The sequence below is a fragment of the Mustela nigripes genome, chromosome 17 (assembly GCF_022355385.1).
Source record: "Mustela nigripes isolate SB6536 chromosome 17, MUSNIG.SB6536, whole genome shotgun sequence".
In the NCBI taxonomy this organism is placed as follows: Eukaryota; Metazoa; Chordata; class Mammalia; order Carnivora; family Mustelidae; genus Mustela; species Mustela nigripes.
Genome location: NC_081573.1, coordinates 28,630,106 through 28,774,284, shown reverse-complemented (window position 1 = coordinate 28,774,284; position 144,179 = coordinate 28,630,106). Strand labels below are relative to the sequence as shown.

The 144,179-nt window shown below is 42.5% G+C and overlaps 1 long non-coding RNA gene across 1 annotated transcript in view; it reads right to left on the bottom strand.

Moving 5' to 3' along the window:
• The window catches only part of LOC132005276 (uncharacterized), a 12,546-nt gene extending 6,898 nt beyond the window's left edge, over positions 1–5,648 (bottom strand). Inside the window, exon 1 of the long non-coding RNA XR_009400771.1 lies at positions 5,536–5,648. This is a non-coding gene — a long non-coding RNA (uncharacterized LOC132005276). The remainder of the gene's footprint in view (positions 1–5,535) is intronic.
• Positions 5,649–144,179: the final 138,531 nt, after the last annotated feature.

Sequence of the window (144,179 nt, the reverse complement as noted above, 5' to 3'; positions counted from 1 at the left end):
CAGAGTGCCTCAGATTCTTCTTTCTAAATAAACAAGAGAGGGAGGGAATTTCTTTTACCAGTCTCAGGAATAAAAAAGCACCACACTGAACAGGAAAGCAGCTCAGGTCTTGGGTGGAAAGAGTCCGTGGCTACTGGGGGGTGCTAGGTAGGGGCTCGGGCTATATCACTGCTGAAGACACTTGAGTGAGACAATCACAGGTATTTCACTGTGGACAAAATTTAGGAGATGTGCTGGAGACCCAAGACTGTTGGTCTCGAAGTCACAGCCAGAGGCCATGGGTTTCCAGGACAAAGTTAACAACCCTGGATTAGAGTGGAATGAATCGCCAGGGCGTTTGCTCCCCCATGCCAAGTGGCCCCATTAGTTAGGGCTCAGTATGTATTTCACATCGCCATAAAATCCATCTTCTTAAAGTAAACAAGGCAAGGCTGCGTGCATCTCCAGCAAGACATATGAAGCTTTGTTTGGGATAATGGATTTGACATGAGTAAAAGCAGTGGGGATTAGATGGGCCCAGCAAGGATAAATATGACTAATTGTCATCTCCCTGCATCAGAATAAACAGGGCCAGCACCCTAGGCTGGGAGGACATGTTGGAGGAAGGGGGATGGGGGAGACTGTAATTGATCGGTAACTGATTGATAAAGCAGGGATGGAATGCAGTACTGAGGTTTCCTCTTGCCTGTGGATGTGAACATCACTGTTTTCCAGTTTCTGAGCATTTTATTACTCAGGTGGTACTGTGTCCAGCAGAGTGCGCCTGCGGCCATCTGCCCTAGGCACGATTACTTTGGACTTCTCTTTCTTAATGTTGATTAAACTTTGGAAATTGGCAGGACATCCTGGTCATCTTTTACACAAAATGGACAGGCTTTCCAATCTTCTCTTGGACTTTTTAAAAAGTTTTCATCCAGTGGCCCAGTCATTTCTCTTTATATCCTTTAGAGATAATGTTTAACTTTCTTAAGCCACTTTATGGTTTTATTTTGCTGATAAATCAAGAGCTATGGCTGTGTGGATTTATTTTTCTTGGGTAATTTATAAATATATCCAGTACTGAAATACATCCCTTTAAAGTAAGAACTGTTACCAGACTTTGAAACTTAATCATTCAAAACAGTAATTATGTTTAAGGTGATCGAATAATATGACAAGGTAAATTCATTTACTAACATATGGTTTTTAACATTTGATGCTTGGTCTTTTTTCAACCTGTTTTCATTTTTAAAGCTGAAGTTCAAAGGCATTTTTCTAGCCAAATGTCATTTATTATGTCGACGTATGCTGTTTATCCCGTGAATATTGTCAACAGAGTGATATGAAATGGTAGTTTTGTGACTAATAGCAATATTTAAGGCTTACCAAATATTACAAACATTGCAGATTCTATCCTTAATATCCAGAAGCTGATTTTGGATCCGATTTAGAGCTATGTTTCAAACAGAGCCACATTAAATTTAAAATTAGTCAAGGATTACAGTTTGCTATGAAGAATGTCTCCACCCCCAATATGAGTGAATGTCATCAAAGTGAAAGGGAAAAAAAAAGGAAAGACAAGAAAAGATGTGATTGTTTTGACACAAGTGAGAGAAGCTTAGTGTCGCTTCATTTTTAACCTCATTTCAAATTATCTTTTAACCACCCTGATATTTCTGCATAGAGATAATCACATCTCATCAGCCTTCTCAAAACCCGGCAGCTCCATACCCAGGGCTAATGCTTGTTAAATCATATTGCTAAACGAATGGCTACAGCTTCTGCAGCAGACAGATGGAAATCAGCTTCGCCGGACGGCCTCTCTACGCCCCCCGCTCCCGCCCCCCGCCCCATCATTCAATGTTATTTTGTTTCCCTGGGTAATTTTAATCTTACATAAGGTGTGTGGATGTTTTTTTCCTAGAAAGGCAGGACAGGAATTCAAAAAAATGTAAAAGCAGATCTGCCCTATAGGTGATGAGAGACCTGTTGAAATGGTCCTGAGAAAATAAACACTCGGATTCACAGGCACACAGAATAGAAGAAAATCATTCTCAAGGAAGGCAGGGAACCCTAGGACTTCCAGAGAAGAAAAAAGATCCCCTGGTTTTAAACAGACACCAGCAATTACTCCTCACATCGGTCCAGAATTCACCTATCACTGAGGTTTAACAAACCCATCAAGAAAACTGGGCTTATTTATTTTGGTAGTTTTGCATCTGCGGATAGAAAGGCAAAAGGCCGCTGCCTCCCATTTGAAAAACTTAGCGTGAAACCAGCTACCTTATCTCTACAGGATTTGCCTTAACTGCACTTCCTCTCACTTTGTCATTTAATTTGTAAGGTTTCCAAATCAGAGTGACTATCATCTATTAGTCCCCCTGGTGACAGAGGGCAGGGCGTTGTTGTATCTGAGTTAATAAAGCAGAAATCCAAGCCTAATTACTGGTGAGATAAACCAGGCTGGCAGGGTCTGGAGCTATCTACACCCAGACGTTTTGGAGTGAGACCCTGGGCACCGAGAACACGCAGAGACCAAGCCAGTTGGAGCACATTTATTTTCATAGAGCAATGCTGATAAATTTCGCGACCACCTTCGTTGGGGGATCATGTGTTTAGTGTGCATCTATAGGGGGAAGCAAGTGTGTATTCATTAATCAAAAGAGATAATGGGGGACAAAGGTGCGTCATAACTGCAAGGGGCAAAACAAACAGAGAGTGGCATTTTTGTCCCAAGGACATGTATGTATGTTTAAAGATAGTCTACATAAGCAGGCACTAAACAACTCACGGGGCATGGGAGGGGGTGAGAGTCTGAGAGAAGGAGAAGGAAATCTGAGAACGCCTCTCTGATGACAGCAGGGACACCATGGAAAGAATCCCTCAATATAGGTAGATTACAGATACAGTGTAACGTACAGAATCATACTGTATGTGGCATAATGACTTAACTTCTATAGAATAGAATCTGATTGAAAGTCTGATTTACTGATTATTCAGAGAGTCACACTGTGTTGTTATAGGCCCCTCTCCTGCATATGACTGGACCATATCTATGCAAATTGCATAGGCGTGCTGAGAAACTTCCCCATCCAGTGTACTTTTCCCTGTGTATTACGCAAGACTCCGACACTGTTGTCCTTACTACCAGCCTTCTCGCTGCCCCTCCTTCAAAGTAAACAAACAAAAAATGCCCACCTCTATGGTGAAAATCACCAATATTTAAGAGATGTTCAGAAAAAGAAAGAGAGAGAAAATAAAATAATAATAATAACCCAGTCCCTGGCTTCTGATTTGGATGGTTACAATTATCTGTGGATACTGTAGCAAGATCTGAGAAACTGTGTTTGGAGAGTGAATCTATTAATGCAGCTTTGTCCAACAAATATTAAAATTGCAAAGTAATTTGCCCATTTGACAATGGCTAATGAACTTAAGTATGCAGAATGAACTTTAATAATTGAGGAAATTGTGCAATTACACTGAAAGCAGCTGAAAATTACAAATAAAATTAACTCTCTAGTTTAGCAAGAATATTACTGCTTCTATTACCAGCCACTTTATGTGGGTATCAAGAAAGTCTGGAAAGTTTCAAGTGACTGTACATTTATTGTGATGATTACTCATTTTTTTAAACAGAAATGAGCCCTAATAATTCTTTTCCCCAATATGTTTCTGGATTACCATGTGGTTGGAATTACACAAAATGTCTCACTGGCAGGGTATGTTTTAATTTTGATTTCAGGTTTATGATCCTATCTGTGTCTATTTTCAATTTAAATGGATTACATTCAGCAAAAATCCTTTTACTACCCTGACTTGGCTGTCTCATACTATTAGGCTGTATATGTTCGGCTTCTACAAATCTGTTAATACATAAAACCATCAGAAGCTTCTTATGTTCGAACCAGGTTAGACCGAAGACATCAGATTAATATTTGATAATATAGAAGGGCCCTTAATCAGGCTTGCTTATTTCGTGACAGAATGTTTCTGTAATTATCATAATTGTTGTGCTAAATATGTTTGTCTTTGTATCTGGCTTTGGGCATAATCTTCTCTCTTGAAAGCCACTCAATGTGGGACTTGAGATTCCTGCACAAAACCCAATTAATATTAAGATGACAAGCCCCGATGAGCTCCAAAGAGGGAACAGCTGAACAGACTCTAACATTCTTAAGTACAGATACTTGAGTGATCAAGTACATCTAAGGCAGACACACAATTCAATAATCCCTTTCTCAAGAAAGTCAAGAGGCCTGAGAGATACGAAGGAAATCAAAGGAACACATCAGAAAGAAAATGAAGGGTCTGGTCCTGTAGCGTCTCTATTAAAATGCAAAAGTTATGGATTTTTTTCGGGGTGATGGGAACCTTTTCTGTTTTTATTGATTTCTTTTTATAGCTTGATGATTTCTCTAAGATTATCTTAAAAGCTTAAAGAAAAAAGGGGCCTCATCAAAAGGTATCTGGCATGACAGGAACATATACAGTTTGGGTTAACGTGATGAGGGAGGGTGCCGGAAGTCCGGGGAGAAAGGGATCCTGCTCCTGCATCAGCCCCCAGGGAAGGTCTGCAGCCTCCACAGTAAAATGGAAATGTCATTGCCACATTCCGGGGCCTGTGGCCAACCCACCGTGCCCGCCCCTGGGCCAGTAAGGAGAGAAGAATGACAGGCTGGGCATGCCTGCGTGCTTCCCCAAGAACAGAGTGCTAACGTGCTCCATTAACAAACGTATTTCCGTTGGTGTTGTATAAAGCGGTCACCTTCGTCCCCTGACCCCCCATTTCCTAGCCTCGCGGGTGACTCCTTGGATTTACAGCTAAATTCACTGTCCAGAGGTGACATCCTAACCCATTGATTTGCAATCTGAAATTGGTTTCCTGTCACTTTAAAAGTGAGGCACTAAGGGGCAGTAAAAACAAGGCAGTCGGAGCTAAATGGAGCTATAGTTCAGGCTCTGGGCCATTACACACTACCTTTCCAATGTATTTATTACATTAAGAAACCTCTGCAGTGCACTTTAAATGGCCAGCGACACCCTCTTAGATGACTTATTGCTCTGTGAAATCAGGTTTGTAGAAACTCTTTCACATGTGCCAAAACAAAACAAAATCTGGTACACCCGTGTCGGTGCCCAGGAACGTTCCAGGACCTGTCCACGGGGTCTCCGCACACTGCTGTGCCCGGCGCACGGGCAGCACACAGTCTCCATTGCCGGGCACAGAGCCTCGCCGGAGCTCACTCAGCTCGGGCACCACAAAAAGTGAAACCAACCAGTGTGACACCCTGGCTACTTGCCCGATAAATCCGGGGGAGCCTCTGAGGCCGCCTGCCCCATGTCGGGGTCTTGTCCCAAGGGGAGAAGGGCCAGTGGTACATGTACTCCTACCGCCCCCACACGTGACATCCCGACAGGTCTTTTCAGATGCTTGTCTTTACAGTCACCAGCAAGGACCAGGGATAACTCTTGTCCAAGCTACCCAGTGTGGGTAGCAGTCCATCTCCCCGGTGCAGCCTTCCATTTCCCGAGATGCAAGTGGCGGAGAATTACCGTGCAGATGTGCTCGGAGATTCCTCCTGTGAAGCCAGACACACAGATCCCTTCCAGATTCAGCTCCTGGCTGGGCCTAGAGCCTCCATTTCCTTTCTCTGCTTGTCACAACAAGGCAGGATTTCTCGGGAGAGAGAGAAAAAGAGAGAGAGAGAGACCCTCACCTGGGAGGTACGGAGGCTCAGCGCACCGTGACATCGAAATAGACTCTTCGCCGCACAAGCACGGACGAGCCTGCTCGCGGAGCGAATTGCCCCCAAATTGTGAGATATTTGAAACAAAGTGTGTCCCTGTTGCCTTCTGGGGTTCCTGCTAATTAATATTCAAAAGACTCGAAGAGGAAAAATGGATACCTAAATCATACATATGTATATGCCTTTTAAGCTTTATTATAAAGGCAAAATAACCCCTTACTTGGTTAAAATCCAACTTGAGTCAACATACAAAGGTAACTGCACTGTAGTACTAGACATATCTGATTATGTAGGCAAGTTCCTGCGCCACCAGAATCTCTCAATAGTAATTATTATGCCAAGCACCCTGTTGGCACAATTACACTAAAGCTCTAATTAGTAGCAGTAAGATTAGAACCCCTACATGTTAAATCTGTAGAAGCAACGCTGAGTGAAGGATTTAAAACAGTTTCAAAACATTGTATTGTCTTTATTACAGTCTTTATACTTCAGTAAAGAAGGGTTTTCTATAAAATGCACTTAAAATAATCTGGTCCTGTCACTAAAAATAGGAAAGATAAGGTAATTGCAGTCAAACCTAGCGAGTCGACTTGCTACCTAGGTGCATTAAATCGAAAATGACAAATCTCGTGAACTCCAGTGGGAGAGACATACTTCCTCCCTGCTGGACGCATTGGTATTTTTCCAACCATCAGCCAGGGGAACATGCAGGGGCCATACTTGTCATGGGCGGTTTTCTCATTACCTCCGAGAAGCCGGGAGGCAGGCGACGTGCATCGGGAGCGGATCTTCCTCGCCCATCTGATTGCAGCATCAGGAGATTTACCTGTTTCCTTAGAGACTGCGACATCCACTTTGAACACAGCACAGGGCTCCTCCCCTCCGGCTGAGACAGCGCCAGGCTCCTTAGCTACCCGCTGGGTGCAAAGCTGGACATCCGGGTCCTGAGCTGAGGTCTCCAGGGGGAAGGGAAACCAACCCCCCACCACCCCAGCACAGAGGTCCCCCCAACCCTGGGCAAGCTGAGAACCGGCTGGGGGTCTGCAGCACACACCGGAGGGTTTGGGGAAAGCAAAAACAGCCAGGACTCCTTAGAGTCCCAGCTCGAGAGAGAGAGAGAAAGAGAGAGAGAGAGAGAGAGAGAGAAGGAATGCGTACACGGATTGCCAACAGGCCAGGTGTATGTATTTGGACTGGGAATCTTGCGATGGGATTTTCCCATGAAACTGAGTCGTCACGACTGTGTAAAAGGTTTTAAGGGAGCAAACCTAGAAGCTCAGCGGGAGGGGAAAACAAAGCCATTTCTTCTGCCTCATAGTTTCCAACCCCCTGGCCACCCCCTCCCGTACCCCCCACCACCACTTTCCAGTAATAATTAGGTTTGGAGGCTCAGCAAACCCTGAGAGTTGCCAGATCGGGGCAGGTAGAGGCTGCTGGGGGCCCTGCCTCATCGTCTACTGTCTCACCCACCCACCCAGCTCCAGTCATGGGCAAAAATACCTGGTCCTGGTCAGCCTGGCAATCCCCCCCCCCCCCCAACCAGGTGGAACAGGAGTCCTGAGCACAAAGGAGGTGCGTTGGAGGCCCCAGGAGCTGTTGGGTGTTAAAGAATGTATCCACCTGTGGGCAGAAATTGGCCTTCCTACTTTGAGGATGAGATCTTAACAACACTGCTATTCTGCAGTAATCTGTCCATAAACCTATAGCCACAGGACAAACGTGTGAAAAATTTGCCTGAGCTTTTCCACTGGAGCAAATGCATTATTTATTTCACTTCGGAAATGCTAAGCCAAACGACTGGCATTCTAGGATGAAAATAAGAGACGGAAATCTCTAAACGTTACCTTGGTGTCCCTAAACGGCACTTCTTTCCCTCCACCAACAAATTTTCCACGATTACAGCAATAGTTAGTGTCTATTTGTAGAGCAGACGTATATAGAGTTTAGAAATGTGTAGCCTAACAGCTGTAAAACTGTCTACAAGAATGTGCAGTGATAACGGGGCAGAAGTCAGAGGATAGCCTCTGAATCTTAATAATTCTATTACTCAGCCATATGTTATATCTGGAAGTGCTCTTTACTGTAAAAGAGAAGATCGGGGAGAGTGTGGTACTTTCTAGCTCCTATATTTTATGTTGGCTTCTCTTCCAGAGCCCCAGACTGAGGGAAGGAAGTGAAAACAGCCTTCTGCCTCACAGGTTATCTTATTGCCGTCATAATTCCAGTATTTATATGCATGCATGTTTTATCTACAGAAGATATCCACATGAGAGCTGATCTTTCTGCAACTGTTACAGAACTATTAAACATATATTAGCGTGGTCATTTTTATTTAATGGAAACAAATAACAGTTAATCTTATTGGAAGGGTTAAGTGGGTTTACTTGGTAAAGGGCAAATCCCTTTGGATGCTTTCTTTTTTGAAGAAAAGCTGGGGTTGCTGACAGATGGTCTTTGTCTGAGTGTAGCTGAGGACAGATACAGTTTCTTTTTACACATTTATGAAAGTTGTAGATATAGATGCTTGGTAATATGCAGTGGCCTAGGACAAAGAGCAAGCTTGATGGGCAGAGAGGATTAGATTTCAGATCAGTGACAGATGGCTGGCTTAGCAGAGTCAGATAAAATTAAAAGGGGGGTAGGGGATGGATAAAAAGAAGCCACTTTCCATGTAAAAGTTACATCTCTTAAGACAATGGCAGCATGCAACATTCAGCTCTCTTCCCACAGGGTGTCAAATTCCTAGATTTAAATTCCTGCTTGAAATAGGCGTTTTATTTTGGTCTGGGGTGAAGAGGTGGGGTCATTCTGTGTTGACCAAGTTTATCAAAGGGAAACTAAGAAACAAGGTAATTAACAATTTGCCTTTCAACTTGTCCTGAGGCAGAGAGTACTTTCATTTGCAAAATCGCCCTGGATATTTGCATGTGGGTTCTCACTCACACCATTCCTACCCAGCTGGAGCAGATTTTTATAAGCCTATCGGTAAAATCCACGTTTTTGCTTACTCCGTACACGCCATTTAAAGCTCTAACATCACTATAACCTTCGTCAAATAACCATACAACATATTTAGTGTTAATTTGTCACACTGAAATTATTCATCGGTGTCTTGAGTAAGTCTGATGATATTTATGGGTTATGCCATTCCATGTTTTCTGGCCATGCAGTTTGCTAGACTTCATAGATTTACTGTGTCTGCTTTTTTATGACTGACATAGCAATAACCAGATTGCAAAGATATTTATGTTGTTTGTGGCTTAGCAAGATAATTAAAGGATATAAATTAATCAAGTGCAATTAATTAGAAACTTTATGTTCGCAGCAGTCCTTCTTTGCATGTATAATTTATATTTATTGATTTCCTGGCTTTCATTAGCCTATGAGATAACAGCAAAAATGCATTAGAGAAGAAAATGTACAATTAGCGCGAGAGTGAACCTTGGCATAATGGATAGATCAGCACATGTTTGGGGCAAATATAAAGCTTTGTTAACTGTCATAAGCAGTTACAATTGATGAGTGGTATTTCCCTACATATCTTTCAGCTGATTAACGGCGTTTTTAAAGAGTCGCCTTAATGGGAAGCTGATAGGTTGGCTAAATTTACATTTTAATCAGAGTATTTATGATAGAGGCAGCCCCAGAAACTCATTGGCAGAGGGTGAGGCGACATTCCCTGAGGGACTGGGGCAGGGAGTTGGCTTGGGAATATGTCCACTCACCTATTACTTCTCCTGTTATTCATCCAAAAGCGTCTGTCTGGGGAAGGGGCGAGAACTCCAGTAGCCTCCTCCCCACTGGCCACACTTCCACACTCCCGTTAATCTCCCGGAGAAAGGGCCAGACGCTTGCTGTGTCCAGAGAATGGAACCCTGGTCACACTTGCATGTCTTCTGTCCCTGGGTGTCAAATGCCAGCGCCATGGGTGGCCAAGCGTGGCCAAGCATGGCTCCCGAGCTTCCTCACCAAGGATTTCACAGAGGAGGGAGCAATATCTTGGCCTGAGGAGCCTGCTTCTCCTATTTCCTCAGTGGGTTGACAGCCAACCCAACGGACTCCAAAGAGACCACAGAAGAGACCACAGCGTCAGACCCAGAGGGACGTCTGCTCCCGTACGTTACTCAACAGCTGCCATTTTAAGCCCAGAAGCAGGGCCTGTATCTGAATTGTAAGCCATTAAAACCCTGGTTCTATCAGGCAAGAACAGGAGTTAGAATGTGGAACAGTCAGTTCTTTCCTCCGAAAGGAAGTAAAAAAGGCAACCCTCATGTAGCAATACCTTTCTCCTCCCTTTGGAGGAGACGGGAGGGTCCCTCCTCTTTAATTCCTGTCAGAAGACTGAAGTGGCAGCTTCCATCCCCCTCCTGAGCAATCACATGTTCCGTAGTCAGGAGGGGAGACAAAAACTGTCTCCTAGGCTAATACTCTCTTTCCACATCATGGAGGCTGCAGGGCCAGGTTGGATCTTTTTATTAAAAGACACTCTCTAAGAGGGTGTCATGGGCAGTCCACAACAAAACACCTCAGGACTGGACAATTAGCAAGGCCACAGAATGGGATTCATGTCCGGCTGGTGCATTGGCCCTTAATGGGCATCTCTGCAGGAGAGAACCTATTTCTTGTTGTTCCCACATGGAGATGGGACAATAGGGCCGGACAGCCGTGTTTTATGTTTAGCGGACATTCCCAACGTGGTCTTTATACTAAAGACGGTCAGGAAGCCTTCTGGAAAGAAAAACAAAAGAGCTTTCCCCCAAGGGAGCTCATTCCTGATTCAGAGACAAACCAGGGAGGTCTTCAGCTGAGTCAAGGATTTGAACTCTTGAACAGAGCAGGACTGGGGGCCTGGTCTTTCTCAAGCAAGGACAAAAGCCATTGCCTTGAGTCTTGCTAAACGCTTTCCCTCTACCTCTCCTTTCGGCTCCCGGGCAGCGCAGGGTTCAGAACCCCACCCCTGCTTCCTGGTGGAACCTCGTAAGAGTAGATCGGATATTGACCGAATCTTCCAGGGCTGTCCTTGCCCGGGGGGCCATTCGAGTTGAATCGCATACACCAAAGCTAGGCTACAAATAAGAAATTATTTTTCATTCCTCTCAGGGAGAAGAAGCCACAAATGAGCAAATATGAGATTAATATAAGTGAGGGAGGATACAGTTTCTGCTTTATGTGGTGATAAGCCCCTTTTTTTTCCTTTTCATACTAATTATTATTATCATTATTAGTATTATTTTACCCCTCAATTGCCTTAGGATGGTATCCAAGAGGAAGAGCTTTATCGGCGGCTGAGAGCTCCACAGTATTATTTATTTCATGTAATAAAATGTATGTAATGATCATGATTAATGTTTGTTTATTGTTGTATCATTGTGTTTGCCTTCCAGTCTCAGTGTGATACTGGTTTAATTAAACTAGGGAGAAGGTGGGTGTGGGGTTGGGTGACAGCCTCCAGAACTTTGTACTGTAATGGAGTCTGCGCTTGGTGGCCCTCACGTGTCGATTAAGAGGACGATGTCCCCATCAATGACCGATTCTGTGTGTTCTTTTAAAGGCAAGTCCATTCGCCGCCCTTTATTGTGTAATTTACAGATGAATTTGTTGTGCCTCCGACCAAATGCTTTTATGTACAGAAATTGCAATGACAGTAGAAATTATGGTAATTGAAGAGCGCTCTATTTTAGGTTTCTCTCTGTTCACATGAAATGATCATCAGCATCTCTCTCGGCCATAATCGTGCCCCAGATTCCAAATTATTTTTTATTAGTTTGTTATCCAGTTTAACTGTTCAGGGAAGAGAAGGACTGAGAACAGATAGTGAATATCGTCTCTGCTAGTGGCTGATTATCTACCCGAAGGAAAAATGAGATCGTCCCAAGGTGGGGGGCTTTTTTTTTTTTCCTGATTCCAATGCGCATTTCTGATGCACCCAAAACCAGTTTGCCAAAGACTCCTATTACACAGTTTCATCATTTCCTGGGGAAAATCAAATGGGTGTCCTAAATGGAAGCCAATAGAGCTTTGAAATAAACTATTGTATTTCTTAAAGTTCTTAAAGCTGAATAGATATGCGCCCTAACATTTAAAAGTACTTTACTGTTTACAAGGCATTTCCATGTCTATTATTTACACAGTATTATCCCCATGATATATGTGTGATAGTGGGTACATTCTCAGCAGCTTGCTTTTTTCCTTCCTTTTATTTTTTTTTTTTCCAAATTTTGAGAGAGAGGCAGGGGAGGGGCAGATGGCGAAAAGAGAGAGAGAATCTTAAGCAGTCTCCACACCCCGTATGGAGCCGATGCAGGGCTCGATCTCATAACCCTGAGATCGTGACCTGAGCTGAAATCAAGAATCAGATGCTTAACCAGCGAGCCACCCAGGTATCCCTTGCTTTTTTCCTTTTAATAATACATTGTGGGTATCTTTTATGTCAATATGTAAAAATGTGGTTTAATTAGAGACATTTAGAATGTCTTCAGAATTTCCTTATCATAAACAATGCTGGATCAATATTCCGGTGGATGGATATGTATATATATGGATGGACATATATATACACACAGGCATACATGTGTATGTGTGCTTGTGTGTGTGTGTGTGTGTGTACACGAGCATGCCTATAAACATTTTGGCATGAGATAGTGCTCTGGGTCAGAATAGAAATAATTTAAATTTTTGAGACAGTCTGCCAACTAGCCCTCCCAGAACATTATTCAATTTAGACCCTATGCAACAACATATAGAGGTTTTATTTTCTCATTCTCCTTCCAGCTCTAGAAAATTTCAACCTTTAAATTTTTGCCAACTTGGAAGAAAACAACAGTATCACATTATTATTTAGTGTGTGTTTTCCCCATCAGGAGTGAGTGGTGGCGTACCTTCTAATGTTTTTTGGTCACTCATATTTCCTCTTCGTGGAATCGCTTGTTCACGTTATCTGCAAATTTTGTTTCTGTTGTTTCTCATCTTGTAAATTTACAGAGACCGTACCTTCATAGTAACTCCCTGTGGATTAAAAACACGGCATCTGCGTCTCTTGTTTGAGGTTTACTTTTGTTTACAAGGCCATACTCAAGATTTTTTTTTTTTCCTTTTTAAAATATTTCCTGTGGTCAGAGCAGAATAGGAGTTCTCTGAGTGAAGAAAAGAGATTCAGAGAGAGGAAGTGACTTTCCCTTTCGGTGGGAAAACCAAGGTTTGAACCCCAATGGATCAACCACCTCACATCTCTGTGGATTCCACCAGGACCTGAAAAGTGAGGAGAATTGTGGCTTCCTTCTTTCTGTGACTAGCCCTGTCAGATCCCCCTCAACCATCTTCAACTCTACTTCCCCCTGCCTTGAAGGAAGTTTCTGCATCTCTTTCAAAATTCACCATCAATTACGCCCCACTGAAGCTTTCTCAGATACGTTCAATCAGCTCTTGCCTCTTCTACCATTACATGTTGGTGGCATGGGCCTCTAGGGCAGCACCTATCAAAGACCCTTTGTGCATCAAGTGTTTATTTCACGCCTTCCTCCTGTTCTAGAGAGTGAATTATCACAAGTTAAGGGCCTGTCGTAGATGAACTGCATTAATGAACTGATTCTCCCCTCCCGTAACTATGTCTGGGCAATGCACTCTTCAAATCTAGAGATGGAGTGGATTCCCATACCCCTTGAATCTGGTCAGGTCTTGTCCCTGGCTTTGGCCAACAGAATGCAAGAGAGGCAGCCTTGCTTTCAGAGGTCTTGCAGGGTTCTGCTCACACACTTGGTTCCCTACTATTGACACCATACGGATAAGCCCAGTTTTGTCTATTGAAGGACACGGAGTAGTAACAGGGGAGGACACATGTAAAGCCAGTCCTCTCCCAGTCTACCAAGTAGCTGCAGACACATGAGGAATTCCAGCTGCCATCCGTTGAGCCAGACCTACATCAGAAAAAAAAAAAACTTCTGATCAACCCATAGATTTATGAGCGAAGTAAAAGTTTATTGTTTAAACCACGTTTGGGTGCATTGTTACACAGCATTCGATGACTGATAACAAACCTTTGTGCAGTAAATTAAGCATGGTGTTATTGAGCATAACTGTGCTTAGTTTCCGTGTCTTACAATTTTTGAATCCTTAAAATAGAGTCTAGCTTGTTATATTGCGTCTAGGAGGTATAAATACATGTTGAGTTGAGTTCAGTCTCCTTTAGTAGCAACTGAGAATCTGAATATTTGAAAGGATTCTTTGGGTAGGAACACACTGCTTTTTCTCTTTTCTTCCTAAGATTTTATTTGAGTGAGAGAGAGCAGGAACAGGGGTGGGAAGAAGCAGAGGGCAAGGGAGAGAAACAGACCCCCACTGAGCAGGGAGCCCAACTCGGGGCTCTCTCTCTGAACCCCAGGATAACCACCTGAGCTGAAGGCAGATGCTTAGCTGACTGAGCCACCCAGGCGTCCCAGGAACATACCACACCTTAAAATCAGGCAGAGTCATCCACATTCATAGTATAAGGAAATTTGGAATAAGCAAAAAAGATGACTGGGTATCTCCAGTAATATGAAAATATTGCATTGTGTAAAGGACACTCCTCTGTTATCTGATTCTAGTTTTATATTGCCTTTGAGCTATTTCTAGCTCAACAAATTGTAGAGAACCAGTGGCAGTGCAAATGATTCTTGTATATGGGCATGAAAACGAATTCCATTTAGGGGAGGAAAAAACACCCTCCCCCATACACACACACATCACCATGACCACCACCACGACCATCACCACTACAGAGAAGCCACTCTTGTATTTATTTGCAAATTCATTTTATTTACTTATTTTTTGAGACAGAGAGTGTGCATGGGAGCAGGCGTGGGAAGGGGCAGAGGCAGAGGGAGAGAGGGAATCTAAAGAGGGCTCCACAGTGGACACAGAGCCCAACATGGGGCTTGATCTCATGACCTGGAGGTCATGACTGCAGCCAAAATCAAGAGTCAGTCGCTTAAGGCCTGCACCACGTGGGCACCCCTGCAAGTTCATTTTAGTGTTCGTCGTCTGTATATATTCTTCTTTGGATTGTCCTTTGAATCAGTTGTAACAGCTGCTAGTTCTCCATGTAATAAGCAGTTAAATAAAATATTTGACACCTGTTCATTTTATATTTGTATGAATCATGGCTTTATCTTTGCTTGGAAATTATATTTCAGTAGCTTGAAAGATCCTTTCAGATGCCCGGTGAGTTCACTGGAAAGATCTGATTAATGTTCATGCCCAGAGTGGGCACCTTTCAGATTGCTGAAACGCATGCATGCCTTTTTATTTTAGTTCTCAGTCTGAATGAATCAGGCAAATAAAATGGACAATAGCACTGTGCTAACCCTACTTTTCCAATTTTAACTGTCTTCTCTGCTAATTTTATATATCAGTGGGTGTGGCTTTTGGTTTGTCTATGGCCAATAAGTGATTTCCCACTGGTGGCAACAATGATTGGGAATTTGGTTTTGTGGTCAGACCAATTGTGATTTCTACATATGGACTAATAAAGGTTTATAAAGGGCGGATCTCAGTCTGATGAGAAATGGTAGAATCTTGCTGGCTATTCCTTATTGTTTATCTCTTCTGAGCTCACATTAAAAAAAAAAAAAAATTGTATCTACTGGAAAAAGAGAACAGCTCCTTGATATCCAGACTGGTGAGTTTTGTGTTCTGTATTTTCTCTTGATCTGTGGCTGAGGTTGTAGAACTTAAGCTCTAAGCTCTCTATGTGTCTCCGTGTCTATTTGTGTATAATTCAGAAAGGTCTTTGCCTCCCAGTGTTACAGTGGGTAATGTTTTCATATCACTAGGGGATATTAATAAATTAGGTTGTAAAAAGCTTAAAGGAGTTCTATTCTGAATGGTTTATACAGATAAATATACACACATACATATATTACATATTTCAGAATATTGAACTTTTGGTACTTGAAGTGTTCCAGACTTAAAAGAAAAATATTCTTATAGAAACTAACTCAGAAATACTTCAGTAATTGAAATTCACTCAAATAGGGTAAATCTTTGGCCGAATAGACTAGTTTAATAATTTTTATATAATGAAAACCACTATGTCTTTTCTTATTCATCAGTGTCAGTTATGGTACAAGCAACCATATTCATTATACTTGGGTGTATTTTTCTTAAACTTACACAAGTTAATGATCAAATAATGCAACATTGTTCCTATGTGATGATGGCTAACGTTATGAAAAATGTAAATGTAGATTTATGTTTAACAAAATGGAACCATTCTCACAAACGATTTCTTTCGACAGTAAGTCTATTTTGTTGTATATCAGCTAGAATATAATTTCTAGGATCCTTAGGTAACCTGGACATAGTAATTGATAAAATTTTAATGAATACTATTTGATATGTAGATCATTTCTAACTAAGATCAAATGATAAAGCATGAGTTAGTAAGCATAATTTCAAATTTATAGGATTTTTTTTTTTTTTGTTATTTCGAAATGCTGCGGAGATGCTATATCCTTGGGCTACGTTAATGAATGCATTTATTTTTGCCACTGAGGGTAGGGAATAAGGGACATGAGTGGCAGTTGAATGTCCATGTGTGACAGACAGGAACACGTTTGAATTATTTACCCTTCATTTTTCTCTGTGAAATGGAAGTTAGTTACTTTGATTAAAGTTTTAATTAATATAAACATTTGAGACTACATTAAGAGCGATGGTCACAGAGAAATAGAATTGCTGACATGCTTTTGTTTCTCAAGGGCAAGAATTTTATCTTCAGGTTTATTTTCTTCTCCAGACCCTCTTACACTCTCAAAACTTATTTAGACACCAGAGAGCTGTCGTTCTCATAGGTCGTAACTACATATATTTAACATCCTAGGAATTAGAACTGATAGCATTTTTAAATACTTCTTTATTGATTCATTTGGAACTAGGAATGAAGAATGCATGCCATAGAATATCAACCTAGTGTTATTATGAAATCAGTTGTAGCCTCACAGACTCTCTGGGATTTGTCATAAAGTATCAGTTTTTCCCCCAAACCAAAAATCCAATAAAGAACAGAACTTGGAAAGTGAAATCTACTTACCCTGGTTTTGGGCATAATATCTGTCTGAAAAGCTAGAATATGTGTTAAAATCTTAGCAAAGGTGTGTAGGATTTTTAAGTCTGTATTTCCCTGGATTACTTACTGCTAATAGAGGGTTATTCTTTCTCTGTGTAATCTGCCTAAGTAACAAAGATTCTGTGTCTCACCAAAGGAATTTTCTATGCTCTATTCTGGCTATGGAGGTCTTGATCATTGAAGAAAACAAATATTTCTCACTTATAAAAGAGTTAAGGGCGCCTTATGGTCATGCCATCCTCTATGTTATTTTTTTTAATGCTTGATCATCTCTTTGAACTAATGGGTAAGCAAGTACAGTGTCTCAGACACCTGGGGCCCTAGCTTTAACCAAGCATCCAAATCCCTTTGACAACTTTTTTGATGACTGCCCATGCAAAGTCACACCCTAAGCATAAAAACTAAGGCAAGATAAAACCTTCGAGTCATCATTTGCTTCTAAAACTATTTTTGCAATTTCTTACAAGCTCCCTGGAAAATCACAAAGATTTGTGATTTCACCTTATAAAGAGGAATGTGGCTTATTTGAAGTGTTACTACCAATGAATTGCTTGGAAACGATTAGCAAGTCAGAAGAGATGCTCAGCCTCCTCTGTGTTAAATCTACATCAGATGATAGCAATTTACCTATTTAAGAAATTGTAAGCTTGGGGAGCCTGGGTGGCTCAGTTGGTTAGGTGTCTGACTGTTGGCTTGGGCCTAGGTCGTGATCTCAGGGTCATGGAGCCAGAGCGTGAAGTCTGCTTAAGATTCTCTCTCTCCCTCTGCCTATCCCCTGCTCCTACACGCTCTTTCTCTCTCCTCTCTCTAAAAAGAGAAAGTGCACCCTGTATAGGGAGTCCCTAGAGATTCATCAGTGTCTTCTACTCTCCTTGACTGATTTCTATAGATCAGCGTCCTGAAGACATTAGACCACAACTCTGTAATATCATCAGCCATGATTTTGGTAATGATTTAAAATGCTTGCTGTCATTACCTGGCTTAAATTCAAATCTAGCATCTTCGAGGCCAGTGATTTTAGACTGGGGATGTACTAGGGATTTATATAAAATTATGTGTCTTGGCCATGTGCCAGACTTACTGGAGATCTTGACTTGAAATTCTTGATATGTTCTTAGTATATGCCTGGATTATTCTTGTTAGTTGATACACACACTTTGCTATATTTCACAATTATGACATGCTACAGCTCAAGACTTTTCCCTTTATAAAAAATTACATTCGGGGAGCCTGGATGGCTCAGTCAGTTGAGCATCTGTCTGATCCTTGATTTCAGCTAAGGTTATGATCTCAAGGTCAGGCTCCATGCTCAGCAGGTGGGGAGCCTACTTGTCCCTCGCCCTTTGCCCCTCCCCCTGCTTCTGCACACTTTTTTTCTTTCTCCAAAATAAATGAATAAATCTTTTTAAAAAAGTATATTCAACCATTTTTTTAAAAAGATTTTATTTATTTATTTGACACAGAGAGATCACAAGCAGGCAGAGAGGTAGGCAGAGAGAGAGAGGAGGAAGCAGGCTCCCCGTGGAGCAGAGAGCCCGATGCGGGACTCGATCCCAGGACCCCGAGATCATGACCTGAGCCGAAGGCAGCGGCTTAACCCACTGAGCCACCCAGGCGCCCATGTTCAACCATTTTTGTCAGTCATTGTAACACAGTAATATTTTCTGAACATTTCCTTGAAAATAGACTGAATCATCCTTCAATACAATATTTTGCAGGGACATTATTATCTTTTGTTTTGTTTTGCTCGACATAGAAGCAGCCAAAGTTCCTTGTCAGTTGCCCCGTCTCGTCATGGACTCTTGTCAGGTCTTTCACTTTGGGAAACTCTCAGTGATAAATTAGCTACAGCCATTTTAAGCCGCCATCTTCTACAGATAGTGTCATTTTTATTTGTTTGTTTGTTTAACTCTGATGCTTGTCCAGGCCTCTGCCCCTGACTCCAGGCTGGGGTTCCTGTGCTCACCAAAGGACATAAACAAAAACGGCTCATCTGAGAGCTCCTTGGAAAAAGACTGTACCAGGTACTTCAAACTATCAAAACTTCAAAGAATGGAATGCTGGACGTGCAGGCTCCTGATGGCATAGCGTAAACACCTTCCAGAGCCTTCCCGTGGGCTGAGTCAGGATTTCCAGGACTCTTCCTCATTTGAAAAGCAGGTGACTTCCTAAGACTCTTCCCCCAAGATCAGGCCCAACAAGCATGGGCTGAATGATCTAAAGAAGGCAGTTTTACTGGAGTTATTTATGTGTAATATTGCCGATGCTATTTTACAGTTTTATTTTCTAAATATAAAAGGAAGCCCTTTCTCTTCCTTGCCAAGCTTTCTGTAGCTCATTACTGTTCAGTAGACTGCTTTTGAAAAACTAAAAATGAAACATTTAAAAAATATATATATTATTCTCGCCGGCTTCCCTTTTTCTGAATCATAAACTCTCATGGAATGTCTTTACTTGTCTTGGCCATACCATTATTTGCAGAGGATCAGTAAGACAGGTTGTTATTTTATCAGGATATGATTAGACACATCAGCTACGCAGTCAAGGCGTTGGTTGGCAGGTCACACTTGAGAATGATGCTCGTTTCAGCAGGCATCATTCACTGTTAAAAAACTAAGACCAACTTTCTGGAGCCAGTGCTTAAAATGTCCTTCCAGGAAAACTGGCAACTCAGTTCTCAGCCTACAGGGTCCCAGGACTAAGGAAGGGTACTTCCGTGTAGGCCAAGAAATTTGAATTATCTTGAAAGGAGCAATTCACCAAAATGTACAGGTACTGCATGCAGGTAAAATCTAGTGGAGAGAGTTTCTTGGGAGTTGGCTTCCCGGCCTCAGGATAGCAAACAACATTTCATATGGAAACTTCCAGCAAAACAAACCGGAAAAACTTACAGGCTAAGTCAATGTTCTTGCCAAGTCTCTGTAAATAATGAGGCCAGAGCTAAAGAGACCAGCCGTATTTTATGATTGAGAATCATCTTTTTTTGAGCAGAGACTGTAGGGAAATTTGGAATAAACAAAACCTATGACAGATATCTCTAGAGGGAAACTGCATTATTGGTTCTGGCATTCATTGCCTTTGAATTGTAGGGTGCAGAGAACTAACTGGTAGCAATGTAAATGAACTTCCTCCTGCTGGGCTGAGGGGAAGCCCTCTGTCAAGGTCACTGGGGAACAGGTGGTTTTGCATCCCCTTACAGGTTCATTTCAATACTCTTGATCTTTTATAAAAACGTGGCTGTTGGATTCTCCTTTGAACCAGTTGTGACATCCCATCCCCATTGTTCCCTCATTTTGTTTAATGACTTAAATAAAAATTTCATCATGTGTTCACTGATAAGATGCATGATTTTCTCTTCTAAAAAAATATCTTTTAACAATAGACAGTAAGCTCTAATCATACTGTTTGGAGTCTACACCTCAACCAGTATTTTTACCATGAAGTTTCCGTAAGGACAAATTTCTTCTCTCTTGGTCTCCTTTGTCTGCCCAAGACCCATTTTCCCAGCTTCTCCTTCCCAAGTTTTAGTTCCCACTTTCTGGTGGGGCTGAGCACACCCTGACACCTAGGCTGGGCTTGAGATCCAGGTCAGGCCAATCTGAGCAAAATGTGCGGCCTGTCTCTTATGATTGCATATGGTTTATAATCGCATCCAAGCCAGGCAAGCCTGAGACCTTGAGACTCAGTTCTAGATTTTTGGTCAGGAGGAGTTCTTTCTTTCTGCTGGATTTACTGAAAGAATAGGCTATTAGCCTATAAATGCCGGGGACCCTTGTGTCACTGCATGGGAAAACCCCGCCTCAAAGGGAAATGGAGCCAGAGAGAGAGAGAGAGAGAGACTGAAAGATAGAGCTCCCAAGGCCTGACAACTGTGTTTGAGCCAATAAATGGGTTTCTGTTATTTCCCAAGGCAAGGCTCCCGATGAATCCACTTCCATGATACAAATCCAGAAGATCTAGGGCCTGCCTACTGGAGCCAAAGGGAGTCTGTTTTCAAATTGATATTGAAGTGAGAAGGCTACTATTATATTACGATTACTCTCTCAGTAAATATTACAGAAGAATAATTTCTCTTTTAAACCCACATTCCAGAACTGACTCTCCCTGACTGGAACTGGCCTGATTTACAGCAGCTGGCCAAGCCCTCCGAGGCTGCAGTGGGGGGTTGAATGAGTGTATGTGCATCCTGAAGCCTTGGAGAGTCCCTCAGATGCTTTTCGGCAAACGTCGCTCCCATACTCCACCTTGCTTAATCCATCCAAGCCCCAGCCAGGAAAGGAAGGCTCTGGTGTCAAACCAGGAGACCCCATTGCTGTCATTTTGGTGCAGGCTAACCGGAGGCACACAGACTTGGCCCACTGTCATGCCAGCCTCCAGGGGAAGAGGGACAAAGCCCCCTTAACAGAAGCAGTTTTACCCTGGCTTTTCTTCCAAAGCCAAGTTCTAAATCAGAATCACAGAGGTATAAATATTTGATGTTAATGCAGGCCTCCTTTAATTGAACTGTAAAAATGTTGGGAAATTGTGAACAGACAGGGCACTTGGGGAAAGACAAAGGTACGCTTGGAAATCCCGATTCGCTGGGAACGCGTGGTGACTGGTAAATTCGACTGCTGAGTGTTGAAAAAAGAGTTCGACTTCCAGGGGCTTTTGCCGAAAGAAACAGAGGAAATAATATTTGTGACAGCAGGCCCATCATTTTGCAGACATGGCTTAGACGAGGCATGGTAATTTGGATATGGTTTTCTTCTAGAATGCTGTTCTTCAGGAATTATTGATCATTTTTGGGACAGCTGGACTCATGGAGTCATTCAACAAACACATTTTGAGCATCTGTGCTTGGGGACCATGGAGTTACACGTGTGTGTATGTGTGTGTGTGTTGGGTTAGGGGGTGTTAAAAAGGTTCTGTAGTAACATTACCATATCAGGGTTTTAGCTATAGGAAATTATGTCTTACGTGTACATTTTGACATGTGGTAGGTAGAATATCAACACGGAATTCAGTAAAGGGATTTTATTATACTTCTTAAACATTATATCCTGGGGGTGCCTGGGTGGCTCAGTCAGATAAGCAGTAGACATTTAACGAACTGAACCACCCAGGTGCCCCAATCAATAAAATCTTTAAAAAAAAATGTAATCCTGAAAATGATAAGCACACTGAAAATGAGGAGACGTGACCTCTGTTACACATATATTTATATTTTCCAATCTTGCCAGAACTGAAAGAATTTTTGAGACTACTTGATAAAGTATAGAGGCATTTGGGGATTTTTAACAAGTTCTTAATGCTCAGCCAACCTATACAATATTATTTATGAAATAGAATCTATGTGCTGATGTTTGCATGTGCGTGAATGTGTACACATTCTTCCTTTCTTTGTACAGCATCAGTGCTCCCTTGCAAGGGAGGATACCTCTCCAAGATAGAGATTAGTCCCCTCACTTTGCTGTAGGCAAATCAAAGGCCTCCTCCTCCTCCTCTTTTCACATCCTTCTAGCTATAAATGTATTGTGTATTGATTATCCAGGATTGTTTTCCCCCCAAAGATTAGGAGGTCTTTGGTGGTGGAATCACATCATCCATCTTTTTGACTCTAAGACTTCAAACAGGGCTGGCACAGAGTCTGAGCACAAATACTGAGTGTACCAAGGGAAGTGGTAGGTTCTGGAGAACCATTAAAGAGATTTTGATTGGGCCACGTCACGGTAGACCTCCCGGGTCTGACAAGGCTTGGTTGGAACCCCCACTGCCACCACTACTTGATGTCCTTGGGCGAGTTCCATTACCTCCTGGGTACCAATCTCCTCCTACCTTCTAGGCTTTTATGAGGTTTAAGTGAGGGTGTATATTTACATAACACTGAGTGTCCTCAGCAAACATTGGTTTTCTCCATCATTGTCAATCTTATCAGCTATTTTCATCCACCTTCTGCTTAAAAAAAAAAAAAATCACTATTTATTCATTTGTTGACTCATTAACTCTGTGCCAAATATTTGTTAAAGGCAAGGGATAGCACCTAAGAGAGACTTCGGCCGAGCATAGGGTACAATCCCTCCTTCAGAGGGCTTCGGGCGTGAGTTCTTAGTTGAGTGAACTCAGTAGGGTGTGTAGCAGGTGGTCTTCTTAAAGATCAGAAGCCCGAGGGAGGATGCTAAGGATTCAGAGCCTTTAGGTTGCCCTGATGGGGTGGGGTCTTGGGACCACCTAGGTCTCAGCAAACAATTCATCAATATTAGAACATCCTTGGTACCAAACATCAGGTTGATGGAGGGAGGCTGGGGATGTTTAAATCAGTCCCTGTTCACATACGTTTGATGTGATGTGGACTCAGCTGAAGCCAGCGGCAGGTAACGACTAAGCCCTCTGTCCTCCTGGGCTCTCCTTCCTTGGGGATGACCAGCACCAGCATCCAGTATAGCTCCCCTTTGTGAAGCCTCTGGGTCACTGGAGAGCCAGACATACCAGCCAGACATACAGCCATGACATACCAGTCATGGAACCAGACAGCATCATTGGCAAGATCCTTGATGGACAGAGGAAACTGAGGCCCAGAGCAGGAAAAGAGACTTTTCTATGGACATTCAGATAGGATTAGAGCCCAGATGCTCTTTGCAGTAAAGAGATTATTTAAATCTCAGACATCTACTCAATAAGTCACCAGTATTTGTTAATATTAGTAGAGGGAATTCCACACATCTGTAGTAACTGTCCTCAACCCTGTATGCATGTTAAACTCATCTAAAAACTTTACAAAGATATGGTCCCACCCATGCCAATTAAATGTGAGTATTAGGGGAGTAGGGAATGTTGGGCTATCTTCAGATGCTCCCCGCGTAATTCTGATGCAGTGAAGGTAGAGACCTTGGACTCATACCTACTACAGAATTCATGACCTTTGATTTAAAAATGGAAACCATAGCTAATTTAGAACACACCTGCTTTTAGGGTTCATGGAAGACCTACAGAAGGTGTAAATCAGCATCTTTCCTTGTTGTTGAAAGCAAAGTCTCTTCTTTGTTGTTGAAAGCAAAGGCAGGGTGTCCCCTTGTGATGGATTTTAGACATCACCAATATATATATTTTTTTAACTTCTCAGAGAATCCATCCCAATTCTGGTACTCTTCTTCTAGCTTAGTGGTTCTCAAATCTTAGCCCATGTCAGAATAAAATGGAGAGTTTGTTAAACACAGCTCCCTGGGCCCTGACCCCAAAGGTAAAGATCAGTGATGCTGATGCTGCCAGGTTGGAAGGACCACGCTTTGGAAACCACGGTCCAGTTCATTCTTACTAACAATAGCGTTGAAAGGAGATGCTAATTATTGATAAAATGAAATAAATTAATAAAAACAGAAAGAAATATTTAAGTTGCTCCTAGAGAAGAGCTTTTGATATTTTAAGTAATCAGTAGTGATATTGTAAAAACTCCTGTCTTGGAGATTTTGCCGGTGAGCCCAGTAGGCCTTCGGGGTTACCTGTAAGAGATAACTCCAAGCTCTTCTTATCTTTTTTTTTTTTAATTTTTTATTTTTTATAAACATATATTTTTATCCCCAGGGGTACAGGTCTGTGAATCACCAGGTTTACACACTTCACAGCACTCACCAAAGCACATACCCTCCCCAATGTCCATAATCCCACCCCCTTCTCCCAAACCCCCTCCCCCCAGCAACCCTCAGTTTGTTTTGTGAGATTAAGAGTCACTTATGGTTTGTCTCCCTCCCAATTCCATCTTGTTTCATTGATTCTTCTTCTACCCACTTAAGCTCCCATGTTGCATCACCACTTCCTCATATCAGGGAGATCATATGATAGTTGTCTTTCTCTGCTTGACTTATTTCGCTCCATATCACTCGGCATCAGGGAAATACAAATCAAAACCAAGCTCTTCCTATCTTAACCACATGCTCATCCTTCCTCCTCCACCTGCCTTCCTTGTGTCTCCTTGAAACAACTCCCAAGACTCCGTCAGCCACCAGCTCCCACTCCTAGATCTGCCACCAGAAGGTTGCTATGTTCTTGGCCAAATATATAGAGAAAATAATGAATACAATGAAAAAGAGGCATATGGTGTTCCATCGTCAGTATCTATAGGCCATTTCCAATGAACTAGGTTCCTATGTAAAATTCTCAGTGGCTATCTGACTTCAAAGAAAAATAATAATTAAATCTGTCTACAGATGTAAGCATGATCATAGCCCTGGGTCTGCGGGATTTCTGTCTACAGAGCTGTCTGAAAACACACTGAAATGAAATATTGCTGTTGGTCTAACTTATGGGCAAAAATATTTTAAATAAATAAATGTTTCCTTGAGTCTCAGCTTACAACACAAGTTCAACTGATGCCCAGGCTGCCCGGTGCTGAGGGTTATTGAATGCATAATGTTGTCCTTTTGTTTGATATGATATTGTGGGAAAAGTTACAATCTCCCCTTTGGAATAAAAAATTAAATGTTTTGGAAGGGGCAGAGAGATTTTGTGCCAAAGTATGTAGCCCTCTCCTGTGGAAGTGTTTTAGGGACTGGATAGTTTTTCAACTAGATATGTATCAGTTTTAATTATAATGTTAAGTAGTTCTCCTATTTTGACTAGACATGCTTATTATAAATAAACTCGATTCATCTATGAAATTGCACTCTGAAAGGCATTTCATAATCCAAGATAAGAATTATAATTCGGTTTGAATTATCATAATGTGCTGATCACCCTACACATTTCCCAGGCAGGCCCCTGTCTGTGTGTACCATACAAACATTACTGCGGGGGATTTGCCCCATGGGCCCAGGAAAATGGCCTTGAAAAGTTCAGAGGCCTAGCCGCTCAAGATCACAGATAGACTGCCATCTTTGGCGTCCAGTGCGCCTATTTTGAATAGGGCCTGTGACCCTCACTGCCCCAACATCCTTGGTTGAGTCATGTTGCCTCCCTGGCTTCATTCCCTCCTCTGTTCACTGACGATAACAACACTCACTTAATATGTGGTTCAGGGCTGGTTTTGCGGCCATGCGGACTGTGCGTTCACGAAGTGCCCCATGCTTGGTTTACTGATTTGCTAGCGCCATCTTGAAATTCTTATTTTTTGTACAAGGGGTGCCACCTTTTAATTTTGCACTGAGCTGCAATTACGTAGCTGATTCTCACGTGGTGTTGATGGTTAAAAGCAGTAATAAATGTAGGATTTGTGGCACTCAGTAAACAGTAGTCCCCCCTCACCTTAGGCTACGGAATGACCCCATAGGCTGCCTGCCCTGTATCATCAGCTGGCTAAAGAGCATTGAGGCAGTTGGCATGGTCTTTCTTCATCTAGCTCCATTTCCAAAACCTGGATTTCAAGATAAAGGTGATTTTTCTTAGAGGATACTCATGGAAAGGAGCCTACTTTTAATTGTAGCGGCTTTTGGCTTTATTTGGAATGTCCCATGCACATGTATTACCTCTTCAACTTTTTTACCTTTAAAAGAAAAATGAGAAGAAAACTGGACTAAGAATTCTCAGATGGATAAATCATTATCTTATAGATTTTTGATTTCCCAGGGCCAAATAAAAAGATCTTCAGTTTCCTCAAAGTGCTGTTCTGTCCTTTACTTAATTTTAGCTCCATGCACTTTCCATGGATTCCATTGCTTATACCAAAATAATTACACACACACACACACACACACACACACACACACACAAACACTACTGCTATCTTTATATATATGGTGGCAGCAGTTATTTCTAGATTGGAGAAGGGATTTTTCTATGAACCTAGGAATGGAAGACTTAGCAATCTTTCTAAGGACTTAGGTTACATTCTTTCCTTTTCTCCTTCTGCGTGTCTAAGCACATCTTTCCCACAAACTAGGTCACTCTAAGCATCCTGCATGAAATTTCAAAAGAAAGTAGAAGAAACTAAGCAAAGCTGAAGGGCAGTTGTTCTGAAGAACTATTTTCTTGGCTTAAATCCTTGTTGTAATGAAGGAGGGCATTTCCATCCAGGTGCTGGTTGAGGTTCTGTGTGGTGCGAGGGGGTAGGGAATTGGATTAGGGTAATCATGCACCTGGAAGTCTCTTCAAAGGTCATGAAAATTCAGGCAAAGCCAAAGCCACAGTTTCAACCTGCTCTGTCTGCCAGAGCTTCGGTGAGTGACTTACTGGTGTTGGGCCAAACCATTTGCAAGGGACCACTACTACTTACCCCACTTTTGACAGCCTTCAAGAATCTGAGAACTTGTGAGTTCTAAGAGTGTGCTACCCAGGGCGTTTTCTTCTAGGGCTACCCAGTGTGTGAGCTGCCCTTTCCACTTCAAATTCATCTGCCATCCTGCTCTTAGACTTTTCAGCATCTAAGTTGGTCTCGGGGTTTGCCATGGATTCTAGGACCCAGTGAAATCCCACATCGAGATCCACTTCCCGTGCTCCCTCCACCTCTCCCAATTTCGAAGACAGGCCTCCATGGCTGCTGTTTAAATCAAAGTAATCAAGGCGCGGACAGATTTTCCACCCAGAGCCCTGGATGTCTGGGCTCCACCTGCCGAGGAGCCATTATCTGATCTTTCTGCGAAGTTTACACTCTCTCTAGTAAACCTCTTCATGTTGGCCGAGAAGAGTGTTTTATGGTGTAAGAGATACTTTGCCTCTGAGTGTTAAAGCCAGTTTGCACCTGGCATAAAGAAGAGGATTTTAGGAAGGAAGACCTTGATGAATTCACTGAATGCCTTTCATGTGACTTGTTCTGCGATGAAACCCCGGGATTCTCCCACTCCCACCAAGCTTGAACAATCATTTCTTAAAACACCATGTGGTTTGGGCGCTGAACATGAAGACTCTTGGCTCTGGCTTAATTGCAGCCTGACAAAGACTGGGCCTTCTTACAAAGGTGCCACGAGACTCCACAGAGCTGAGGCACTGAACCGTGGTGGGGTTGGAAGGGTGGGATTCTTACGTTGATGCAAAACCCCGTCACAATATTTGGGAACTTGGGTTTTGGTACAGATTTCAGGGAACCAGAGAAGACGGTAGATTTTGTTTAAAGAACTGGCTTGGCTCTAATGGTAGGGTTGTCTTTAGCATCTCACATGGGCACCCTTTTTGTAAAGGACCCTGTGAACAACTACCCTCTCCCAGCCCCGTGCTGGGGGTAGGGTGGGGAAAAGGGAGGGTTTTGATGGCTATTAAAATTCCCAATCTCAGAAGCTTCAGAAAGAAAGTACATAGCAGTTTTCACATATTTGGGTATGTCATTAATTGTTATTGACCATGGGGAGGAAAAAAATCTGCAGTCAATAAGGAATAAAAAGATTCCAAGATGGTAGGTCTCAAGCTTGGCTGCAAAGTGAAATCTACTAACAACCTCTACAAAATCATGATGCCCAGCGACCCCAGACATTGCTCTCAAAATCTCCAGCCACGGGGACTGAGCAGCTCTTTTAAAGCTCCCCAGCTAAGTCCAATGTGCCACCAAGAATGAGCACCAGGGCTCAATGGATTCTTGATGGGGGCTTCCCAGTCTGAATGTTGGATAGACACCCAGGTGTGACACATAGCCATGAGAGAAGAGGGCTTCCCTGAAGCTGAGCCAAGAAAGAAAAAATGACCTCGATGGTTTATGGTGGCCGTTAGTGCTCTGTGACCTGGTGACCACAGAAACTGTGAGTCGAATAGAAGAATGCGGGGAAAACAGGAGGTCCCAGCAGAGGGGAAATCTTAACAGGGAATAGCTACAAAATTAAGACCTGTAAATCACTAGGATCAGGAAGGGAGAGATGAGTAAGTAATTTAGATGTGATAAAACACCTACCATAAAATGTTTGTGCCAGCCCTCACCCTGGAAAAAAAATCAGAATATAAAAGTAACAGTGCCTAACAGTTCGAGCTTGATAACAGCCCTTCTGTTCCCCTGTCTGTATGCTAGGGGGCTGAAGTTTAAAAAGGAGAGAGGGAGAGATGGAGGAAACAATTATTCTGGGCCATCCACTCACTGTTTGTTGAGTGCTTCATAGAAATACCAAACCAAAACAAATGTTTAAAAAACATTATTTAGGGCACCTGGGTGGGTTAAAGCCTCTGCCTTCGGCTCAGGCCATGATCTCAGGGTCTGAGGATCGAGCCCTGCATCGGGCTTTCTGCTCAGCAGGGAGCCTGGTTCTCCTTCTCTCTCTGCCTGCCTCTCTGCCTACTTGTGATCTCTGTCAAATAAATTTTAAAAATCTTAAAAAAAAAAAAAAAAAGATGAGATGCCTTGAAAACAGTATCTTTAAAAAAAAAACATTATTTAATGAGCAAATAGTTGCTATACTCAAAATAATGTATGTTTTTCCCTTGGTTGAATGATAAAAATAATAAGAGGTGTTTCCCTTTAAACATAGCTGGTATTACAAAATTAGCAGAAAGGGCGATTTCATCCTGTTCAATCTGCAAAATAGGATTTGGAAAAGCACTTGGGATTTTCAACTCCACGCTCTCGCTGGAGATGCTTCCAACCACAGAGATAAGGTGAGCTCTCCAGGTGGTGGGAGCTTGAATGCCATTTAGGGATGGGATTGGAATGTCCGTCTTTCCAGCGCACAGAATAATGGCCCCTTCTATCATGTAATCGAATCCTGTTTCTGTCTCCTTAATTTCTCTTCAACGTCCAATCCGTTCGCCTTCCTGCTAGAATCTCTTCAGCTCTCCGGTCTCGTCTCTGAAAAACAGTCAGAAAAAGTGTGATCATGAACTTCGCATTTGGCTCAAGGCCTTAAAAACAAAATGAATGCCTAAACCAAAAATTAAAGTCTTGAAATACGGGTGTTCCCATTTCTTCCTCACTCCTGCTTGCATTTTCAAGAACCTGACATCCCTAAGGAACAATACTTTGCATTTCCTTGGAGGCTGTTGGATTCCAAATGACCTAGGGAACCATAGGCACCAGTGTCTCATTCTCAAAGCTCTGAGGGATTTCCTTGCACCAGAAAAGCCCATTGCCTCTTTGCTCTAGAAATTCAGCTCGAGATGCATTTTCCAGGCTAAGGCATTGCAGTGTCCTTTGAACAAAGGCTCTGAGGGTAACTTTCTGCCTCCCCTTCATTTGGGAAGAAGAAAAAGAATCCACAGTATTGTCTTCGAACGTTAAGCAAATTCTTTTTAAAAAACATCTATTTAAAAAGTGGTAATAAATCTATGCCCCCAAACTGAATTCTTTGCACAAGCTGTGGAATTCTAAACCTCTGTGTGGCTAGAATCTGGGGCAATTACACCTAAGGGCCAGACCTGCGGTAATGCCCCAAATTACTTTCTGGAAGGGGTGGCCGGGGGCGGGGCTTCCCATTATTTTAAAGGCAAGACTTCAAACCAAATGTTTCTCTCTTTATTGATCTGCTTTCATCTCCTTTCATTGCATTTCCTGTTTGGCTTTTTCCTCTTCTTCTTCTTCTTTTTTTTTTTTCCACCCCGGTGGTGAACACCCTCCGATTGGTGATTGAAGACCTCGGAGGTGCTGTTTACAAAGGCTATTAATGTCCCCGTCCTCATTTCCTGTTTCACTGCCAACAAGCCTGACACAAAGCCCTCCTTGGTAGACACTAAAATATTGGCGAGGCCCCCCTGAGTTTCTCAGTTTGCAGATAGCAGAGGATTGAAGACGAAAGGCGCGCCTGCTCTCGCCTGTGGCTGGCAAGGAAGGCTCCCTTTTGTAGCTCTTTGAAGAGAACATTCGAGAGTCACTGAATAAGTCAGCTGGAAGGGACTTCGCATGTCTCTGGACTCCAGAGGCTCTTGGTCTCGGATCTATTCACGTTGACAGGACTTGAGAAGGGAGTTCAAGAGGATGGAGAACCCCCGACTTCCTATGGCTGGATATGTATACATGCCTGTGTCTGCCCTTCTGGGGAGAGATTCTCTGACCCCCGCCAAAATCCTAAGAACCACTGAGAGGGCAACACTTCTACCCTTTCACAGATATGGAAACAAGTCGAAACCAGCTGAAATGCTCCTTCCCACTTTTTGAGTGGAATGCAATTTGTTGTCGGGCTTATCATTTATTACCTACTCTGATCTCCTACCGGGACTCCTTTTGCATAACTACCTATGTTTTAGGGTCCTGGTTTCCTTGCCTCTGAACTAATGCGATTGTATTTGGTCAGAGTTTTTCAGCTCTTGAGAAAAGAAGCATAGGGAGAGAAGTCCAGGCCAGCAGAAACTAGAGTCAGCCAGGACTGAGTTCAAACCCAGGCCAGTCACTGTGAGCCCTGAAAGCTCTGAAAAAGTTTCTTAAGCTATTAAGGCCTCTATTAACTTCATGAATAGAATGAAGAGAATGACAGTAGCTACCTCACTGTTATCATCAGGATTAAATGAGATAATGTGTGCAATTGCCTAACCCACAGCATTCAACAAAAGCTAACCACGCTCTCCATGACTGCTGTTATGCCATGGTGCACAGAAGGGTGGATGTCCACACAAGTGTCACATGTCCATAGAGGCACCCAGATTCTGGGGGGAAAACAAATCCAAAACAGAATTTCAGGAGAAGAACCATCTAATTTTGCCCACAAGCGCCTCACTTGGTCACTTTGTACTAGAAATCACAGGTCACTACAAACGAGGTATAGGGAAGTTTGCTTTGGGTGGTGGCCCACTATGGCTGTGTCTTCATGCCCTCTTCCCCGCCCCGAATGAAGCAGATGGCTAAGGCCCTCCATGAAAGTGATGTTGGGATTGAAAGAACTTTGGTTCTGCTCTCATTGATTGAGTTTGAAGGCCAACCGTTCGCCAGCTTGAGTGTAGCAATATCAGGAGTGGTGAACTACTCAGTACAGGGTATCAGAGGGCTGGCCAGGATCACTGTCATCACCCCTCTCCTCCTCCTCATCATTTCAACTGACTGTTACCATGTTTTTTTAGAAGATTTTATTTATTTATTTATCTATTTGAGAGAGAGAGAGCATGAGCGCATGCGTGGGAGGAGGGGCAGAGGGAGAGGGACAAGGAGGAAAAGCAGACTTGAGGAGCCCAACACAGGGCTTGATCCCAGGACCCCAAGATCAAGACCTGACCCAAAGGCAGACGCTAAACCCATTGAGCCACCCAGGCGCCCCTGACTGTCCCACCTTGGAGAATCACGGTATGAGATTATCTTTGAGGCGCTCTTTGATTTCTAACAATCGATGGCTTTTGGAACATTTAAATTGTTCATATTAAATAATTCAAAATATTTATGTTGGATTTTTTAAGAGGAAAGAAAAATGTTACTGATGCATCCGCGTATTTACCGACCTGAGTTAAATAAATTTGACGCTCTCATAATCGAAATGTCCTTGCATCATTCCCTTTTTTTTTTGCCATCTCGATTCTGTTCAGTCTCCTATGCTTTTGAACAAAGGGTCTCCTACACTCGATATTCATCTGTGACTTTATTCCCTCTGCATCGTGTCTTGAACTTCTTCAGTGTTGACATGGGGCAACGGAAAACGTAATCTTCACTTCTTTGTTGTAACCACCTGTCCTCCTGTCTGTGGGTTGTTGTGTTTCTTTAGATTTGGGGGTTATTTTGCTTTTGTTAGAACGAACTTTGCTGCTATCACCCATCTTGCTAATGCCTACTGGGAGACCTTTTCTCAGTTGTGCTTCCAAGGGTAGAATTTATTTGTGGGGTAATTGTTTTCTTTAATTCACCAAATAGTAAATGCGAAACCATTTTCCAGTGTAGTTGACCTAACTTACAGACTTCTGCCAGTAGCGTGTAATACCCAGTATGATCTACAAAACGTAATCCAATCAGACATTTAACATTTTTTGCTAATCCGGTAGGTGTGAAATCATATCACTGTGACTTCGGTGCACAATTTCCTAGTTTCTAACAATCATCAGCATCTTTTCCTATGTTTATTGTCCATTTGTGATTCCTGTTTTGAAAGGTCTGATAAAGAATTCTGCTGAGTTTTCTATTGGGCTGCTTATCTTTCTTCTCAGTGTTTTGTAGGAGCTTTTAAACATTTTGGGTCCTACCCCCCTTTTATTGGTTACATGCATTGCAAGCATAGCTCTCTCCAACTTAAACATTTCATTCTCTTCATAGAGTGATGAATAGAATTGATCAGTCTTTTCCTTTATGATTTGTGCTTTACTTTAAACATTTGTTTAAATAATCTTACCCTATCCCAAAGCTTCAAGAAATTGTCATCCAAAACTTTTATGATGTTTTCTTTCACATAAGGTCTTAATCCACCTGGCGATTGGTTTTTATATAGAGAGCAAAGGGGACACTCAGTTTCCTACTTTTGCGAGTGACTAACTTCACCCATCTGTTATATTGTACCATTTTCATCACGGGGCAAGCTTCCAGACAGGTGTGGCTCTGTTTTTGGATTTTCTCTTCTGTTCCATTGATTTCCTTGCCTACTCTTGTTCCAATATCATAGTGTCTTAATTGCTGGGGCTTTTTAAGAAGTCAATATTCAGGAGGGTAATCCTCTCTCTTTGTTCTTTCTTGACTGTTCTGGAGTCTTCTCTTTTAGCTGCATGTCAAATGCAACTCCCATTGGGATTTTGAATGAAACCACGTCAATCTATAGAAAAATCTGGATGCCCACCAAATTTCTTATTGTATTAATCTTTTCTGTTCCTCCATGTAGTTAAAAAAATGTCTTTCAATATGATTTCCTCATTTTCTCCATGAGGATCTGACACATTTTCTATGTAGTTTATTCCTACGTATTTTATATTTCATGTTGCTGCTATAAATCATATGGGCTTTTTTGGGATGCTCGCAGTAGAAGGTGTTTGGAAAGGCTGTTCACCTCTGTATATTGATTGTTTCTATATTGGCAACCTTGCTAAACTCTTTAATTTTTGTAATTTTTCAGTAGCTAATTTTGGCTTTCTTATATAGACAAATGATATTACCTGCAAGCAGGGGCATTTTTATTTCCTTTCTCATCTTTAAACATATTGTTGTTTTCTTTTTCATCTCTTACTGCCTTTTCTAGACCCCCACAATGCAACGTTGACCAGAAGTGGTAATAGCAGCTGGCCTTATTTTCTTTGAGATAGCAAATAGAACACATTGTCATTTCAACATTTTGTAAATGCTTGCCTAAGATATTTTTCCCCCATGATACACTCTCTCCCATATTAAAAAGCTATCCTTTTTCTAGTTTGCTGAGCACCTTTTTAGTGAATAGACAACGACATGTACTGAACACTCTCTCCTGCATCTGATAAGATGACCGTGTAACTTTGTTCCTTTAATTTCTTAATAATGGTGAATTAATTCCCTGATTTCCAAATGCTAAATCAAGCTTGCAGTCTAGAGATAAACCTAACTTGCCATGATGCATTATCTATTTTATGCACGAGTGGATTCTGTTTACTAATATTTTGTTTGGAATATTTGTTTATTTTTCATGAGTGAAGCCTTGAGTGGTTTTGGAATCACAATTATACTAGTCTCATTAAATGTGCCAAGGAGTGTTCCCTCTTTTATTCTTCTCTGGAAAAATGTGTGTTTGTTTGGAATATTCTGTTCTTTACAAGTTGCTAGAACTCACCAGAAAACTGTCGAATTGGAGTTTTCTCATGAGGAACTAAACTATGAAATCAATTTCTTTAATGATTATAAGACTATTCAAATTTTCTAATTCTTCTGAGTTAGTTTTTTAAGTTCTGTCTATATTATCTGTTTTCAAATGTCTGAGAATAAATCATTACTAATTTTATTTTCTTTTTAGTCTTGGCAGCTCAGTGATGATCCCCGTTTTAATTTCTAATCAGATGTATTGGCTCCTTCCCCCCCTTTATTCTTTAAAAGTCTTGCCAGAAGCTTATTAGTTTTATGAGTCCTTTAAGAAAACCAACATTTGATTCTGTGGATACTCTATACTGTACATTTATTTTTTATCTCATTAATATCTGCTGTTATTTCTATTATTTCCATCCTTCTATTTCTGGATTTATTACTGTCAAACCACATTGGATGCTGACCTTATACAACATCAGCTTGCTTTTTAATCTCCACTTTTTAAAGATTTTATTTATTTATTTATTTGTTGCACATGCATGTAAACAGGGGGAGGGGCAGAGGCAGAGAAAGAATCTCAAACAGACTCTATGCTGAGCATGGAGCCTGATGCGGGGCTCAATCTCAGGACCTTGAGATCAGACCTGAGTTGAAATCAAGAGTCGGATACTTACTGACTGAACCACCCAGATGCCCCATAATCTCACACATTTTTTATACATAGTATTATTTATTATTCAGGTCTAAATATATTCTAATTTCTATTAAGATTTCATCCTTGACTTATGATTATTCAGAGTGTGGTTTCTAATATCCAACCATATGGGGTATTTCTAGTTTATTTTTTATATAACAGCTTTATTTAGTTATAATGCGTATACCATATAATTTACCCATTAAAGTACACAAGGGTTTTTACCTAATCACAGAGTTGGACAGCCATTACCACATAAATTTTTTAATGTTTTCAGTCCACCAAAGGAAATCCCATACTTGTTAATAACATGCTCCGTTTTCCTATAAACCTCTACCCCAGCCTCAGACAACTGACAATTGACTTTCTGTCTCTACAGATTTGTTGATTCTGGACATTTCATATAATCTGAGGTCTTCTATGATTTCTTCTTTCATAATGTGTTTTGAGGACTATCTGTGTTGTAGCATTTATCAGTAGTCAAGTCCTTTATACTGTAGTATACTATTCCATTGTATGGATGTACCATATTTTATTTAGCCTTTTGTCTGTGTGGATGGACATTTGAGTTGTTTCCACCTTTTGGATATTGTTGATAAATGCTGCTGTGAACATTTACATACAATTTTTTTGTGTAAATATATGTTTTGATTTTTTTTATATATACCTAGACATGGAAATACTTGGTCATATGGTAAGTTTATGCTTATGAAGGAATCGTCAGACTGTTTCCCAAAGGGCTACATCATTTTACATTCCCTGTAATATCTCCTCTCTTGTTTATTTGATTCCATAATATTTTGATTTTGTTTCTAATCATTACTTTCCCCCCACTGAACTTTGAGAGCTCTTTCTGACTGTTAATGGCCAGCAAGATCTGTTTCAGAGCCCAAAAGTTTCTCTGTATCACACCACAGATACGTCTCCTCCTACACATTAGAGAGACAGGCTTCCATTATAGAATGCAAGAACAGCTTAAACAAAACCCTAAAATAGAAACTGGACATACTTTCCAGGGTGTCTGAGAGTTGAATGTTTCTCTTAATGCATTTGAGAAATGAGAATGCATGAGCGTGCATCAGTGAAGTAGAAGGAAAAAGATTTAATCTCACCTATTACAAATTATTTTACACGTAGTGCAAGCGATACTTTCAGAAGAGATAGCAGAATATGCGAAGACTCCTAGTCTGAAAGGTTTCCAGAAGTAGGACAGAGCGGATGGTCCATACTGCATGGAGGCATGGGGTCTCCATCGCAACCCCTCCCCCCACCACACACACACACACACACACACACACACACACACACAAAAGGATGCTCACATGGAAATTACAAAAGCAAAACAAAACAAAACAGAAAACTGGGCTGATAAAATGGAGTAGGAATTTCATACAAATATCTTGAGCTCTCACACCAGGTTCATGTTTTAATTGTATGATGTGGTTTGGTGCAACGTATTAATGGAGAATTAAGAACAGTGGCTCCACAAGGAACTTGTCGTCTTTGGTCATACAGGGAATCCTTCTTGAAGACGTGGCACCGCACCCGTCCGGATCATGGACTCTGAAATCAGACTGGCCTGGGTTTCAGTTCCTTAGTCTGTTGCTCGACCTCGCTAAGCCTTAATTCGTATTCAAACCTCCTTCCTATGCCTGTTGTGAGAGTTGAGAACACAGGATGGGACAAGCATTGACAAGCACTTACCACAAGGTCTGATGTATTGTGAGAGCTCAAGAACATGATGTTTTGTTACTACTGTGATTCGGCACCATTGGGCCAGGATGAAGGGACAGGTCAACACCTTCAGCCACATACCAGCTGGACCAGAGCCAGGATTTAGTGACTCAAAGATGCTGGAAAATTCCTCAACCATCCTCAGAATAAAGCTATCTGCCATCCATAATAAACCAACATATTGGGGGACACTGTGCTTGAAAGGGAGAAAAATATTGAAGAGAATGGAAAAAACAAACAGACCACATCCCAAGTTCTGAATAGGACAGGCCACTCCTGTGTAGAGAGGGATGAGATGATGTCCCATTATTTAATGGAGTCTATGGGAAGCAAAGAAAGGGAGTGAATTTCCTTTTTATCTCTTGTTGGATGGCAAAGCGAGTTTGAAGAACGTAACGAAATGTATGTGAAGAACTAAAGAGGCTCACAATGTGTTTAATTGCAGAGACGCTAAAAGCATGCGATACATGTGTGCCAATAGTGCAACTTGATCCAAACTACATTTGGACTGAGCCTGTAATAAATTGTCAGAGCTGGTCTTTGCCTTCACTTAAACTAATACTGAGTGTCTCATTTCTACAAAGTAAATCACAGTGGCTTTGGTACTTTATTTTCCATCTTGTGTATAAGTAAACTGCAGGATCAATTGGGAGGTAGAATCAATCTGCTATTTATTACCTTGAAATGTGACACCCTATTTTAAGTGCCCTATTCCCTTATGATTTCACTTGAGAACAGCATTATGTCCAAACACTATAGAAACCAGCTTTATAGCTCCTGGGTTTTTTTGCTTCAGCCTGGATGGATTTATATTGTATATAACTTTCAGAACCTGAATAAGTTACTTAGTGGATTTTGAAACAAGCATGTAAACGAGGAAGAGTCATTTGGGGTTTTGAGGGTCTTAAATCTTAGCAGAATGCACTCATGACCAGAGCATTTTTTTTTTTCATTAAAAAAAAAGAAAAAATACATGCAGGACTCCCCTTGACCCACCGATCGTGGCTGAACATTCCAAAGAAAATAAATAAAAATCTCGTGTCGAGGGAAAAGAGTCAGGCTTCATGCGCATTCTGTCATCTTGTCATTATACTTTGCAAAGAAACCTTGGCCTCTAATTTATGAGTTTCAGAAAGAATGCCTCCTCACACTGCTGGAAGGTTGAAAGGGCAAGAGATCTGATGTATATCAGGAAGGTTAAGCCTAATCTTTGTGACCTGCCACCCGTTTTTCCTGATTAAAACACGAGGGGTTGGGGCCTCGCGAAGATCCCCTTTCTAAGGCACCGTCGGTATCTTAGTCCCTGATCTTAGTCTCAGGTCTTGGTTTATTTCAAAAACGGTCATTACTCGTCCTGGTGGTGAGTACGCAAAAACCTCTCTAGCAAGCGTGATAAAACATTTTTAAATGCCCCAAACTGAATTAGATGAAATTGAAGAGAAACTGACACTAATGAAAAGCTGGTGACAAGCTTGATCCCCATAAATTTGTATTTTATTAGGGCTTAAACTTAAGGTTAACTAGAAAGAGAAGGAAAGAAAGAGACAAAACCTTACAGGTGGTCCAGGAAAGACGGTGGCAACATCACTTAACTCCCCAGGTACAATGACACTGGGGTCCTCCCCCCCCCCCTCCCCCCCCCCCTTCCCCCCCCCCCTTCCCTCTTTCCCTACCTTTCTTCCTTCTTCTTTATAAATATGTATACTCTACTATGTGTAACTCCATTAAACCTTTCATTTCCAATAGTCTCTCATACGGAATTCATCCAGGGTTTCTTGGAAGATTAACTTAAGAAGGAAAGATGGTTTCTTCCTTTACAAAAGTCAATGAATTAATATTAATTAATCCCCTAATATTTCAGAGGGAAACACACCTCTGCCTTTCCTTATCCTTCAGGAAGGCTGAACCGTGCATTCTAAACTTTTGGCCTCATCCCTGGTAGATCAAGGCCTATAGGATAAAGCACAAATTAGAAGGACATTAATGTAAACATGGTCACAGCACTTAAACCAGGGCACAATTGTGTGCACGTGCACGCATGTGTACGAAAGAGTTCCCCCTGTCTTTTTATCCCTTCAGCACCCCCCCTCCCCAAGCTGGTCTAAAACAGCTAATGTGTTCTGAGATTTATAGGAAAATTTATTATCTAAAAGATAAAATAAAATTTTACATTGTATACAGCCTCAGACAGACTCTGAGAATAAATGTAATTCTCTTAAATTAAAAGGAACCATAACTTCTGGGTAAGTTCTTGTATCGTCGCCATGTGACCTTCAGTCAACCTGGAAATCGCAAGGGACTTTTGATTCCAAACAATAAAGTTCAAGAGAGACTGATATCCAGAGGGAACAAATTGCTAGGTTTACTTAAAGACAAAGGAGAGGTGGGGGCGGGGGTAGGGGGATGGACCGAAAATAAAGACAAGAGACCATTCTTATCACATCCAGCCAATGTTAATTAAAACATCATTGCCCGTGTATACCAGCAAGGAAACTTCTGCGAGCTCAGGAGGCATGCGTCTGTATAATCATAAAGATATCTTGCTTATTTATCTGCTGTTTGGTTCTCATGCTCCGTCTCAACAAGCAAGTCCTACTCCCCGCCCCCCACCCTTGCTATCCTCATATTATTACAGACAGTCTGCGGATTCCACCATAAAGAGAGGGAAACATATGGGCCCTTGTTTGAACTTCTGTAATGAATCCTTCCGATATACTATTTCCTTCCTAAGTTTTCATATATATAAATATAAATATAAATATAAATATAAATATAATCGCAGTCTGTTTGTGTGTTCTCCCCCAATGATCACTTGGACTATATTCGTATTGGTAAAATGGCATTAGAGGGTTCTCGCCGCTGAGAAAATTGCCCATCGACATGGCACGCCAGTGATTAAGGGTGCTCATGTGGAGCTGGGCCCCCTAGCATGCCGGCTGCTGCCTGCACGAAGGGGGAGTGGGATGGCTTCCTTCCCGGAGCCCGGGACTCCTCCCTGTTGTTGTTTTGATTTGCTTCCTTTTCACTGAAAGATTTGCCACTAGTGATTCTCACTCTCTATCTGCCAAAATCCCCTTCACTCCTCTGCAGTAAACAAATCAGAGGTTTGCAACGGAAGGCCTCCGCGCCAGGTTTGGTCCTCATTTGGGTTTTGGTGGACATAGGCACTCAGGAAACATTTTTAGGAAAATGTGTTAATGTTTCACAATGGTAAGTTTTCACGTAAAAATCTGGATTTATGGAAGAGTTGCTAGATTTTTTTTTTTTTTTTTGCTCTGCCCCCCCTCACCCCTAGCGTGGAAATCACTGTGTGGAGATCTTTTCTTAAAAAGCTAGAACTAGAAAGTTGGGCCCACCTTCCCACGTGGCAGCCAATGCCATCCGACCCGTTGGAAGGGATTCTGATGGAAGCCTGTTGTTTAGGATGTCGTTGAAGTCCCTGCCTTGTCCCCTGGTGGGCACTGAATTTGGCACCCTGAAGTAACCAGTTCCAGAGACAAGGGATCCAAAAGTTTGTTTGTTTTTCAACTGACAGGAGATTAAGCAATTTCAGTTCATCCCATGTTACCTTAGAAAGTGCTTAAGACTCCTTTTTTCACTTTTTTCAGGTGTGCTTGACTCCTCTAACAGAACTTTTTTTTTTTTTTTTTAAGATTCATGTTATTTATTTTAGAGACTGAGGTGGGGGAGGGGCAGATGGAGAGGGAGGGAGAGGATCCTCAAGCAGACTCCCCACGGCGCGTGGAGCCCAATGCGGTGCTCAGTACGGCAACACTGAGATCATGGCCTGAGCCGAAATCAACTGCCTCATGCTTAACCGACTGAGGCCATCCAAGCGCCCCTCTTCTTGGAGAAATTTTAAAGTCATAATCATTCAATGTAACTTACTCATCTTTGTCTTGCCCCAACCCTAGCCGTATGTTCTAGTTCCATGCATTACATGTGTCCTGTGATTTGATGGATGAATGAGTAACTGAGACTCTGGTCAGAGACAAACAGAATTTAAATCTGATAGGAATATGAAAATGCTCTGTTCTAGAGTTCCCATCCACCTCTTGATTTATGATGGCAGCCAGATTTCTCCTCCAACAAACACTCACTCCCCTGAAACCACAGGCCAACAGAGACTAACCACAGGAGGGGTTTGTTCGATAGATTAGTTGATGAAATTTTGCTTATGGTAGCTAACTTTTACTGAGCATATATAATGTGCCAGACATTGATCTAAGCACTTTGTAAGAATTGACTCAAATATTCATTTCCATTCTGACAGGTAATAAAATTAAATATAAATATAAATATAAATTTAAATTAAGACAAAGTTTTTTTGTTTGTTTGTTTGCTTGTTTTAAGATTTATTTATTTGAGAGAGAGAGAGAGAGTGCACAAGTGAAGTCAGGAGCAGAGGTAGAAGGAGAGGGGAAACAGATTCCTGGCTGAGCTCAGAACCCCATGTGGGCTTGATCTCACAACCCCAAGATCATGACCTGAGTTGAAACCAAGAGTTGGACACTTAACCAACAGAACCATCCAGCCACCCCAAGACAGAAGGGTTTTTGCCCGAGTCTACAGATAATAAAATTTGGAATCAACATATGAGCCCAGGCAACCTGACTACATAGTTCACTTTGTTGTGTTGTGTTTTGTTTTGGCTCTTTAATCAAGGTATTGTTTTTTGAACTATAATACCATACCGGTTATGCATGTTCCAAAGGGCTGTGCTTCCTCAAACTTGGTTTCATTTTCTCAGAACAGTTTAATCTTACAAGGAGAAAATGTACATCTACATAGTGTGCTTCAAACTTCAATTTTAAGAGGATGTTAAAGAAACAGTAGACATTTCAGGGAGAGATCTTATAAACCCAGTACATCTGAGCCTTATAGAGAGTAGCTCCTTCGGGATATAAAAGGTTTTGGTTTAGTTAAGTAATGCTAACTTCTATAACAAATAGAGCCAGGCATATATCATGGCTCAAATTTAGTAGAAGTATATATGATTTTTTTCCCCCTTGTGTAAATCAGTGCATGCATTCCTGGTTGAAGGGGGCAGCTCTCTTCCATGCTACCATTCAGGGACGGAGGATGATGGAGCCTCTTTCATCTTCAACCCATTGCCTGCAAATGTGAGATGGTTGTGTCCATTCTATCCTCTTTGCCAGATTAAGATAAGAGAAGCAGATAAGAACAGAGAAGAGCCCTTGGAGGGGGTGTTTTATGGGCCAAGCTTGGAAGTGACTCATACTACATCTTCCCATGTTCCATTGACTAGAATTTCATTATATGGCCATTTCTAACTTCAAGGGAGACTGGGAAACATAGGTTTTTGCTGCACGCCCAGGACGAAAAGTAAAGAACTTTGGTGTCTCCCTAACCATCTCCTATCTCTCTTAAAGGAAGTGAAATTTGTCTTAGGAAGTCTTGCCCAGACTAGGTGTTTCAGAAATGTCAACATAACATGACTGATCCAAAAACATATGGGCCTATTGCAATTTGGAAATTGAGCTAAGAGGTATTACTGGGGAAACACTGGAAGATCTGCACTCCAAAACTCTAGGTAATGAGTTTTGTTTCTTTGTTTGTTTGAGAATATTACAGAAGTTATCTTTTTATTTTGTTTTGTTTTAAAGAACATTGAGAATATTTGTTTTCAGGACCCTTTCCCTATGCCACAAATTAACTAAGGGGTTAGTTCCCTTCTTCTTTATAGGTGGTTTAGATTGTGGAGAAAAATTTCACACATTAGATCTTTGAAACTGAGGGTGCTTTCTGGGGAAATTTTTAGTGTTTTTTTTTTTTTTTAATTTAGTTTTGTCTTGTTTATCATGAAGATTTTAGGGATACAACAAGGGAAGGACTAAGAGGAAAAATTGTGACAATTTGGTTAACTTGAAAATTTATCTATACTGTATATTCTGTCTTTGTTTCTGCTCAGCAAAAACTAAGCCCAAATAGAAAAAAATTTGACTCATCTGTAGCTTCAAGTCTTTACACCACTGTTTGTCTCTGGTAGAATCAGTAAAGGACATCCCTGGGTTCTAGAGTGTGGTCTCTAAATACCATTTCCTACTGGAGAAATAAATGACCCTAGGTCTTGGGAGACGAAGTGCAAGGCAAGCCTTGTCATTCCAGAAGGCAAGATGTTAAGGACTATTAGGGTTGATATTTATTAAAGACTACTAGTCTCTAATATATTAAATTATTAAAGATATTAAAGACAGGGTACATGCATGGCTCAGTCATTAAGTGTCTGCCTTCAGCTCAGGTCGTGATCCCAGGGTCCTGGGACTGAGCCCCTCATTGGGCTCCCTGCTCGGCAGGAAGCCTGCTTCTCCCTCTCCTACTACCCTTGCTTGTGTTCCCTCTCTCATTGTGTCTTGCTCTGTCAAATAAATAAAATCTTTAAAAAAAGATATTAAAGACTGCTAAGACATAGATATTAAAGATGACTAGGATTATCTCAAAATGACTCAGGAGACAAAAGAATCCAGAAGATTCCCATGAGTCAAAAATGAACAGTTGTAGCATTAAATGATTACAAGTGCAACGGATTTGAACACATTGCCCATGTTTAAATCCTCAAGTTCATACTGATAAAAAAACAGCAACTGACAAACATGTAAACAGCGATAACCAAGGCCTCAGGGTTCATCTTTGGACATAATAGGAAAAACACAGAATTTCAAAATGTAATAAATAAAAGGAAAGACTTAGATGTTTTCCTGCATTCTATGAACTATTTATTAAACTAACCAAATAATTAACAAGTAGTACGAGAAAATTTTTCTTTATGGAAAGATTTCAGTTTCTGGAGTAAATGAAGAAGGAATGGTAGAATTAGAACATCACTATTATGTAGCTCCTAATGGGATAATGGATTGAGGCAGTAATTATCATTGGCTGCTAAGATCACAAAAAGAAAGACACCTGAGTTGAGGCCTCTCCTATTGGAAGAATACATTTCCTAAGAGGTAATCTTGACAATTTTTCTTTAAATGGAATCTTCATAGATACTGAAAAAAAAGGGGGGAGGGGAGTCCCCATTTTTTTTTTTTTTTGTAAAATGCTATTAAAGGTACAGCTCATCTGTTTTTCAGTATGCCTTTAAATTTTTGTGTTGCAAATTGCCATAGAGCTTTGAAAAACTTTATTTCCTAGTGATCTGCTATGTTCCCTATTATTGTGGAATAAATGCTAAGTAACTTGTTTTGATTTCTTTGCTTTGGCAACCAGGAAGCTCAAAGTTAATTTTTATGCTTAATTTCAGTTTTACTATGTGTAAATGCATACTAAAAAAATTAAATATGATCAAGCCTCCAGAAACAACTCCCAGTTTACTAGAAATGCTGGGAGCAGAGAAACATGTGGACAGATGATACCATGGGGACCTAAACAGCAAAATCCAATTGTGGGAAACATCAGAACAAATAATGTGTTTCTTCTACAAATAAATTATATCATAAAAGAAGAGAATTTAGAAGAGACATAAAGAACAACCAAATACAATGCATAAATAGTGCATGGACCCTAATTTGAACACACATTTATTATTTTGAACTGCATTTATGAGGTAATTGGAGAAATGTGACCACTGACTGGGTATTGAATATAATTAAAAATTATTGTTAATTGTGTATTTTAAGAGTCCTTATATTTTGAAGATACATACTGAAGTATTTATGGATGAAATTATATATGCCTGGGATTTGCTTCAAAATATTTGGGGAGTGGGAAAAAGTGGGAGTTTATTTTTATTTTTTTAAATGGGAGTTTAAACCAAAATAAGATTGGCCACGAATTAATGATTGCTAAAGTTGAATGATAGGTAATTTTAGAAGTTTAGAAGGAAAAGTAATAGCAGAGTGGTTAAGAGGGAAGTCTCAAAATCAACCTGACTGGGGTCAAATCTTGCTTTTGTCATTACTAGCTATGGGATCCCAAGCAAAACAGTCCAGACAATAGCCCTTCATAAGTTTTGCTATTATTATAATTATTATTAGAGGGACTTTCTCATTCTCCTGGAGATGGTTGTACCACTGAGAGCAGGTATTCGTGCTGGCTTCCAGGACCTGAACCAAAATGAAGACCCCAGTGGGCCTCCTATGTGTTGAAACCTCTTTCTCTAGCCCATGATGGCATACACATCTTGGGTCACATTTTCAAGACTCTGTGCCTTGTGACTTCATGGTGCTCTGGTTCTCCACTTCCATCTTCCAGTAACACATGAGTCCCCTACCCATTTCTACTTTTGTGCCTTTGCTTTGGTTGGCATCTTTGGCCTAGAATGCCCTTTCTTCCTTCTCTCCAAACCTTGGCCATCCTAAATGCCCACCACCCATCTGTGCTGCCCAAGGATCCCCTTCCTGAATGAGAGGATATTCTGCCCTTCTCTGAACTGCAAGACATTTACTGCACATACCACCCAATCTGACTTTTCATTCTAGCAGCCACGTGCTAGCCATGTAACATTGGTTAGCAAGTGAGCCTCTTAGGCACTCTCTTCCCAAAGCTTCATTCAATCATGGGCACTTCTATAGCTTGAAGTTGGCCATACCCGTATTGGGAGTGTTTACACCACAGCAAGTACTACACACCGGGGATCTTTTCCTTTCTCTGTTAGCAGGTTAATAAACATTCACCAGCACAATGCTAATTAGCTCTACCCACAGCCATCTGCAGTGGACTGAATGTTTGTGTCCCCCCGAAATTCATACGTCAAAATTCGCACCTCCAGTGTGACTATATTAGGAGGTGGGCCTCCAGAAGGTGATTAGATCACCTTCATGAATAGCATTAAGACCCTTATAAAAGAGATCCCAGAGAGCTCTCCCATCCCTCTTCTTCCATGTGAAGACACAATGAGCATTCGGCAGTTTAAAGACCAGATGATGGTCCTCACCCAATGCCGGCCAACGTAGCATCCTTATCTTGACTTCCATCTTGAGAACCATGAGAAACTGTTATGGGCCACCCAGCCTCTAAGCCATGACCCCTCCATCCCATCTATATGTCTGTCCTGTGCCTGGCATTGCATAATATGCACAGCAGGCCTTCCATAACTGAATGAACACATGCTGAATGTTCTCGTGTGTTCTGTACCTTATCTCCCAACTTGGAAACACCTTAAAAGCATGGCTCATGTCTTAAGTTCTCCAAATTGGCGAATAGCACTGGACATGTGGTAGGTGGTCAGTGAGGACTTGTTACTGAGTGTTTAGAGAAAGGAGTTTAAATTACTTCCTCCAGTTTTAAGCAGAAAATCGACTTACCTTTTTTTTTTTTTTTTTCCTTTATGGTCAACAATACCCAGATACTCAAACCTAAGATAGGAGAGACAGTTTTATGGTCCTTTAAAGTAAACCTAAATCCTCTTTAAGCAACATCTTGAAAATCTTTGAACATCCCAACAAGGTTTCCTTTATGCCAAGCTATGATCACCTTGGGGGGTTGATGGGGAGGTCCCCTTCTCATAATTGCAGGACTGGGCTTGATGCAAAGTTCCCATGCAAAGCCTTGCCTGCTTTATTAATCTTGGCAACTGGGAATAAGGCCAGAAGCCAGGGCTGCAGCTGAGGGCCAGGGGTCCCCTCCCTGTCCTTTCAGACTCAAGCACAGGCTGGGCCAGCTTCAGAGAGGTGGAGGGGGTGGGGGGCGGGAGGCAGCTGTCCCACATAAGCTCTGTGTCCAGTCCAGACCCCACACCTGGCCACACCGGGAAGCAGTGGGTGGCTGTCCCTTGAAGAGGCCATTTGCCTTTAATATTTTACATGAGGACTCTTTCTTTAATGTTTTCCCATGATGTATTGAATGTGCAGAGTTTATGAAAGAAGCAATTAAGTGGGCGGAACCTGTAAATCAGGCTGATATTTAAAAGTATGCTCATTTACTGCCATGCCATTATAATTATTCCACTCACCCTCTCCCACCCCACCCCCTCCCGATCCCACTGGCTCCTCAGGGGCACGGGGCTTTTGGTTCCACTGCTCCCTCCCCTCCCCCTCTGCCCACATGAGCTTTGGAGAGAATCTGCACCCAGGGTTGCCCCTCCAGCGGGCGAAGGTGGCCTGCCTGGGTTTCTCGCCATCACCGTCATAATCAGTCTCTGCAGGACTCCTTCTTGAGTGATTATGAAGCTTCTCACCTCCGGGAGCCCATCAGGCCTTCAAAATTTCCTCAGATTCTGGGACTATACACAGGCCTTGGTCAAAAGCTGCTGGGTGCTGCGGGAAGATGCAGGGCTTGGCGACAGCGGAGCCTGCCTTCGGAAACCTCATCACTGTCTCGAAGGGATTTATCTCACCTCCTTGAGCCGCAATTTTGTCATCAGTACAATAGCAAAATTGTGTGTGTGTGTGGGGGGGGGTTGTACCTTCCTGAGAGAGCTGTTAAGGCATTTAAATGAAATCACATGTTTGTTTGTTTGTTTGTTTGTTTTTTGGTTGGGATGGGTCACCGTAGCTGCCGGGCCAACTCCAAAGTCTCAGTGGCTTAACCAAAAGGAAGCTGATTTCTCCTTCACATTAATTCAGTTGAGAGTGTGGTAGACTTCCAAGTGGGACTTAGGCACCGAGGCTGTCCATCTAGCTATTGTCCCCTCTCCGAGGGCCTTCCAGTCCTCCATGGAGTCCCCTGCAGATGAGGGGACAGAGGATGTGGAGGAACATGGTGGTTGCTCATATGGCTTCTGTCATCGTTCCCTTGGCCAAAGCAGCCACCTGGTCCCACCTCACCATAGAGGAGACTGGGAAATGCTGTTTTGCTGCTCTTCTACCCAGGAAGAGAAGAAAAGGGGATTAAGTAAATACGTAGCATTGCCTCTGGTGTAGTGTCCAGACCATGTTAGGCCCTCCTCTTCCCAGAATGGCTAAGCAATAGCTGGAGGGGCCAGCCCAATAGTCCAAGGGGACAAAGGCAGAAGGTGGAAACACAAGGATTCAAATCCAAGTCCTCTGACTCCTGGAGACTTCTCTCCAGGTACCCTATGCACCACCACGGGGAGGGGAAATGGGCAGCATTCCATATACAATCCGGAATCAGGTGTTAGTGGGCGAGGGAGTGCTGGGTTGAAGGGATTCTAAGGCAATGTTATTATTTTTTTAAGATTTTATTTAATTATTTGAAAGAAAGAGATCATGAGTAGGGAAGGGACAGAGGGAGAGAGAGAATCCTAAGCAGACTCCCTACTGAGTGCAGAGCCCAACATGGGGCTTGATGTCTTGACCCTGAGATCATGACCTAAGCTGAAATCAAGAGTCAGATACTTGACCAACTGAGCCACCCAGGCGCCCCATCTAAGGCAATGCTATTATTGATTAAAGTCTGCTATGGCTTTAGAAGGAAGGGGTAGCATACTTTAGGCTATGTGCAGGTCAATCCTACTCTTGTCTCTTTCACTCACTCTAAAAGTGCATTTTCTCGGTGTTCCGTTTCCTTAAAGCTCCCTTTCCAAGTGATCAGAGGTTCATAGGTCTGAATATGTCATCCCTTCTTGGCACAATACTAGCACCTCAAATGGACCTCACCCTTCTTAACCCAAAAGAGAAAGGAAAGCCAGGCCATCTCACAGACTGAGGCAGGCCAGTGAAGCAAGTGTATCCCTTAACCAGCCTTCACTTTGTCACCTCCGTACCTTTGCCTGTGCTATTCTTTATGGCCAGGTGCTCTTCTTTCTAGTCTATACTTTTCCACCCACCCAAATCTGAACTGTGCTCCAAGGTCCAATTCAAAAGCCATCACCTCCTTCAGAAATTCCCCTTGTAGGAACTCTCTTACACTGTTAGTGGGAATGCAAGTTGGTGCAGCCACTTTGGAGAACAGTGTGGAGATTCCTCAAGAAATTAAAAATAGAGCTTCCCTATGACCCTGCAATTGCATTCCTGGGTATTTACCCTAAAGATACAGATGTAGTGAAAAGAAGGGCCATCTGTACCCCAATGTTTATAGCAGCAATGGCCACGGTTGCCAAACTGTGGAAAGAACCAAGATGCCCTTCAATGGACGAATGGATAAGGAAGATGTGGTTCATATACACTATGGAGTATTATGCCTCCATCAGAAAGGATGAATATGTTGCTACTTTTGCAGCAACATGGACGGGATTGGAGGAGATTATGCTGAGTGAAATAAGTCAAGCAAAGAGTCAAGTATCATATGGTTTCACTTATTTGTGGAGCATAACAAATAGCATGAAGGACATAGGGAGATGGAGAGGATATGGGAGTTGAGGGAAATTGGCGGGGGAGGTGAACCATGAGAGACTATGGACTCTGAAAAACAACCTGAGGGTTTTGAAGGGGTGGGGGGTGGGAGGTTGGTGGAACCAGGTGGTGGGTATTAAGGAGGGCACATATTGCATGGAGCACTGGGTGTGATGCAAAAACAATGAATTCTGTTACGCTGAGAAGAAATTAAAAAAAAAAAGTTAAAAAAATCAGTCAAATAAAAGGATGTAAAGTATGACCAAAAAAAAAGAAAGAAAGAAAGAAAGAAAGAAAGAAATTCCCCTTGTAGCTTTAACAGAGTTGATTCAAATTCCCCTCCCCTGGAAAGAACCTGTTTAGCTTTTACCATACTCCGTGCAGTTATCATCACAGTTACATTATCTCTTTCTCCCACACAGTGCAGAGTCCTTGGGGGTAGGAACCATCTTGAGTCTCTACTGCCTTTTTTGATGCGCCGCCCTAATCCACAGCCCATTCTCCACCCACGCACGCGCACGCGTGCGCACGTGCATGCGCACGCGCTCCCAGTCACTCGGGAACTGTCAGCACACGCGTATGCAATGAAGAGATAGCCAGGTGGGTGGTGGTTGTGTGGGTTGCTTCCTGGTGTCCTGTCAATTATATCCAGTCAGGACAGAGCCTGAGAGAGGCTGCCCCCTGAGAAGGCAATCTCCCAAGAGCAAGTGCTGTTGACCATATTCCTGGCCACTTTAGTGGAAGCTTGGTGGAGGGCTATTGAAAAACCAGGGGTGAGGATAGCCCCTTTAACCAGATGGTCTCATGCAATGGAGAGAAAAGGAGCTGAGACTCAGATGGATCTTGGCTGGAAGAGCAGCTGTGCCTCTAACTCCCTCACCTCTAATCATTGACCCCTCAGAAGCCCAGCTCCCTCACCGTAAAATGGAGATAAGGTACGTGGTTGGCGTGAGATATATTATTCTATAGCATGGCACTTTGTACTCAATCAGGAATAGTTGTTTTTGTTGTTATTATTATTATTATCATCATCATCCTGTAGATGTTGATAGTAAGACAAAGTAGCAGGTGTCTGCTTAAAGTGACCACTGGGGGACAGGGACGCGTGGCAGTCTGCTTTGCCCTTGTGCTTTCTCCTGCAGTGTCAGGACTCTCTGGCCTCCTGAGTGACGGGGTCCAGTTTGAGAGTTTGCCCAGTTCAACCAATATTTATTAAGAACCTGGTGTACATCGAGCACTGCGCTAGGTGCTGGGGACAGTAGCAGGTGGAAGGAAACAGAGGCTTCACCAGTGCTTACAGAGTGGAGATGAACCCTGGATGACTGTCACATAAACTTGACTTGGATGGTGTGTTGCTCTGAACTCCATTGGCTTTCCTTGGCTATATGGACAGACTCTCTACCCTTGACCTTGTCATCCCACTCCTTTCCATGAAGGTCATTTGGGAGCTAGAGATGTTGTGTGCGCACGTGCATGTGCGCGCCCGCGAGGCGAGATTTGCTTTTAGTAAGTGACTTTGCTGAGAATCCCATCTGCGGAGCGTCCGTTGGGGATTGCACAGGCTCAAGGAAGACCTAAAGGCAAGGGATCGTGGATGTGGTCTGCAGTTAATGACAATAATATCACTAGCAACAACAGTAAGGTCTACAAACAGCTGTGCAGCCCTCACTTCTCAGATCCAAAAGCTCAGGTCCCTGTCTTCTTACCGTCGCAACTCAGCGAGGTAAACTAACACTATGTTTCCCTTAGGTGTGTTATCTCACGGGGTCTCCAGGACTCTATGTAAGATGGAAATAGTGGCCATCTGTCTACAGAGTACTGGACATGGACTCAGCACTCTTCTCAACACTTTGTCTGAACTCGTATAATATCCTCTAAAATCCCGGTTTTGCAGAGGAGAAAACTAGGACACAAAAGAGATGAAATTTGCTAGACTGCCGACCTGTCAGCAGGTAAATCCCGGAGAAGTCTGACTCAGCACCACACCTGTCAGCCCCACCCAGACTGTCACACCACGTATGTACAGCTGCCAGGCTTTTGCTTTCTGGAAGGTGGGGAGGCTCTCCTGGGTCTCCTTTCGGAGCAACGCTTTTATCCATGCAGTAGGAACATCTCTGTCATTTTATCTAACATCTTCAGGTACATCACCTCTTGAAGGCACTTTCTGATCAATGCGTCTCGTTTTCCTTCCTCAACATTCCCTCTGCAGAGCTGGGCAGCCTGGGGCACGAGTCTCCATTTCACAGATTCTGAAAGTAATGTCAGCATTACTTTCACCCCCAGATCATGTCCAAATGCAGAGTCTGCTTCAGCCGTTCTGGGGAGAGGCCCAAATGCTTCCAAACCGCTCCCAGGTGATGTTGAAGCAGCTGTTTGGGGGGGCGCCTACACTGGGTAGTGAGGGTTTGGACCCATTCCCCCTTACCCTGCCTTGGCATGCAGCCTTCTCTGTACGGCCTCGCTCTAGGGCTCAGAGGACTGCCTGACCTTTTCCTTAAGTCCAGCTCCTGACTGTGGCCAAGCTGCTCCGCCAGTGGGGCTGGGGATTGCTGGCCTCATCGCCTGGTGAGTCAGAAAAGCCAGCATGCTTTTCCTGGGAAGGTGAGGCCAGCCAGAGTTAGAAGACCCCTTAATGCCTCTGCCCCCTGGTCTTATCACACCTCTAGCCCTCATCTGTCAGGCAAGCCCTTTCCACTTTGGATTTTCACTTTAATGCACAAGTGGTCACCTCTAGGTCAGTTTCTAATCCCTCCCAAGGTAATTGGCCTCAATGAGGTGAGGGCTGGACAATTATACAGCCTCAGGGGCTGGCCCTCCCCTCGCCTCATGCCTCAGACAGAGCTCATTTTATTTCTGGTTTTTACGGGGTGCATTTATTGTTGGCCTTTGGGTTGCTGGTGTCTCCCGTGCCCAGTGTGGGGGTTTTTATGTGGATCCTAGGTCCGATTGCCCTTTAGAAAGGTTCTGCTTTTAATTAAGCTTTTTCCCCTCCAGTTGAGCATGGGGTTTTTGCATTTTAATGCTTTAAAAATAAACATTTATGATCAGATTTTAAGTGATCCCTATTCTTATATATCCATAATCAGCTCCATGGCTGAAGCTGGCTGTCCACCCCCTGAGCCTCTGCTCTCTCATCATAGGAGAAGTCTTTGTATTTCCTCACAGAAGTCAGGGGCTCACCCTCCTTCAAGTGTCAGGGACAAAGATACAGACCACCTGGCACATGGAGAATCCTGCTGCACTAGTCACATGGTCTTTCCCCTACGGGAGTCCTGCCTCTTCCTCCTCCTCCAGGCCAGCTCCAAACTGACAGACATGCTCTCCACAAGGCTTCACTGACTTCCCCTCACTTACTGCACTCCCACACCTCCAGATCCACCTGACCACCCAACAATTTTGCAATTTCTTCCATATCAGTTGTTGTAGAGCATTTTCCTTGTTTTACATATTTGTGCACTCTCCCTAGCAAGAATCATGCAATACTCATTCATGTCTTTATTCAACAAATTCTTGAGTACTCACCATGTGTTAGATTCCACTCAAGATGCGGAGGATATGCAGGACACCACAACAAACACAGTCTACCCTCATGGAGCCTATAATATCACCCAATTAATTACTCAGCCACAATCATGGCAACTATCACAATAGGAGAGGTCATCATGGTAACGTGACCATCCACCATTGTTATTTCTCACAACCAGACACCAAGTTATATCTCTTTAAGCCAAGGGATGATTCAGGGCTTCCTATAGAACAGGAAGCCATGACATAATTGACAGACCATTGGGACAGTTTGCTGGTATACCTTCTCCAGCACAATCAGAAGCTGTGAGTTTCACCCTGACTCTTCCCCCTCTTACTCTCTGTGCCAAATATATATTTGGCTCTTAGCCTGCACTCCTCCTTCTATTTTCTCTGGCCCTCTGGAGTAGAAAGCCTGCAGCCTCTATGGCCCAGACTCCCTTGCCCACTGGGTTCCAGATAGGTTTTGCCAGGAGGTCATATTCTTGACAAGTTAGAAGGCAGAGAGTAGCTAGAAGCTTGTCTACTTCTGATGACACCACTGCAAACAGTCGTAGACATGACACTTGTACTGCTTCATCGTCGCATTTCCAGAAGCATCTTGGCTCCAGTAGTATTGGTGTCAACTGTACAGGTCGCTGGTTAGCACCAAGAACTTGCACTTCCTTCTGGTGACAACAGCCATACATTTGACTCATGGGCTCCATCTGAGAATTGGTACTGGGTTATTGGTTACTGGTAATGGCCATTTCCCATTTTGTTATTGTGGCTCTGCCAAAAAATGTTGTCCCTAACATCTTGAATTAAATCCCTTGCAACTGTAAAATCTAGAGTGGGTCCTGGTTTTTGTTTGTTTGTTGTTTATTTGTTTTGACGGGACACAGACTGATCAACCCAACATCACCACTACCATTTGGCCACCAACTACACCAATTCCTACAACTTAAGCTTTCCTCCAACCCCACTGTCACCCTCATGCACTTGCTCTGAGAGGTGTTTTCTAGACTATTGCTAGTGCAACTCAAATGTCATTTTCTAAGTGCTAGTTTCTCCATCCCTACATTTCTCTCTCTACCCATCTATCATCACAATTTTTCTGCATATCTGAAGCAGGTTTAACTTAAAGAGTGAAATAAAGACTTTTTTTTCCAGACATACATTAGTCCAAGAGGAGATTCACACTATAAGAAGTGGCAAAGAAAGTCCTTCAGGCAGAAAAATGATACCAAGTGGAAATATGGATCTACACAAAAGAATGAAGAGTTCCAAAAATGGCAACTACATGTAGAGATAAATTAAATTATTTTCTTGTTAATTAAATATCTTTAAAACGTAACTCTTTAAGTGAAAACTAATAATAATGTGGTATAAGATTTATAGCATATAAAATGTATGGCAGCAACAGAACAATAACTGGAAAAGGAGAAATTAAAATGTATCATTCAAAGTTTCCTTTATGCTATACGAGTTGGTATAATATTACTTGAGATATATAATGATAAGTTAAAATTATATCATAAATTCTAAAGCAACCGCTGAAATAGTTATAACTAACAAACAGTTGTAGCTAATGAATCAACAACGGAGGTAAAAAAAAAGGGGGGGGGGGGGAAAAAAGTACTCAATCTGAAAATACTCAAAAAAGAAGAAAAGGAGAACAATGAATAAATGGACCAAATAGGAAGCAAATGGCAAGATTGTATAATTTTATCTAACCATGCCAATAATCATATTAAATATAAATCATCTTAATATCTCAATTGAAAGGCAGAGATTGTCAGATTGGATAAACTAACAAGAACCCAACTATATGCTGTTTACAATAAATCCACCTTAATTATAAAGGTATAAATAGACTAAAAGCAAAAGGATGGAAAAAATATGCCATGCTAACACTGATCAGAAGAAACTTAGAATGGTTATATTAATACCAGATCAAGTATATTTCAGAGCAAAGAGTATTACCAAACAAATAAATGATTTTGTAACAATAAAAGAGTGATTTCATCAAAAGGATTGAGCAATCCAAAGATTTTACACACTTTTAGTGGTAGAGCTAATGAGTCAAAAAAACCTGACAAAACTGCATAAAGAAATAGAGAAAACCACAGTAACATTGGAGATTTATAATAATAATCCTCCTTAATAATTGATATATAACAAACAGAAAATCAGTAAGGATATAAAAGACTTTATCCGTGCAATCAACCAACTTGATCTAATTGACATTTATGGAAACGTCTATCCAATAAAACCAGAATTCACATTGTTTTCTAATGCATCTGGAACATTTGCCAAGATAAACCATGTTCTCCCCAAAGTGACTTTTCATAGATTGGCACACAGACTCTGAGTGTTTGTACATTTATGTCATTTCACATGATGTTTCCTTGGCATGAAATGCCCTTCCCTGTCTGCCCATCCTCCCTTCTTCCATTCCTCTTTCAACACTGCTCAGCCATTACCTCCTTTATGAGGCCTTCCTCACCTACCCCAAAGAAGTTCCTTTCTTCCCTGCATGCCTGTGACACTATGTATATTCATTCATCCTTGCTTGTATCACAGTATGTTAAATTATATGGATAGTTTTTCTGCTTCTCCCACTCAATTATAAGATGAGATTTAAGAAAACTATTAAATTATCATAATTAATAACATATACTACAGTGTATTTATTAGCAATAAATACAGCCATTGTTTATAGAATACCTATTACGTGCCAAACATTAACATACATTGCGTTTTTAAATGTAAAGACATAGAAAATGCCCCCCCCCCCCAATATACTTGGAAGGGCAGGTTGATGGGTCCCTGCTAACTGACCTTTATTTAGCAGACCTAAAAGTCACTGTAATTTTCCAAATTAAACCAGGCAGCATGAAGATGGCATTTGTCCCTCCCCAATATGGAGATCATCCGAGTAGTAGGACACATCTAGCTACTTAATGTCTTTCTTCAAGTTTTACCTTCAGTAGCACTACAGGGAAAGAATGTTGACCATGTGCTGGTATAGACACTCTCTCCGGTGGCCCCAGTCAGAACTGTCTCCCAGGGTGAGAGCTAATGAAACAAGAACCATCCTCTGACCTCTTGTGCCATCAATGAGAATAAATTACCCCATCCAATGGGGAAGAATATTTTTCACTCATTGATTCTTGCAGCCATCCAATAATCGGGATTGCCTCTTGCACTTAATCTTTCACTTCAGAAGGAGAAACTGTCCTCACAAAGGGACACCCACTGCGCATCTCACAAACTTTGCATTTGATTTATCTGTGGCAAGCCAAGGAGAAAAACCAGATTTTTCATCAAGCATTGTCTTCAGCCGTCTGAATGCTTGTCCACAACATCATTCTCGCAAGGAAAAAGCAGTGATTTGATATAGGACACAGGCCTGGCTGCTTAGAAACGTCATCCTAATATCCTGTTGGGCTCGACCAGGTGGAACAAAAAGTTTGATTCCCTTTTCTTGCCACAGAAGTCTTAGATTATTGGGCTAGAAATGAAAACCATTTTTCTTCCTCAGTCAGGGAATAAGAAGAACATTTGCCGAGTCATTATATATAACAGATTGTTGTAGGACGTACTTAAGGAGATGTCCAAGGCAGGCGGTCACTACGCTACACCAAGAAGGCAAAACTTAATTGGCATGGCAAGGGAAATGGGCCCTGTCTTCCCTGATGACGGCACCATGCGGGTTTGCCTCTTAGCCAGCAAACAACCTGTAAACTGACATCGCGGAAGTCCAGGGAACATTAACTCCTGCTGCGTGGAGCTGAGTTTCTTCTTCAGTTAGGTGTTCAGTGTGGCAAGATCTTAAGGAAAAATCCTCTCCTTTGTGAGTTCAAGGCCCTTGAGGCAGTTAGATCTGATGGTTCCAGGAACATGTTCAGGCACATGGAATGCTGGATTTCCAACCCCAAAGACCCTGGTGGCAGGAGCACAGTGGAAACAAGCCTGGATTATGCTCCTCAGAGTCATGGGGGACAAAGGTTAAGCTACTAGTTTCCTCCTTGGTTTTCCCTCCATGGACAGACTACTTGGACAGATCCTTTCTGCATATCAAATTGTGTTCATCAGATGATAATTAAATTGTTTTCCCCTGCTTTATTTCCCATGTATAACTCCAGCTTGATGTTACAGTTAATCAGGGTCACCTAATCGTGGGTGACTGTGTCCTTCTTCCCTTTCTTCCCTCTCTTCCCAAGACCTTTGTGGCTTGCAGGCCACTAACCTACATTTTTCATGAAGCGAAACGGAAATGTAGAAGCCCCGGGTTCCGATGCTCACTGCACAGTTGACGTCACTTCCCCATGTCTTCTTTTTCAAACAAAGCAAAGAATTTTGCGCGAGACCCTGAGGTGGCCGAGGGCGAGCACATCAGCGTTTTTGCTTGCTAGCACTTAACACAACACCTGACACACTGTATGTGCTTAATAAAGATTTCTTAAATAATTTTGCGCTTACCTCATTTAAGGGTGTTTGAGGGAAGCTAAGGTATATGAAATCACTTTGAAAATGAAAGAACACTGGAAACAGTACAGTCATTTGGAATTTCTGCAGGTAGGAGTTTGAATCTTCACAGAAATGGAGGGAAGAACTAAAGGCCTTAATAGATAAGAAAAGGTTCCAAGTGGACGAATCCACTTTAAGAAAAGAAAGACATTCACTTATTTTCTAGCTCCTGATTGTCTGCATAGATAAGGAAACCAAGGCTTGGGGAAATTTATCGTCATTGTTACTAGGATTATCTAATATTTATTGAGCACCTTCTATATCCCAGTGCTATACTAAGTATTTTCCATGTGTCATTTCATTTACACCTCACAGTCACCCCAGAAGGTAAACACAATTACTGTCATCTGATAGAGAAAGCCAAGAAAGGGTAAGAAATTTGACCAAGCTTACCTGACTAGGTAAGCCAAGATGCATATTTAATCAGTAAGAAATGGAAGGGGAGGCTGGGTGGCTCAGTCGTTAAGCGTCTGCCTTCGGCTCAGGTCATGATCCCAGCGTCCTGGGATCGAGCCCCACAACAGGCTCCCTGCTCCTCAGGAAGCCTGCTTCTCTCTCTCTCCTGCCTCCTCTCTTTGTATTCCCTCTCTCACGGTCTCTCTCTCTCTCTTTGTCAAATAAATAAATAAAATCTTAAAAAAAAAAAAAACGAAAGAAAGAAAGAAATGGAAGCATGCTTCAAATGACAGTTACATTTATATATACCTTTTAGCCAAATCTAATTATCTGTTGGAGCTAGATTTTCTAGATCAACGTAATTAGGGTCTACCAGTAATGGCAGAGTTCTTCAGTTCCTATATGTTAGAATTTGAGAACCGTAAGCAAGATCCCATCCATGTCAATCATTAGAATCAATTCTACAGTTTTCCTGAGAAAGAGATTATTTCCACAAATACCACTTTCACAACCCATGTCTGGACTCTGGCTTTAAGTCCACTGTATCATTTTACTATGAGGTGGTTCTTGATGCTGTTGAAGGAGAAGTCTGTCTTCCCCCTAGCTTTATCGTCAGATCAGAATGGGAATTCCCGGACAATTAATTAAACTACTCGAACCTGTTTTCTTATGTGGACGTTGGGAATAAACACACTAAGTCCACCATGTTGCTGTGCAGATTTGGGAAGTTCATGTGGAAGCCTGTAAATGATATTTATGATAAGGAACTCAAACGATGTCCCCAAATCCCATTTAACAGAGCATTTGGAGTTAGTGGGACAAGAGCTAGACTTAGCGAACCCCTTTTCCACACAGATAAAAAATTTAAACAGTTTAACGAAATACTGTTTCAACCACTTCAAAAACTTGAAGTATTATAAAGTTATAGTTATTGAGGATTTTTACCTCTTTTATAGCAGTGTTCAACAGCACCTACCTGAATATTCTCTAAGTGTGTAGTTTTCGACGTGCCTTATGACCCTACTCCAAAGGCATTTATTTTCAACCATACTAGAAGGTAGAGTATCTCTCCTTGAGGTTGTAGTCCCCCACAACCCATTCAGACTACTAAAGTTTGAAAACAAATGAAATATTGCCCATCACCACCCATCTCATGTGCACAGAACAGCTGCCATACTGTTGACCCCAGCCTGGTGATGTGCTCTCCCAAATCCAGCCATCAAAATGTGCCATCTTGGCTTAGAAGACAAACATGGCGACATCCCATGGCGGGCAATTTAAGAACACATCAGAACTTATATACGCGGGGAGAGTATGTGGGAGATGTCTCTGATTCTCATTTCTCGAGTAACGGTTCTCCTGAACTGAAACGTGATAGGAAGATTTTCAAAATTCAAGTAGAACCCAAGTAGATAAGCAGAGTAGAGGGCACTTGTGATGAGCCCTGGATGTTGTGTGTAAGTGCTGAGTCACTATATTGTACACTTGAAATTAATATTACACTGTGCATTAACTAATTGGAGTTTAAATAAAAACTTAAAAAAAAAGTTCCCCATGAATCTGGCCTTTATAACCAATGACTACAGGTGTTGTCACATATGTGTGTGTGTATGTATACATTATGAAGTGAATAGTTTTATGGAGTGACTATATAGACACCTAAAAATGCAAGCATATTTTTATTTTTAAAATAAAAGCTGAGTTGTGCCATATAAACCGTTCTGTAGTTTGCACTGGTCACTTAGAAATCGGTCTGGAGAGAACATGCTTTGATTTTTGTGTGTTGGGATCACTGGGCAGAAGAAAACAATCGGTTGGTTTTGAAGTTTGGTTTTTATGATTGAGTTGGTTGATAAGGAAGAGTTTAGGGGAGGGAAAAAGATTTGCAGATGCACAAAGTAGGCAGAGAATATGAATAAGAAATTATTTTCGGGGCGCCTGGGTGGCTCAGTCGGTGAAGTGACTGCCTTCAACTCAGATCATGATCCCAGGGCCCCAGGATGGAGTCCTGTGTTGGGCTCCCTGTTCAGTGGGGAGTCTGCTTCTCCCTCTGCCCTCTCCTCCCCTCCCCCCTGCTGCTGCTGCTCTATCTCACTCTCTCTCAAATAAATAAATCTTAAAAAAAAAAAAAAAGGAAAGAAATGATTTTCAACAGGAAATGACATAACAGAATCAGGAAGAGAGACAGAGTGAAAGGATTGAATTACACGCTTCAAAGCAATACATTAATCCCATTCCCCATCCAGAATCCAAACCTGCACCAATCGGTTGAAAACAGTGTCAGGGGCTTCCCATGTGAGCTTTGATCTCAACGGGGAAGCCACCAGGTGGCAGAAAATGGGTGCCATCCTTCCACCTTCCCCAGACTGGGACCACCACTCCAGGGGCAAATAAGCCAGCGTGGAAGGGACTAGGTAAAGGAGAGAGAAGAAACTTGCCATTTCTTGCCAGTGACCACAGTGGAAATGGGTTATGTTAACCCACCTCAAAAAAAGAAAGAAAAAGAAAAAAAAATACCTCAAGTCCCTTCTGCACTAATTGTCTTTCAGTGCTAAGAAGGAGATGGGATTTTGTGGCTCTCTGTTGGCTTCCACTATTAGCTGAAAAAGAGCCAGAGAATTTTTTTTTTAATAGAGGTTCTTCTGTAAAGAAAGTGGGAAACAATAGCGAGCTGTCACAGCCGGCTGATATCTACCTTTGATCAGCCAAATGAATGTTGTAGGCATTTCTTATAGAAAGGAGATTGCTTATCGATCTATATCAAAATATGCATGCTAATCCCAGGCAGTGGAGAGTATTTTCAAGTGGAGTTAATAATCTGATTGCTGCCTTGTCTGGAGCAATTCTCTGAACTCGGAGCTCTAATCAGTCCAGGGTCCTGCAGTCAAATGTACTTTGCTGTTTAAATTTGGATTTGTGACATTGATTGAGGAGCCCTTGTAAAGGTGTTGACAAATCAAATTGTTTGTTCCAGTAGTGTTTTGCCAGAGATCAAGTCCAAAGTAATACGCAGTGAATTTGTTCATTACTAGTTGGGTGAAAGGGATGATAAAATCCACCTGTATCATTATCACAGACACAAGCCCAATAAAAGATATGTTCTGTCTGAAGAAAAGGCCGTTTTGTGGGTGCACCGGTGAGTGCTACAGGGGGTGGCCCTTCCAGACCTGGAGGATATTAGATATGTTTTAAGAAAGATAGGCAAATAAATGTATTCCATGCCTGAGATCACGGCACTTTGTTCATTGAGTTGGAAAGCCAACAAAAAAGATGGGCGCAGAGATGTCACGCGTTCTTTGAAGAAGCGTTTAGCCACCCACACCTGTGTGGGATGGGGGGCTTCATCCACAGAAAGAGGAAGTGACAAAGGAGCAAAGTGGCCAGGTCCTCAAAGTTAGCCCCCGTGCAGGTGAGGATTGGTAGCGCATCTTTACCTGTGCCCAGTGGGTACTTGGAGCCAGCATGAGTGGCCCCAGCTCCGATCATATGTGTCGTGAGGCTGGCTTGGCAGGGACTGTAAAGGTACACGGGGTACAGGAGACCATCTTGGGTCAGGTTCTCCCAGAAGCAGCCCCTGGGACTCGAGTGTGAGTGCAAGCCGTTGATTTTGGAGATGATCCCAGGCAGCGCTGGCAGAGGACGGGAGTGAAACAGGAAGGGAAAGAGGCCAATAGGGGGCACTTTAATGAGCGGGTCACTGCTGTGGGCACCCAGGGCTCAGCCCTGCTGGGGACTCAGGAAGAGCAGAAAAGTGAGGGAGAAAGAGAAGCTGACCTCCCAGACGGCAGGAAGGAGCAGAGGGCAGGGAGAAGCTCCTCCCTGAGTCAGACCTTGGACTTCAGTAAGGACACTGAAGTGGGCATTTGAATTTCTGAAACGCTGCTGCTTTTGTTAATAGATGCTTCGTTGGGGCTGGGAAGGAATCAGCCCCATGACTGAGTCCGTGCGAACTGACACGTCATTCACCTTCCTTGTTCATGCTACCTTGCCCCAGTTCATAAAAATACCATTAATCACAGTATTATCTGCAAACGTTGATTGTGTGACTGTCCCGGCCACTTTTTTTTTTTTTTTTTTTTGCATATTTAAATACACCATCTTCGTGTTTTCTAGTCTGCAGGCTGTTTTTAAGTCTTGGTGGAGCTCACATGCACTCACCGGGTTGCCTGTGAAATGGAAGAAGACCGAATAGTAGAGGAGAATAGAGTGGGAGTGGAAAAGAGCATGTATCCTCTGCAGCTTCGGACCTGTTTTATTTAAGGAAGACTTCACTCGAACTGTGTCAGTTATGGGTGAGTGTGTGTGTGTGTGTGTGTGTGCGCGCGCGCACGCAGGGGTGTGGGCACACAGATGCACAGTCGCTCACGGTGTGAACTGGATTTCTCACCGCAAGTCAAAGACAGAGAAAGGCTGACTTTTCACCTTTTAAAGTCTGTAGCAATTCTACAAAGTTGAGGCTGCTTTTTGCCCCCATTTTATGGGTGGCGGGGGCTCTGAGATTCCAAGATGTGATACAGCCCTGCACAAGTTCACACAGCAAGGCAGTGACTGGGTGAAGGTTTGCTCTCCCGGGTGACAACCACAGCCCCTGTCCACTCTGTACAGCGGAGAAAATGTAGACTCCGTAACTCTCACCGACAGCCCGTGTTGGGAAGCCTCCGAGCCCATCTGCTCCTCCAGAAGGCTCGCAACTGTTCTTTTCATGTTTGTAAGAAGAGTTTGGTAACAAAACCCATTTAATATCAAACTGGAAGACGGCGGAGTGCTCCTTGGCCATGTAGCATTGTTGATGCCGCCTTAATTTATAACATGGCAAATGGTTAGGCAGATGGCATTTAATATATTCCCAGACATAAACATGAGGTTTAAGTTGTATATGGTAGATGTTCCTGAGCGTCTATAAACACGGTAGGGGGTAAGCCCATCTCTCTCCCCTCCCCCTTCCACACATGAGCAGTGTTAACCATTCAGAGACACAAGCAGGACATCCAAAAGGGCCCAACTTACAAAAAGAGCGGCAGGGTGACTTAAAAGATGGGCTTTCCAGCTCATCGCAAATAGCACCAGCCTGGACTGAAATCATTCGTGTGAGTCCCTAATCTCAAAGGCAGCAGTCAGTTACAGAATAGAAGGACCCTGGTGGTGGAGTCTAGACATGTGGGGGCCAGACCGTATCCTGCATCTCACAAGTCACAGAACTGTTTTTTTAATCAATGGGCTATTCTTCAGAACAGTTTTGGACTTACAGAAACATGGAGCAGATAGTTTAAGGTGTTATATTACGTCCGAACCCCCGAACACACTCTCCGTTTTCCTGTTAACGTCTTCCTTTGGCGTGCTGCGTTTGTTACAATTAATGAACCAAAGTTGATACACTATTATTGACCAAAGTCCATTGTTGATCCAGATTTCCTTAGTTTTGTTTTGTTTTGTTTTGGGGCGTTTCGTTTTTGGCTTTTGGTTTTTGTGGTTGTTTTACCTCCTCTTCTTCTTCTGTTTCAGAATCCCATTCAAGATACCATGTTAAATTTAGTTCTCAGGTCTCCTTAGACTTTGCTTGGCTGTGACAAATTTTTCAGACTTCCCTTATTTTTCTTGACCTTGACAGTTTTGAGGACTAGCGGTCAGATATATTGGAGGATGTCCCTCTTTTGGAGTTTGTGTCCTGTTTTTCTCATAATTGGATTGGGGTTAAGGATTTGGGGGAAGAAGATCACAGAGGTAAAATGCCATTTTAATCACATCATCTCAAGGCTACATACTATCAACACGGCGTCTTGCTACTGATGTTGACCTTGATCAACTGGCCAAGGCCATGTGTGTCAGGTTTCTCCATTATAAAATGACTCTTTCCTCGAGTCCCCTTCTGTCCTCTTTGGAAGGAAGTCACGATGTGTCGCCTCCACTTAAGGAGTGGGGTATTATGCTCCCCCTCCTTGAGGACACAATTTATTTGGAATTCTTATGCATGGGAGATTTGACTTTTTGCCTCCATTTATTAATTTATTCAGTTATTCATTTATATCAGTATGCACTCACAGATCTTTATCTTATACCCTGGGTTTTAATCCAAAACTACTTTTTTTTTTTTTTTTTTTTTTTTTTGCTCACATAGTTTCAGCTTTGACTTTTGGGCAATCTCAGTTGGCTCCTATGCCTCTTTGACATACGTCCATCAACCTGCTAGGGGAGTTTTTAATTACTGTTTCTTTGTTTTGCTTCTTTATTTTCTATCCCTAAAAGATGCTCCAGGCTCATCTTGTTTCTCTCTCCTCCCTAGAATCAGCTGTGGCTTTAAGAAGCTCTGGTTATGGGGCACCTGGGTGGCTCAGTGGGTTAAAGCCTCTGCCTTGGGCTCAGGTCATGATCCCAGGGTCCTGGGATTGAGCCCTGAATCGGGCTCCCAGCTCCAAGGGAAGCCTGCTTCTCCCTCTCCCTCTCCCGCTGCTGTGCTCTCTCTCAAATAAATAAATAAAATCTTAAAAAAAAAAAAAAAAAAGAAGAAGAAGAAGCAGCCCTAGTTACTTTTTTAGAGGGGTGGTATTAGAAACCAAGATCTGGGCACTAGATGTGTTTGTCACTACTGGGACATCACGGTGTCTAAACCTTCTGAGCTGTCAGAGCAGAAAAATATATGTATATTGTACATACACATATCTGTAAGTATTTTTACATATAACTACATCTATCTTAAGTTAAAATGAATTTTTATTGCTATCTTCCACTCTGATCCATTACGTGTGCCATTCTAGTCTCCTTCCCTTACATGAAGTTCCACTGTAACATTAAGAAACCCACCTTTCACAAGCCACCATTCATTTAATTAATTTTAAATCCCAATGTACATGTATAGCATTACTAGAATTGTTAACCCGTACATCCATGGGACACAAATTTATCAATGAAATTCTGGGCTTATGTGAAGTTCCTTTTGCTTTTAGTCTTACAATCTCAATTCCTTACTTTTCACCCATTCCATTCAGTGGTGTTGTTTCCTAAATTTGGGATCCAGTTAGATTCTCTCATCATGGCTTGCATTCTTTCCTGGGATCCTCCATTCTCCTAAGTTTGTTTATTTGTTTCTAATTTGTATACATTATGGTTGACTTTTTCTGCTATAAAGTTCATGGGTTTCCATACACACATAATATCATGTGTCTGTCCACTCTCACAGTATCCTATGGAATATTTTCACCATCCTAGAAATCTTTACTTTGTCTATTCATTTTTCTCTCCTTCTTAACCAAACTCCTGCAATCATTAACTATTTTACTATCTCTGTAGTTTTATCTTTTCCAGAATATTGTATGCTTGGAATCCTACAGTAAGCAGCCTTTTCAGAGTAACTTCTTTCGCTAAGCAATATGCATTCAAGTTTCCTTCATGTCGGTATGTGGCTTGATAGCTCATTTCTTTTTATCACTGAATAGTATTTTATTGTATGGATGAACCACAATTCATTAATTCACCCACGGAAGGGCATCTTGGTTTTCTGCATTTTCTGCTGAGTAACCACAATAAAGCTGTTACAAATATTCCTGTGCATATATTTTTGTGGACACAAGTTTTGAGTCCAGTTCAATAAATACCTAGCAGTATAATTACTGGATTATACGGAAGACTGTGCTTAACTTGTAAGAAGCTGTCAAACTGTTTTCGAAAACAGCTGTACCATTTTGCATTCCCACCAGCAATGAATGAGAATTGGTCCACATCTTTGCCAGCAGTGGGTGATTTTAGTATTTTGGATTTTAACCATCCTAATTGATGTATTGGGATAGCTCATTGTTTTCATTTGCAGTTCGTTAACGACAAATGATCTTAAGTATCTTCTCATATGCATATTTCCCATCTATATATCTTTGGTAAAGTGTCTGTTCAGACGTTTTGCCCATTTTTAAATGGGCTCTTTATTTCTTGCATTGAATTTTAAAAGTTCTATGTGTTATTTTGGGTACCTGTCTTTTATTAGAAAAGTATTTTGTAAAACTTTGCTCACAATTTGTGGTTTATCTTTCTTTCTTTTTCTTTTTCTTTTGAGAGAGAGAGTGCGTGCACATGCATGTGCACTAACGGGGTGGAGAGAAGAGGGAGAGGAAGAGAGAGAATCCCAAGCAGACTCCACACTCAGCGTGGAGCCTAATGCCGGGCTCGATCACACGACCCTGAGATCATGACCTGAGCCGAAATCAAGAGTCAGACACTTAACCAACTGAAACACCCAGGCACCCATGTGGTTTGTCTTTTCATTTCTTTAATAGAGTCTTTTGCAGAGCAGATATTTTAAACTTGAATAAAGACCAACTTAATCAATTTTTCTTTTAGGGATCGTGTGTTCAGTGCTATATCAAAAAACTTACTGCCAAAGCTAAAGACACCTAGATTTTCCCTTGTGTTAGCTTCCAGAAGGCTTATACTTTCAGATTCTTCATTTAGGTCTGTGATCCATCTTAACTTAAGCTTTGTGAAAGGTATAAAGTCTGTATTTAAATTAATTTTTTTTTTTTTTTTGCATATGGAAGTCAAAATGGCTCCAAGCACCATTTGTTGAAAAGACAATTCTCTATCTTTTCTCCATTAAATTGCCTTTGTTCTTTTATCAAAGATTCTCTGGCTATATTTATGTGGGTCTAGTTCTGGGCTCTCTCTTCTGTTCTGTTGATCTATGTGTCTATTCTTTTTCCAGTACCATGCTGTCTTGATTACTGTAGGTTTATAGAAAGTCTTAAAGTGGGGGAATGTCAGTCCTCCAGCTTTGCTTTCCAATATTGTGTTGGCTGTTCTGAGTCTTCTGCTTTTTCATATAAAGTTTAGAATTAGTTTGTCTGTATCTACACAATAGTGTGCTACAATTTTGATTGGGATTATGTTGAATCTATAGATCGGGTTGGGGAGAACTGACATCTTAACAACATCTAGTTTTCTAACAAGTATTGTTTTTAATCAGCTTTACTAGGGGCATAATTGACAGACAATAAGATACACATACACAAAGTGTACAAATTTGACAAATTTTGATGTATGTACGCACTCTAAAGGTATCACCACAATCAGTGAGCAAATTTATCATCCCTCTAAATTTCCTCATGTCTTTCTGTAATCCCTCCCTTCTTACCTCCCATCCCCAGACAAAAATATGATTTCTGTTACTATAGATGAGTTTGCATTCCCTATAGCTTGATATGACTGGAGCCATACAGCATATATTCTTCTTAGTCTGTTTTCTTTCTTTCACTCAATATAATTAGTGTGAGATTCATAAGGGCTATAGCTCATGACCATAGTTTATCCCTTTCTATTGCTGAAGAATATTCAGTTATGTATAAAGACCACAATTGGTTTACCAACTCATCTATTGATGGACACTGGGTTGCTTCCAGCCTTCAGCTCTTACAAATAAAGCTGCTATGAACATTTGCAGACAAGTCTTTGTAAGGACATAGGCTTTCATTTTTCTCAGGTAAATACCTGAAGGTAGAATGACTGGATCCTATGGTAAGTTTACCTTTATAAGAAACTGCCACTCTGTGCCCATTAATGCATTCATGTGTTACAGCCCGATTCCAAGGAGCACTGTAAGATTTTTAAAATAAGCATCTTCAAGCTGTACTTTGACAGAAGAAGCAAGTGGTGTGACTTCAGTTGGAAAGGCTGGCCTCAGAGGTTGAGAAAGTTCAGGCCCAAGTCAAGACATTTCTTCATGCAAGTCTTTTCTGCTCTTGGCTGGGGATGTCTGGGATTAGGTTATGAAACAGAAACCTCTCTCCTGTGGTTCAGTCACTTCCCTTCATGCCACGGATTCATAATTTTGCCATGGGTTTCAAGTCTCCAGGGTTTTCCAATTTGCTCTATTTTAATTTCAAAGGCATGCCATTGAAACGTTTGCTCCAAAGACAATGCTTTTGGGAAATTCTTCAATTCTTTCAAAACACATTGAGATTTCTGTGAGTTATGTTCTCTGTGAGAGGGGAAAAAAAATGCTTGTACTCTTCTTGCTTATGTCTCCTTCTATTGAGTCTGGGTGCCTGGCTGTTTCTTTTCAGAGCTATTTCTTTTGAATGCCTCTCCCCTGTCTCTGGGATGGAGGGTTTTCATTGAGAGCTTCTCCTTTCCCCTGTAAGTTACTATCACAATAGTTTCCTGATAATGGCTCCACATTTTGAAGCCAGTGACATTTTGGTTTTCTTTTTTGGTTAGTTCCTAAAAGGATTTTTTTTTTTTTTTTTTAATTTAGAGAATGTTTCCATTTCTTTCTAATCAGATAAACTTTGAAGAGTGAAAGGCAGGAAAATCCTGAAATGGTGTTCCCTGCACCAGCATCACCTCTCAAGGACTTAAGAAGTCAATATAGGTAAAGGTGGGTTCTGGTACCATGAAGGACTGTGAGTGCCTTGTGTGGTTGGAACCGTTCCTACCTCTTTCTATGCCTTACCCCACTCTTTAAAAAAAGTAAAAAAAAAAAATGTGCTTAGCCCTTGGACCATAAACCAATAGGCAACCAGCTGAAATTGGCTCCTGTAATTTGCTTGGCTCTAGCAAATCAGATAAAATCTTTCAATTCTCAAGGAATTAAAGGAGTTTTAAACATATGTAAAACAACAAAGAACAATTTGGAGAATGTACATCCAAATCAACTGAACTCATAATCAAATCTGCCTCTGTCAAATGCTACCAGTCAAAATCTATCTAAAATAATTTTCTCTGCATGTGAAGAAACTATTCTTTGACTCCCCACTGGGGTGGGCCTGATATGTACCATTGGAAGATAGTGGCTGTCTAAATGGTTCTCAAATTTCCTCTTCATTCAGAAAACTCTCCAGCTTCCTCCTTCTGCAGTGTGGTCGTTGCATTCCAGTTGAACAATCCAGGTGCAGCCTCTCACTCAACCCTTCCCTCCTAATGGCTACACCTTAACTGTGATCTCTCTGTGGCTGGAGGACCCTCCCTCCCCCACAGTCCCCCCTATGAATGAAGTAAACCTACTTCATTCTCAGTGTGCGGGATGGCCAGAGTATAATCCAGAGACCCTGAAGAGTAAGAAAGTTGACTTCAGATATCATATTGAGGTAGGTGGAATCAAAGATGTCCTCTAATGATTTCTACCTACTGGTATTCACACACTTGGATACTCCTCTCCTCCTTGAGTATGGCCTGGACCTCCTGACTTGCTTCTAAGGTGTTGGGATACCACGGTCAAGATGTGGTTGGTTTCAAAAGACTGTGATGTCTGTGTTATTCGCACTCCCTCAATTTTATGGCCTGCTTAACTTAATGAAGCCAGCTACCAAGGTGTGAGCCGCCCTGTGGAGAGGTCTATGTGGCAAGAAACTGAGGGTGACTTCTAGCCATCAGGCAGCGAGGAACTGAGATTCTCAGTCTGACCACCTTTGAGGGCCTTGGAAGCAGATTCTTCCCCCGTTTAGCCTTGAGACCACAGCAGTCCAACCAGTACATTGATTGCAGTGTCTCCCTGGAGACCTCAAGCCAAAGGACCCACCTAAGCTGGACCTGAATTCCTGATGCACAGAAATTGTGAGATATTGTGTACTTTAAAATCACAAAATGCCGAGGTAGGTTGTTACACAGCAGTAGGTAACTCAGACATGTATGGACTAAGATTTTCATTCCTCTAATCCCATATTTTCTATAATGTATATTGGGAAAAAAATCTTGGGGTTACTAAACATGTACTTTTCTTTTTAAATGTATTTAAGTTAAAAGAGAATGATTACAGGTGACAAATAGATATGGAAACATATTTCAAAAACTACCAAAGTTACTAAAGTTTGGGAAGTGCTGTTTTAGCTGATGGCCTTGAATTTATCCCCACCAACGATTTGTTCCCACTTAGTGCCTCAAGCCCTGCTCTTTTCTCCATCTTCATTTACCACCCCATTGCTCTGCAATTTTGCATAGATGCCTGACAAGGTGCTGGAAAGGCAGGATGAGCTAAATGGGATGTGTAACATCTGGGTTCATGGGTTTAATATTTTAAGTTGAGCATCAGAGCATTCATGAATCAAGTTATACGTATGTTGCACTCTGTACCTAAGAAGAGAGAGTGTGTGCAGTGAAATGGGACTCAGATACACATTCTGGATTCTAGGGATGACCTGGACCATAAAGAGGAGTTAAAGGGATTGGAAAAGTCCAGAGAGACTTTGAGGGAGATTCATTTCTACCCCAGAAACTGGCTCAGTTTTATATTCATCAGTGTTGGGGCACCTGGGTGGGTCAGTCGGTTAAGTGTCCTACTCTTGTCTTGGTTTCCACTCAGGTTATGATCTCTGGGTTGTGGGTTGAGCCTTGTATTGGGCTCCATGATCTGTGTAGAGTCTACTTGTCCCTCTCGCTCTCTCTCTCTTCCTCTCTCCCAACTTGTGCTCTCTCTCTCTCTCTCAAATAAATAAATAAATCTTTAAAAAAATACCCATCAGTGTCTGCTGTAGATAAGGCACTGTATAAAGCACTGTGCTATGTGCACCTTGCTGTCGTTGTAAAGGAGCAAACCACCCACGTTTGTCTGGGACTAAGGGGGTTTGGAGGATGTGGGATTTTCAGCACAAACACCAGGAAAGTCCCAGGAAGACCAGAGTGGTTGGTGACCTTAATGGTGACCCTGTCTTCTGGAGTTTGAGGTGTGGAATGCCACAGTTGGGCAAGAAGTGTGAAAGCCATTGGGACAGGCTAAACAATGGTCCTCGCAGATCTCCAGCTGATCTGCAGAACCTTCTTTCCATGGCAGAGGTGACCTGGAAGATATGTTTTAGTTAAGAGTCTTGAGGTGGCACAAGTGGGAGGTACAAGGGGAGATAACCCTGGATTATTGATGTGGACTCAACGTAATCACAAGTGTCCTCATCAGACGAATGCAGGGGGTCAGAGTCAGGGTAAAAGGCAACTTGACAATGGAGGCACAGGGTAGAATGATGCATGTTATAGTGAAGGAAGGGGCCACCGGCCAGGGAATGTAGGTGCCCACTAGAAGTTGAAAAAAGCAAGGAAACAGATTCTTCCCTAGAAAATCCAGAAGGAACTGGTCCTGCTGACACCTTGTCTTTAACCCAGCGAGACTGACTCCAGACTTCTGGCCTCCTGAACTCTAAGAAAATAAATGTGTGTTAAGTCAGTAAGTCTGTGGTGATTTGCGATAGCAGAAATGGACAACTATACAGGCATGCATCAGAGAAGGTCAAGGTGCCTGGGTCCCCACAGTGATCACTCCCCTGAGGTACTTGATTTCATATGTCAACTAGACTGGCCATGGTGTGCCCAGATTAAACACTGTTTCTGGATTTGTCTGTGAGCGTGTTTCCTGCTGGCATCAGCATCGGGTGGGTAGAGGCTGACCACCCTCCCCATGGGAGTGGCCTCCTCCAGTCTGTCCGGGGCCTGCAAAGAGCAAAGCACTGAAAAAGAGGATTCCTTCCCTGCCTGCCTGCCTGCCTGGCTGAGCTGGGACAGGATCTTTGCTTACTTGGGATTGGACTGGGATTGGCTCCCCTGGCTCTCAAGCCTTCAGTCTCAGACTGAATTATGCCGCCATCTTTCCTGCGTCTCCATCTCATGGAGAACAGATTGTTGGACAACTCAACCTCCATAACCCTGTGGATCAGTTCCACACAATAAGTCATATCATAAATCAATCTCTGTTATTATAATAGTAATATTACAGTAATGTATTCTATATAATAATAACAATATAATAATATATAATATGCACTATATACCTAACATATAAGTACATGTTTATATATATAATATATGTGTATATAAATAAATACACATAGTATTTCGCTGAAGAATCCGGACTAATCACCTCCCTCGCCTAGAACAGGTCAGAATGAAAGGCAGAGCAGTTAAATACTAATTTCCAATGTGGGAAAAACTCACAGCCCAAAATACATAAAGAAATCCATTTTTTTTTTGCAAAGAAAACAATAGTATTTTCATCTCATTTCAGTGTTTTCATACATCTATTTTTGTGCCTTTAAATAAGGTGGATAATACAGTCCTCCATGCACACAATTTGTAAATATATAAACGGGTATCAGTGGATGGGTATGGTCCCACATTTTCTTCATAATGGGCGTGGACAAAATGTTTGATGACTACTCTCTGGAGGTAGGCTTGGGTTAACTCGGAGCCACCTCCCTTACTGCCTGTGGGACTTGAGGATGTGTGTGTGGAACTTCTCTCATCCTCTACATGTCCATCTGTGAAATGGGATGATGATGGTGATGCTAATACTTTACTGCAAAATGTTGGGTGAGGGTGAAAATAGACCCTGCTCCTGAGAGCTGAGCCTAGGATGAGTTAAGGTAGGGATTCCTTTTCAGGGTTGCATAGCATGGGGTGGGCTCCTGACACTCTACACCCGAGCACTTCTCTTGCCTCATCCTGTGGCCTGTGGAGTGCTTGGTGTGTAGCTGGCACACACAGAGAGGGCTCGGTCACTGGTGACAGCCAGCACGGACAACCACTCTGTCAGCCCAGCCCCAGACTCTGAATCCCCAACTGTGACCCCTTCCCAGCAAGCCATGGATAGCGAGTTGCCCATACCCCCGATCCCTGTGGTTCAGAGAGGAGTTTGGTTGGCCTTTCTGGAGTAAAGACTCAATTCCCACCAAGCCTCTCACTGGAGGCCAGCTCTCCCCACATCAGGCACACTCTTAAACATCTGTCTGTGGTGTGATTTATTCTATTTTAAAATGAGGTTTTCAAACAACTCACTATCTTAATTTTAGCAGTTCAGCTCCTTTGTATGCTAACAATACCAAACATGCAAATGAGCTACCACTTTGCTTTCTAGCAAAAATGTTTCTGTGCAAACACTTGATTTTATAACGCACTTTGCAGCTTTCTCCTATAATTAGTTGTTAAATCTATATTTGACTTTGTCTAAATGGTTGCATTGCAAGGCTGTTTTTCTTGCCTCTCCCTTTGGCTAGTTCATCTTACCCCTGCCCATGTCTCTGCCTGAACAAGGGTACTGTTCAGGTTTTCAGTAAACCAACGGTTTGCTGGCTAGCTTTTAGACTGAAGACAAAAACCAGGAAACATGCTGGGAGTCAGGGTCAAGCTCACCCAGAGGCCCAGCAGGCTGCAAAGTCAGGTCAAGTTCACACCGCGTGTATCTCATCCTCTTTGGAGCAGCTGATTAATCAAGTGTGTTCTTCTCGTGGTGAGAGCAGAAGTACAAGAAGGCAAGGTTAACCATGTAGGTCATGTCTAGCCTCTGCCTCCGTCATGTTTTCTAGTATCCAAAACCAAGAGATGCCAAGTGTATTCCTCTTACTGTGTGAGCTCCAAGTAAGTCACACACCAAGCTCAGGAGCGATGGGTACGGAAGTATATTCCTCCTCTGGCAATGCAGGTGGGGGAGAGAGTGAACATTTTTGAACCATAATCTGATCTTCCATAGGGGCCAAAAGAACTCTATGGGAGGATTTTTGGAGCTGGATGGGTTGTTCATTCATGCAATAAAGTTTCACTGAGTGCCTACTTTACGCTGGTCGCCACCGGCATGCTGACGTTATAGGAGTTTACACAAGAGACAGCATGAACCCACCTTTATTGTCTAGACTAAAGAGGTCATTGAGGCCAATCACAAACCGCCCAATCCCCTCAAAGTGTATATGCAATTTTGGAGTCCTCATCAAGGGAAAGAATGCAAAGGCACAACACAACTCAGGCATGAAAGCAATGTTTATTTAGAATAAAAAAATTGTGACAAAAATACAGATTTTTAAAACGCTGACAAATTCCTTAAAAACCCACAACATCCAGAAAAATAGTAATATGTTAATAAGTAACTGCCTCGGGCACCTTTTTGCCTACAATTTTGACCATGCCCTCTTTGTCTCTTCTTCTGATGATAGCTTCTGTCATCTTTTCTATAGAAAGAATAGGAAAATAATTCTAGAGAATGAGAATAAAATAAAATAGAAAGATAATTCCTCTAGTATCATTGATCAAAATAATAAAAACATGGGATGCATGCAGAAAATATGCACCTTCAGGAGATAGCTTACTTCCTGAAGGATACAGGTATGTACTCTTCAAATACAATATTTCTGATAAATTATATTTCATGGAATTCTCATATAAATCATGGTGGGTTTATAATTATATTGTCAATAAAATCCTGCTTTATTTAGTATGTTCTGACAAGAAAGAGCTTCTATTTTGACTAGGAATTAATGTGAACAGAAATTTCTGCTTATAACTGTGCACATCTGAGGAATGGAGGATTGCCCCTAGCCTCACTTCTGGTGCTCCTCCTTTCCATCCTGTTCTATCTCTCCTCTTATGTCCTCCCAATTTTGGGGCCAGGTACCACGGGACACATTCGTATCTCAAGACAGTGTCTGCCTGTACTCTTATGTCACAACGCAGTGACTTGACCCAAGGGCGCAGAGGCAACATTCCATTTCTGACAACCGGAACAGCAAGCAGGAACTTAACCGTCCATGGACACTGCACACTGTGCCAATATCTGTCACTACATACAAGCTAAAAGGATCCCCAACTCTGTGTCCTCTTGACCAGCTCCTGAACATGTCCATAGCCACCCCACAGGCGGGTAAGTGTCATGGAAGGGAAGCTAGAGTGGAGACACAGCCGTCTTACCCAATGGAAGCGAAGGCATCGATTTGCAATTTTTATAGAAGCACGTTTTCTCCATCCATTCGGGCTGCTATAACCAAACACCATAAACTGGTGGCTTGGGAAGAGCATGTGTTTACCTCTCATGGCTCTGGAGGCTGGGAAGTCCAAAATCAAGGTGCTAGCAGATTCGGTGTCTGGTGAAGACCCACCTCCCAGAGGCCATCTTCTGGCCTCCCCTCATATGGTGGAGGCTTCCTCAGGCCTTTTTTAGAAGGACACTCCCATTTAGGACCTAATCACCTCCAAAGCCCTCGTCAACTAATACCATCACCTTGGGGTTTCAGCTTTACATATAAATTTTGGGGAAACGCAAACATTCCATCTCCAGCTCCTGTGTCCAGGCAAACCCACTGCTAAGTCCACTCTCCTGGCCCTGGAAGGGACCTGTGCTAGTGAGGGGCCCTGATAATCAAGCTCCATCCCCTTCAGGATGAGTCCAACCCCCTTGAGATCTCCCAACACAGACTGCCATCCTAAGACAGCTTCATGCCCAGGCAGCATGGCTCCCTGAAGGAACTGCTCCTGTGGGTTATTCTGGGAACCACAAAACAGGAGCATCTGAAGCCTTCTTTCCCTTTATGGATTATATCATAAACTAAGGGACATATCCTGGGTTCTCTCCTCTGTCTCTCTCCACTCCTAACCACAGACCTTCTAATTTATTCTCCCTTTGGCTTCCACATGCCCTCTAGGTTTGACTGCAAAACCATGGGCTCACCGAGGAAAGCCGGCCTAGCTTGGAGCCCCAGCACCCTCCCTAGAGAGAACTTTATAGGACTTTAGGAAGTTCTTCCTAGATGAGACACTACAGGTTCCTAGCACATGAAAAAATGCTCCAACTCCTTGGTAGTCAGGAAAATTCAGTATGAAAACCACAGTGAGATATCATCTCGGTCTCATAATGTTGGCAAAAATTAAAAAGACTCATAGTTTCCACATTTAGCCCAGTCGTTGGCAAATGGGGGTCATTACACAATATCATTAATATTTCCTCTACTGGACTATTTGTCAAATGTTGTAATGCATACCAACTGATCTATGTATGTTTCCAAGAACCTACTTTATAGAAATATACTTGTTTGCTCAGAAATACAATATTGAGGCCTTTTTTTTTTTTTTTTTTTTTGAGAGACAGAGAGAGAGAACAAGGCAGGGGGGGGGGTGGGCAGAGGGGAGGGAAAGAGAGAATCTTAAGCAAACTCCACGCTCAGTGCAGAGCCAGCTCTGGGGCTTGATCTCATAACCCTGAGATCACGACCTGCACCAAAATCAAGAGTCAGATTCTTACCTGACTAAGCCAACCAGGTGCCCCAAAATGAGGACTTATTTTAAGAAAATACATTTATTTCATCTTTCTGTAAATAAAGTGCTTAGTAGGTTTTGCATTTTTAAATCCATATTTATTTTTCTTTCAATATTTTATTTAAATTCAAATTAGTTCACATAGAGTGCAGTGTTAGTTTCAGGGGTAGAATTTAGTGATTCATCAGTTTATAGAACACCCAGTACTCATTACATCAAGGGCCCTCCTTAATGCCCATCACCCAGTTACCCCATTCCCCACCAGCATTCCTCAGTTTGTTTCCCAGAGTTAAGATTCCTTTGTGGTTTGCCTCCCTGTCTAGCTTTATATTATTTTCCTTCCCCATGTTCATCTGTTTTGTTTCTTAAATTCCACATGTGAGTGAAATCAGATATTTGTCTTTCTCTGACTCACTATTTTGCTTAGTACAAGACACTCTAGTTCTATCCACATTGTTGCAAATGGCAAGATTCCATTCTTTTTGATGGCTGAGTAATATTCCAGTGTGTGTGTGTGTGTGTGTGTGTGTGTACACAACACATCTTTATGCATTCATCTGTCGATGGACACCTGGGCTCTTTCCGTAGTTTGGCTATTGTGGACATTGTTGCTATAAACAGTGGAGTGCAAGTGCCTCTTGCAGTCACTGTGTTTGTATCGTTTGGATGGATACCTAGTAGTGCAATTGCTGGGTCATAGGGTAGTTCTATTTTTAACTTTCTAAGGAGCTTCCATGCTGTTTTCCAGAGTGGCTACACCAGTTTGCATTCTCACCAGCAGTGTAAGAGGGTTCCCCTTTCCCAATATGAGGACTTTTTAAATTGCAACATTAGAATAATGAAAAAGCGGAGGCAGCATAAATATCCATTGATGGGAAACAAATCCCATCTGGAATAGTCTGCAACTGTTCTGAAAAAAAGACCATTCTGACAAATATCCCCAAGAAGCATTTAGTATGTAAGAAAATCAAGCCAAAGCACCATGTGTGTGATATGGTCACATTTGTTATGGATGAAAAACATTGAACAAATCAAATAACCTCTTGGAATCTTGGTTTCCTCATTTGGAGAGAATTCTTCCTACCTCCTAGGTATTATTAAAAAGTGACTTCGGATGTAACAGAACCCTATAAACTGTGAAGTTCTATATAATGCATTATGTAAAATCTATCAAACAAGAGTGAGATATCACTTGGGGGTCTGAAGCTTTCCCTTCCTATAGGTAATTCTGTAATTCCTTGTGTCTATGAAAGACTCCTTATGAGGTCAGTGGATCTGTGTTCTGTGGGGGCTGATGGTCGCAGGCAGATTAAAGCATACTTAGCAAAGTACCCAACACACAGTAGGCATTCAGAACATAGTTGTGGAATAAATGACTAAAACACTGGCTGGAAGAAGGAATGCCAGGGGCAGACTGGGTTAACCCAAAAGACAGCACTGGTCTCAGAGACCTGGGCCATGCCAGAATCACGCTTGTGACTCCGGAACAAGAGATAACGTTCACCTTAACAGAGTCTTGTGCTGTTATTTACATGATCATCAGAGTGAAATATTAAGGGGAGAAAACAGAATACCAAAATAGAACGTGCACAGACGTACACTAGGATTACAGCTATGAGGAAACATTTGTGGGGATGAATCCTGAGAGGCAAACAGAAAATTGAAAACAGTTGGTTTGTGTGGTGTGGTGATAGGTTGAGTTGAATTTTTTTTTTTTTTTTTTTTTTTTTGGTAATTCTAAGACTAATATAATGTTTCAGACACATCCTACTTACTTAAATGTCCTTTAAAACTTGACGTTTTTGAAGAAACAGACACTCATTAGAAAACATGAGGGACAGTGAGAAAAATTGGATGGACAAGAGAAATCCACCCCCAGAGTCATCCTCAAATAGCAGTTGCTGTTAAAAGGTTGTTTCTCTCATTGAAGTCTTACGGCATTTTTGTAATAGTTGGGGGGGCAGGCATTTCACATATTTGAGTGTTATACATGCCATTTTCCCCTCACATAACCCCCAAACATGGAAGATCTTCTGTTTTGGAGCCTTGAGAATCTGGTTCAGTCTCTTGCCAGCTCTCCCGTCCCTTGTGCAAAGTCGTTCCTCTCTGAGGCTATCCTTAGGACATGCTCTCAAAGTGAATTCTTCCATGTAACTGTATAGTTCCATTCCAGACACACAATTGAGACTCTAGAAGGAGGGCTTTTGGGATAAAGAATAAGTGAACCAAGTAGGGGAACTTGACCAGGTCCAGGAGATCAGAGAGGGCTTCTCAGAGGAAGTGACATTGGATCTGGGATCTGAAGTTTAGCAGGCTGAGAAGGGGACAGGGGACTGGGCTAGGGGAGGAAGAGAGAAAAGAGGGGTCATCTTAGGTAAAAGGGACAGCAGATGTGCAAATTCATATTGGAAGTCAGAGACAGAAGGGACCCAGAAGGAGGTTGGTGAGAACTGGGGCCAGGGAGCAAAGGGTCAGGTGTGATGCAGAGAGGCCAGGGAGGTCAACAGAGGCCAGACAGGGCAAGGCCCAGAAGCCCATGATCAGGACCTGGGCTTGGCCCTAGAGAACACTGGGGGACCATAAGAAGGTTCAAAGGAGGGAAGGACCTGGTCAGCCTTGTATATTCAGCACTCCACCTGCACGACACGGGGGCATGGACTGGGGAGTCTGGGCAGGCCTCATGGGGAGCTGTTGTCCTGATCCTGGGAAGAATAGCCCACGTGTGAGCTAGTGGGTCCCTCAGCCACGTGTCTCCCTGCAGGAGTAAATAAAACATCTGAGCTTGTGTGATTACCGGTTTCCCCTGGGGCTCCCTCCTTTCGTGAAGTCTAAGGATGTGCCTCATTCGGCCTACCTTAGAGTGCGCCAGCATCCAAGGAGCAGGATGGAGAGAGTCGGGGGTGAGTTTCCGCCAAGCCTGAGAAAGGTACAGAAACTCTAGCACTGACAACAGAGGGCTGACCGGAGGACCTGCAGCAAGCGCCCCAGGTTTATATTCCAGACCACCAGCCACTATAATTACACATTTGCAGGCCTCAGAAAGGCACACCATAGACGCTCGCAGCCAGGGTCCCTGTTATAAAGGCCCTGGTCTTGGTTGTTATTAACTATACTGTACGAAGCCTCATAAACACCTTTTTACACATACAGTGCAACCTTTCAATACAACAATCAAATGCTTTTCAACAAATTACAGTCTCCTCGAAAAGGGAGCCCTTGATTGCTTCCCAGAAAGAGGTGGAAGGAAACTTTAGACAGAACTCGTTCGAAGCCTGATGCGGAGAATCGTGTTTGCTTTGGGCTGGAAACGCTAGCCTGGAGTTCAGGCCTCGCACAGCTCTGGGGAAATCAGTGCCAATTAACCCAAACCTGGCCAGAGAAGAAATGAGACCACAGAAATAATCTGACCAACCCCATCTCCTTTGCAGGTGAGCCTAATTTGCTCAGACAAGAGCAACGCTGTGTCGGGTCATGGGGGAGCCCAGAAGTGGGACTGGAGCAGGGATTTCAGACCCACTGCCGACATCCTCCCTGGGCATGGCTGACAGTGGGGCTCCGATCGTTCCTTGGGTTCAACTTTGTTGGCTCGGGGTCTGGCATCTTGGAAGTAGAATGTCGGATCCTTATCCCCAACACCTTCTCCCGTCTGTAATACCTTTCTCGGATGCCCCCAATTGAGCAAATTATTTCTGCTCTTATAAAAATAGATCTTTGGATTTCATTGAGCAGTAAAATTTACAGACCTCGGGTTGCCACCTTTTTATTTTGCCAAGTAAGGACATTGGAGAAAACAAGCAAAAAAGACAATGACCCAGGAATATATGCGATTTGCAATCGCTAATTTTCGTGCAGTGAGAGGGCATTCCTATCAGAAGAGAAGGAAAGAAGAAAAAGAGAGAGAAATACAGAAGTTATATTAGCACTTAGCTGGGCGGGCGGAGGTGTTGCTTGACTGCAAAGGGACAAGATGGACGCTTCCTGGGAAGATGGAAATATTCTCTCTCTTGACTCAGTGGTGGTTATGAGAACATATCCATGTGTCGGAACGCTTTGCTTTCATTAGATGTTCTGTCTGATGCAAAACCAAAAACAAGAAAAGCGCTATACTGTAATCAGACATATCCTTCTTGGACACGGGCTTCCCTCAGGGTTTGGAGCTGGACCGAGGCCCGTGAGCTGGATGGATACTAGGGTGGTTCCCTAGAGCAGCTTCGCCCCTGTGTCCTCCCCACCCACATTCTACCTGAGAGAACCCTGTGCCTGAAGTGTGTTTCTACTCAGTGTTTCTTACAGAAACCAACTGAGGGCATAAGCAAGAAACTGTCTTATGCTCTGGGAGAAACTGCTCTGTCTTTGCTCTGGGAAGGCCTCTGGAAAGAGATATGACCAGTTTTGACTTCCACGACTTCATCTGACCTGTGAGAAAGTCATCACCTTTTAGGTGATGTGGGTCTCCCGAGAGCCCGTGGTGAGAACTCAGGCCCTCACAAGGTCAAGGCAGGCTAAGCAAAGCCATCGAGGCTTCTTGTTTTAGTGCCAACATTTGCTCATTTGCTTATAAAACAGGAAGCTCAAAGGGAGGGGGCCCAGTGCTGACCTACACGTCAGAAGGACCCCGGTGTGAATTCTGGCTCTGACACTCGCACTCTGTGTGACATGGGACAAGGGACTTCATCCTGATGAGTCGCCGTGTTGTCTGTATAAAATGGGGATTGCAGTAGCGGCCTTGCTGGAGTACTGTCAGGTGGAATAAGGGAACATGCCGAAAGTTACCGACTCAGTGTCCGGCACCTGGCAGGGTCGGAGAACTATCTAGACATTATGATAACTTCTAGACCCTTCCTTATGCTTCCCTAGCAGCCAGCAGGAATAAAAGAAATTGCATCAGATGGGATGCTTCTCTTGGAAGCACGGTTTCCTTGACGCCAAAGCAGTGAGACGTACTCATGTCTGGCACATGGTGGGTGCTCACTAAAGGGACAGCTGCGGCTGTAACTGTGTCAGCGGGTATAAGCTGGGCCAAATGTGGCTGTGGGAGAGTCACACGAGATAGCCATCCCTTCACTGATCACCATTGTGTCCGTCGACACGCAGCTTCCTGAATTTTTCCCAAGGGCTAAATTGGAATGACTGGAGCCCTATTGCCTAAACAGGTTGTAAAATCAGAATTGTGTGTGTTTAGTCCTCTTGGCAGGAACTCGGGTCTGCTGCTTTGTAGCCGGGCTCCCAGGCCAGGAGAAGTGTTGAGCATGTAACAGGTGCTCAGTAAATATTTGTCAAATGAATGAAGGAGTTCACGAAGAAAAGAATGAATGAAAGTCATGTGTCTGAGGCTTTTTGAGTTCTTCACTCAGCCAAGTATGATTATCTCTAAACATCCGAGAAGCGGATGTCAACACCGTCGAGAGATTCTCAAGTGAAGGTCTGGAGTCACAAAGCCAAGCCCAGCGACTGCTTTCCCCAGAGATGGAGTCCCTCCGGTTTGGGTTTGGTTTGGGTTTGGGGGCAGAAGGAGAGAGGTCCGGCTGCATCTCTGTAATCCCCAAAGTGCTTCAGACATGAGAATGTCCCAGGATCGAGGTTCCCCAAATGATGGGAAAAGGGGTTACAACCTGCTTAACCGTGCTCCGCCGCCGCCCACACACGCTTAAACCAGAATGTAAAATGAAGCTGCTGCCGATTTGCAAAGAAACAGGCTTGCAACATCGCACGAAACCAAACCGAAGCCAAGCAACTGACAAAAATACAAATCAAAACTGGCAAGCATTTCTGGCGTCCCGGGACTCTTTCTTATTTACACTTGGGTTTTAAAACTCCACGAGACAACAGGAGTCCTCTAATTGGAGCCGGGGAGGAGGTACAGAATGGCCCGTTGCTAGTAAAACCGAAAGCATTTATTTATTATTTAATTTGTTTGCCCAGGAGACTTCGCTCCTGATGCAACATCTGGTTTTCATTGTAGCCCAACTTTTACCTAATTGTACAGCTGGGGAGATTAAGGCACAAGGGGTCACAGGCCGAGCCCAGCCAGGACCCAGCCCCCTATGAGAGCTTTGCTCCTCGCTTCGGGGTAGAGACCACACTCCTTGCCCCTGGTCCTCCGGTGGAGACCTATAAATAAGAAAGGAATGACTCTTTCAAGTCCCCACTCTCCCTCCTTCTGATTCTCATTAATGGTGGGGCTGGGGGTTGGAGGCGGAGGAGGGGTCCGGGGCCTTGGAAGATGCAGGCGGAAGGGGCAGCAACCACAGAGCTTCCAGACCCCAGGCAGGGGGTGGGGGTGCAGCGCGGCCGGAAGCTGCTTTTCCGGGGGTCCTTTGTCAAAAGGCCGCCCCTCCAAGCCAGAGTGGCTGGCACAGGGCCGGCGGGAGCCGCTCCTCGGCCCCAAGAGTCATAAAGAAGAAATGAATTTCAGTGTAACGTCAAGGGACTGGAATGGAAAAAGAAGAAAGTCTCCCGGGGGGCCTGAAGCTGCCACTAAGGGGCCAGGGGAACGTTCGTCACTGAATTCCATTCCCAGCTTTACCATCTCCACTGTGACCTTGGGCAAGTTGCTTAACTTCTCTGAGCCTCTGTTCCTTGATCTCCGGGGATTCTTGGGAGAATGAAACCAGAACATTTATGTAAAGTACATACTAGAAATAGCTGATGCTTAGTAAGCACTTTTAAAAGCGGAGGGGAGTACTCAACCCCGTCAGAAAGAAATCACTCAAGACACCATACTTTATTCTGTGCCCATTTAAAAAAGTGAGGTCACCCTCAGGGTGACCTGGAGAATGTCCGGCCGTGAGCAAGGGCTGAACAAGGATCAGAGGGCTGGAGTGAGCCCCACACTATGCCAGTCACGGGGTAGGGGGTCAGGGCAGTGACTCGGACTCCTGAAGATATAGCAGGGAGCTTACGATCTGCCTCGTGAGACAGTTAGTGTGCACATGGAACTGTCCAGTAATAATCCAGGACATAGCACTTACTATTCAGGCAAGAGCAAAGCAGCCCAAGTCAGATGCAGAATCATGGCTAAGATTGTGGGGCAGGACATCAAAGTGGAGATAGGACAGGATCCGGTTTTGAAGGATGAGTAGGCGTTCGAGAGGCAGTGTGGCCCAGCAGAGTGTGTCCTGCAACACGGCATAAGCAACAGCACAGCGGTGGACTTGGGTGAGCCTGGGCCAGGGATGGTGCAGGGCTAACAGCAGCCTGAATGGAGAAGTGGCTGACAGACTGAGCACAGAGAGCAAAGGGCTCTATTCTGGGGGGGTCTTGAGAGTTGGGCCAAGGTATGTGCCTCCTAGGGAGGTGGGCTGCTAGCTATGGGCTACTGTGCCAAGAAGGAGGAGACGTCAAGAGCCTTTGAGGGAACTCACATGCATGGGCAACATGGACAAGGCTAAAATCTGAATGCGCATGGGATCCTCTGGCATTCCTGCCTCACCAGCGCTCCTCCACCTTTCCCAGCCCATGAGTGTCTGAGTCCGGGCATTTCTCTTCTTGGTGGGCCTGAAATCACATTCCACTTGTCTGCATTTCCTGAGCATCCCGCTGGTCTTGGTTAGGGTACCCCATGACATAGCTACCCTGACATCATAGCCTTTAGGCCAGCTGAATACAGCATAGTCCAAGGTGGCTCGGAAGGGCCCCGACCAGTCCATTAGCCGAAACTTTCAGAACAATATGAACATAAAGTGAGAAAATCAGAACGGGAGGCAGATACCCCATTCAGCTCATGTGCATTTCCCCTGTCTAGATTACAGATTTGTGCACAGAAAGACAAGACTGAGCCTGGTAGGGAGACATTCATTCTGGGCATTCAGAGCAATTGGAGATATGAAAAGTCTCAACTCTTTATGTGTTCAGGGCTTCTCTTTCTTTAGGCTTTGGGAGAACTTTGTTTCTCACCGAGTTGCTTTCTGGATTGGTGGAATAGAAAATGCACAGGCTTGGGCACCTGGGTGGTTCAGTGGGTTAAAGCCTCTGCCTTTGGCTCAGGTCATGATCTCAGGGTCCTGGGATCGAGCCCCACATCGGGCTCTCTGCTCATCAGGGAGCCTGCTTCCCTTCCTCTCTCTGCCTGCCTCTCTGCTACTTGTGATCTCTATCAAATAAGTAAATAAAATCTTTAAAAAAAAAAAAAAAAGAAAGAAAGAAAGAAAGAAAAGAAAATGCACAGGCTTTGGAGGGAACAGACATCAGTGAGGATCATGATTCTACCACGGGGGGAAGGTCCCTGAACTCTGCCTTTCATTTTCCTTGTCTATAAGACGACGAGATTCTGTTTCAAGTGTCAAATAAAATCACGAATGTTAAAGCACCTTGAAAAAGGATCCTGGGGACTCCTGGGTGGCTCAGTCAGTTAAGCGTCCCACTCTTGGTTTTGGCTCAGGTCATGATCTTGCCATCATGGGATCGAGCCCCACATCAGGATCTGCACTCAGCAGGGGAGTCTGCTTCAGATTCTCTTTCCTCCTCTCTCTCTCTCTCAAACAAATACATAAAATCTTAAAAAAAAAAAAAAGAAAAAGAAAAGAAAAAAGAAAGAAAGAAAGAAAGAAAAAGAAAAAGAAAAAGGATTCCAGAATATATGATGAGTGTTTGCTATATGCTCAGCATGGTGCAAGTTGCCAGAGGTGAGGGGGGATGAAGTTGAAGGATGAAGATAGGCTAATGGCACATTTCCCAAAGCAGACTCTACATAGAACCAAGCCAAGAGATATCACCAGAACATCAAAACATGTGATGTGCTTTGTACATTGTGTTGTTGAATGGTGGTAAGGTGTTTCATTTTTCTCCTGGTGCTCACAAAGTGGAGCAATCTTTTGGAAAAGGGAGTACCCACTTGCTGTCCTGAGCAGTGGGATGCTTCTGAATTGGAGCCATTGACCTTGCCCAGAGCAGCGGCAAAGGAAGCCCTCGATCTTTGCTGGCAAGCCTTAGTTTCCAGTCCATTTCAGCGTAGTAACATTTATCTCAGTGACATCCAAATATTTCAAATAGAAATAAATTTTAATTCAGTTTAACCTGTAAGAAAGGAAGCCATATGATCCTTCTTTTTTCAAATCATGATTTTGAGTTTTTAGCTAATCAGCGGCAAGAAAGCTGAAAAGGGCTCTCTAAGTCTTGGTGGTGTAGGGAAAAACTTCTGGATGGGTCTTTCCTCTTTTTCATTTCCTGTTTGTATCCTAACCCCACCTCCAGCCTGCAAACCCAGCAGTCTCACCAGGAGTAAACCTAATTGTCAGTGATGTTATCAGACCCTCTAGGTCCAAGGGCAAGTCTGCTGTCAATGGAATCACATGGATCCGTCCTCCTTCTCCAGGAAGTCTTTGCAGGTTGAGCTGTAGGTTTCATTGCCAAGTCCAGCTCCCCAGTCCTGGGAGCATCATCTAATTTGCCATTAATCCACCTGGTTTCTACATAACTGCCTATGAGAAAAACCGGCATCTCTGGGTGGCCAAGATTGAGTCTGGAATTTCTCCTCCCTTCCCGTCTTAAACAATGACCAAGGGTAAGGGCGAGTTCCAGCCTTAAATATTTGATGCTGTTCAGCTCCAAGAGGGGAAAGGTTGAGCTGTTTTCAACCTCACTCCCAGAAGGGCAGTGGGCGTTATTAAACACATCCATTATGGTGGACGTACGAGGTGTGAGTTTCATGACCCTGGAAGAGCATGCCTCTGAGACATCCAGGAGACCAATGTTTGCAAGTCCTGCTGGGGTCATCTGCTCTGGCCCATGCTACTCCCATATACTTCAGCCCACTTGTCGTCTAGGGAATAAAGATAAATGCACAGAGCATGTATTTCCACTGCCCTTTACAAATGGAGTACCTAGAAGCAAGACTTTACCCAATCGAAAACACCCTCACCAGCCTAGCATGCCTTCAGAAGTCAGCACCAAAGACCACTCCTAAGTAAGCAAATCCTGTATGGGTTGGAGGCTCCATCCATGAGAATGAGGAAGAACCTTCTTGTCTATCAGGATCTTGTCCTTGCTCTTAGCTCATATTGAACCCAGCCCTATTGCTGAAATCCTGCCTCTCGGCCTCTTAAACATGACTTTCCTCCTCCTTTCCTTCACTGCTGGCCCCTCACCCAACTCTGAACTTGAGCAGCCCCTGTGCTCATATTAGCACCCACCTACTTTTTTTTTTTTCCTAATTGTCTTGTATGTGTGAGGTTTGCCTCCCTGATCTTGGTTACAAGTTTCATAGGGTTGAGACTTAATCTCCTTGACTACCTATGACACTGGCAATGATGGATAAACACACAGCAGGCTCTTACCAACTCGTGACCACTTCCGAGGGGCTCTTGACCAAGCGTCTGTAGATGGAAGGGATATTAGTTACATATTTGTTTCAAGCAACAGGACTCAGGAAGAACAAAATAAGGATCCGTATTGCTCATTTGCAAACCATTTTCTCCATTATGCAAATACATCACCTCCCTTTGCCTCTCAATGTTGTTTAAAAATGTTCCAGAAACACATGCATTACACACACACACACACACACACACACACACATACACACTCACCATCCTTTTTGTTTGCCTGTACAAGCAACAGTAAAGAACTTAATTCTCTGGTGCTCTCAGACCTGACATGAGAAGCATAATGTGTAGATACTAGTGTCTGATCACAGAAGGTGAAAGAAATCTGTATTCTTAACTTTGACGATTCAACCTGCATAGGAAAAAGTGTCATGCATTGTAGAAAGAGAAAATGCTAAATCTGCCCTTCAGATAATACATCTCTGGTTAGGGAAGTGGAGATTGGGGGGCAAACACATTGAATCACTCCTTCTTTCATTATTTTTGACATTGATTTGTCATTAGGAAAATTTATTAGGCTCCAGATTAAATTGATTTGAAGAATCATTAATTCATGGGATGAAGCCAGAGCCGTTTGGCCTGCCCATGCTAAAATGAAGCAGTATTGATAAAACAAAGGGGAAAATATCAGAGCTGTTTAAAATCCACTTTTTCCTCCACCTGGAAGGATATTCTGGACATTCTTTCAGAGGGAATATTCTGATAGTCAACCTCAGTGAAGCTTTTGCCTGAAGAAGATTTTTCTAATACCTAAATGAGAGAGATTGATGGATATTAATTTCAGAGAGGCTGTTAAATAGAAATTTACTGATTTACCTATTTACTCAAAAATAGGGATTAAAACGCAGCTCCCTAAAAGAGAACCAGAATCCAACCAATCTGCACCCCAGCATTGCTCCTTTCCAGATAACCTACCCCTCCCCCACTGTGATGACTCAGTCAAGTCAACCCCATTCAAAGGAGCTTATCCTAATGGAAGGCAGGACTATTGTTTGTCTGATTCCCTCTCCAACCCTTTAAAGATTACCATAGAACATAAGTAGCTGTGGAACCGACCATAAAACATGTTTCCCTACCTTTTCTCTTCTGCTGTATTTTCAAAAGAAAAACAAGAGTAATATCTACCATGCCAGTCATTATATTAATCAGGACTATCATTTGCAAACGATTAAAAAGATTTAAGAAAAGAAAGGAGTTTTTTGGTTCATGTGGCAGATAAGTCTAGGATATAATGACTTGGGCAGGTCTGGAAGCAGGTGATCAAATAAGGTCTTCAGAACAATGTCTGTCTGTCTGTCTGTCCCCCTTTCTCTTACTCTCCATCCTTCCTTCTCCCCGTCCCTCTTTTTTCTGGCTCAGGCAGTCTCTCCCTGTGTACAAGCCTGCACTAACTCTGGATTTGCCTCCTCTTTATAACGAGCAATCCCTGTGGAAAATGGCTTCTCTATTGCAAGAGTTCCAACAAAAGTGCATGAATTGAGTCTTTTTGTCTTGGAAGGAAACCTTTAATCTCTCATTTACTCACCCATTCATCCAATTCTCTTCTTGCCCATCTGCCCATCTCTATCCCCCTCTTTACCCATGTGCTAAGTTTTGGGGCCCAGACAGAGCCATTGTCTTCAACCAACCTTCCCTTTGGTGATAATTCAGCTTCCTGACACTCAGCAAACACAGCCCACAAGCATAGCTCTGGCAAGCATCCATCCATGGGGCATAACGAATGTGGTTAAAGAAGACGTGGCCCTTTTTTATTTCTCTAGAGATTCCTCACAATGGCTTTCCGACCATATGCAGAAAGACCTGGAAGATAAGCATCATCTTTAGGAGTTTGGAGAGCTGAGTTTACAGTTCACTCCATTACTCGTTGACACAATGGCCCTAGGGATCCTCTGGAGCGCAGAGAAGTGGCCGAGGAGAGAGCAGCCTTGAAGGGTTGCATCGGGCACTAGAGCTGTATCAAGGGAAGGCCCGAAGAAGAGTTGGACAAAAGGTCTGGAAGGCAAGTAGGAAGAACTGTAACTTCACACACTCACCTACACACACTTTGGAATTTAACCACTGGAGGCTTGTCTCAGGCTTCTGCCTGTATTTGAGTGTATGTGTGAGTGTGGGTCTTAGGTATTCTTCAGGAAGAGGTGATACTCCAGAAGAAGCCAAGAAGAGGCCTAGGCTAAAGGCACACAAAGGAAAGTGCAGGCTCGGGGTGATTACAGGAAACCTGCTCTATAAATTCTGCCTCCTCCTTTGAAGCCCCTTGAGATCTATTCCAGTCCGGATGCCGTAGCACCTGATTTGACCTCTCTTCCATGTTATTTCACTACATTTGGAGGATTTTTTTTTTTTTTTTCATTTTTCCTTGGAAGGAAAAGTCAAACACAGAGGACATTCACTGAGTCTTTTCATCAGCGTATCCTTGAGACTTCTGATTCAGGCAAGATTCACGGAACCATAGACACCATCACAAGCGCACAGAACTCCACAATTTCCAAGGCACCTTTGCATTGACTACATCATTAGCGAATATCTCCATACATTGAAAATCCCCAGTGATGAACTATTTGATGATGTGCTAGCTGTCTAGGCACCATGTTGAGTGAATTTTATTAGATCTTCTCTGGTTTAATCCATCTAGCAATCATGGGAGAAGAAATATGATTATTCCCACTTGACAAAGCATCAAGAGAGGTTAAACAGCTCGCCCAAGGTCACCCATCTCATGAGTAGCAAAGCCAAGATTCAGAACAAATCCCTGTGCTCCTTCCAAAACTATTAACTCAACGCTTTTGACGTAGGGGTCTGTCAAAGACTTGTTAAGTGAGTGAATGAATGAATGGCTGAATGAATGAACAATTTCACTGTGCCTCTTCCGGTTCAGGGTCTCCTGTTGTGTTCTTGATGACACCTAGGTAATGTCGGGGGACTAGAAATTAAGAAACTCATGACTCTAGCAGGTTGTCCCATCCCATTCTGTCTCTTAGGAGCAATTGACAAACGGGGTCCTGGGCAAAGATCCTAAGCTGAGCCTCATGGATCTCAGTCGGGTTCATTAATGCCATTGCGGTTCAAAGACAGTCAATACTCTAGCCGCTGCCTCCGATCAGACTACATGAAAAAAAGGAATGCAGCTTCTTCCTGTGTTTTGCCCAAGCACAGTATGTTGTGTGGGTAATTTCTGGTCTGGCCAGTAAAAACCTCCGGGAGCCTTCCTTTAGGTCTTTAATTATGAACTGTAGGGGACACCACAAAATAAATACTTAAAATGTCTAGACAACCAGTCATCAGAGTAGGATAATTAACTTCAAACATTCTAAATTGTTGGAGGAGTCGTTATTCACCTTCTGTAGTTCCTTTCTATATCCTTCCCTGGCCAATATGTTTGTAGCAGCAAGGCTGGGGGACGGTTGAAATCTTCTCCTGATACAAAGCAGCCTCTTTGCCCAGCTCTTAAATGACAAGTCACAAAATGACCAGAGAACATACAATAAAGGAACATAAACTGAGACCATTAGTTTTTCCAAGGAAGGAAAATTCTCGCCACTTTTTAATTACATCAAAATGCAAAACAGCAGTATGGCCCATTTGGAGAAGAAGAATTACTATTTTATTTATTTAGTCTATTTTATGGATCCTGTCTGAAGTTTTTTATTACTAAAAAAAAGTGAATCAAACCATCTAAATTCTTGATTAATGCTCAGTAAATTTGCCTTCTGACATGTACAATGGGATTAGGTTGCTGTTGAACTTGGGGTGTTTCTCCCCTTACCCGTTCTCACCTCCCACAGACTTCCTCCAAGGAAGCATTTTTAGCATCGAGCACACATTAATTTTGTCTTGATCCAAAAGCAAAACACTCCATGAAAGAGATATGGATTTCACGGTGAGAACTTGCTGGGAATGTGTCTCGGGCTCCTGCCCTCACTTTAGGGGGTGATGGTGGGGGGTCTTGTTGTTAATCAAGTCTAAAACCTGAACTCGGCCTCTTTTGGGGCAACAAGTAGATCTTAAAACTATGAGTCATGTGAGTACAGAACTGTTCTATATCTTGAGACCAATAGTACTGTTCAAAATGTCAACAGCTCTTCCTAGCAGATCAGCTTTTATAAGACACCAAAGAATTAATAAGAATTCTCATTGTTTGGTTCCAATGTCATTTTCCTTTAAGTGAAAGAAATGCCATGTCAAGTGTTATTGAATGAATATTTTTATTACATTTATAATGACCATATTTAATTGCTACAGCTCTAATTAAAGGTGATATCCGATTGCATGCATGTACTTTTTAAAAACCATAATTGTCTTGTACAAGCCACTGAATAGATTCAAGAATCTTCAATAACAAAATTACATTAATAGCATATGCTATTAAATATGATTGATGGCAAAATTGGACCCCTCCTGGTTCTCTACCACACAAAAGCACACACTGCTTTTGAAGATGGTGCCTGGAGTATCAACAAGGGAGTCAGGCAAAATAGACTGGTACCACCAAGGCCTACCTCTCCCTCAAGAAAAGACAACCTCTTGCTAAGGATAAAGGGTGCCTCTAGAATTTGTGCTCTGTGCCAGATGGGTTGATGAAAGTTTACCTGACTGGCTCTGTTGTCATGACTGTGCTCCCTATCAGGGTTGGAGGAGCTCATGAGAGAAGGGTACTTGGAGGTGGGCAGTGATTTTGAGACAGTCACTTGTAGATTGCTGTCACCATTGAGAACCATCACCTCAAGGAGAAAGCACAAGCCAGCAGCAAGACCACACTCAAGTTGTACAAGTCACTGTGGAGACCATATATGTCCCATCCCCACAGCCCAAACCCTCAAGCTGGTCTTCATCAAGCTGGAAATTCCAGTCACAGAACAGGCAGAAACCAGAGGAGAGGAAGAAGAGAGATGCTGCATTCTAAGACCAATGATGTGAACCAGCACCAAAGTGATAAAGAATTACAATGGAGAAGGGAGAAGGATGGGGACCAACGTCTATGGCTGATGTTCCCCCTTTGATCCTTATCATAATCCTCTGAGGGTAGAGATGAGGAAATTCATGTTCAGAGACCAAATAATATTTAGACCCCAAATCCCACAGTCTTTCAACTATAGCACACAATGCCTCTCACAAGATAAAGCATGGATGCAGGCTCCTGGGTGGCTCAGTTGGTTAGGCATCTGCCTTCCGCTCAGGTCATGATCCCGGGGTCCAAGATCAAGCCCCTCATCAGGCTCCCTGCTCAGCAGGGAGTCTGCTTCTCCCTCTATCCCTCCCTGCTGCACTTGCTCTCTCCGTCTCTCACACACTCTCTCTCTCTGTCTCTCAAATAAATAAATAAAATCTTTGAAAAATAAAATAAAAATAAGAGTGTGGATGCATGTCCAGTGACCTCTTGTGCTTCTGACTTAATACTGTTTGTTTCCCTTGGTCCAGTTTCTGAGGCTGTAGAGAGAACCCTTCGCAGGGAAGGAAAAGGTAGCTAAGCCACTTTGGTCTAATACATAGGTAAAGACTTGTTGATGGGCAGCTGGGATCTAGGCTTGGTGCTCAAGGAGCATTGCTCAGAGTCTAGTGGCAGGAAGTAGGCAGGCATCCAATAGTTCCAGAGACAGCACTGAAATGTGTGCTGTGATGAGAACACGTTTCTCTTGCTGTCCTCCTGTTTGGGTCTGGGTGGGAGGACAGAACACAAACAGAACATCTGAACCCTGGATCCACCTACAGGACGGCCTCTCTGATTCCAAGTAATGGCAATAACTACCATTAATTGGGTTCTTTATTTGTGCACAGTACTCCCCTAGATGTTTGAAGGCCTAACCTCACAGCCTTCTTTGGGGAGTAAGGACTGTTGTCATTCTCTTTTGACAGTTGAAAAACCAAATTTCTAGAAAGTTAAGCAACAGGCACCCGGTCTTGTAAGACAGAACCCAGGACCAGCTGATTTTGAAGGTCTTACCCCTAACCACAGAGCTATACAGTCTCTCTAGAGCAAGATGGCTGAAAGCGCTGGAAGAATGACCCTTTTATCCGGCCTGGCAGGTGGATGGACTTTGCCTGAAGGGCCTAGTTTGTTAACCTGAAATTAGCCTCATAAATGTTTATTGATACAAGCTCATTAATTTTCATTGTATTGGTTCTGAGATGTCTGGGGATAAAGAGTTCTCATGGTGAGTTTTCCAGTTCCCCCTCCTAGCTGCTCAGGTGGAAAAGGCTAGAACTACCTTCTTGCCACCACCCCCAACATGATACTTAAGGCCCTGGCTTAATGCCCATCTGTTAGAGGCATGCGTCTCAACCTCCATCACACACAGACGGTGCCAATATAAACTAGAGCGCAGATGAGATTTCTTGGTCAATTAAGCCTCCAAATACGAGACAGTAAAACCACATCAGTGATGGGCCTCAATGAGGAGGGTGAGGAAAACCTGACTCACGGAATATTCTTTTGCAGCTTAATTGAGGTATAATTGACAAGTGAAAGTCATGTATGTTTAGGTTGTGCAGTGTGATTTTTTTTGAGGTGTGCAACATGATGATTTAATATGTGTATACATTGTGAGAGGAGGACCACAATTGAGTTAATTAACACATACACCACCTTGTATAGTTGTCTCTTTCCTTGCAGTGAGGACACTGAAGCTTTCCTCTCCTAGCAAATTTCAAGGATATGATACAGTATTATTAACTGCAACCAGCGTGCTGTGCGTTAGACCCCCAGAACTTTTCCGTCTTATCTCTGAAAGTCTGTGCTCATTGGCTAACACCTCCCCTTTTCTCCCACGTCTCCACCCCAAACAACCGTCGTTCTGCTGTCTGGTTCTGTGGGTGTGAATTTTCTAGATTCCACAAGTAAGTGAAAAACATACAGTATTTGTCTCTTTCATGGTATGTTTTAAAGGAAGACGGTGTGATTCACTCTAGAGAGAATTCTAACGGCCAGGACATAGGAGATATATTTCATCTCACTAGTAGTAAATCAATGTAAAATTGTAAAAGAGGAATTTATCATTGTTATCAGTAGAATTAGCAAAACGATAAAAGAAATATAAATTACACATCAACAGAAAGGAACATGCAGTAACAAAGATGAACCTCAAATGTGTTATGCTGAATGAGAGAAATTCAAAAGGCTCCATACTGCCCGATTTTACTTATGTGACTATCTGTAAAAGGCAAAACTATAGGGACACAAAACAGGGGTTGGGGTAGGGGGAAGAGTTGGCTACGCAAGAGTATGGGAGAATGTTCTAGTGGAAGGGACTGTTCTATATCTTGCTTGTGGTGGTGATTTTTTGACTATAAACATCAAAATTTGGGGAACTGGACATGAAAAGTATTGAATTTGGGGAAAGTAAACTTTAATTTTAAAATGGAAAAAAATATATATAACTTCAATTTTGTAAAAAAGAATCTTCTCATAAGTCATACACAGAATTTTCATTGTTCTTATATCTGGTGGGAGGTAATAGGTGTTCTTTCATTTTTGAGTTCCCTAAATTTTAGAAAATGCTTGAGAGTAGCCATACACTGTGTTGTTTATAGAGTCTGGAAAAAATTAAATCATCTTCAAGTTCATTAAAAAGGAAGAAAGAAAGATGGTGCCCAGTGTTAATGAGCAGCTAATAAAATAAGCACCCTTATACACCACCCGGAAAAGTTTATATTAATGATGTAGCGATATGTCTCAAAGGCATCATGATATGTATTATTTATAGCAGGGAAAGTGAAAGTGTTGTTTGCTCATGGATATTCATTGAGTTGTTTATAATAGAGTAAACTTTGAAGAAGTCTAAATGTCTAATGACAGGAGATTGGTTAAATAAATTATGATATATCCATTGAATAGTGACTCTAATCATGCACATTAATCTTGATTACAATGTAGATAATTTGATATGGAAAGATGTTCAGTGACAAAGAAGCATATATATTATAAATGTGCCTAAAAGACTCCAGTTGCGTATTTTCAAACATTAACAGTTATTATGTCTAGGCAATCATGTTCTTTCAGTGCATTATTTTTTGCATTTTCCCTGTTTTTCCAAGTAAATGGTACATTCTCAAGTATACACAAGTACATTATTATCATATCATATTATCAGATTTTCTTTTCATCCTTTTTTCTTTATGCTTATTAAGGCTTTTTTGTTTTCAGTTCTATACTGTCTTAAAAGAATATTCTTGTACCAATTAAAGAAAAACAACAACAAAAACCCAAACTCCTCTGGTGTTCTTTTCACTGCTTGATTTTTAACATTTCTATGTTACTTTATTTCAGTTTTTAATCCAGTTGAACACTTGCTGCCCCTTCATAGATGAGTTTAACCTATTATGATTTATGGTGTTTGGAGGTTATTTCCATCAATTTACTTTTGTCTTCAATTTACAATGCATCTTCTCTGTCCCTCCCTTCCTGTTTTCCTGTTTTCTGTGGCATTACTAATGCTATTTTCATTCATGCTTTTTCTTATTTCCTCAGAGGATTTGGAATTACCAATTACCTGTTACTGTTTCCAGTGGTTCCCCTTCAGAGATAATTTAGCGAGATATAAGAATCTGTGTTGATCATTATTTTCCTCAGCACTTTGAAGATAGCATTTCATGATGTGTCTGGGAGTCATGAAAAAGTTTGCTAAAACTTTTTTCCTTTGAGATCATTGTAAGAATCACATGCATTTATTAGTAATGATACAGTGAGATCTCTCAGACCTTGCTCCAGGCTGCCCCAGTGGTAAATGTCTTACAAATGGTAGGACAACATCACCACCCGGGTATTAATGTGTACGTCAAAAGGCCCAATATCTGTCCAACCTCAAGGATCCCTCATGCCCTCACAGTGTCCTTTTCACAGGAACGTCCTACCCCCTACCCCCTTTATAACTCCTTGGAACTGCTAATCTGTTCTCCACCATGCGACAGGCACAAAGTCCTTTGGTAAGTAGCCTTGCACCATTGGCTTTTCTCACTCAGTGTCATTCTCTGGTGATTTGTGCAGGTTGCTCTGTGGATCAAGAATTTCTTTGCAGTCGCTTAGTGGTATTCCTCGGCAAGGAGCTAGCACAAGTGTGCTCAACGGTTCCCCTGCTAGAGGACATGTGGGTGGCTTCCAGTTTGGGGTCACTATGAAAACTTCCAAGGATGTACATGTGCATGTTTTTATGTGAATGAGTTTTCAGCTCCCTCGGATAAAACTGGGGAGTGCAGTTGCTTGGCTTTTATTGATCATCTCAATAATTTAGGCAGTCTACTCTTTGAGAACTGAGGCCTTTCTTCAAATTTAGAAGATCCTCTGTCCTCATCATTTCTAATATTGCATCTTCACTATGTACTCCATGGTTATTTTCCTCCTTTGGGAACTACAGAGCTTTTCAAGATACCAAGTGTTGAACTGTTATTTCACCTGTGTTTGCTGAATTCCCCAGTTCTGCACCATCCTTTTTTTTTTTTTTTTTTTAATGATTATTTCCCATCCAAGAGTGTCCTGTCTTTTCAGATTTGATTTATTTTCAAAATTTCTAATTGCTTCCTTCACATGTCCTCCTTTTCCTGTTTATTTATGCCTGTTTTGTTTTATAAGATATTTAATTTCTTAGATGAATACTATGCATTTATTTACCTTGTCAGTGATATTTTTTTTTAAAGATTTTATTTATTTATTTGACAGAGAGAAAGAGAGCACAAGCAGGGGCAGGGGCAGAGGACAAACAGACTCCCCACTGAGCAGGGAGCCCGATGCCAGACTCCATCCCAAGACCCCAATCCAAAGGCAGACACTTAACTAACTGAGTCCCCCAGGCGCCCCTACCTTGTTAGTAATTCCAAGGACACTTATTTTAAAGTCCTTTTCAGTTATAAAAATGGAAATTTTTATTAATTTCACCTTGAAAAATCAGTTTTCCAAATGTTGATTTTCTTGTCTACCAATTTTCCATACACAATAGGGATTTTAGTCTACAGGCTCATTTTGAGGGACAACCTCTTATTTTAATTTTTCATGTTTGTCTCAGTCTCAGTCAGTCTTTTTCTCTTTCTCTCTCCAGTATTTTGTATTTATCTCCTGCCAGGCCCCCAAAACTCTTAGACACCCAGTTCAGGCTTTGGGAATGTTCCTTAAATGATCTGTGGTGATGGAGCACTTTCCTCCCAGTCCTTCAAGGACTGATACTTTTATAAAATTTAATAAAAATGAATTATAGAAGCATCATTACCTGTTAGTATGTCTTGACCATATCAAATTGCTATAAAAGTTATCAATGCTTACTCCCAAATTTTGTATTTTTCTAGTCAGTGCCAGTAAAAGATAGTCCACAGTCTGGTATCAGCTGGAGCAACATATAGCACCTTGAATCATGGCCAAAGAACACTGGGGATTTTAAGATCCAGTCATAGACCTGGCTGCCATCTTGGTCCGGGAGTCTGCATATGTTTCCATCTACTTTTGTAGGTGATCTGCTTTGGGAAACCAGGCCTAGGAGAAGACACTGCATTTCTTTTTCAGCCTCCTTTTTTGGGAGAGGACATCGTGTCTGAGTTTCTAGTTTCAAGAAGTGAAGCTGATTTGGTTCTCAGCCTCACAGAAGTCAAAATGAGTACCTAGCTGACCAGGGCATTTAGCCTCATGCATGTCATTGCATTTCTGTTCTGGTTCTCATCTATGGGCATGCGAGTGTGGTTTGGTGCAATAGTTATACCTTTTCAATTGTCTTGCTTAATTGTGCATATTGTAGCAGATAATAAATAGCTGCCTTCTAATGTCATCTTCCTTCCTGCTTAAAACAGAACCAGTGAGTCATCTATCTTCTTTCCTGCTCCAGTGCCAGATATGGAAAGGGATAGTCATTGACTTAAATTTGTCATGTGACCCATTCTAGCCAATGAGATGGGAAGAGATATCTGGAGGTTTCTGGGAAAACTTTCCTCTCTCAAAATGAAGCATCAGAAGAAACCATCTTATTTTCTATATAAGTCAACCTCAACACAAAAACAACACACCAAAGAGTTCAGAGATGAAAAATGAAAGGTCCTTGGTGATGTTCTTCAGTCATTGAATTAGCGAACCCAGAAGTCACCCTCCATCATTTCCTCCATGATCTGGTATGAAAAATTTTGCTTTTCCTTTGAGCGGTTTGAGTTTGGGTTTTTCTGTTCCTTCAGCCAAAGATATTCTAACCCATTCACCTCTTATCAATATGTGCTTGAAATAGGGTAAGCCTATACCACCATCTTAACTTAAATCATTTTCATTTCTCATGTAACTCTTAGGATAATTCTTGGTGACACAAGCATAGGAAATAACTCAAAATTTTTAAATATCTGAATAGTTTAGGAGAATTGCTTAATGGATTGATAAGAATTTTCTAGTGAGTCTATTGAATTTGATTGGTAAATGGGTATTTCTGAAGTGTCCCCCATTCTAACTGATATTCATTTGGTGCCTGTTAAATGCCAAACCCCACCACAGAAGCCATGGGGGTGATTAAAGAAGGTAAAGACTGGTCCTTTGTCCTTAAGGACTCTAACTAGATTTACAGACTCTAAATAGACTTATAGACTTATAAAGATTCTAACAAGACTTATAATAATAATATGCAATAGAATGATCTGTCCACACGAGGAAGACATACAACAAATTATGGAGGGGGTCAGGAAAAAGAAAAATCAGAGTTATGTAAACATTCTCAATGAATGTTTATTTACACTGATTGCTTGCTTACCTAATTCCTTCTCTTATCGATCAAGGCTAAATCCCACCCTTGCCCATATTCAAATGATATAAATGCTGAGCTAAGGTAAAACAGATTGTGGACGATTTTCTCGATGTAATCCGATAAATTGAAGAATGATTTCCAACTAAGCTCAAAGTCTCTAGTTAGCATGCCTTTGAATGTGAGTGAGGCGGTTATCAAATTTGAAGAAATATTCCTTGGGGTGGTGTGTTCATTAAATGTGTAACTTTGTCAGAGCGTCACTGCATTCCCGGATTTTTTTTTTTTTTTTTTATAGCCAAGTGGTGAGAAAAGTACCTTTCGAATAGCTACTCACCGACAACATAAAAAGTGAAAATTGCGCGTGTTCTCAAATCTTTACACATTTCTCTGACTGATCATTGGTTCCTTAGAATGCTGGAGATTTGTGTGAGGCATGCCTGCGGGCTACATATGTTAAACGTTAACAGAAAAATGTGTACCAGAAATCAAATGTAGGATTGTCTTAGATCCATTCTTCACAGCGCCTGCTTCTCCAGCTGAATGATTAGTGATTTTTGTAGAGTTGAATATGGACCAGCAACCAACAGTTTGTGCAGAGAGGAAATACTGCCAGAGCTGACCCAGTCTGTGATTGTTTGTGAAGACAAATGCCTATATTCTCATTTTATCTCTGCTGCCTGCAGAGTAGTTTCATTCTTCTTTATCTAATTTTTTTTTTTTTTTTAGGGAACTGCTATTTCATTTTTTTTTAATTATAATAGAATTGAAAAATGAATATAGAGGAAGGTATGCAAGGGATGAACGTTCCACATAATATATGGGCAGGGACATATTTTAAGTCAAATATCTTTATAGCAAAGAGATTCCCAAGCCCCAGCCAATAGCCACTTGATTTTGAGCAGCCGTCACTACATCAGTAAACAACAATGGGCAAAGCATCCTCCGGAAGATGCGCAATGGCAGCCGAGCTGTCAGATACTTCTCTGATCAATTACCTTTGTTTGCTCAGCACACCCAACACAGACCTTCAGCGCCGTCAACATGAACGCTGAAGACTGGAAGCAACTGGACAGGAGAACAAATAAGGAAACTGGAGTCTGAAAACCCACAGGCCAAGATAAAAAAAAAAAAAAAAAAAAAAGATTCTTTAAAGAATTGATAATCTGGCAAGAGTGGCAATTGGTATAATCACATCACAGTGTGGTTCATTTAAGCATGTCTTGTAAAATTAAGTGTGTTTACCCTATTCCAGGAATTCACTTCTCCATATCCATCTTAGAAAAAAAATACATGTGGCCTGGGTGGCTCAGTTGGTTAAGTGTCTGTCTTAGGCTCAGGTTATGATCCTGGGGTACTGGGATGGAGCCCTGCTTCTCTCTCTCTCTGCCCCCCCAACTCCCTAACCCCAGCCGTGCTTTCTCTCTCTCTCTCTCAAATAAATAAATAAAATCTTTTAAAAATAGAAAGAAAAGAAAAAGAGAAACACATATGGCCAAAAACATGTACAGAGTGTTAATTATAGGAGACAAGAAAAAAAAGTGGGGGGGGGGGGCGAGTCAAATGTTCATCAACACAAGAATGGTTAAATAAGCCATGATTCATACACAGCAGTTAAGCACAATAAAGGCAATCTGTATTTGTCAACATGGAGTCATCTTTAAGACACAAAATAATTTCAGAGTAATACATACAGCTGAAGGATCTGTATGTTAAGTCAATAAATCATAAAACAATACTATTTATTTTCCAGGCATATATCATTTCTCTATATGCAAATCACAGGAAGCTTGGAACCCTAACTGGTTAATGGTGCCTGTATCTGTGGAGGTAGGAAGATACCAGGATTGAAGGGAAAGGGGTTTAAAGATGTGTTATACCTTTATTTGTAAGGTTTTGATTTTATATATCCTTTATTTTTATACATGTTCTATACACATGACTTATAAAATTGAAAGAGCTCAACAAAAGGAAAATAATGCAACTTTGCATGGTTCAAGTTTAAACCCATCCAATGTATAGGTAGGTTTTGCTCAATGTTCTTTGAGGTTCGAGTCACTTGAGCTGATATCATGATTCTGAGCATTGAAGATTCTTAGAAAGCGGTAACTGTGATAGAGTGAAAGTCTCCTTCCACTCTCCTCTTCATGCCTGCCCTGGGGCACAAGCAAATATTTTGCAGAAATTTAGGCAGCCCCACTGAGCTCTGCTTCTTGAGTACCTTTTGGCTTTGAGCTACCTTTATATTATATCACACAACACTTCATGACTCCTCAAATCTCCTAAGTCAACAATGAATTCTTGAAGCATCCATCAGTGTTTTCAGGTGGAACAGGGATTATGCACAGGCCAAGCCAATAGACTGTCAAGGAATGTCAGATGGATCAGAGGTCCATGGGCTGAACTAGGAATTTTCCAGTCCTCACCATGGGAAATCTTGACAGTGGATGAAAAATGCACTGGGAAGAGACCCAAGTAAACCATGGGATGGTCAGGAGTTTTTAAGAAGAGCGGAGTTCGCTTTCCCTTAGAGTTTCTGAAATGGTCAGTGGCCATGTTGCTCCTGCAATGGAAGTGATATCGGAAAATGGATCCAAATACAGCAGAAAAATGAGACATGGCAAAGATAACATCTTGACAGCACCGATCGCCTCTTCTGCATCTAATCATGACTTAAGGTAGAAACACCTGTGGACTTTTTATTTATATGAGCCATTAATTTTCCTATTCTACTAAATCCTTTGCCCCCAAATATGTCTTTGCTAATACTGCCATCCTACTCAAGACAGCTCAGAGATCTCTGAGAGCTGATGTCATGGCAAGTACAAGGTGAAACCCACTCTGGCTTTGTCTTGATCTTGGTGGGCACAGACCAAATTTTTGATCTCCAGAGACTTCCTGTAAGGAAGGGACAGTTGTCAGAGTCAGAGGGGCTGTCCAGAGGGAGCTTTCTGAACCAAGCTGGGAATTCCATTCTCAGTGTAGCTGGCCAACCTCAGGTACACAGAACTCCAACCCAGACAGATCCCAAAGAGCCAAATTCTATGACCTTCTCTTGTAGGTTTACATTTCATCCAACGGGAATTGAGCTCGTACCTCCACAACTTTGGTTCATCTCCCCTGTTTCATAAAAGCTTTCTCTTCCCTTTCGCCAAAACATACTCTGGTTTTGAAAACACTGTCACACTCCGTACAGTGTATGATGCTCACAGCTGGTCTGTAAAGGAGGCTGGTAGGAAATGGAATGAGAATCAACCTTTTACAAATTAGTTTAGGCTCAGTGATTTTCTTAAGGTCCCCAATTAAAACCCACCATGGCAACACTTTACACTGAATCCCATGGACACAGTTGTCCCTGGTGTTCCTGGCTTTTCCTGGTTTGGTCCCAACTGCTTCCCGCCAACTCCCTTGACCCAGTCTCACCACACCTCTCCCTCCAGCCTCCCTGGAGAAGCCACTCTTCCTCTTGCCTCCGCACCAGCTGATTTACCATCTTGGTGCTTCATGCTCCTGATCTTTATTACGCGGCTAGCTCCTCCTCACCGTCCAGGTCTCAACTCCAATGTTTTGTGCCATCCGTATTTCCTTCTTCCTCAGAAAAACCTCAGCACTGCTATTAAAGGCCTTTCAGTTGATTGACTGGATGAGGCCCACCCAGGTTGCCAAGAATAATCTTTTTAAATTAAAATCAGCTGGTTGTAGACATTAGCCAACATCTACCAAATACCTTCATGGCAACACCAAGATTTTAATGGGATAGCCTGGTAGTAAAGCCTAGCCAGGTTGGAACTGAGAACAGACCGTCACAGCGGGGGCTTACTTATTGTTTCTCCGTGCCACAGGAAAGGAGGTTCCATGAGGAGAGAGGTCTTGTCTCTCATGGGCAGTGGTATATCCCTGGTACTTTGTTGTGTCAATGAGTGTGGGACAGGCAGGGATATTTTCCTCGCGATAGTCCAGATAAACCCAGGTGACATCTCAGGGTGGCCACGAGGTGGCATCTGTAGGAGGTTTCCTGAGCAGAGGTCTTCTGCTCCATAACTCAATAGAGGCTGAAGCATGGTGCCGGAGGGCTCCAAACAGTTTTTGGTAGGCCTTGCCAGTCACCATAGGGGTCCTTCTCTACCCTCAGTGAATAAAGTTGAACCCCTGCCCTTCCAGATTTGGCCCCCTCAGCCTCCCTCAAGAGGTTGTCCCAAGATAACATCAGAACTTCTCAGAAAGCCTGCCATGGTAGAGTCCTGGAAAACAGGCTTTGAAGATATCAGGCTGTTGGCCCAGGTTCACGTGGGAGCAGAAGCTTCTAGGGCTGCTCCTTAGATGGAGCAGAAAGAGTCTGCTCTTTCCAACTGAGGCATCTAATACACCCTTGAGTAAGAATAGGTCCCTGTTGACAGAGGGCCCTTCTGCCTTCACCATGGCAGTGGCAGCACTGAGTTGCTCTGAGGGACACTCTCTCCAGTGAATGAAGTCAAGAGAAGAGTATGCCTGGCTAAGGCAGGTGTGAGCACCTTCATTATCTGTAATACACTTCCACGACTATTATTACTTATTTACATATTATACATCTTCCCCGATAGATGGTAAACACTTTGAGAAGTGATATCTGGACTGTTTTGTTGAACATTCTGTCATAGCTGGAACAGTACTTGGCCATAGTAGGAAGTCAGTCAACATTTAAAGAAGGAAGGAAGGAAAGAAGGGAAGGGGGGAGGGGGGAGGAAGGGAGAGAAGAAAGAAGGAAGAAATGCAATTACTATTCACTGAACAAGCCTTAGAGACTTAGGCTAAGTCCCTGAGGTCTAGGCTCTGCAGAGGTCAGAGCGTAGGTAGCAAGCAGGCTGGCTTTGGATCCCCGAAGTTTCTCCTTTGTCTTTGTGTCAAATGTTGCCATGGGCTTCAACATGATCAAAACCACCAAAAACTAACTGAGCACTAAGGCAGATGGGTGAGTTTACAGTGGATCTGGACACTGTGGTCTTTCTGGTTTTCATCATGGAGGTCAGAGGTGAAGTGGTAACTGGTTGTATGGTTGTGGTTGGGAAAGAGCATGGGTCCAAAGAGAGATGTGCATTGAAGTTCATCTCCTGGTGACGGTCCCAGTTCCGCACCAGTGATCCTTGAACAAACCTCTTTCCTTACGTGCCTGAAACTGTGTCTTCAAAATTAAGGAGATAGAAAAAAGCAGTGGTACTGAGGCTTTACTTTTAAACAGCCAAATCTTAGAAGGAATCCTAAAGAGAAGTGGAACATAACTGGTGTATGTTCATTCCTGCATATTCCAAAGTCTAACATTTACTATTTACTTACGTAAGCAAGAACAATCATATGTCTGATATAAACCAGATATTGAAATCTGAGGTAATGGAAGAGCTGGGCAGCTTTATATCTGCTACAATCATCTAATTTATATTTAATTTTTGTTTTCATGGTGAAATAAGGAGATTCTCACAGACACTTAAAAATGACAAAGGCTCATTTTACAATCTGAGAATCTCCATTTTAGCCAAAATGGAAAGTTAAGCCATATTCTAAGGTCTTCAGAGAAGTGAGTTAGCCTTGGCAACACAGCGTAACATGTTTGGGGTCAACTGATAGGCTAAAACACATTTCATTAATACGGTTAACAAACATCCAAAAGAATGTTTGGAGATCCCCTGACACACTTCCAAGTAAGCAGTGTGAACATCACCAGCTAAAGGATCTCCAGAGGTTCCTCTGCCTCTAAATGGCTCTAAGTCTGATTACATGTTTATTGGGCACATACTATGTGCTAGTCCCCAGAGATAAAGGTGATTATGACACATGCGGGCCCTTCTATATGAAGCATTCTTCAGAACTTTCACTGTAAGCTGTTTTCATATGTTATTTTATTTCATCTCCCCCAAACCAACTTGCAGTGTTCCTACAATTATTGCCCTGTTTTACAAATGGGGAAACTGAGGCTTAGAAATGTTCTAGACTTTTCCAAGGACCACAGCTAGTAAGTGGCATAGAGGGCTGAAAGCCACATCTATTTACTCCAGATTGCTTGCTCTTAAGCCTTTGGCCACATTTTTTGGACTTTGCAGAAACCCTGGATCAGAGCAGAACTGGTCCTGAGCAATTCCTTCTCTGGAGGAAGATGGGGTGGTACCCTGGCCCCCGAGGAAGGTAGTGACTAGATGCCTGCAGGTCTTTGCTCCTCTGGTTTGCTCTGATCAGGCTTCTCTCCTACCAGCTCAGGGACAGCCCCACCCTCAGGCTGCTGGCATGGCTGCCAGGTTCCCTCCACGAGGAAGAAGAAAGCCTCCCATTAGCAGGGGCTGTGGCTTGGAGCATCCCTGGGATGAGAAGCATCTGTTGCTGCTCCTATTGTTCCAGCTGAGAGCACGCTAATTGTCCTCTCCAAAGTTGGACTGCAGTCTCTTGCCAGAGGGAAATTATGGACTCTTTTTCAGCAGGCAAGCGTCCCTTCCGCAGCTGTCAGCTGAATGGCCCCAGGAGGAACAGGGGGGAGGGAGGTCTATCTGCATACTGAGCCACTCTGGGAAGGAAAGTTCGCACAGCCCTGTGAGGAAGCAGGGCACCCTCCAGAGAGACACCATCCCCAAAATCACACACAACAACTCTTCTTGACCATTCCACTTGACTCCGCGGCAAGCAGGATGGCTACTGGTGCTGTTGGACAATCCAGAGGCTCGAATGGAGGCAGCCTGTTGGAGAGAAAAGTGTAGAACAGGCTTGGGAGTCGAATGAAGGTGCATTCCAATCCCGGCTTTGCTGCTCATTAGCTCTGACCTTGAGAAAGTCCGCCCATTTATCACTCCACGGAACTGGGAGGAGGACATAAGCCAATAAATATCAAATATCCAGCAGGTGCTCAATAAATGTGATTTGTTATTATTATTATAACTACTATTTTTGTCATTAAATAGACCTCTAAGTAGTTGATCATACATGTGGACAGAGGCCACATATGGAAGGCCGCCCGAAAAAGGAGGTAAGAGAAGTGGACTGAGACAGAATAGTAACATCATTTGTGTCTATTAAAAATATATATATGTTTGAAGTCACCTACTATGTTTAAGGTACTGTGTTGGCTGCCAAGACAAAGATCTGGCCCAAAGGATGGGTGTCCTCAGGTGGAGCTAGACAAGCAATCCATGTTCTCAGATGCTGCTAAGCTCTACAAATTAACTGATGTCCAATCCTACAATTGCAGACCATATCAGAAAGCCCTTAGAGTTCCTCTGCGCTGTCTTACCATGGGTCAGGGAGAAATGATGATTCAAGAAAAAGCCATAGATCTTCAACAAGTATTTCTTGAACTCCTACCTTATGCTAGAAGCTGTCTTCGTGCTAGTAACAGAGTAGAAAGCAGAATAGGATAATGTCATTTTACACATCATTGAGCTTCAAGTCTGGTAGAGAAAACAGGTATCAATCAAATATTCCCACAAATATATCATGTCAGACTGTGATGAGTGCTGTGAAAGTTAAGTACAGGATGTTAGCCCAAGGGCAACCAGAGGCCCCAAACAAGTCCGGACAGGAGGAGAGATAAGGCTTGCCTAAGGAAGGTGCACTGGGTACAAGGTCCCAGGATGAGTCAATGAAATGACATTGAACTGCATTCCAGAGTGAAGAGGGCCCCGCACAGAAAGGAGGCATGAGCACAGGTCTGGAGAGAACAAGGGACAAGCCCATGTTTCTTTAGAGGATCCCAAAGGAGACCAATGTCATCCGAACTCAGAAGCTTGGCCGGGGGTAAAAGGGCAGGGGGTGAATAATAGAATAGAGGAATAAATATCAGAAGGACATCTCAGCCCTGGTCATGCAGAATATGGTCTCTGGCAAGGATGAAGATGCAGCCCTGTATGGGAGTTGGGCAAGACCAGGACAGTGAGAGTGAGACACAGGAGGAGAGGAGGGGCAATACAGCATTTGCATTAATGCAGGAGCTGTGCTTCCTCACACACGTCACAAAGTGACATGGCAGGCAGCTCCGTCCCCACCAGCTGCAAGGAGGAACAGCACACTGGAGCAGTCCTTGGGACAGAGTAAGGGGATTTATCTGCCCAGCTCTCTCTCCCATTTACCACTGGCCAAAATCATCACTTGCAGGTCCCATCATCTGGCCCCTTTTTGGCCACTCAGAGCCAAATGCCCCCATTCCCAGGATGCAGTATTCTGTGCCAGTCTGAAAGAGGAAGAAGGACCCAGCCCACTGGACATAGAGAAAGCAGGGAGGAGGTCGTGGTGGGAATCAGACTCAGGCAGAGGATGGAGGCCAGGGATGGCAGGAGAGGAACATTCACCCTTCCTGTTTGCTGTAGCTGCTGGCATTTACTCATGTCCGACACTCCATTCTTCTGGATGGCTAACTACATTTCCCCAATTTCACCTCCACCCGTTACAGACAAGTGAGAGCGTGTGACAGACTCTGGCCAATGGAATGTAGAGACAGATGATGCGTCTGCATCACCTCCAACTTTTATTGTCTTAAGGCACTGAGACCAGGGGTTGTTTAATGCAGGAAGTAACATCACTCTACCCTAACTGATACCTGAGCCGTGATGTCATATGGGTACTGTGCTAGGTTATTCCAGATCAACCTCACAACAACACTGAAAGAAGCAATTCTTATTCTCAGTTAACAAATGAATAAAGTGAGATTCAGAGAGGTTGTCTCTTGCCCAAGATTACACAGCAGGTAAAAGGAGGGCTTGGATATAAACCTAGTCCTACTCTACTGCTTTACTCTGAGTCTTTCTGCCTCCTCTCTCCCAAAGCGAGGATTGATATGGAACAAGATCATAGAGAAAGGCATATGTCCTTCAGGGTGGGGGGTGGGGGTTGGTTGGCGATCCTGACTTTGACTGGGCTGGCCCATCCATGCAGGCAGGGTCCAGACACTGGTTGACCTTCACTCTTACTCCCAGGAAAACTGGAGTCAACTGTCAGGGACAGAGACTCCAGAATAATCAGTAGGAATGATTCAGTCCCCCAGATTTTCCTTCCATGTGCTTCATGGACAGAGTGCCGGAGAGATTGGGAGGGGCTTTGGAAGTAGCAACAAAAGGGGTTAAAGAAAAAAGAAAGGGGGAAAAAAAAACACCACTTAACCACAGTCAATGAAATTAGATAAAATTATCTGCTAGTCTTTATGTAAAGACCTAATGCTGCCCTCTACCATAAAGGCTCTATATGGCTTGTAAGATACAGTAAAATTAATTTTATATTGGGCTGCCAGGTGCTGTTAGAATAGCATGTTTATATAAGCAGCCCCAGAGCTTCAAACATTGAGTTGTAAAGGCCAAGTCTCAGCTAGTGGCTTAGCGAAGAGAAATGCAAATCCCTGTATTTCCCCTGGGGCAAAGTCTCAGCAATCTTTATGGCTGTACACCCTGTTGGGTGTTTTTCCTTAAACAGTTCCTCCTGACAACACCTGGCAGAGCCCTGAATGAAAATGGTACACCCTGTCTCTGGGTTTCTGCTCCACAACAAGTTGGAAAGGAATCAGAAAAGACGGTCTATATTTAAAAACTTGGTGAAGATAGTACCTATATAGAGAGATACAGATCGGACTTTCTCCAGCTTCAAATAAAAGAAGCCAGGCTCATTGCAGGAAGAAAAAAATGAGCTGAGGCAGACTTGCTTGGAAAAAATTGAGAAATTGTTTGAGGCAATGGTTCCCCATCCAACAAAGGTGGTGTATAGTTGTGGAGAGGAAGCCATGTCTTTTGCCAGCTTCCTTCATGTCTCGATGGGGTCAGAGAATATTACAATGGAATAGGAGCAGAAGACATGGGTGGCTCCTTCCGACCTGCACCATCCTCCTTTCCCCTTCCACTGGCTTCCTACAGAAAAGCAGAGTCACCTAGAAATCACACATTAAAAATGACAGAGCCACAATGTGGAAGGAACCTGGGTCCTTGCATCACCTCTTAGAAGTGAGCTAATGGCCAATTAGGAAGATCTGTTTTGGGACATGACATGTGTAAGAAATAAACTTCTATTATGTTAAAGTCATTCTATTTGGGAGGTTTTTTTTTTTTTTTTTTTTTGAGCAGTTACTATTATCCTGATAGAGTGACATTCAGCCCCAAGACTGGGGGCTAATACCTTTTTTTTTTTTTTACATTCATTAATATACAACAAATGTTGCTGCTTTCCCTACTATACCCATTGGAAATACTGTTAATTAATTATAGCATTTCTATCAGTCATTAGGTGTCCTTGGAATCCTTAAAATTGGGATTACAAAAGATTAAAGTGGGCACTTAAAATACTATCTATTTGCTATGCCAGCATAACTATTACCTTCTTGAAATAAGGATCGAAATCACTTAACTTAGCACATTGCCATAGCAGCAGCTCAAAAACATTAGTTGAATGAATGAAGGTGTTCTACAAAGAAAATCTTATCTAATATACTTACTACCTTTCCTCAGTAGGAGAGCTACCAACAAACCAAATTAGTAGAATAATCCAACACAGGATATCAGGTATTAAGGCTCTTGATAGACTTGGAGTAGCCTTGCCAGGCTGGTAGATCTATACTCACTGATTATCTCTCACTCTTCATTTTACCCTACCTGCACAGAAAAAGCAATCCAAATTGTCCAGATCTGCTTGGAGATCCAGTGTTGGGAAAAGGGAGTTGGAAAAGTCCCAGTATTGTGTAGATGATGTCTTGAATATCATAGCCAGATGGATTGTTCCCCTGGAGGGTCCTCTAAGAATACATGTGCTCAGCTGTCATGATGGCCATTCCCTTTCTTTGTGTGACACCAATTCCAGCGGCAGGATCCCCGCACTCATAATCTTATGTGACCATTGACTCTATTTAAATAAAGAAAGCAGAGAGGCATTTACTCAGCAGATGAATAGAGAATCCTAGATGGAATATAACTTAACAATATCATAAAATATTAAAGACAAGCTCAAGCCAAGATCCCAGGACTCTAAATTTCATCCATCCATCCATCCATCCATCCATTCATTCATTCAGCTAATGTTCATTAAGTACTTATTTACTGAACCCTGTTAGTTTCCAAGTGTTCCTCATGCTATGCTTCCACAGTGCAGACACATATTTTTCCCTTTCTGCCCTGAGTGTTGAAAAGCATGCCTCATCCCTCCCATAACTGCAAGCCTGTGATGGGCAAAATTGTGAGAGGAGTGTCATATGGCAAGAAAGCACTGAACCACACTTATGCACAATCTGGGATTTGGCTGGAAGTATCAGAAAGATCATCTGAGTTCAAGAATTGGACAGTCTTTAATGGGTCCCCAGGAACTGAGAAGCATTCTCTCTCAGCGCCTTAGCCCGGACTTGAGATATACAAGTTGAGAAATGCAGCTTTCGGTTTAAAGCCTGGATCCATAAACACTGGAGTCCAGTTTTACAGGCTAGGTGCCATCACAACCTCTGGGATAAACATGGGACAATCCCACATAGAGCCAGGCTGCTTGGTCACTGCTCAGACATTGGAACATTCAGATTCAGAAGCCAGCTGCTATCCAAGGGTTTCCATCAAAGCAAGAGGTAAAACATGAGAGGCTCTTCCAGAGGCTTTCAATGGGGGCCAAGGATGACCACTGGTGGCCCAATCCTTCAACCCCTGCTGGCAGACCCAAATAAATGTTAATTCGTTGACTCATCCCCAGAAGGAAGTAGGAATTCTCCTGGAAAGAGCACAGTAGCATCATGAGGTGAAAATTATCAGAGGGCAATAAGATTTTTGAGATCCTGGAGCACATAATAGTCTTGAAAAGAATATTAAAAGGTCCTTGGAAAATTTCTTTTAGAGTTCTCTAAGATTGCTCATGTAAACTTGTTTTCCCCTCCCCAGAAGGTGTTCTCCACTCTACTCTTCATAAACTCTCAAGCATGCCATTGTGTTCCGGGGTCCCTAATGTTGCTTCTTCCCCTTCTATCTGTTTCAGCAAGTCCTGCCAAATTCAAGGTTGACATGTAGCCACTTTCTGCCCCCTGACTTTCTGTGTGTGTGTGTGTGTGTGTGTGTGTATTTATATTTATATATATATATATTTACATGTATATATATATTAACATTTATTAATTTGAGAGAGGAAGAGAGAAAAAAATGAGCAAGGAGGGGGAAGGACAGAGGGAGAGGGAGAGAGAGAATCTCAAGCAGACTCCCACAGAGAGCACACCCCAATGTGGGACTCAATCTCATGACCCTGAGATCACAACTTGAGCTGAGACCAAGAGTCAGACTCTTAACCAACTGAGCTACCTGGAAAGAGAAGCCCACACCACACCATTCGTCCTATCCCCAATGTTTCTCATTATTTTGTGTGCGTTCACCCATCTGTCCTCTGAAGTGATAACCTTGTCCAAAGAGGTGGTGTATCTTGTACTCTTTAGCCCATAAACTAAGCACTCAAATTTTTTTTAAAGATTTTATTTATTTATTTGACAGAGAGAGATCAAAAGTAGGCAGAGAGAGAGGGAGAGAGAGAGGAGGAAGCAGGCTCCCTCCCGAGCAGAAAGCCCGATGCAGTACTCGATCCCAGGACCCTGGGATCATGACCTGAGCTGAAGGCAGAGGTTTAACCCACTGAGCCACCCAGGCGTCTTAAGCACTCAATTTTTTTAAAAAATTGAATCCTGTTGTTATGGTGATTGATTTTCAGGCAGGGGGGAGGGGGCTTTGGCTTCACATAATAACTGCTGTATTCTGAAGAGATTATCCAAATTTTGGTTCTAAATGGATTTGCCATCTGCTTTGTAGAGGTTTAAATAAGCCAGGTCCCCCATGCAGGGAAGACTCTGGGCCATGCATGGGATAGTCTGTAAAAGGGGACCCCGCACCTAGGTCTGGTAGCAGAAATGTTAGAAATGGTGACATCTTTGAAAGTCACGTAACATAAGAGAGAGTGAAGGAACTCAGTGCCCTCCTTTCTCAGTCACTTCTGGAGGTCTTGGAAGAGAGACTACCTGCCTGTGGCTCCCAACCCCCAAGGCCAGGCTCCAGGAAGAAACATGCAGGGGGGTTGGGGAGGACGCATCGATTAATGTCTGCTGTCCCCACCACCCAGTGACAGGCCCTGAATCAATTGCCCTAGCTCTTTTGCCACACACACCCCCTCCCCCGCCACCAAAACTGGCTGAGGGCCAGGCAGACCTCCAACATTAAAACCGGCAAATGAGATCTGAGACTTAATACCCATACCCCCCCCCCAATCTTTTTTCCTCCCTGGAAGAGGATTTTGGTGCCAGCACCATATGTTGAAAAGGCCCAAGCGCAATCCTATTACTATTGCAGGAGGCATTAAATAATTACATTAATTTACCTAAATATGGAAAAAAATCTTTACAAATCAGGGACACTTGGCAGATTTTCCGGCTGCACATTTTTCCCTTGGCACCGTGCACTGTCCTGTTGGGTTCCTATTGCTACTTGGAGTGTTTCCTTTAATTGCAGGGCACATGGCTTCTCTTGTTCTGTTTAATTTTCTTGAAGCTGGTTCCATATACTGGCTACAAACATTATAGGGAAAAAAAATGCCCACAAAAGTATGGATTGTGCTGGAGTGTACCCTAAGGGAGAATGAATAAAAATAGTAATTTCTTGTATATGAAACCCTTCCACAGGGCGGCCTTTCCCTAGATTGCTTTATGAAAAACAAGTTAAAGGGATGGAAAACAGGGGGAAAAGGAGACTAAAATTGGGAATGAGAAAGGGGTTATGCAATGGCATTGGAGGTGGGCCTTCTGAGTTCCATGAGGATAAGGAGAAATGACCCGGAATCTTCTTTGGTGAGTGCTGCATAGAAATGCCTCCTCTTTGGTCCGTATTTTCCCTGTCAACGCTCACTGTGTCTCCATCTGGCACCTCCATAAATTGCTGCGAAATTTGAAGGCTGACGTGAAGATGATGTCCACACAGCCTTCCGTCCTTGACGCAATGTGACCTCATAGGAAGGCCGAAGGGACTGTACCCACACAAGCCAACTGCAGAGCCAGGGAAAGTGAGCTCCCTGGTCTATCTTTACAAGTGCCTCTGACCCGGAGACTACCTGGGATTCCCTTCCTCGGGATCAGGTCTTCCAGAAGGTTCTTCTCAAAGGCTCTGTGAAGGGCCAGACCCTTGTCTTGTGTTTCTAATCCTTCGCTGACAGATTTTATACACACACACACACACACACACATATTTGGATATGGATATTTATATCCATATATAATCCATATTTGCATTACAGTACTTGGATGTTACAGTAAAGTCAAACTGCCAAAAGTTTTCTTTGTTTTAAGATTTTATTTATTTATTTATTTATTTATTTGAGAAAGAGAGCCACAGCAGGGGAAGCAGCAGAGGGAGAGGGAGAGGCAGGCTCCCCGCCGAGCAGGGAGCTCCACACAGCCTTGATCCCAGGACTGTAGAATCATGACCCGAGCGAAAGGCAGACGCTTAACCGACTGAGCCACCCAGGCGCCCTGCTGGAAAAGTTTCTAAAGGCTTCCCCATGTGGATGAGAGCCACAGCCCAGGTGGTGATAGCTTTGTTCTAGACCACAGGCAGAAGAGATGTGAGTGAGATAGCCCCTTCTGAGAAGAGCAGTCTATTGGCATTGCCAATCTAGAGGTAGATGGCATCCATCATATCCTTTCTCGGGGAGAAGATAGAGAAGGAGCCGTGAGGGTCCCTGAAGATGAACCTTCCCAGCTGGCTACTGACCCCTGGGCCACTGTGTCTGAGGCCTTGAGGAAAGCCAGCCCTTAGATGGGCCAGGGTTACTGTAGAAACCTCAGCACTCTTTTTTTTAGATGAAGTGTATGGGTGATTACATGTGGTTAAGACTATCGCGGAAAGACATTGGAGAAAGCAAAGAAGAGTGATTTCTTTAAGTTCTTACTTCCCCATCCAAAATGGTTCCAGCAACCTCACAGAATAAATTTACTGTTCTAAAGTAAGGATCTGACAGGGCCTTTGACACAGGACATCCTAGAAGATGTCACTTCCCCACTGCCCCTGTGCTCCTCCTGCCCATAGTGTAGGTGATCTCTCTCTCTCCCTCTCTCAATCTCTCTCTCTTCCCTGTTGTGAATTCCTAGCATTAGCCTGGTGCCACTTCCTCCACAGTCTGTCAGCACTCACCCTGCTGGCTGGGAGCTTGTTAGAAAATGCCCAGTCTCAGGCTCCCCCCACTTTCATCCTATTACCTCAGATTCCACAGAGTCCACATGTTAACAACACCCTCAAGGGGTTTCCATCCACACAGCTCTCCCAGAAGCTATAATGATGACACGTCACGTGCTCTACCCTCTGGTGTGTGGGAGACGGTATGCTCAAGTAGGATAGCAAGTTGAAGGACAGGAAATCAATAAGATAAAGCAGAAGGCTAGCAACTCAGGAAGCTGTGCCCCTCCCCCCCACACCCATAGACCTGAATGGGCATGGAGAAGAAGTCACCAGCATCCCGGAAAAGTCCTCTGATAGAAGTGAGGGGAATTTACAAAGGCCGTGGGCTTCAGTAACCCTGAGGAGATAAATACACAGCCTCTCCCTCTTTCCTCCCCTCTCTGCTGTCTGTGATGGGCTGAATTGTGTGCTCCCCCCGCCCCCAAAAGATCTGTGGAAGTCCTCATCCCCAGTATCTCCGAAGCTGATCTTACTTGGAAACAGGATCATGGCAGATGTGATTAGTTGAGATAAAGTCATACTGAAGTGGAGTGGGCCCCTAGTCTGTTATGACTGGTGTCCTAAAGAAACAGAAGGACATAGAAGCTGGCAGGGGACAAAAGATGGCCCTGTGATGACTGGCAGAAATGGGAGGGCTCTATCTTCAAGAATTGCTGGCAAACCCCAGGAGGTGGACGAGACGAATAAGGGTTCTTCCCTACAGGCTGCAAACTTGAGTTCTGATTTGGGGCTTCCAGCCTCCAGAACTGAGAGAGAATACATTTCTCTTGTTTTAAGCCACTCGGTTTGTGATACTGAAGCAAAGCGGCCTCTAGGAAAACTAAGGCAGTCTCCCATTTGTCAAACCCACTGGAGACAAGAGGCTAAGGGAACCTGGCTAAAGCCATGACTAAGAGGGTGGGAAAGAAGTGGAGAATGGATCTGGAGAAACAGAGTAGTCAAAAGACAGAGGCTATCAGTATCCATTAATAGAAAAGTATTAGGTTAAAAGATAAAAAAACAGGACAAAAGTCTCTTTTGCAAGAGCCTGGTGGGTTCTGGCAGTTCCCTTCTCTGCCTGTGAGAAAGAAACCTATCTGCTTGTGTGAGGATGAGTCCAACACACAGAGGAGACAGAGTGTTGAGAATGAGATTCCCAGTGATAAACAGGATTGTCAGCTAAGCCCTTGATCGAGCAATACCTGAAGCCTCTTTCCTCTTTCACCAGAGCTACTGTCTTCAAAGACTTAATGCCAGAGAATGGTACTGTGTTTTACTTAATTCCGTGGCTCTGGTAAATGTAGGCATCCATATCGAGCCATGGCTAATCTCAATATCCTTCCTGAGGGAAAGAAAGTAACACCTTCCAGACAGGAAATCTATTAGGAGCCAATGCGTAAAAGGAAGCTTTTCATATTTCATTATAAATCTTTCTAATGAAATATCAGAAACAGCCTACATACCCAACAAAAGGATGGCCAAATAAGTTTTCTATATCCATGCAATAAAATTCTATTCAGGCAAAATTATGACATGAATGTTACTTTTTTAAAATGTCATCTACAGAACCCCAAGGTTTCCTCAGAACCCGTCATGGACGGAAGGGTGTGAGTGCACACCAAACTACTAATACCATAATCCTGATTTAACCAGAGAATTTTACTTTCTTCTGTTTATTATCTATCTGGCTTCCAGATAAGGTTTTCATTTAATAAAACATTGTAGGTAAGGATGTCCATTGGGTCATTGTCCATTGACCTTTCATCCACATGGGTAGCATGAAAGAGTAACAAGGCAGAAGAGTCTGGGTTGGATGAAGAGCAGATCTGAGACTGATTGTGGCAAACTGGTGACTTGGAGCTCACGTAAAACTGACCCACTGGACTAAGAGGCCAAGTGCAGAGAGAAAGACCTAGATCGGGAACAGAGAGAGAGAGAGCTGCGTTCTTGGCCCCATTGTGTCACCAGCAGGTGATGTGTTTGGGTAGACCCAAGACTCTGGGCCTTGAGTTTCCTTCTCTGGGGGGCAGGGGCTCCACCTAGATGGTCTCTTGAGACTGTCAGGGACACACCGGTGTTCTTTCATACTACAGAAAACCTTATGTGACAACAAAAATAAATTTCCCCAAATTACCCATATTCATCCAGCTTGCATATCCATTCCTAACTTCAGCTTTCCTTATGTATTTGCAGCTCCTTCCTGAGAGAGGCACCAGATATGTGGGTAGAAATAGACTGTGACAGATACAGTATTTTATTTAATCATCTCAACAGTCTTATGAACTAGGTTTCACCATTCCATATTCATTTCATAGAGGAGGAAGTTGAAATTCAAAGAGGGACAGTAATTTGCCTAAGGTCTCACAGATAGCACATGTTCAGAAGCAGGATTTAAAGTCCTAAGGAGCTTTTGGTTTTAGTGACTAGGCATTACAGACCCAAAAGCCAGTAGAGATATCTTTTCAGACCTCAAATTTAACAGATCTGAAGATTTAAATAGCTATAGGTAGAGATGATATGGAATAATGTATATATATTTATGTGTATTTTCATATATTTATAAAACATATATAAAGCATAAATGTAGTTAAGTTTTTTAAATATATTTAAAATGTATCTAGATATGCTTCATAAACATATTTTCATATCATGTATGTAGAAAGATTTATCTATCTGTATATCTCATATATATCTGTATCTCCATAGATCCGTCCACGGATCTAGAAACATCTGTATCTTCTATATACAGAGAAAGAGAGAAAGTGATCTATCTAGAGGGAAAGAACGATCTATATCTAGAGAGATTATCTATCTATTTACCTATCTATCTATCATCTCTCTATGAGAAAATAGACCATTTTTATCCATTTTCCCAGGATGGTAGAGCTGCGAAATGGAGTAAACTCTAGGGCAAGTCACACTCTTCATTGAGATCCCAACCAGTCCCCACCTAAAACCCCAAAATTGTAAATCAAAACTCTAAAGTCTTCGATTGTCTACCTCACACTATACCCCAATAGGCACTTGATATATACTTCGTGAGGTCTTAAAAATGGTGGAATATACAAAAAAAAAAAAAAAAAAAAAAGCCTGCCTCTGAACTTCTGCTCACCTAATGAACTCATCGGATTTACCAGATGTACAAAAGTGAAACAAATCTGACGCACAATCAGTTAATCTTCTGTCTTTCTTGGCGGGGGCTTCTGAAACAGCGGGAGGACAGTCCCCCAGCCCGCAGCGGTGTTATGGATCTCAACGGAAGCATATTGTCATCAGATTAATTTTCCAACGCTCCTACCCCAACCACAAAATCCTGAGAGAACGAGTGTCAAATACACTTAATAATTGCATAATTATGACATCTGTTACTCTCCAGCACCTCTTAGTGGAAAATTAACTGAAGAAATAGCAGGTTCAAAGATGTGTTAACACTCTGATAGCAGATTTAATTGAAATATGACGGGGGAGGATAATGGAGATTAAATTAAGCTCTCAGATAATCATCTGACACAAAGATAATTGAGCCAGCCTCTGCCACGTTGATGAACGCTTCGGAGATGCTGTGCAGGGTGGCATTTCGAGTATCTTATCCTTGAGGCAAAATGCAATTCTTCTCCCTCCCCCACCCCTTTCTTCTCTCTCTCTCTTGTCATTCAACATTTGTATCCTCCAAATCGATAATGTGAACAGCAGCATAATTGGAAATAAAAGATGATCTGAAATCCACAGGAAATTAGGTTTAGGTGTGTGGAGGAAATACAGTTGCATCCTGGACACAGAGGGAGTTTTTAAGAGTCCGCGGTGAGAGGGGTGTGCCCCCTCCCCGCAGTCTCCCTGGGAGGGTTTTTCCAATGTCTCTGTCATGGGAGGAAAGAAGTGCCCATGGATGAGACAGGGAGGAGGCCATAGAGACCCCTAGAATGGATTGAGCAACAATTGCTTGTGCTTTTTCTCCTTCCCTGGGGAACATTCTCCATGCTTCGTAGGGCAAGCTCAGGGTGTCGCTTGTGATGACGGACTGCCCCCCAGGCTGGAGGGCATGGGGTAACCGTAGAGGGCAGCAAGCTCAGGGTTGTGAGTAGTGAACTTCCTTCAGTGCGGTGGGGGAGTCTAGCTGGTGAGCTGCTCCAAGAAGGAAGTGGGAAACAGACTTCCACTTGCTGTCATTGAAGGGGTCAGACTCTTGACAGTCCTAGAGAGTAGGTACTCTGTAGGTCTCCTTCCTCTAACTCAGACAACACCCACTCTCAAAGGACTGTGAGTGTTAAGCCATGTGTGGAAAATGAGATGGCCCCCAGTCTACCAGTGCCCCAGCTACTCAGTTTCAGGATTTGGATTTTATACCCGTGTGATTTATCAGCTCTACCAACGTGGATCCAAGATAATGTGGCCACATCCCCTTTAAGAGCCCATTTAAGTACCTCCATCGCATGTCCCTCTTATTCACCCTTTCTCCAGCATCACCCCATCCGTGAACACCCCGAGAATGCCCTAGACCTGGCCAATGCAGTGACATAACTCAGAGGCGCCCCCTTAAGGTTGGTGGATGCCATTGACATCAGTCCCCTTGGAAGTGGGCTGCCAAGGAGACAACCACCAGGGCAAAAACCTAACATTGGGTGGGGATATCTTACTCACACTGGTGCAGCCAAGGTTGATGTAGACAGTGCCTGCCAGGACTGGAATGAGGGGATCTGGACAGAGCATCTTTCTCCAAGTACTCCCACATCCTGTAGTTCAGATCCTGGCCTTAACAGAAAGTCCTTCAGCAGACAGTGAAGCCTGACAACCAACGCATTTCCTCCAAACTTGGTGGGGATATCCCCTCTCCAAGTAGGTGTCTTCACCCACACAGTGCCCTGGACAGCTGGGGGAGGGTCTGGGGTCCCAGGACCTCAAAGATGGCAAAGCTTCCCTTTCACTATCCGGCCTTCTCTTACAAATATCCCTGAGTTTTATCTTATGGGACTCATCGCTGCCCCCTATTATTAGTCTCTGCAAGGACCTAAGATTCTGAAAGATTACTATATTGCATAAAGCTGGGCGATCAATAGTGTTCTCTTGTCCTCACCTTTTCCTTGCCGGAAGAGTTCCATAAGTAAATGTTCCCAACTGCTGGATTTCAGCAGTAAATTTCATCTCATGCAACCAACCCCTAGCTAATCTATGGCAGCCAAGTTTGGAAGATGGCTTTGTCCCATCTGTTCTATAATTTCTGTACTAAATTGTTAATTTATTGAAGCATCAAAGAGCAAAGCATCTACAAGAAGGCAACCAAAGGGATTGTTTTAATCACCCTCCTGCAGCCAGGTAATATGGTACCAGAGATGCCTTCCAAAGAGAAGATTCTTGACCTTCCTCTGACCTCCCTTTTTATCTGCAAGATGGGTGTGTGGGGCCCATAAATCAACGGAACCCACCTCCTTCTGCCCAGTCTGATGCTGTCACTGACACTAGCTTGTTACAAAGAGACTCTGCCTGGGGAAAACAGGAGAAAACCTTAATGTGCTCACAAGGGTGACATGCTTTGTCCCTTCCACACCTCTCAACAATTTCTACAGTTCCTTTGAGAAGTTGATTGTTTTATTAAATTGCATCTCATTTTGTCTTCTTGGGCAAATTGTCCAACCCATGACCTGTTTTGCTGAGTATATAAATCCCTTCTACATATTTCAAATTAATATCTAATTAAAATGTCAAGGTTATAGCTCATTTGGCTGGAGTGGACAAGGCTCCACCCCCTCCCTCAGCCTCTCAAAGTGACATTTAAAACATGTCCTATAATTAGTAGTAATTATAAATTCCAATTAAAAAGAAACCCACACAATTCTGAAGATATTTTTCTTTGATGTTCCTTGCTTTAATTTATGTTCTTATTGCACCAAATTGTCCCAGCTTCCTCAGATATGTTCCAGACAGAAAAGGTTCCCCAACTGGCGGGGAGAAAAGCAGACCAAATCTCAGAAAAGTAGTAAAGTTCATTAAAAAGGGTTATTGCATCTATAACTTCTAGACTTGGTGTTCATTGATTAGAGATTAAGCATCATCCTTTGTACTACTCAGATTGGGATTTTTAATTAGGATGTCATTATTACACAGATATCCTGAATGCCAAATTGATTTTTGAGACCTTTTGAAATAATAGCATTGCTTCTGCAAAATGAAAATCATAATAGATTATTGACTTCTTCAGGAGTTTTGATCCAAGGGCACCTCCCCAATGTCAACATTTTCAATATTTTTAGTTTCATGCAAAGAGACACTCATAATGAGGCTTATATTAAAAGTTTGTGCATATTGACTGTGTGTTATTAATGCCGATGGCATCCATTGATTGCCCTTGAATTATAACAGCAGCCACATTGCTTGTTGCTGGATTGTTTACATACCATCTAGCCTTTGCCTGTTGTTTGCGTTTAATTTAGAAAGTGTTTATATACACAGTAAGTAGCATCCTTGATTCACGGGATCAGAGGTTCACCAACTTTCTCAATTCCTCCTACCCTCCATGTCTCGGTCATGTTTTCAGGGTGCTCCTGTTCAAAAGAAAGGTCTACCAATTCCTCTTATCTAGTCATCAGTTTGAAACAACTTGCTATGTGTTGACGTCCTAACAACTTCATAGGCATGGAAAAAGTACCCAGAAACTGAAAGAAAAAATACACTTCTTATTATTCTCGAATACCTACAATTACTTCCTAATGGGATGTCTGTGTATTGGAATCAGACTGGACCTGACACCCTCATTGGCTGTTCCACATCTATCTTGCTTTTCAACACAGCAACCACTGAAAGCCCCAATTCACAAAGATAGGAAGTCATCCAAAGAAATGTCGTGCGATCTAATGTTGAAACTAGGGACTCCTTCCAACTGCTAGTTCAGGCCGTGTCCTATGAATGGGACTGCATTTTCCTCCAAAATTTACAATATCGGACAAGTGCCCCTGAGAATTCACCAAGGCACCGGCGTGCCCCACCACACAGTTTGGGAACCATGGCACTAGACCTGACGTTCCTGGATGTTATGGGATCTATGTCACCCATCTTTATAGTCTCTGTGCGGAGCACAGTAACACAACAGACTCTGGTTAAAGAACAGTGCCTTGGTTAGCACTTTTTTCTTCTTTAGATCATTTTAATTTAATGTAAGACAACTTCAGAGCATATACTCCGTAAGCATATCCAGTCGGAGCCAACACATGACGATGCATTTTCTTGCCCATACTCAGTGGGGGCTTTTATAGCAGAAATTGGTGGAAAGTCATCTCTACTTGAGATATTTCAGATACTTCTCTGTGAAGCAAGGACGCATCTCTGAGGCTCCCAGACTTTCTCTATGCATAGGGAAATTACCTAAAGAGCTCCCATCAACTGCGATCTCCCTATGCATAGCATTGAAATAGACACAGAGAAGTGTGTGCTTGGACTAAAGTATTCTTTGAATTACCTGATCTTATCCCAATGGCAATGGAGGTACCCATGTCCAAAATGGAGGCTTCTTACCCACCCTTCACTCCCTCTGAACATGGTGAACATGGTGGGTTTTGTCTGTAGGTCCCACTGAAACCATCCATCTGAATGAACCTGAAGTACCATCTCCCACGTGTTGAGCTACTAGCTGAACTAAAATGCAATTCTGATAGCACATGGACGAAACCTGTGACCCTGATGTTAAGTGAAAGAGGCCAGACGCCAAAGACCACAGATTGTATGATTTCTTTACACGACCTATTTAGAATAGGTAAATTCATAGAGACAGAAAACAGAATCAGGGTTACAAGGGTCTGCGAGGAGGGCACAATTCAGAGTTATTGTGTAATGGGTACAGAGTTTCTGTTTGGGGTGATAAAAATGTTCTGGAAAAGGATAGCTGTGATGGTTTGCGACTTTGTAAAAACATATTACACTGAATTGTAGCCTCAAAAATGGTGAAGATTATAAATTTTCTGTGATGTGTATTTTAATGTGCTCTCCCACGCAGCCTGGAGAATGTGATTTGCTTCAAAAGATGACACCAATAAAGAAAGGTTAGAAATGCAAGAAGTCCACAGACACACCGTGTCTCTTAAGCCATAAAATACCCGGTTTAGAACAAGGGTTGGCAAACTTTTTTCGTAAGAGGCCAGATAGTAAATATTTTTTACTTTCTAGACCATACAGTCTCTATTGCAACCACTCAGCGCTGCCCCTGAATTATGAAAGTAGCTCTAGATAACATGTAAATGAAAAAGCATGGCTGGTTTCCAGCAAACCTTTATTTGTGGGCCCTGATTTTGAATTTTATATGATTTTCACGTATCAAAATAATTTTCTACTTTTGATTTTTTTCCACCATTTTTTTTTAAAAGGTTTTGTATATTTCTTTGAAAAAGAGAGAGCAGAGAGCACGAACAGGGAGGGGTGAGGGAATGAGAGGAGTGGAGCACAGGGAGAAAGAGGAGCAGACTCCCCGCTGAGCAGGGAGCCTGACGCAGGGCTCGATTCCAAGACCCCAAGATCATGACCTGAGCACAAGGAAGACGCTTAGCCGACTGAGCCACTCAGGTGCCCCTTTTTTCCACCATTTACAAATCAGCTTTATTTTTTCTAAACCATTCTTAATTTTGGGGTCTTACCAGGCAGATTTTCCAGATGGGGCCACCAAGCTGGTTTGCTGATCCCAGAGCCAGAACCCCAAATCACTGAGATGAACCCTTACTGAGAGTGTGCGAAATCCCTCCCAGGTTTTGAGGTGGCGTTCAGTGGAAGGCAGGAGACGTCACCCTTGGGAAATGTGTTAGTTCATGGCTCAGCCAGAATGAGGCCTTCTCTGACTGAGTCAAACCTGGAGCTGGCCCTCATTTTCACTTCCTGAAATTTTGTCCTGCGACTCAATGAGACCAGCACCATGTCCCAAAGAACAAGGCAGGGAGAAAACCCACTGAATTCACTTCAGAATGTGATGAATGCCCTCTAGCATATCTTCCAGGGTTATTCTCATTAAAACAAAGGCCTTCATAAACAGACGAGGGTAAGCAAAATTAAATTAAATTAATAATAAATAAATAAATAAAACTGTAGTGGGATTGATGAAAAGCATTTGCTGGGGAAGATGACAAGGAGACTTTCCAACGTTGCCATAATGAAGTGCTAGCCATATATAGGACCAATAATGGCAGACTTACTGGAAGGGAATTTTAGGAGAAAAGGCAAGGAGCTTCCCAGCACTACTTAAAAAAAAAACATGATTCAGATGGCTCCCTCATTGCACGTATCTTAGATTTGTTGGAATGAGCAGAATTTAACTCAACAAATTTGAGGGCCTACTTTAAGCTGACTTTTGGGCATTGGGAATACAAAGTTCTTTTTTGTTACTGTGTGTGTGTGTGTGTGTGTGTGTGTGTGTGTGTGTGTGTGTTTGGGAGGAGGGTTTAAGAGAGGGGTAGCAGTGTATGAGTACAGAGTTTCTGGTGGTAAGAACTTAGTTCTTATCATGGCTGTTCCTTTGCCCTGAAATCCTTCAGTGAGAGGGATTTCCTCTCATGCCAGCTTCTGCTGTTGGAAAATGGGGTCTCCTGTCAGCAGATCCAACATCATGTGCTGGGCAGTGGACAGATGGGTGTGGTAGGCAGCCTTCTGTCCATGTACTTGCTTCAAGACCTTTTTCCAATGGCCCAGAGTATTCTCCGGAAAGTGAGGGCTGCTAAGGGGAGGAACATTGTAAGCCTACACTCTGGACTGCTGACTTGCATTTTAGCTTTTTCCTCTCGTTTTTTTAACATCTCTTTGATTCCTAGAATGGCTCCTCCCATCACTGTGCTGGAAGTTTCTGTATCAACCCATGGTCCCATTTTGTCAACACAGTGAACAGTAATTGGTCCTAAATAATTTAAATATTTAGTTACAATGAAGATGGCCACAGCCTGCATGTCTATCTGAGCTCATTAGTTCTAACTTTATTCCCCATAAAATAGGAGGCCATTTGAGTAAAATGATAGTTGGAAAACATTTTTAAACAGAACCAGCAAATAAACATGGCCTTTATGAGTTGTAACTTAATCCCCAGCTGATGTCATGTTTCATGTTTCAACTGCCAGAAAATGCCTGACATCTATATATCAGGCAGATTTATGGAGACTTCAGGGAAAGAGCTAAGAGGATTCCTTAAATAAGGAGAGTGTGTTGGTCTGGGGGTAATTTGGAGCCTCTGTTATCCATAGATTGAAATGTGCACATTTGGGTAAATTATAGGAATATGCCTTTTCGCTTGATCTCTTTTTTATGTTTAAAAATGCTTCAGATCAGGGCGGTGTGTACATGAGAGGAGGAGGGAGGGAGAGAGAGAGAGAGTGTGCGTGTGTGTGTGTGCGCACTCAAAATATGGTTCTCTTTTGTCCGTATTTGGTATTGTTGTTGCTCTGGAAATACGAGAGAGAAGAGAAAAGATCCTGCATTGCAAACCTCAGAATCATAAGCCACACACAGGTCCTCCCCATTCCCATGTTTCTCTTGGTGGCAGAATGGTTGTGTTGGCTTCAGGGGGTACTGACAATGTGGAGCCCCAGCGATTCCCTATCAAGACTTTTCTTTTGGCTCTGCACCACTCCAGCAGTTACCCCATAGGGACTGAGATTTCCAAACATAAACCTCTCTTCGTACCATATAAGTTGGTGGCCAATTAACCCAGAAAAAATGATTTCGAAGCAGTCCCAGCAGAAATGACTCAGGGTTAACCTGTGTTGCGTGTAGGTTGACATTCAGGCTTCCCCAAAGGGTCTACTCAGCCAGGTAGATGAGTAAGAGTCAGTCACGCTAACTGATATAACAAACGGCCCCACATGTCAGTGGCTTAACATGGTAAAAGTTCATTTCTTGTTGATGTTTTAGTCCTGTTGGGTGGTCAGAGAGTGGTCTTCTCCAAAGTGACCCAGATGCTCAATATTCTTCCATCTTGTGACTTTCCCAACTGTGGAAACTTGGAGAACTCCACTGGATACTCAGCATTCATCTGGCAAATGGGAAAGATAGGAAGAGAGAGAAGTCAGGAGAACTGCATGAAAGGTTTAATGGAGTGTGAGGCAGAATCAGTCATGTATCTCTACTTAGCTGCAAAGGATGCTGGGAAATGTAGACACCTGGTTTCCAACCTCTATTTTGATGCAGAAGCCACAGCACCGTACTGTGGCATGGCTGTTCAGATTTTCTCAGAGACCAAAGGACTTGTAATAAATAACAACAACAAAAGTCATTTTCTTCCATTTATATTCCATGGTTGACAGTGGGCTAAATTTCATTCAGCCTTCACCGTAGTTCTATGAGGGTATCCCTACTTTTAAATTGGGGCTCTGAATGGGACAGTAACTTGTCTGTGGCCTGAGTCATAAAACTAAGTGACAATACTTGAATCAGAACCCAAGTATTCCAGTATTAAACTGGCAGATTTTACAGAAATTTTAAGTGTTAATGTTACTTGGGAGGTGAGGTCAGGGTGGGGTCCTCAGAGAGCTGGGGGCTAGATAGAATTAGAAGACTAGTTCTGGTTCCATCTAAGTGTTGGTAAAGACTTACTCACAAAGTATTTGAGGGATGGGACAGAAAATTATTTCACTTCCCTATCTTAAGCCTGAATACCAGCCCAATCCAGAGATTCAAACCCTGTGAGCCCTTGTCTTTACTATTCTTCTTCTTCTTCTTATTATTATTAGTAGTAGTATCATTATTATCTTTAAGAAATTAAAGCACAACTTCTCATGGAATTATGTTAATATAAAAATTTTAACGGTTATGACAGCAGCCAGAATGGTGACATGATGAAAACATGCTATGACCTCCCATCAGTGGCTCAAAATGAATGAGGAAAAAAATAGTTTAAAGGGAATTGAAATATTCAAGAGGGTTAAGGTTAGAATCCCTGTGTGTGTTAATTTCCACAGCTGGTACAATCCTAATAAAATGTTTTCATCCTTCATGCCAAAGAAAGAGTAGAGCTCAAACCCCTTTGCTCTGGGTATTGCTGCTCCAAAGAAATGTTGCAAGGCTTCATAATCACGATTTCAAAGGGGTTTGTGGAAATGTTTCATTAATTCTTATAAAGAAATCTTTTTTTCTTAATTTTTTCATTAACTTCAGACATTTACTTGCAATTACATTTGTTCAGTGAATACAATGACAGAAATTAATAATTCATAGCTTTTGTCAGGGAAAATTAAAAAAAAGGACAGTTGTTCAATCAAATGCAACTTTAAATGCACAATCTTTATTTAAATAAGATTTTAAAAAATAAATAATGGGGACTGTTATTGTACTTCTTATAAACCTCCTCTTCTCCAAATTATATCTATGCTCTACCCAGTGACATGAAATCTTGGGTTGTTCAGAGCACATCAGGAAAATAACAGGTTCAGATCTGATGTTCTGAGACGGGGAAACTTGACTCAAGCTCGGTATTTATGGCACTGCCTGGATCTTCTGGGGCCTTGTGGTTAGTGGCAGAGGAATCACCCCACAAGAGAGCTGAATGGGATCAAAAGGATTGTGCCTCCTGAAAACCTCTCCTCTGGCATTTGGGGAAATTAAAGTTCAGAAAGAGAGAGTGAGCCTTTCAAGTTCATGCAGTGAGTTAGCTGCACAAATGGGCCTCGAGTGTAGGTCTCCCCACCCTTGGCCAAATCCCTCCCAATCTGCGATGCTGTCTTCAAGCTACCTTCCCATCAGGACCTGCCTCACAAATGGCTGCCTGTGGATTCTGATTTAAGGTGTCCTACACGGACCAAACTTTTCAACCCAGCAACATATCTGAAATTCTACCATTTACTTTGGATTATGAAGATTTTTTTTTTAAATCATGTTTCTCTTGTTAAAATGAAAGTACTCATCACTAGATATCAACTTAGGTGGGAAGGAGCAATCCAGGCCAGAGTTCGACAGAAATAGGATGATAAGGGGACCAGAGATAAATTCTTTGATTAGTTCTAAAGATAGGCTACTTGATGTGTCTCCTTGCTGCTGGCTGACTCCCACCTATGAGCTGAAAAGTCAGGCTGACTTGACAAATCAACTCTACCTTTCAGTTGTTCCAGCCAAAAAGATGGCAATGGAGTTCGCCTTAAAAGCAAAGAAAAATGAAACCCTGAGAAACTTCCTAGAAATTGTTAGCCCATCAATAAAAGGGTCCCTGAGAAAGGCAGCTCAGCATGATGGTTAAGAATTAAATGTCTCCAAGGGCACATGGGTGGCTCAGTCAGTTGAGCATCTGATATGATTTCAGCTCAGGTCATGATGTCATGGGTCCGCGCTCAGCAGGGAGTCCATATGAGATTGTCTCCCTCTGCCCCACCCACCCACCCAAATAAATAAATAAATCTTTAAAAACTGAAAAGAAGAAAAATGTCTCTAGGTTGAAATCTTCACTGAACCAGCTGTAAGTTCTGTGCTTTGGGAAAATCACTACCAAGATTTCTGAGTTCTAGTTTCTTCATCTGTAAAATAAAGATGTATCAGTTAGCTATCGTGCTATAACAAGCTGCCCCAAAACTCAGGGGCTTAAAACAGCTGTGATTTATTCTAATGTGTCTGAGGGTAGGTTCTGGAGGCTTTGCCTCTCATTGGACTCACTGAGTTCATAGGGGTGGCTCTGTGCCTTGTATGTGTCTGTGGTCATCTTTCTGGGGCCAGAAGATTCCCTGGGTCTTCCTACAGTGATGGCAAAAAGGCCAGAGGGCAGGAGGAAACACATGTGGCCTCTAAAGACCTGGGCTCAGAACTAATGCTTCCAACTGTATATCATTGGCCTAAACAAGGATACAACCAAGTCCATAATCAAGGGATGAATTCCACCCAGACTGACGCTATGGCCAGAGTGTGGAAGAAGCGAGGGACAAAGAATTGGCCCCAAAATACAATTTACTATAGGGGCTAATGAAAGTACTTTCTTACTGCATTGTTCTGAGAATTGGGTAAAAAAGTTTGTGTGTAATCCTTCCGTCTGGCTGTGCCACTTCAGAGAATGGCGGGGGACCTAGAGGTGGGTATTTTTTTGGTCCTCTCCTGGGTGGAGCAGCAATGATGGATTAGGGACTAAGGACTTCCCTCTTTGATGTGGGCAGTTGTTAAAGAAGGTGTCTCCTGGAGGTGAGGAAACACGTGGTCTTCCTGGATCCATCAATTTCCTGCTTCTCCGTACAGTATTGACCCTCATCTCACACGCGAAAAGAGGCAAATGGATTTGATTAGCAAATACTTTCATCTACATCCTAATTGAAGTCTCTGGGACTTCCTTGTTTTGGAAAAGCCCATTTTAATGCACAGCACATCAGGTGGCCCGAAGAAGTCCCTCTCCCTTCAGCTGTCCTGTCCCTCCCAAACTAGGGAGTTTACCCGGCAGGGTCCCCTTAGCCCCATCTATCTGTTCTTAGACTGTTAATATCCAGACTCTGGGCTGGGAGATTCTCCTTCTGTTTTTGATTCATACTGTGAATCACTCAATTCCGAAACTCTCAAAACAGAGGTGAAGGACAGCCCCCAGGGGTGACCTGGTCCGATGTCCCCGCACTGTGGGCCTGTCAACTCCTCTCCAGGACCCCTGATGCAAAGCCCAGGCTCCCTGGTAGACCCCAATGCTGCTGAATGGAATTGCAGCTGAGGAGACAACCATTTGGCCATCTGAAAAGTCTGACCAGTTGGCACATTGTTGTCTCCAAATGAGCCGGCAGGAAACGGCGTTTCCTAAAACTTGGTTTTAAAGCACTTAGAACAGGAAATCATTCCCCATGCATGTTAGATCTCTCTAATGACTGACTAACTAGAAACAGGCTATCTTAATACTCTGCCCCGAGCCATTACAAATGGCTTTCTTTCCAGACTTCATTAGAATATTTACTGCAATTTGGATAGAAGACTTTTGACACTGCAGTCATAAAATTTACAGGGGACCTTTTTTTTTTTTTCTTCAGTCTGAGAAGAGACTTGGAAGAAGCGGGGAAGCGGGGAAACCCCTTAGTTCCCCCAGCCACCGATCTCATTCATTAGTGGTCTTCGTGTCTCGTGACCTCTAGTTAAGAAAATAAACATCCCTGCGGTAGTCCAACAAATTGCCTTCAGAAGAAAAAAAAAAAAAAAAAGAAATAGATCTCTCTTTTGTCAGCTCCTGCTTCTTTCATATATATTTGTGGCCAGAAAGAGAAAACTCAAAATGCGTGCAAGTCCTTGGGTTGAGCGCTTTTTATGTGATTGTCATTGGCTCTTTGAAACCATGTGGCCAGTGGGTACCATCACGGTCCCCATGTCATCTCCAAGGAAACAGAGGTTCACAGTTACCAAAAACCACGCAGCTAGTGGGTGGCAGAGCTGGGACTGGGTCTGTGTCCAGTTGAAACCCAGCCCCTCCCTTACCTACTTCACCCTTCGCGCCTGTGCTTGAAGCAGACCCGGTCAACAGAGGCAAAGGCCATGTGTACTTGCTCTCACCTTTTAAATTTAGTACATCTATTGCCTTCCTAAAAGCCACCAGCCAGTGCTCCAAAATAATAGATTTTAAGTCTCCATCCAGAGAGAAGTCAACATGGAGCAATGTGTCATGCTGTCTTCAAATAGTAGTACACAACTGCACGCGTCATTGCTGGGTGGTGACAAGAACCACGAGGGAAAATAATGTTCGGGGGAGATGGGGTTGCCTAGAAAGTGACATTAGCAGAGAGACCGGTTTTGATGATCAGGGAGGGAAAGATTTTAATGAGGGGCTCAAATATAGCGACCTGAAAGGAGCCAGAGAGGGGGAAGTTGTGCAAATGTGTGTGGGAGTGATCTAAAGTAAGGGGACAGGAGCTCTGTGGCAGGTGTGATGAACAGAGAGTGGCCCTGGGTATCTCTCATGGTCTCCCTGTGGTCCAACATGGCAACTATCACTGGAGGTCTTCGAAGTCCCGTACCCGTACTGCCTTAGCACACCAACAATCACGTCATGCCTTGGGTTTTTGTCCAGGACCAATGAAGAACACTTCTCCTCTCTCAGAGATTCTCTGTGGAATGCATGGTCTCTATAACACTCCACGGACTTGCAGACAAGAGAAAAATGATCACTCCTAAAAACAGCGCGCTTCCTCTTAGTGAGGAATGAAGAGCACATGACTATCATGTTTCTCCCTTTTTGCCTTGATTCCTAGGAAGCTCGATGTTAGATTTAATATTCAATTAAAACAACAAAGTCAGCCTTCAAGCCTTTTGAGTATTTCTAGTGCTTAATTGTATATCTGCTTTTCATTGCAAGCAGCCTCTAGTCCTTTTGGAACTGGTGTATAAGTAACACATGTACGTAAAATCATGCATGCCAAGAATATAATAAGTATGATTGAGTTAAAAAATAACATTTATAATCAGCTCATTGGATGCTTAATTCCATTTATAGGGAGCCCAGTCATGTGGCCAGATTGGATCAGAAAAGGAGAAATATTTCAACATTGTTATGTGTTGATTGGCTAACGCTACCCCTGAATGAATGTATCAGTGACTCACATCTCCCCGTATCCTACTTTCTTCTGTAGACTTCTCTACCATGAACATGGATCTTAGTCATGTGACTTGCTCTGTCCAATGGGACATCAGCAAACACATGGCAAGGAGAAGCCTGATAGTAAGGTATAGATATTGGGGCTAGCCCTCTGGAAATGTTGCGATTACCATGTGAGACAGCTAGGTCCGACCTCACTGGAGATAATAGACTGCATAGAGAGAGAGAGGCCAAGCATCATAGCTTTCCTGATGTAGCCCAGCCCATGATCATCCTCTGGCTTCATCCAGCCTTACAAGTGAGCCCGGGCAAACAGGCAAAGAAGCTATCGGAGCAACCCCCAGAACCATGGGAATTCATAAACCTTCATCTCAAGCCTCTACATTTTAGAGTGGCTTGTTATACAACAATAGGTAGCTAATACCGGTGGCCAAAGACCTCTTTTAAGGACGAAATTTTGGAGAACTGCTACTAAATATGTGGGTCCAATAAGCACTTGGCACATGCCTGAGAGCACCAGGACCTCCCTGAAGGACTTAACCTTTCCAGGAAGTAAAATACATCAACAAGATCACATATTTTGGAGAAGGCGTCTGTCCTAGGCCAGAGATGCATTGATAGAAACATACAGTCACTATCTTCAAAGAACTTGGTAGATCATAAGGCCAAAATAATTCAGACAGTCTGGGATGAGCAGAGTAACATGTGGAGATATGAAAAAAAAATAGAATAGAAAGTCTATAAACAGATCCTAATAAATAAAAGCAGGCACTATCCCCCAAAAGCAACAACTTGTATCAAAGGCATATTAAAAAAATTTTTTTTAAAAAAGAGGATTTTTCCATGCATGGTACTAGAATAATAAGTTAGCTACTAGAAAAAAAAAAAAAAACTGAAATTAAGACCTCACATCATTCTGAGTAGGGAATAGAGTAACTCACAATTAATGTATTATGTTCATACTGATTTGCACAAATGCTACAAAGAGGACTTCCTTTTTTTTTTCTTTTTTTTGAGGGAGCTGGTTCCCCAGCATGTCATTGACAACGTGAAAGACATATACACTTGATTTATGTACTTGACATATTTAAAATTTGTTTATGAAAAATGTAGGAAGTGAAGCTTGATAGGTAATATAGCTCATTTATGTGAAAAATATACATGCATACAGAAAAATGTTGAAAAGGACTCCATATTTTTCTTTATACCAGTCTATGCTTTTCAAATTTTCCACAATGAGCCATGTCTTGCTTATGTCGTCAAAAAAAGAAAAACAAAACAACAGCAATGAATTTTTTTTTAATTTCACTTTACTAAAAGAAGTCAGAAAAAGTCCTCCCTCTCTAACAGTAAAAATAGTTAATACTTACATCCCAGGCAATGAATGAAGGAATCGATGGTTATCATCAAATCCTCTCCACGTTCCCAGTTTGCAGATGATAATATTAGGGTCTGGAAACATGAAATGACTTGGATAAGGTCATACAGCCAGTGAATGGGCATCTTGAATCACCGATTCCCATAAAATCCTATAAAATTTATACATCCATAGGTCTCCCCAGCTTTCATATAGAGGCTAATTTATTTTTATTTTATTTAGCATTATATGGAGCACAGGGGCGCCTGGGTGGCTTAGTTGGTTAAGCGTTTGACTCTTGGTTTCGGCGCAGATCGTGTTTTCAGGGTTGTGGGATCGAGTGGCCATGGAGCCTGCTTATGGCTCTCTTCCCTCTCTCCTCCTTCCTCTCTCTTTTGAAAATAAATAAACAAATATTTAAAAAATAAAAAGAATGATAGGGAGCTCGGTTCACACAGTCAATCAGAACACGAAAGGTGCTAACTCTAGAGATGTGCAGGGAGTGGGAAGAAGGAACAACCAGAAACTGACGATCGCCAGCCCCTCAAAGACCAGGGGCTGCATCTCGCTCACAGTTACATTGCCACTACCTAGCTTGCTGCTGACCTGTGGCAGGTTCTCGATACATGTTTTTTTGGATTTTTTATAATTGCAAAAATAATATTATAGTGTCATCCGCTATAGTCACTCCGTCACACATTAGATCTTCAGACTTAGTCATTTCATAGCGGAGAGTGTGTGTCCTCTTACTGACCTCTCCCTATTTCCCCCACCTCTGGCAACCACTTTTCGACTGTCCCCATGTTTTTTCACTATTTCTTTAGATTCTGCATATGCGTGATACCATGCAGTATTTGTCGTTCTCTGTCTGGCTTATTTCACGTAGCAGAATGCCCTCCACTGGAGTCAACGTCGTCATCAGGGGCACCAGGAAATGATATGATGTTGGAATCTAGTTCTTCAAGTGGCACCTTGTCTATGGTAAGCACCCAAGAAATGCAAACTATATCATTAGTGAATTAAGGACAGCATACATCTTCCAAAGCTGTTTTGGGATAGTTGTTTTGTTTTTTGTGGTTTTTGTGGGGTTTTTTTTTTTTTTGAGCTTTATTTGAGTTAGAAATAAAATCCAGTCTCCAGAGCTCAGACTAAAATGTTAGCCTCTAATCCCATCTCAAATCCTAGAGCACGCCTGGGGTGTTTATTGTCTATTACCCAATGAGATTTTGTAGAACATATGAAGGTAGCTATGTGGTGATCTTTATTTGTGACTGATTTGTTGGGGTTACTGTGCAGTTGTTTGAAAACCGAGCATTCTTTCTCTCCTGGGTAGGGGATTTCAAATCTTAATTGGATTTGCTGTGGGTTATTTTGATCCAAAGTTTAGGGAGCACGGACTGGGTAACTCCAATTCCTGTTCTGTCATTTTCTTCAGAAATATTTGATCTCTTTTACCCATGTCCTTTTGATACCGGATTCAATAAACACACTGAGCAAACAAGCAAAACCAAAAAAAATCCAATAAACCCCTTCAATTCAGAGCCATGTTTAAAAAATCCAAAATCTATGCCTCTGACCCAATGATTGATGATCCGCTCCCATGGCTGCCCCTTAATGAGCAAGCCAAACGGGAATTCTAGAAGGTGGGGGCTCCACGGAAACCCAAACCTTGGATATGTCTCCATGGCCCAACAGAAGCTCTCATTCCCAAACCATATTTGTATATAGATATTTATTTTTCAGAGGAAAAGTTTCCTCCCCCCTTTCCCCCCATAAAATGTGTTGTGCCCTTTACCACAACTTCCAGACTTGCTCCTACAATCCAGCAAAGCTCTGTGGTCTCCTTTGCAAAGCCAGAAAGGCTCACAATATTCTACTTGTCTTTTCTCTCTTTTTGACCTTTCAATGAAGGAGAAAAGGTACATTAATTACAGAGACCCAGTCCTTCTGTCGGAGTCACATATTTACCCCCTAGTATGACTTCAGTTACGTTCCATTCATTTCTCCTGGGCACACTATCCACTCTTCATTTGGATTCCAGTTTGGGCACAAGGAACAAACAAGATAACCTCTTGGGAATCCCATCCAGCTTCTGGTTTTTATGGGCTTCTCGCTTCTGCCCTTTCAAGAGTTATTTTACAGCAGACTCATGGGTCTCCAAATCATACATTTCCCTACCCTAACATTGTAACCAAGATTCACAACCCGAGACAGCCCTGCTGGTGAGAGAAATGAACCAACTACATTTCTTTCTTTCTTTCCATGATGAAAAGGCCACAGTGCCTTCCTTGTTCTCAAGCTTGGCTTTGAAAAGAAACCCGTTCCCTCTGCTGACAAAAAGGGAATTTCAAGGGGGGTTCTCAAGTTATTTACTCTTACAGGAAACTTTCCTGCTGTTCCTCTCACGTGTTCTATCCCAAGCCCATCAGTCCAGGCTTCCAGGCTCTCCTTCCCTAAAATACTTGCCAGAATCATATAGCCTGCCCATCCCTCTGACTTCTCAGAGCACTGAGCATCTACTGTATCCATCTTGGTAACTGATAACATACTGTTCTATACTTATTCCTAATTGACTTCCCAAGTGAGTCACCTTATCTTGTCTCTCGCTTGAATGCATGGTTGCCCGAGGAACTAAGTCTCAAACTCCCCCGTTCTCCTCGTGTAACTCTTCCTCCCCAAACGATTCTAATCAAGTAGTAGATACCCAGGAAATACCTGTTAAATAGGACTTCTAGCATGGTTGTTTTCATACATTTTCCATATTTTCAAATAAGCATCAGAAATAAAGAGAGGTAGAAAGAGAAACTAGATATTTTACAGCAATTAATTCAAGTGAAAGGATCACACGAGATCTTTGATTTAAAGACTCGTGGAATCATTAGGATCGAAACTGCCTCACTGGATATAAATCCCCATCCAATCTTGAGTTCTTGCTAAGCTCTCCTAAGAAGTTATTGAAAGAAGCATCTTTCAATATGTTAAGTGTAATCGCCCCCAAAATTTAGAACAGCCCAAAAGAGAGAGAGAGAAGAAATCAGCTATTCTTCATGACCAATTATAGTATATGTCACGTGTATGTATTTAAAACACGCCTGGGGTGGGGGGCACCTGGATGGCTCCGTGGGTTAAGTCCTCTGCCTCCAGCTCAGGTCATGATCTCGAGGTCCTGGGGTCAAGACCCATATCAGGCTCTCTGCTCGGCAGGGAGTCTGCTTCCTCCTCTCTCTCTGCCTGCCTCTGTGCCTACTTGTGATCTCTGTCAAATAAAATAAATAAATCTTTATAAAAAATAAAACACACCTGGGATGTAGTAGGAACCACATTTTCTGTTACTTCCTCGGAGTTAAATTCCAAGTAATTGGTCAGTGGGATTAAAAGCACAAGGATACAGTGAAATGCTAATGGCCTCACACCTGCCTTCCTGGAAAGCCACAACCTACTGCTCTGTAACCTTTAAAGTTCACTCACCACCAGCAAGTTACAGACACAGCCAATTAGACAAGAAAGGGGTCAAGACTACAGAAACCCTCTTCAGTGGGATCAGCCATGCCAGGCCCATGACCCAAGATGCTACATCCCGGCTGCTGAGCTTCTTGCTGAGAACCTTCACGTCTCTCCTCCAGGTTGGAGCTCCACGGAATCCCTCCCACCTTCTGAAGTTACTAGATACATCATCACCAAGAAGCGTGTCGCAGACCATTAGGCAATCTCACCTTTTGGCCTCTCGTTCTCATTTCAGTCTCGTTGGTTCTCCAGAACAAGTGTCACCTAGTTGATTCCCATTGGCAGATACCCATGATCAACACGGAAACCCTGACTCTGGCTCTAGAGCTTGAAAGAAGCATGGGACGGGTGACCTCACTGACGCATGCTGAGTTAACATTATACAAGAATTGCATCTCTTGAACATCTTGATCCTCCTGGCTTTCTTGCTCTGCTGCCATGTTTGGGTCCATTTATCAAAACCATACTTACCTAGGAATGATTAAGTCCAAAAGAAACCCGAGCACGTAAGGGACATGAATTCTTCAATTATTTGCTCAAGAGCTTCTAATTTTCTTTCAGAGCTGGACACTAAATTTCCCAGATGGTAGGGCATGGCCTTGGCCAATGTAGACCGCCATCTTGCATGGAGCGGGGAGGGGAGTTCTCTGTGGACAGGAGAGCACCTGCCCTTAGATCAGTGGGTGAAGAGAAGAGTTTCACATACACCAAAACTGGCATTTTTCATCTGAGACATTTTCTGGCAAAATGCTTGCCTGGCATTTACTTCCTTTGGACTAATTTCATAACCACAATTCACTTTTCACTGATTTTGCTTAAATAAGAACACCAAAAAATAAAGGAATAAGAACCTTGACTTTTTTGGTCAAGACTCCATTGATGATTCTGAAATAGATCCGTTCAAGGCTTTTACTTGCTTTTAAATCAAACTCGGTAAAGAATACAGGTACTTGTAATTAGATTTTTGCTTTTTCAGTCACTAGGAAGACAAAAATTAAAGCTCATGAAATTGTGCCTCGTATCAATTGGCTGGCTTAAATTAATGAGAAATATCTATGTAATATTTATGCCAGAAGTGACTTGAGCTTTCAAGACACCTTTAAGATGTGATAAATTGGAGTTTGGATTATTAATGTGCTCATTTGACAGCTTCAGTTTCCTTTTATTTTAAAGAAATGAAGTAATTAGTCTTGCTCTTATGTTTAGATGTTCTCTCCAGTGTGGCTCTGTGGGGGAGCATCTTTAAGCACATACTCTAAAAAGGCAATGAACTTAAAATGACATTACAGATCTAGTAAAAATGAAGGGATGCCCCCAGACCCCATTCTACACGATCTTCTTCTGTCATCTGGAAAACCTAGATCCCTTCAAAATTTACCTCTCAAAACTTCCTATGGCTCAAAGCAAACCATCCAAGAATATTCTTACTTATAAAAGAGATCAGCAGAGGGGCGATTTATCCCGGTAAATTATCTTTTTGCTGATTGTTTTTGTTTGCTTGCGGAAAAAATGAAAACTCAGTATTGGTTGCAGTTAAGCTGACTTCGGGATTATATGCCCCAGAAGAATTTTGAAGATTAACATTAAAAAAAAAAAATAAAAGATCTCTTACACCCTTTTCAAAATTGCCTGGGAAAAGAAAATGAGCACAGGTGATGTGCTGATCCAGTTTCACCGTTCTGTTGAGAACTGCCGAAAATTATACCATACAGAAAAGTTTTCCATAAGAAGAATTTTGAACACATCTGAGCATTCAATTGCTTATGAAAACAAGAGAATTATTTGGTGCTAGGGCTGAATCCCTCCTAATCAGGATTATTTGAAGCATTTTCAGGGAAAAAACAAGAGACAGAAACCACACTTGGTTTAGAATCCCTTAACACCAGTGGGCACATCTCACTCCCCCTGGATAATTCTTCCACTGCGACATGAACCCCCTTGCACACACACCAGGCCCCACCTCCCCTCCGCAGACTGTCAAAACCATGAGAGGCAGCATCTTTAAAGATGGAAAGCCTGGATTCCAAAACTAGCCAAACCGGGTCTCCTTGGGGCAGGCGACTTCACTAAACTGTAGTGTTTCCACTTGCAAAACTCAAATGGAAACCGTGGCTACCACCCCACCCCCACCCCACACCACACTGTCCCACAGACTGGTTTTAAGAATCGATTCAGATAATTCACAAAAAATATTTAGCAGAGGGCCTGGCTGTGATGAACTCAATAAACAGTATTAACTATTACAGCGGGAACACTACCACGTTAGTGGGATTGGATCCCACGGTAGACTAAACGGGGGGCATGGACACACTAACGAAATTGACCTACACTACCTTCAGTGGGGCACCAAGACCCTTTGCCTTGGGGGATTGTTCAACTGAAAAATTAGAGGCAGATATTTCACTCCAGGCAGGGGAAAGTAAGAGGAACAGGAGTGAAGGGAAACTGACTCAGAGGTCATTTGCAGAACATAGAATTCTTTGCAGCTAGAAAGTCAGAGCTTCATTTACCATCCTACTTATTAGTGATTGTATGACCTCTGTCATTTGGTGGGTCATCTCTGTGCCTAACTCCTTTTTCATAGAAGTGTTATTCAGACTCATTTTAGGGGCGCCTGGTTGGCTTAGTTGGTGGAGCCTCCAACTCTGGATTTCTGCTCAGGTCATGATCTCAGGGTGGTGAGATTCAGCCCAAGTGAGGCTCCGTGCTCAGTGGAGGAGTCTACTGGAGATATTGTCTCTCCCTTTCCCGTGGCCCCTCCCCTCCTCTTTCTCTTTCTCAAAATAAATTTATCTTTAAAAATAAAGGCAAAACAAAAAAGTTACTCACTGGGTCCCCTGCGTGGCTCAGTGGGTTAAGCATCTGGCTCTGGATCTCAACTCAGGTTTTGATCTCAGGGTCTTGAGTTCAAGCCCTGCATTGGGCTTCATGCTGGACTGGAACCTACTTAAAAAAAAAAAAAAAAGAAAGAAAGAAACTTATTCTATGGCTGTGTCCTGATGAACTGGCCTATAGTATACTTAAATATAGCACCTCAAGGTAGTCTACAAAGAGTAGCTATTAGTATGAGGTGTGCTTGCTACTCAGGTTGAAGGTATCAAAACTGGGAGAAAGGTTTAGGGCATGCATGAGGAAAATGAATGTCCATGAACAGTGACACCAGCCTAGTGGTGATCAGAAAGCAGGACAGTGGGAAAGTCCTAACAACTATGGAAGAAAAGTATTTGGGAACCCCAAGTGGGAAGGTAAACTGACTTGAATACTCTAAATGTCACCAATGCCTAGACCATTAGAGCTTTACAAAACATCTGAGATATTAGAGATGGTGGCAGAGTGGCTTGGAGTTGAACCCACCAGTTTCTTTCCCCTCAGCACATGGCCAGATGACATCAGCCTCTCTTAATGGATGGGAGTGGCCAGGAGATAGGTACTCTGCCAGCTGGTGGAGTGTAGGCAGAAGTAGTGAGCACCATTTCCAGGTTGGGCCCATTGAAACCCGCCCTTGCCCCCCGCCCCCAAGAGATCCGCCATCCTGTCTTCCCACCTGGTTGTGGATGCCCTTCGATGCCTCAAGGTGATGGCCAGGCTCCATCAACCTGGGCCTCTGAATGACTGCACAGAGCCATCCTCACTTATCACCCCCACACCTACATCAGTTGGACTTGATGTGAGTGAAAATAAATGTGAATTATAAAGTAATTCACATTAATTAATTAAGCCACAAAAATGGGGAGATAATAATAATCAGATAAGTCACTAAGTTGTATCCAAACTTTTTCTCTAGCCATTTTTATCTCCCCGAAATTCAGTATGTGATTCAGCCTTTATCCCATAGGAATATTTGAAATTTTGATTCTATTTTTTTTTTTCTTAAAATGTAAACAAGGCCATTTGTTCTTTGCATTTAATTAATTCTGTTTATGGAGGTAACTTCAGCTTCAAGGAAATTCTAAGTCAATTAACATCAAAGCAACTATGTGGGGACATAAATATTTAGGACATTAAGGGACCACCCTTGCTGAGAAATGGGGCAACATGATAAATCCATGTTCCTCCAAACATCCTCCATGTTCCTCCAAACATCTCTGTCCCAACGAAAAACTCAACACAAAGGGTAGCAAAACAAACAAACAAACAAACCTTAGAAAACGTGATGGTAAATCAATGTTTAATTTATACAATACAATCAAATACCTTTTTATAGTGCTTTCATAAAATGAAAATCATTTTATTAATTTTTTCTCATCATGAAAGAAACCCAGCCTTTTAAAATATTCAGCAAAAATAGAAAGTTGTAAAAACAAGAGAGAATCCAGATTACCTGTAATCTGTAACCTCATTACTCAGAGGCAAGTTTACCAGTAAAGACTACATGAGACTTATTCCCATCAACACCCACCGACCCTGGGTCACCTCTTCTCTGTATTCTGCCAGAGTGGTAAGGGAAAAATATCACATCCTTGTGTTAATTTTTATTTCTTTGATTATCTGTGGGAATAGGTTATGTGTATTTCCTGTGGCTTATTGCATATATTTCTTTTGCACACTTTTTTTTCTTTTGAAATATCTATCTCTTATGGGTTTTTAAAAGTTCTACATAGAATATGCATTTGAATTCTCTAAACAGAAAATAAATGTGAATATTCTCTCTCTATATTTATATATTACATATATAAATATATGTTACATATATAAATATATGTTACATATATAAATATATATTACATATATATTACATATATAAATATATATATTTATATATGTATAAATAAATAGGGACCTATTACATATATGTAATATATAAAAATTTGAATATATATAAATTATTATTATATATTTATTCAATAAATTAAATTAATATAATTAACTTAAATGTAATTAAATTAAATTGAAATAATAAAATAATAAATTATGTATTATATATTTATAATATATAATAAATATGTAATAAATAAATATATAATAAATATATAATATATAAAGACAGAGAGAATATTCAAATTCAAATTCAAATGTATTTAGAATATACATATATATTCTAAATATCTTTAAATCGAAATAAATTTAAATAGTTTGAAATAGATTCAGATCATCTTTGATGGCACTTCTTTGAGCCTTGGAAGATATTAATAGTTGTAATATGCATAAGGATTGGAGATGTCATGCACCTGGGTTGTCTCCCCCTGCAGGGACCTAGGCTCTGACACCTCTTTCAGCTCTAAACATACAAGATCTCATGTAATTGTTGGTATAAAATTGCTCATAATTGGCAAGGAAAAAGACCATAGGTTTAAGTTTTTGTTAACTCACCAATATGTGGATATTTGATGCAGTTTATTTTTTATTCTTCATACTCTTAAATGATAGTCAAAAGTTTTTGCGTAATCTGGTGATAACTAAAGCTGTCATTGTGTCTTACTTGAAGATTTTCTGGTCTGGAACACAAGACAGGCTGAAACTCAAAATAACAATCACTTCTTTATTTGTTCTTGTACTTGATAAGGCTCAGATTGCTTTGAGAGCTATTATCACATTTGATTTAATACCAGTCTTGTAATAAGGACAGCATTAGGTAGCATTACTTTGTTTTCATGGGTAGAACGGACCAAAGTTTTAAGATATTGCTTGACTTCTCTAGCATCACAGCGAATAATAATCAATAATTAATGAATAATAATAATTAATTTAAGATTCATAGGTCCCTCTATGATGCAGTAAATCAGCTTTTGCATGCTTAATTTCATTGAATCATAACAACTGTATTTTATGCATGGGAAAAAAAATCAAGCCTAGAGAGAAAAATAAAGCCCAAAGTCACACAGCAAGTAGATGGCGAAGCCGTGACTTTGACTTGAGCAGATTCTAGAACCTGGTTTCTTAGGCGGCACTGATTAACTCCATTGGGGAAGTGGCAAATCAGTAGTAGCTGATGTATTTTTGGAATGTTGGAGTGATGATGGGGTCCAGAGCCGATGGCCAAGAAAGAATTCTTGAGATGTTTCTGGGCAAAAAAAAGGTGGTTTTTTAAAGCAAGAGGACAGGACCAGTGGGCACACTGCCTGCTGCTCCCTGAATTGTGAAGAACAACTGATGATATACCTTGGATTTGGGGGAAGTAGAGCTAAGGGAAGTTCCGAAAGGACTTCTGTATGCTAAGGAAGACTCAGAATCTGGAGGAATGGTCTACAAGTATTTGTCAATGGGCTGCAGGTTACAAGGACGTTTAATTTTATCTACATTTCTTTCTGCCTTTGTTTCTGCATCAGAACCAAAGCTAGGGCTCAACTCCAAATATAAACTTGGGATTTTGCTATTTGCTATATGCCAGTCTTTTCACAAGAGCATCTTAAAAGAGCTTCTCCAGGGAGTTCCAAGGTAAGGGCAGGGCTGGATTACAACAGCCAATCAGTGAAAGAAGACCGTGGCTCTCTGGTCAGACTTTTCCCAGTCATTGGCAACTGTAACGTTCCATCAGATCTGTAATTAGAGGATTATTGCAAACTCAGCATGTCAGTTGCTGATTTTGAAGCATGTAGGTACAGAATTCTGACAATATCTGACCCCAACAACAATTGTATGCCTTCAAAATGTTCAAGAACCCACTACTTCATTTTTGTACAAGGAGATCTTCATATATTATCAAGGTGGTTCTTAGCATAGAAGGTTTCCAGAAAAAGAGGCTCTGAACATAAATGCGTAGATAAAAGCTGTCTGATCTTCTAAACTCTGTTGCCTAAAACATCCATTTGTGCTATAAAAATAAATGCAGACATTACAGAGAAACGTTGGCAGGGAGTTCTCCCACATTTAATGAATCCTGAAAACACTGTCCCGACTCCAAACCAGTGATTGGAATCTTGTCTCCCCACTCTCAAGTTCAGATACTGCAAGTGGTGGGTTTTTTTCTTATCTTTTTTCTTCTTTCCTACTTGGAGAACAGCACCCTTCCTGATTCTTCATGTATTCTCCTCTGATGGAGATGTATTCTGGATAACAGGAAAGAGTCCTTTCCAGGGGTGGTCAAATGTTCCATCCAGCATCTCCTTAATTTTGTTTAAAATGTTGAGCTAGTGAGTGTTTTGGTAAGGTGTAGTCTGTTCTGCATCAAACTCTTGGTTCCAAATCAAGTTGTGATCTCAGGACCATCGAGCCCCAAGACAGACTCTGCACTCCTCTTGGATCTGCTTGAAATTCTCTCTCTCCCTCTCCCTCTACCCCTCCCCACCCCTATTGCACACATGCCCTCTCTCTCAAATAAACAAATAAATCTTTAAAAATTAAAAAATAGATAAAATTGGAGCTGGCAGGCAACCTAGAGGTAATTGAAACCTACAACACTTCTTTTTCCTAAACAGATGAGAAAACTATGGTCAGCAGAGGTTAAAAACTTGCCAGAATCACACCTCTCATTGCAGAGAAGCCATGGTTCCAACTCAGATCTGAATTTGTCTTTCTGTATTCTTCTCCCCAGTCTCCATAGCACCGTGACCACCCAGCTTCTTGGCACTGTCTCCATGACACCAGTGTCTGGAAAGAAGGGATGGGGGAGTTCGAGAGGTCAAGTCTGCTGGGATCTAGCCAGACAGAGAGGTAGTATGGCTGTTTGATGCTGGGGTACGCACCCGGTCACCAGCGGTACCTTCTCCTGCTTTATTGGTTCAAGAACAGACAAGTATTGACTGACGTAGAAGAAAATCTTATGATAACCCAAGCACACTTCCAAGGAAAAAATAAAAGCCAGCTTAGGCAGGTCACCACCCACAGGGCACCTCAGAGCCTCTGGGGTCCTGCTCCCAGAAGAGCATAAAATGGGGGCCAAGGTAGGGTGCAATTTCTCAGCGTCTTTCTGACCAGCAACATTAGGAGCAATCAGAACCAGGGTGGGGGAAGAGTGTGTGCTTTTTTTTTTTTTTTTTCTCTTTTCAAGGGGTCAAAAGCCAACAATCTGACACTTACCAAGGTGTCAGCCCAAAGGGACAGTCTCCTTGGAGGACATGCTAGCTCACCCAGCATGTCTCAGAAACTGAGATTCAACACCACGCTTTCTTTCTCTTCTTTCCAGCAGCCTCTGTTGCTTGTGGCAGATTTAATGGTGTGATTTACAGCACTGAGAGACCTTTGTCAGGGCCAGTAAAATGACAAACAATAAATATATGGAGCAGTATGTTAACAGCCCGCCACACAATACCTTGTCAGTTACAGCTTGATAGCGATACATTTTAATTTTGTCTTTCATAAAAATCTTGGCATGTATGCCTCATTTGAACACAGGCTTCCAAGTCAAGTGTGTCATCCAAGCATGCAGTTTATCACCCTCTATATTTTCTGTCCTTTTCATTTAATGTCATTCCTATGGCAACAGACATCGCCCTGGAAATCATTTTCAAAACAGCTTATTTGTTGAAAGGGACTGGGTGAGGCTAAAATATGTGTTTGGCTGGGAAGAATGTCAGAGTGTGAATATGGCTTAGTTACATTAATCATATTCTTTGAGGACTTTGTGTAATCAGATACTTGAAGGAGGCGTATTGTGGGGTGGATTTGACATCCCCACCCCACCCCCAGCTTTTTATGGTTTCGCATGTCATAAGGATAAAAATAAGAAAAGCAAACCCGCACGGCACTTCACGTAAAGGGGTATATGCTTGTTTATAATGCAAACGAGTCTACCCGTGTGGGGGCTCTGGGTGATGGGTGGGTTGTAACTCCGGGGTTAATGCTGAACCACCATTACTCGGAAGCCGATCATACAAACCCACTTATCCAACATGTCTTTATTGAGCACCTACTAGGCAACGGCCACTGTGCTGTGAAATGAGTAGTGAATAAAATGTCATCTCAGTTCCCACAGAGAGAGCAGGGGTAGAGCTCAGACTCCAGTGGGGAAGACAGAGGGCAAACAGGTTAAGAAACACTTTGGCTACTGAGAGTTCTCTAGAAACAGGGTCTGAGATGATGGTTGTTGTGATGGATCAAAGACTCAGTAAGCAGGTCTCACAGGGGAGGCATAAAGAGGTGTGCATGGCAGAAGAGGGGCAAAACTGGGTCTAGCCTCACCCTGATCCCAGGAAAGCTCTGCAGTGTGAATGACCCAGAAGCTCATGTGCCTCGGGAGTTCGGGCTTCTAGCTGTTAGACTCAGTAAGGAATCAGCCACTGGTTGCAAGCTGCCTTGCGGGCTCAGTGGGCACCATCCCAGCCTCCTAGGCATCCCCATCTATGTGGGTCCTGTTGGCCAAGAGCAATTCTAGGAAGAAGTGTGCAGCTGTGGGCTGTTAGCAGTGAAAACGTACAGTCGCTGGGGAGTGGGCACCACAGCAGCCCAAGGGTATCTGGTCAGGGCCCATATCTTCTAGCACACATAGAAATACCTATAATCTGTTCTGTTAGTAGGAATGTTAGGAATAAAAGAAAAGAGGATGGTCCGTGGTGGAGGGCTAAGTCATGAAGTGCTTCCCGGAGGAGGGGACATCTGAGCTGGTACACGAATGATAATAGGAGCCAGCAGCATGAACATCTAAACACTCTTTTGGGGCAAATGACACAGCAAAGGGCAAATAACCTGTAAATTTGGTGGGGGGGTGTGTGCCTGCGTCACTTAGTCAGTTAAGCATCTGGCCTCGGCTCAGATCATGATCTTGGGGTCCTAGGATCAATCCCCATCTCAGGCTTCCAGGTCATCTGGGAATCTCCTCCCTCTCCCTCTGCCCCTCCCCCTGCTTGTGCACTTGCTCTCTCTCTCTCTCTCTCAAATAAATACTTTAAAATAAATAAGTAACCTAACTTGTGAATTTTTTTTTTAAGGGTGACATGTTTAAGGATATCAAAAAGCAGAAAGAAAGTTCAAGTAGATGACGGGCCATGAGCAAAGGATGGTGTTACGGTAGAGGATCAGGTCAAAGAGGCAGGCAGGGGTTGGACCTATAGAGAGCAACTAAAGCATAACAAGGAGCTTGGATTTTCTTCTAAGCTCAGAGGAGGGCCTACTACACAATTAAGCCAAGCAGTGTTAGACATCCCACTCTAGGAATTAAACAAGTAGACCACATTCAGCCCCTCCTAGCATTATGCTGGATACTCTCAGTGCATACCACGCACACGAAGATCGCTTGGTTGTCCATTCATACGGCAGTCCACAAGAGTTTCCTTAATCTGTGTCTTGGGTGACCTCTAGTTCTGTTGGAAAGCTGGACCCTTTTCACCACGTGTTATCCCTATATTTAGGATTTCAGGAACACATTGTCCCCAAATTAGAACCCAGTGCACTTCCTACAGAAGCAACATTGCATACAGAAATCATGGTAGAACACCGCTACCCATAGTGTGACATGTAGACCATCA